General features: G+C 40.2%; 12 protein-coding genes, 1 non-coding gene and 1 pseudogene across 27 annotated transcripts; 5 read left to right on the top strand and 9 right to left on the bottom strand.

Moving 5' to 3' along the window:
• Positions 1-11,767: 11,767 nt before the first annotated feature.
• Positions 11,768-15,685, top strand: LOC115670902 (ACT domain-containing protein ACR4-like). Of its 2 annotated transcripts, none has more exons than XM_030592306.2 (8): positions 11,768-12,305; positions 12,985-13,057; positions 13,163-13,208; positions 13,297-13,411; positions 13,515-13,582; positions 13,693-14,283; positions 14,370-14,474; positions 15,020-15,685. In XM_030592306.2, the coding sequence occupies exons 1-8, from the start codon at positions 12,302-12,304 to the stop codon at positions 15,359-15,361; spliced, it is 1,344 nt and encodes a 447-aa protein (XP_030448166.1). In that variant the 5' UTR covers positions 11,768-12,301; the 3' UTR covers positions 15,362-15,685. The 2 variants fall into 2 exon arrangements, with proteins under 2 accessions (XP_030448166.1, XP_056164910.1); XM_056308935.1 differs by lacking the exon at positions 11,768-12,305 and adding an exon at positions 12,359-12,813.
• A 4,442-nt stretch (positions 15,686-20,127) lies between these two features.
• LOC115670895 (uncharacterized) lies at positions 20,128-24,907 on the top strand. The gene is made up of 5 exons (XM_030592297.2): positions 20,128-20,276; positions 21,330-22,832; positions 23,564-23,677; positions 24,169-24,318; positions 24,450-24,907. Exons 2-5 carry the CDS (start codon positions 21,336-21,338, stop codon positions 24,585-24,587), a joined length of 1,899 nt encoding a protein of 632 aa, XP_030448157.1. The 5' UTR covers positions 20,128-20,276; positions 21,330-21,335; the 3' UTR covers positions 24,588-24,907.
• Positions 24,908-26,988: 2,081 nt separating this feature from the next.
• Positions 26,989-28,826, bottom strand: LOC115670939 (uncharacterized). Its single transcript, XM_030592350.2, has 3 exons — positions 28,189-28,826; positions 27,986-28,077; positions 26,989-27,527 (listed from the first exon to the last, which is right to left on the bottom strand). The coding sequence occupies exons 1-3, from the start codon at positions 28,511-28,513 to the stop codon at positions 27,231-27,233; spliced, it is 714 nt and encodes a 237-aa protein (XP_030448210.1). The 5' UTR covers positions 28,514-28,826; the 3' UTR covers positions 26,989-27,230.
• A 3,866-nt stretch (positions 28,827-32,692) lies between these two features.
• Positions 32,693-39,040, bottom strand: LOC115670929 (agamous-like MADS-box protein MADS2). Of its 2 annotated transcripts, XM_030592339.2 has the most exons (8): positions 38,520-39,034; positions 35,188-35,272; positions 34,949-35,010; positions 34,732-34,831; positions 34,486-34,527; positions 34,352-34,393; positions 33,471-33,607; positions 32,693-33,195 (listed from the first exon to the last, which is right to left on the bottom strand). In XM_030592339.2, the coding sequence occupies exons 1-8, from the start codon at positions 38,702-38,704 to the stop codon at positions 33,105-33,107; spliced, it is 744 nt and encodes a 247-aa protein (XP_030448199.1). In that variant the 5' UTR covers positions 38,705-39,034; the 3' UTR covers positions 32,693-33,104. The 2 variants fall into 2 exon arrangements, with proteins under 2 accessions (XP_030448199.1, XP_056164934.1); XM_056308959.1 differs by lacking the exon at positions 34,486-34,527 and having other exon boundaries at positions 38,520-39,040.
• Positions 39,041-44,772: 5,732 nt separating this feature from the next.
• Positions 44,773-46,612, bottom strand: LOC115670106 (agamous-like MADS-box protein MADS2; annotated as a pseudogene).
• Positions 46,613-49,639: 3,027 nt separating this feature from the next.
• TRNAD-GUC (transfer RNA aspartic acid (anticodon GUC)) lies at positions 49,640-49,711 on the top strand. The gene has a single exon. It is a non-coding gene; the product is annotated as a tRNA-Asp (tRNA).
• Positions 49,712-49,913: 202 nt separating this feature from the next.
• On the top strand, positions 49,914-60,963 carry LOC115670869 (uncharacterized). Of its 10 annotated transcripts, none has more exons than XM_056308493.1 (16): positions 49,914-50,105; positions 51,458-51,565; positions 51,643-51,777; positions 53,012-53,551; positions 53,804-53,954; positions 54,042-54,413; positions 54,533-54,657; positions 54,779-54,995; positions 55,349-56,124; positions 56,224-56,309; positions 56,390-56,608; positions 57,394-57,522; positions 57,889-57,998; positions 58,179-58,251; positions 58,930-59,074; positions 60,283-60,963. In XM_056308493.1, exons 1-16 carry the CDS (start codon positions 49,989-49,991, stop codon positions 60,403-60,405), a joined length of 3,426 nt encoding a protein of 1,141 aa, XP_056164468.1. In that variant the 5' UTR covers positions 49,914-49,988; the 3' UTR covers positions 60,406-60,963. The 10 variants fall into 10 exon arrangements, with proteins under 10 accessions (XP_056164468.1, XP_056164469.1, XP_056164470.1 ...); XM_056308494.1 differs by having other exon boundaries at positions 58,945-59,074; XM_056308495.1 differs by having other exon boundaries at positions 58,959-59,074.
• Positions 60,964-61,433: 470 nt separating this feature from the next.
• Positions 61,434-63,609, top strand: LOC115670948 (uncharacterized). Its single transcript, XM_030592362.2, has 3 exons — positions 61,434-61,577; positions 61,662-61,925; positions 63,027-63,609. The coding sequence occupies exons 1-3, from the start codon at positions 61,535-61,537 to the stop codon at positions 63,239-63,241; spliced, it is 522 nt and encodes a 173-aa protein (XP_030448222.1). The 5' UTR covers positions 61,434-61,534; the 3' UTR covers positions 63,242-63,609.
• Positions 63,610-64,237: 628 nt separating this feature from the next.
• LOC115670911 (probable 6-phosphogluconolactonase 2) lies at positions 64,238-66,337 on the bottom strand. The gene is made up of 3 exons (XM_030592319.2): positions 66,189-66,337; positions 65,983-66,118; positions 64,238-65,075 (listed from the first exon to the last, which is right to left on the bottom strand). Exons 1-3 carry the CDS (start codon positions 66,335-66,337, stop codon positions 64,587-64,589), a joined length of 774 nt encoding a protein of 257 aa, XP_030448179.1. The 3' UTR covers positions 64,238-64,586.
• A 5,199-nt stretch (positions 66,338-71,536) lies between these two features.
• On the bottom strand, positions 71,537-75,271 carry LOC115672842 (uncharacterized). The gene is made up of 5 exons (XM_030594811.2): positions 74,789-75,271; positions 73,067-73,131; positions 72,809-72,984; positions 72,205-72,313; positions 71,537-72,088 (listed from the first exon to the last, which is right to left on the bottom strand). The coding sequence occupies exons 1-5, from the start codon at positions 75,105-75,107 to the stop codon at positions 71,786-71,788; spliced, it is 972 nt and encodes a 323-aa protein (XP_030450671.1). The 5' UTR covers positions 75,108-75,271; the 3' UTR covers positions 71,537-71,785.
• A 649-nt stretch (positions 75,272-75,920) lies between these two features.
• On the bottom strand, positions 75,921-85,789 carry LOC115664997 (serine/threonine-protein kinase 1). 2 transcript variants are annotated; one of them, XM_030586978.2, is made up of 18 exons: positions 84,909-85,789; positions 84,677-84,765; positions 84,472-84,579; positions 84,213-84,320; positions 83,805-83,895; positions 82,836-82,888; positions 81,508-81,570; positions 81,000-81,044; positions 80,563-80,598; positions 79,911-79,966; positions 79,279-79,360; positions 78,600-78,725; positions 78,375-78,525; positions 77,423-77,573; positions 76,938-77,145; positions 76,523-76,723; positions 76,309-76,394; positions 75,921-76,198 (listed from the first exon to the last, which is right to left on the bottom strand). In XM_030586978.2, the coding sequence occupies exons 1-18, from the start codon at positions 85,687-85,689 to the stop codon at positions 76,099-76,101; spliced, it is 2,535 nt and encodes an 844-aa protein (XP_030442838.1). In that variant the 5' UTR covers positions 85,690-85,789; the 3' UTR covers positions 75,921-76,098. The 2 variants fall into 2 exon arrangements, with proteins under 2 accessions (XP_030442838.1, XP_030442770.1); XM_030586910.2 differs by having other exon boundaries at positions 76,938-77,157; positions 84,909-85,788.
• Positions 85,790-86,636: 847 nt separating this feature from the next.
• On the bottom strand, positions 86,637-90,298 carry LOC115676364 (putative methylesterase 11, chloroplastic). Of its 2 annotated transcripts, XM_030599290.2 has the most exons (5): positions 89,537-90,179; positions 88,226-88,462; positions 87,970-88,113; positions 87,476-87,607; positions 86,637-87,209 (listed from the first exon to the last, which is right to left on the bottom strand). In XM_030599290.2, exons 1-5 carry the CDS (start codon positions 90,104-90,106, stop codon positions 86,937-86,939), a joined length of 1,356 nt encoding a protein of 451 aa, XP_030455150.1. In that variant the 5' UTR covers positions 90,107-90,179; the 3' UTR covers positions 86,637-86,936. The 2 variants fall into 2 exon arrangements, with proteins under 2 accessions (XP_030455150.1, XP_056161580.1); XM_056305605.1 differs by lacking the exon at positions 87,970-88,113 and having other exon boundaries at positions 89,537-90,298.
• A 2,116-nt stretch (positions 90,299-92,414) lies between these two features.
• Positions 92,415-100,087, bottom strand: LOC115671877 (pre-mRNA-splicing factor ATP-dependent RNA helicase DEAH10). 2 transcript variants are annotated; one of them, XM_030593547.2, is made up of 13 exons: positions 99,884-100,087; positions 99,624-99,670; positions 99,431-99,511; positions 98,939-99,155; positions 98,002-98,416; positions 97,129-97,332; positions 96,291-96,451; positions 95,545-95,730; positions 94,810-95,041; positions 94,078-94,277; positions 93,844-93,978; positions 93,497-93,704; positions 92,415-93,228 (listed from the first exon to the last, which is right to left on the bottom strand). In XM_030593547.2, exons 1-12 carry the CDS (start codon positions 99,985-99,987, stop codon positions 93,521-93,523), a joined length of 2,166 nt encoding a protein of 721 aa, XP_030449407.1. In that variant the 5' UTR covers positions 99,988-100,087; the 3' UTR covers positions 92,415-93,228; positions 93,497-93,520. The 2 variants fall into 2 exon arrangements, with proteins under 2 accessions (XP_030449407.1, XP_056164179.1); XM_056308204.1 differs by having other exon boundaries at positions 99,602-99,670; positions 99,884-100,076.
• Positions 100,088-101,643: 1,556 nt separating this feature from the next.
• On the bottom strand, positions 101,644-107,370 carry LOC115671898 (cell division control protein 48 homolog B). The gene is made up of 12 exons (XM_030593580.2): positions 107,182-107,370; positions 107,021-107,065; positions 106,810-106,865; positions 106,438-106,587; positions 105,777-105,884; positions 105,249-105,348; positions 104,798-105,070; positions 104,551-104,720; positions 103,459-103,587; positions 102,922-103,009; positions 102,773-102,850; positions 101,644-102,137 (listed from the first exon to the last, which is right to left on the bottom strand). Exons 1-12 carry the CDS (start codon positions 107,368-107,370, stop codon positions 101,841-101,843), a joined length of 1,683 nt encoding a protein of 560 aa, XP_030449440.1. The 3' UTR covers positions 101,644-101,840.
• Between the last annotated feature and the right edge of the window lie 2,179 nt (positions 107,371-109,549).

Below are 109,549 nucleotides of genomic sequence, written 5' to 3' on the forward strand. Positions count from 1 at the left end.
TTTGGACGTTGCCATGACAACCTTATACCCGCCGTCAAATGTACGCTCGAACCATAACTGCTCCGCATCACCCGGCCGGGACTCGAGAGTCCGAGGTTGGCGAACCCATCGTCGCAACCGAACCCGGTGTGCTGCCAACCGCGAAGTCTCTCCGCACCAAATGTACCGTAACTAGACGGTGCAGTAAAGGTGAGCGGTTTCCGGTCCGGTCCAGTCCAACTTAAGAATTGGGAACCAGACCGAGAGGACCGGTTCCTAGTTTCTAGGACCAGAGATCGGACCGGCTAATCTTGAGATTGTGGACCGATTCTAATGAGACCAATATTAAATATTATTTGTAAACCGGGAACCGATTATTCCGTTCTTTCCTTTATAGTTCTGATTTGATTTCATGAGGTCATGGAAAAATATATATATAATATATGAAAAAATTGAACAATCGGTTCTAATGGGATCAATATTAAATATTATATATATGAAAAAATTAGAAATATATATTTATCGGTCCGGTCCGATCCGGTTCCCACTCTAGAACCGGGAACTGGACCGCTCGGAAATCGATTTCACTTTTAGAAATCGAGAACCGGATCGATATTTTCGAGAACTGGACCAAGCCCGTCAGTCCGGTCTGATCCGATCCGGTCTAGTCCGATCTCAATTTGACCGGTCCATCTTGTTCCCCCTGCGATGCAGCACGAGCCGTTCGTCGGTGGCTCGCTTCCGACGCGAATCGATCTCGTCATCTCGTTGGACCAGGGAGGCCCATCCTCTCTCTCTCTCTTTTATTTATTGCCCGTCGCATTCGCGGTTTCAACGAAAAACGACGCTAAGGAAAAGGGGGCCGTCGAACGAAACGACACTGTTGGCTCCTCCAAAGATCCGATTCCCGCTGCGCCCCAGCTCGCCAGCTGTCACTTGCCCCTCCACTCCAGCTCGACCCATCCATCCCATCCATCCGTCCGTCCATCGCCGTCAACTTTTGTCCCCCGTCAGTGTCGAATTCGTCGTCTTCCTCTTCCTCTTCATCTTCATCTTCATCTTCATCTTCCTTTTCCCAGTTCACTTTCCAAATTCCAATCTCCAATCCATGCCCCCCACGCGTAATCATTGGGAAGTTGCTGGGTTATTCTAAATGGCATCAAATTCAAAATTGACGTTAGGAAGAGTTGATGTGGTGGGTCGATTTATCGGTCCGTCGCGCCGCTGTTTATGTCGATATGATTAATGATCTCGACGAAGCTACGCTCTTCTACTCGTTATGAGACCCGACTCTTCGTGACTTTCATTTGATGGCTGGAAATTGGGTCGATACTGTAGGTTGTTCGTATCTCAAACGTTCTATAATGAAATTGTTGATAAGATGCTAGATAGGGAAGGCTAGGACTCGAATAATCATGTATACATGTGTCACGGGCCGATGGTTCCTTGACTTCGGAGTAGCCCGTATGGCGCTTGATGAGTCGATAAGAATCAAGGTCAGCCTTCTTTTCTATAGTTGTTCCCGCGAACAGTACGGCGAATCACATCCTCGTGTCGGATCATACCACGCCCAGCTTAGTTCGGACATCCAATTCTTCGAACGAGACACATGAAACACTTTAGGCATAAAAGAGAGCGATATCAGCTCCCGACCGGAGAATTACGGTCCGTAACAAATGCGTAGAGTTTTTTCTCTCTTCTTGATTCGTACGCGCTTCGATCATCTCGTGATTTGTTTTTTTTTCTTTTTCAATCAAGAGTTCGAAATATATGATACTTGATCTTCTTTCGCTGAAGATTCGACGGACTTCGAGTATGTATCCCCGACCTTGCTTCAAAAAAAAAAAAAAAGGAAGAAGATCCGGTCTTTTGAACGAAGGGGCTCTTTTGAGTTCTCCAAAGTTCCGCCCACTAAACTGAGATTTTTTTTCTGACCAAAAAAAAAATGAGATTTTTTAAAAGGCGAAATAATAATTCCATGGCGGTTGGGATCTGTACCTCGAACAACCGTCTGATCGGAGAAATTTGCGGGTTTTTCATTTTAGATCAATGCCATGTAAAATCCAAAACTAGTACACGCGTAATAAATTTATCTTAAATTAATTTTTTTACCACCGAAAATCCCAAACTGATATGCCGTGATAATTTTGTTGTCAAAAATTAAGTTTGAGGGTACATTTGTCATAATTTGGAGTTTTTGGTGGTCAAAAAATCAGTTTAGAGTAAAATTTGTTACAAGTGTACCGGTTTGGGGTTGTCCGTGGTATTAACCCTTGAAATAATTAGTCGATGAAAAAAACGCTTTCGTTATCGATAACAATTTATGTCTAAACATTTTCATGGTAGTTGGCGTTGGTACCTCAAACAACCGTCTGTCTGATTGGAGAAATTTGCGGGTTTTTTTTTTATTATTTTGATTCAAATTGGTAGGCATTGGGTCAAATTAGGCATTTTGGGACCAAGATGAGCCTAAAAATCTTTACATACCAAATAGCGAATTGCCAAGAAGTCTTTACGCACTTCGAAGTGTTCGTCTTGTTTTACCATCGGACGGCGTGAATATAAATTAAAATGTATTGAAATAAAGAACGATGAAAAATTTAGTGGGTATATATTTTACAAGGAGGACGATTGCACCTAAAAATAATTATTTTGGTATCACTTTAAGACTAAAGTGTTATCTTGTTATGGTTTGTATATACAGTGACCGTAAATATTACAGTAAATCCAAAATAATCGATAAAAAAAATAAAATATTCTTGCCACGTCAAATTTTTTACTTTGTAAAATGCTTCTCATTACAAGCCTTAATATTGATCTATTCATTCACTTTGTCTTTTTTTATGGTGCCCATCACTCTTGCCTAAACGAAAATACAATCTTAAAGCAATAGTCATTTTAACTTTGGATGTCCTACCTACCCTTTCGTTTTAAGTACCGAACTAACCCTATTAGGTGAAAAGCATAACGATATTGACGAATCCTCTCGACGCTCTACGGAACCCCGTGGACATGTCGATTGAGACAATTCGAGATCGAGTACTGTCGAGGGCAAAATCAAGAGCACCGATCGTATTGAAAGATTGGTTGTCGCGTAAAATGCTTCTTCGGTTCCTCGTCGAGTCTCGACCGATGATTAAAGTCCCGTCTTCACGAAACAAATCTATCGAGATTATCAAGGGGAGCAGTGTCCGAGATAGATCATCAATGCTTCTTCTTTGGTTGTCACATGCACATCGTATCTTCGAGCCCTGATCGTAGCTGATCCACGTTCAAACGGCTCCTTTCCAAGACGGCTGCAACAGTTTAAAGAGGTTGTGTTTAATTACATAACCTTAGGAAACGATCCAGCTCAACTAATTACAGGCGATCGATTTTTCTGAAATATTTGGTGGGAAAAGCGAAACGGTGCGTTTGATGTTGTTCGGTCCGATTACCGGCTGAATTTGTTTCCTATGATTACAAAATAATTTCAAAGATTATTCTTAACGCCGTGAGTATATGTATCCCGCTTTCGATTGGTTGATTACAATGCGTGTTACTACTTCACGGTGCATCCTTTATATAAATAAATCTTCTCGAAAACTTAGACTTAAGGTCGACTTAGAGCGACTTCTACTTTCAAATTTCTGCTGGCAATTTTTATGGAACATTTAATTTTGTCTGTCGGTTGATATGGAATATAATTAACCTTGAAAAATATTGAACTGTTAAGATGTTCGGTCATTTACTCTCGTTTTTTCCATTTTGTTTTCCGTTTTCGATTTTTCGGGAGGAAAGCAAAGGAGACTACAGAAAACCAGCACAAATAGAATCTTGAATAGGTGTTTGAGCACCTGAATTTTACTTTAGGCTCCGCTCAATTTGAAAAACGGGTTCTTAAAAGTGATCGCTTGTATTACTTGCAAAAATGAATGAACGGAAATTTTTTTTTCATCATCCGCGAAAACGTTTGGACATAAATAGCTGTTAATGACGAAATTTTTTTTCATCGACTGATTATTTCAAGCGATATAAGCGATTATTTTCTGAAAAATATTTTCTAAATAATTCATTCCCCTCGAAATAAATGGAGCTTTATTTTTTAGTATCGACATCATTCGCATGCCAAGTAACGAAAAGAAAATAATTTCGACCCAAAAAAAAAGAGCAACGGAAAATAATAAAAACAGAGGATGGCCATATTTACAGGAGGAAATATATCCCTTGAAAAAGCGCGGGCCAACCTCAAACAAAATATTTCACCAGATCAAAAACCCTTGAAAATATCTCGACCCTTAAAAAAAAAAAAAAACACCGGAAAAATTAATAAAAAGAAGAAAAATAAAAAGGGAGGAGGCGGTGGGGCCGGGGGGGGGGGGGCATCGGACGACGTCGTCGTCGGAGCCATCGCATTCCGACGTGGACGATGATGAGGTGGCAAGGGACGACCCCACCCCTTCGCGGCTGCGAAGAGCGCCCCTTTACTTTCGTCGCCAAAAGGCCCAAAACGCCGAGCCGAGAGGAGGAGAAAAACAGGCGCAAGAATAATAAAAGCAAAAAATAAAATAAAAGAGAGAAAAGGGGAAAAGGGGAAAAGAAAATGGACATTATCATGTGCAGTGGGCACGACCGCCATGCTGTATCCACGTGCGTGGTCTGCTCACGGGTCTGCCGCTCCCGTCACGTGACCCTGAGTCACCCCTGCCCGAGTTTCGAAAAACCCCCCAAAAAACAAAAAAAATTAATTATGTTTATTTATTTTTTATCAAATCGATATTCTGCTTTTCTACATTTGTTTTTTTTTTTATAAAGAAATAGCTTGCAGCCAGCCAAAAAAATAAAAAATGGAAGAAGAAGGAAGGAAGAAATAATTGAAAAACTGGGGTTCAGTCGACCCTTTTGACTCGGGGAGTCCCAATTCGGCGACAGGTGGAGGAGGAGGAGGAGGAGGAAGAAGTACGTTTGACTCCTTTTTAACTTAAACGGCTGGGTTACTTCCCTAATGATGTCTAGATACTAATTTAAAAACGTTAGCTGATTCTCTATCGATGACGGTTAACAAATGTTGCCGGAACACTCCGTTAACGAGACCCGCCTCTTCATTGGATGGGAGTAAATTTAACTAATCGATGCGAGGGGAAAAACAGGATTTCGATAATAGATTGGGTCGGCATCGGTAGCAGGTAGTTAGCTGGGCTTTTGTAAAAAATGCGTGATATGTATTAAGAGATACCGTATCGCGTGTTTGACTTGTGAGTCCTCGATGAGATGGGAGTGCCGGGGGATGTTCGTTAAAATTGAAATTTAAGTGCTGAAGATTTAAAGACCGAATTTTAAGTTTCGCTAATAGATGTAAACTTTTTTTTTAATGATGATTGAAAATTGATAGTCGAATATTACTAATCTCTTACCACACATAGAAAAGAAGACCACTTTCGATAGGTTTTATCGATACTTTTTTTTTTAAATTACTAATTGACATCAATTATTTATCTATCGAACGAATTAAGTAACATTTCCGTTACTAATAGAATTAAGTGGATTCTTGAATCTATCGACTCATTTAAGTCAATTCTATAAGGTTATGAAGCAAACTCAATCTCGTAAACTGCAAAACTTTTTTAATTTTCAGTATTCAATTGGATTATCAAATCGGCCGTTACCCTTTTTCTTTCTCTTCCTTCTTTACGGAAATTTTTTTGCACGATAATACATATAGATTATGGTCCAGGCATGATCTACAGAAGAAAAGCTAGAAATCACATGCAATCTAGCTAAGTTGGATTCTCCTAAAAGCAAATTGAAACCCTCCATTAAATTTTTTTTCACACGTGACAGAAATATGGCACGGTGCTTTTTCTAGCTCTTTTGACCCTTTATAAGTAGGTCGAGCAAATCCCAGCATTGGATGGTATTAGAATCAATGCGTAGTTAATTAATGTGGGCCTAATATTAATTAGAAGTTTCGAAAAGATTATAAAAAAAACCTATACTTGATATTACACGCCAATAATTTGCATATTTATAAAGATTAGTCATCCTAAGTAAAAGCTAAAGCACGGGACCACACACATATTTGCAAAAACAAGTGAAGAGCGAAAGCCGTCTTGAAAAAACAGCGTGGAGCTTTACCTAAAACATTGGCCGCCGGAATCGAAAATTCCGGCCGGGCGATTTTTTTTTTTCTCTTTTTACAAGGCATGTTGAAATGGGGTTTACAAGATAGACTCGATTTAAGAGATTTGGAATCGTGAATCTACCCACCTGCTTTTGCCTTAAGACCAAAGACACAATGTGGATGTCATCCACGCACAAGAGTCCCCAACCTTAGAATCTGACGAGGAAGCCACCACGGGATCATCTCGTGGTCGGATGACCAATATCCTTGAAAATGGGAAATGATGACACGAAGAGAGGCAGATTCCGAGGCTTCCGGATTGCGCTTCCTACGTACTTCCGGAGGATCTATTTCCGGCGTACATTGTTAAAGTCGGAGTTTGAGAGAATATTCGCGCGTGTGATCGGCACGCGGGGTATTTAACTTGACCTCTGCGGCCCGGGTATAGTTTTGCCACGTGACCCGCATCGTACCGATTAGCGTTGGTTCATTGATTTTTTTTTTTTTTCCGTTCTCGAACTTCCGTCTCTTATTGTATTTAATAAATAGAATGATCGATGGAGAAAAAAGTATTTTCAAGTGTATTCTTAATGGCCCGTGGCAGCTTTCGAGAAGAAGAAAAAAAATACAAAAAAAGATGAAGAGAAATGTTGAAGATGAAGATGAGAGAGAGAGAGAGATTATAAGGTGTGATTGAGTGAACAAATATACAATAAAAGCCGTCAACAAATCAATACCGCCTACGAGCATCCGGGAGGAGCAGCTAAACTTAGCCTAAACCGGCATTATCATAGACATCATCAACGAGGAAACTTATTCTTACACGAGGTACTCGTAGCACGATACGAACACAGTCTATATTAATTTAAAGCAAGGAAATGTTAATAAGTATCCTCATCGCACTTATTAGGACTCATTAAATATAATATTAACACGAGCTTTGCTAGCATAACGGTTTTTAAGTCACTGCGAAAGTAACGCTATGTTGTGGGTCACAAGTTTTTAAAGGACGGCAATTTCTAATTATTTGTCACGTGTTTTTCTGTGGCTCAGAATAAGCTATGAATTTCACAGTGGATTAATGACAGTTACTTCATCATTTCTCTATTAACGTTTCGAATGTTCCTCCTTTCTTGGCAGTTGATTTGCATGTGTGGGGGGCATGCTTCTTGAGCTCCCAAGTTTTAATCCACAAGACTCGTTGGCTATTCTTGGTTTTCTTGATTAGGGTTTCGGAGGACTTTGGTTGACGACCAACCCTTGTTCCCAATATGAAAATCCAACACCTTCACTTCACACGCCACCACCGACAACGAAAGACAATGCTTCGTTGCCTTGCCTCCATTAACGCGTGGGGGTCTCTGCTTGCCAACTCGCCATACCAAAGCGAAAAAGTTTCAGGTGCCCAACGAAAAGCATCTCGAGCCACGCCAGTCACTTCTGTCACCCACCACAACACGAGCCCTCGAATGAAAATGCAATGCACGCTCGGTTCACACCTTACCTTTCTGCACATGCTTGGTAATGGAAGGTGAATAGAAATGGCACCGTGAATAAGTTCGCTTTCCCATGGGATAAGGGTGGAGTCGATAGGGGAAGCATTTCCCACCTTGGTGGACTTCATGAGCAGCAACTCGGCGAGGATGCGCGAGGTGACGTTCAGACCGCGATGAGACGAACCGATAGACCCGGCAGACTGAAAGCGGAAAAAAAAACCCTTTGAGATGGTAGTAAGTCACGGTCACGATCACGATCACGATTACGCTCCCGCGTCTCATTTGAAAGATTGTCGTGGCCAAATGGACTACCGACTGTCTCGTAGGATGCGTAATCGGTGCGTTCGAACTTGATTCATGAGCTTGATGTGTACCCACGGGAGTTCTTTACTAATGTAAGACGAATAGGTAGATCTAGTGCAAAGATCCTGCAGGATGATTCACTTTTGGTGCTTTTCGAGAAGGGTTTTCGTTTTCCTGCTTTTCCCCTCCCTTGTCTCGGTGAAATAAAATCAATATAAGTTGTCGCCAAGGACAACAGTCAGTGAAAAAGGGAAAAAAAGAAATGAAGGATGGTGGTCCAACTCTTGTCCTTGCTCCCCTGCAGTCAACCCCAAGCAGGACCAACTTGTTGATTTATTTAATGCGAGTCCTTACCTTAATCTACTCAATAAGCAATACATCAAAATATGAGGAAATTTCCACATAGAAGAGCCCCACCATTGCTTAGTAGACAATCCATAGCCATAGGGTTGGCTACGAATGTCTTTGGCAAAATAGAAAGGTTTTTGGGTTAGATGGGTTTTTCGAAATGCAATTAGTGTCTGTTGACATGTATTTTAAAATCACGTTTGAAAGCAATTTTGGGCTAAATACCGTTGGCGGTTGGTCGGCGGTCAGATCTGGATGGCTGTCGGCCAACGTAGGGCGACCCCCAGGCGGCGGTGGCCAGGGTCACGCGACCCTTTAGGCGTCTGTCGCTGGCCTCCGGATCAGATCCTCGGGTAAGAGGAACAGTCCATGAAGAGTGCTACTAGCATTCCGAAAATGCAACTTGCCAAAGTGCCTTCAGGCCTGTCTTGGGCTAAGGGACTTTATAGAGGCCTTTGGAAATGCAATTGCATTTCCCCAAAGTGCTCCAAAAAAATTGCTAAACACCATTTGCATTTGGCCAAGGTACTTTAGAGCCCCAATGCTTATTTCAAATGCTGAACCAAAAGGGGCTGAAGGCCTGCCGAAGACCAGGTGCGCGTCTGCTAATTTTCGAAAGAGGGAAAATTGTCCTATTAATTCCAAACTTATCATACGGATGTTGATTTAGTCCCCCGAACTTTTCGATTTTGCCAGCTTAGTCCCAAACTTTCACGTGGAATTCCAATATAGTCCTTCCGGCGGATTTTCGCCGTAAATTACCAACGTGGCAATGTGCTGCGTAGGACAGCCACAAAGTTAGCGACTTTTTTACGAAAATTGACCGAAATGACTGTATAGGAATTTCGCGCAAAGGTTTAAGACTAAATTGAAAAAAAAAAATTTGAAAAATTTCTGGACTGAATCGGCGTCTATACAATAATTTTGGAACTGATCGGGTAATTTTTTTCTACAAAACGGCGATGCCGAGTTGGATTCACTAATATTCTAGGGCAAACAATGGGGACCGCGTAGGGGGGGGGGGGAGGGAGTTGAGTCCGGCACGACCCGTGAGACACGCGTGGGTGCGCCCACGCCGCACGCCAACTAATCTTCGATTGACCCCCGCCTCCTTCGAAATTTTGAGGCCTGATTTCTTGCCTGCTTCGGCTAGGGCTGATTTTTACATTTATATTTATATATTCTATAAATGATACAAATTATTTTTATTTGCGTTTTTAGGGTTTACAATGGAGAGATGGGTGGGAGGGCGCTCGTCGCTAATATTCAAACGCCGGCCGCTGACTTTTAGGGTCTGGAGGCGGTGCTTGACGAGGAAAAAATCATCGAGATTGGGGCTCCTTAATTATGTTTTTATGCATTTCTATGCCATTGATAGATTTGTCTTCTTCTTCTTTTCTTTTTAATTTAGAATGGTTGGAGTTCGTAATTTTCCATAATAAATAGGCTAAGAGGTTATGAAATTTTTTGAAGTAATTTGTTTTTCGGGTCTCGTACCTGAAAGGGTTAATTCCACAGAAAACCCTAAATTAGTACACTTATGATAAATTGATCCAAAACTAATTTTTTCACAACAAAAAACCTCAAACCGGTACGTTTGTGACGATTTTACCCTATGTTAATTTCCGTTAAATTTTTTTGTCAAATTTCTGAGCTGGATGACACGTGACAGTTGGCGAGTGTATCGATTTGGGGTTTTACGCTCCGTTTGTCATATGTGGTTAGATTTTTTGTTTTTTGTGGTATTAATTCAATTTAACAGATGGTAAATTTGTCGCAAGTATACTAGCTTTGAGGTTTTTTGTGGTCAAAAAATTAGTTTGGGATAAATTTGTTACGGGTGTACTAGTTTGAGGTTTTTCATTGTATTAACCTTACTTTAAATGTTCGTCGATATTAAGAAACATCTTGTGAGAAACTTTTCTATTTGAGTCATGTCCTATATATATATCTAAAAATGACATGTTCAGATCTTTGATCTACTTTCCGTAGTTCACAGGTAATGGACCCGTGTGATATCAAATGTTGCAAATTAGGTTTCGATTTTTATTTTGTCGGATGGAAAGTACTCGTGAGTTACACACTAAATGCGTTTCAACGAGGCGAGAAAGATAACGAACTTCGTTACTATTAATATCGGTAATGATATCGCGAGGAATTAATTAACCATCGTAAGTTGAGATTCAATGATTCGTCGACAATTAGACATTAATTAGACGTGTCCGATTACATTTGTAACCCGATTGATTGCAGCAATGGAACGAGGCTGTAATGTAATAACTATCATGCTATAAAGTAATTGAGCTATAACGATTATTATGGTATTTGATATAAGTAATGTAACATTTTGGTTTCGTGAATGGCATATATGATTAGAAAGGATAGCCAAAATCCCAAAGTGCCCCTAAAATTAGAATTACGGACAATATAATAATTATATTTTAACAGTTAATCGTGATTCTCTAGTTTAGTACTTCGTATATATTATAAGTATATTTCAAACTTATTGATGATTGTAATTGAAAGCCAAACACATAACAAATAATTATATCGAAAGATATATGATTATCACTTTGATAAACAAACATGAATATAACATCCCATACTTGTTATCATGATATTATGATTATATATATCTATTATTTAAGATATAATTTATGATTATTATTCACATTTTATCATAAAATACGTGACTATATTGAAATAAATATTTTAATCACATAACAAATTACAATTGTATAACTATTTGAGCATCAATTAAAACAATTTAGTAATTACGAGAATATCAAATATAATATTCAATGATGAAAGTTTAGATGATTGTACCTTACAGTAAGCGACTGATGTTATGCCCATTATGATACTATAAATAACTTCTAAAACAATACAAATAATGTATTATCAAGACAACTTAATTGGTATTGCATCAATTACGTGCTTACTATTTGATAGTTTATTTACTAGTCACATTATACATAATCTTGTCAAAACAATTATAATCGGCATTATCGTCACAGAAATTACATAATTCCCTCGTCACAAAGAGCACGTAATTCAACTTACGATTAATGATTTGATATCGATAGAGCGAGCGAGACGAAACAGACCTGAGCATAAGCCGGATTGGAACGACGACGGTTATTACCGAAAGCGAACGTCGCAACCGGCAGTCCGACCTGGTAATTGACCCGTGACGCCGGCCGGGGCGCCGCCGGAGATCGATACCGACCGGAGCGCGTTACTCGGTGAAGTGAGGAGGAGACTCCCTTCCCTTAGGGGTCTAAAAATTGGTATTATGGTTCGGTCATCTCCGCAAACCTTGGTGAGATTTTTATTTCACTGGTGCCGCTCCTGCTGTCCACGCGTCGTTTTCTTTTACTTTTTGCTCCAGCACGTGAAGATTCTCCGTTTTTCTTGACAAAGCCAAGCCAAACCGAACCAAAACCCAAAAGCAGCTTTCGAAAGGAAAGGAAATTTAGGTCCAGCGGCGCCGTTTAGAGTCACAGTCAGAGTCAGATTCAGATTCTCTCTCTCTCTCTCTCTCTCTCTCTCTCGTGTTTTAGGAACTTGCTCTTTAAGTACTGGAACATGCCCATCGAGAGCGAAACTGAAACCAGCCACGCATCACGCCGAAGGGGAGAGAGAGAGAGAGATGGGTTGTGGGTACTTTTACGGGAGTCGCAGGTTTTTGGGAGTATGATGTCGGGGTTGGTTCTGACGTGGTGGGAGATTTCCTTTTCTTTGTTTCTGGGGGGTCGTGTTCGTTTCGTCTCGTTGAGGGTGTATGGTATTGCCGGGGGGGGAATACAGGAGGGAATACGTGATCGCGATAAAGAGTATTTTATTTCCTTCCTTCGTGGGCAGTGAGAGGGGGGGAGAGCTGGTTGAAGATGTCTTCTTGGTCCGTGTGTATATATGTACACGCGCAGTTCAGAGTTTGGTGTAATAGTTGTTGCTAGCACGAATCCTCCTCCTCCTCCCCCTCCCCTCCAATCTTTCTTTTTCTTATATCGAGAGAACCGAGGAAGGGACTCGGGAGCGAGCAGATCACGAAGGAATCCTCGAAAAAACTGAAATGGGTACGTCCCTGTCTTCTTCATTCCGCGAGTCCCTTTGCGTTTCTCGTGCTCTGTTGTAGCTTTCGATGGGGTGTCTCGGGATTTCGGGGCCTGCCTTCCTTTCGTTTGGTCGGTTGATCCTTTTGGTCATGGTGGCATTGTCTTCTGTCCTTGGTCATTGTTCCATTGCTTTGTCGACTAACGTGATGAACCGTTTGGGATTTACGGTGTCGAACGCCAGATTTAGCTCTCTCCGCCTTGGATTTGGAGTCTTTTTTTAGGAATCTTTCGGACGTCCTGCATCTCTGTTATGCGAAAGAATCTCTGCTTTATTTGGTCATTTCGTTTTGCGGATGTTCGTTGAGGGGAGTGGGTTTGGTAACGATTTGTATGTAATAATTTTCTCTAGACTTTGGAGGTGTTGCTGATTGGCCTGTCTTATTAAACACCCCCCCCCCTAGTCTTCTTCAAGGACCTTTCTGCGAATGCCCCTTTTCTTCTGCAATGTTTGTGGGAAGTCCACAAAAGGGTCTGATTCCTCGGTATCTTTTCTCTGATTGGTGTTGCGGGATTCTAGTCAGCTGCCTATTTTTTTTTTCGCTTGACTCGATTGGTTCTTTCCATTCATGAGCATCAGCTTCACCTGAGGAAGTAAATTTGGAATTTCCTTCCTTCATTCTTGCCTTTTCTGCTTCTATAGACATCAGCTCGAGCTTTTCACCTGCCATGGATGATGAATATGAGAAACTTATCCGGAGAATGAATCCACCCAGGTTTGCAGTTTCCTTCTCTCTCATATCTCTTAATTTGATTTTGCTTATATGTAAGGCAACTAGGTATTCATGATTTCGTTCCATTTATGTGCTCTGTTTTTGCAGAGTTGTGATTGACAATGAGACTTGCAAGAATGCAACAGTAATACAGGCATGGCTTCTTTTTGTTCTCTCCTTTTTTTCTTTAACAAAGTTGTCTTTTTTCTAACTGTTTGGCACCTTATCTGTTCATGATGCAGGTTGATAGTGCAAACAGACCTGGAATACTGCTGGAAGTTGTACAAGTCCTCACTGATCTCGACCTTATCATTACCAAAGCATACATTTCCTCTGATGGTGGATGGTTTATGGACGGTAGGCCTTTGCATATTTCCCATGGCTTATCTTGATAGAGCAGTTCATCAATTCATGGCTCCGAGAAGCAACACCCTAACTGTCCTTATTTTACCCTGACCAGTCTTTAATGTTACCGATCAAGATGGAAACAAAATTATGGATGATGAGATCCTTGATTATATTAAGAAGGTAAGTTTTAGTCAGCACTATCAATTAGTCCTTTCCCATTGGTTTTCTTATCTTGCTCTTTCTTCTGCTCCTTGAACTCTCTGCTCAAAGTTTTACCGTTTCATCTTTAGGTTCTCGGGCCAGACTCATGTTTCACTTCCTCCTTAAGATCGGTCGGGGTTAAGCCCTCGGATGACCACACTGCCATTGAGTTGACTGGATGTGACCGACCGGGCCTCCTATCTGAAGTGAGCGCCGTCCTCACCCATCTCAAGTGCAATGTGGTGAGCGCTGAGGTGTGGACCCACAACATGCGCGCGGCTGCAGTAATGCATGTCACGGACGAGGAAACTGGGTCGGCTATTACCGACCCGGAGAGGCTAACTAGAATCAAGGAACTGCTGTGCAATGTCCTCAAGGGAAGCAACAAATCCCGGGGAGCGAAGACTGTGGTCTCGCACGGGGTCACTCTCACTGCAAGAAGGCTTCACCAGATGATGTTTGCCGATCGGGATTATGAACGAACTGATGATGACGTGTTGGATGAGAAGCAAAGGCCTAATGTAGAGGTTGTTAATTGGTACGACAAAGACTACTCGGTTGTCACTATTCGGAGCAAAGATCGGCCGAAGCTTCTGTTCGACACCGTTTGTACGTTGACTGACATGCAGTATGTTGTGTTTCATGCGAACATCGATGCGGAGGGGCCGGAAGCTTATCAGGTATGTGTTTTTGTAGTGAATGATTTCATGGCACATGGACTGCGATTAGAGTGTTTTCTTAATGACATTGTTGGTCAATTGAGCAGGAGTACTATATCAGGCACCTGGATGGATCCCCTGTGAATTCAGACGCAGAAAGGGATAGATTGATGCATTGTCTTGAAGCCGCTATTGAGAGAAGGGCATCTGAGGTTAGGGGAATCTAGTGAATATATTATTACTGCTTTTGGTTAATGGTGCGTATGAGACGATGAACTGAAGCCATTCTATTTGTAAAATTTCATATGTTCTTCCTGTTTTATAGTCTTCACTTTATTTTAATTCGAAGACTTATTTAGATACCAAAGGATGCATCTAGCATGGTTGATCTCTTTGGTGAACTTTTATTGAAGTGATGATATACATGTATTATTTGATTTTCTGTACTTGCCTACATTTAAAATTCATGAACGGGGAGAGTCCTTTACTATCTTATTGAGAGTTCTTGTATAAGACCCATTGCCTTTCTCTGGCGCCCTGAAACAGACAAAAGTCTGTTAATGTGTTATTCTCAGACTTTTGTTGTGTTCTCACGTGTTTGAATAGATGTCATGCCCTGATTTTGAAGGGAACATGTTCTCAAGAGTATTGTATGCCAAGATTCCAGAACACCTTAAGACAATTTTCTGCTTTCTTTATTATTTGATCATTTGGATTTGCGGCGTTTTTTTGACAGTGAGTTTTTGCATCAATGCAGGGCTTGAAGTTAGAATTGTGCACGACTGACAGAGTCGGGCTGCTTGCTAATGTCACTCGCATCTTCAGAGAAAACAGCCTCACCGTGACTAGAGCGGAAGTCACCACCAAAGACGGAAAAGCAGTAAATACATTTTATGTGCAAGACGCATCGGGATACCCCGTGGACCCCAAGACAATCGAATCCATTCGCCAAACCATTGGCCAGACCATACTTCATGTCAAAGGAAGTTCCGAAGAGTCGAAGCCCGTTGTTCAGGAATCTCCCACTAGGTTCCTCTTTGGTGGTCTCTTCAAGTCGAGATCCTTCGTCAACTTCGGTTTAGTTAGGTCGTACTCTTGACAAAACTCACGGTTAGCTTATCTTCTCATGTACATGATTAGCCAGTTTTCTGGAATCCCCCTGGAAAATATCGTTACGGGATATTTCTTTTAAGTAGGATGCAAGTACTGATGTTAGGAAGAGCCATTTTCTTGAAGGAGGAAGAAGGGTTAGCCATTAGAAAAGCGTGAGGCCGTGTAAATGTTTCCCGGTCACCTACCTGATCTTTATTTGTTTACCGTGGAACCAACCTCACATTGGAACCACAAAAGTGACGAAAGAGACCCGATTTGTGTAAGGATTTTCGCCTAACCATTGTATATAATCATTCTTTGCGCTCTATAATTTTCCTTCATCTCCGTTGGGGCTGTTAGAGAGAGTTTGTGTCTCACAAGGCACTCTTCTATGGTGAGGGTGCAGATAGTTTCTGCATCAGTTGAAAATTTAAGATCCATTTTTAAGTTTGGTAAATGGGAGAGTTGTGGTCAACCATTTCACGGTGTGTCCTTTGTTTATTGGATTTGAGCGAACTTTTCTTATCATCGCATATACTAAAATACTGCAGAAAACAGCTCAGGTGGATTGTTCGTTAAAGTTGGCCATTCACATCAGACAGATTTTTGCAGTTAGGTGAATCTACCAACCTTGAAATTTTCCAATTTGCTATGACTAGTCGATCAACAGGCAATATACGTGGCTGGATATGTGCTGTAACACCGAGAGTTGGGTGTTCCATCCGCAGTTAGATTCGGATGGGGTGTCTAACATCTCTATATGATAGAGGCGGCCATTTAAAATCTTATTCCGTGGATACCAAGGCAGTCCCACCTTTGGGCATGGCTGTTTGACATTAACGCTTACAAAGTAGGGCGACTTGACACGGTACCGAATAAATAGACATACCAAACTTTTGGATACGTCGATCTCGCGCAAACTGATGGTTCATTTCTGTGAGGTTCTTATAGCTTCCTTTTCCTAGGCATGCTTAAGAGAGATAAAGATAATTAGATGGCTTGGCCATTTGAAGGAGTGTTTTATTATCAGTTGATGATTTTCGTGGTCCCTGCAGAATGCGGCAGTTTGGGAAACGAGAAACTGGGAGTACTTCAAACTTTATTCATGTTATCATTTCTCGCTTTTTGCTTTTTCTCGGGCCATAGATCACATGATAGATCCACTTCAATTTTATACATATGACAAATGTGACGGTTCAATTAGGGTTTATGATTATTGGTGCAACCAAACTGTTAGTTGGATAAGTAGTTAGTCCAGTGTCCACCCATCTCTTTCCCAGGACAGCTCAAAATGGTCCTACTAAAATCCTTTCAAATTCCAAACGAGAAAGCGATTTGAACAGCCTTTTCGACCATGTATTTCAGAGTTGGGCGTGAAGTAGAGAGAGACGAATGCTGACTCTCATCCTCACATATATGTTCTCAACAGAGACTGATTGGCACAATCATGATCTGTCCCGTGTAACTGCTGCAACGGGGTTTCGCCATGTGGGCCGCCGTTTGTATTCCGCAATTCCAAATGGCGTCTCAGGATTATCCGAAGCCACGTCTAATGATCCCGAGTTAATCGAATTTTACCCTTGCCCTTGCTCAATGCTCTAGTTTCTGGAAATAGCCTCCTAATTTCGCCTCACACCGGTGGCTAGGGATACCGAAATCAAAACGAAAGGAACACACACACACGTTAAGACTAGGAGAGGGATATGATGCAGAAAATGAGCTTTGAATTAAGACTGCTGTTGAACAGTCAACTCTTGTAATTTTTCTTGCTAGGGTTAATGCTTGCTTCTTGCTTGTGCTGTGATTGCCATCGGATGAACTCGGTTGGCAAGAAAGTCATTGCAGAATCTACGGGGTTTGACCGGTCAAAACCGACTCGAATGATTATACTAATGAACACAGCATCGGTTCAACCTGTGTAGAATGTACAGCAACTAATGAGCTTGCCCAAGTTGAATAAGATAATGCCCACTATCAGTCCACACCCTAAGGAGTCTGTCAATTTGTCTCAAAGTCAATGAAGCAAATGTCAGAGCCAGAACAACTAATATATTCAAATGGCACTCATGTGCCTCTTCTGCATCTTCAATCAGTCACTGAAAACAACACAAAATTTATAAAAGAAAAAAGTTGCCGTTGATTCTTCTGTCACATGAAGCAGCCCAAGAAAAACAATTCATTGTTCCTTAGAGCAAAAGCAAGCAACACTCCCCCCACATGAATGGCTCACTGAAAGCCAAGCCCATCACCATCACCATTCACTGATTTTCTCCTCTATTTTTTAAGGATGCTGTGCCGTCGTACAATGATTCGATCCTCTATATCTGCGCGGTGGACATGCCACTTTCTCGAATGCCGATTAGTCCTCACCGTCTGGTCCATATAGAGCATCTATTGCTGAGACTCTGAGAGTCCCTCACTCAAGCTTGGAAAAGTGAACTGACTTTATTACCAAATGATATCAGATCGAGGAAGCAATGTTGAGGACTCAGTTTCCGAGTTTCCGGGCTTCCAAATGTGCGTTCACAAGGATGTCTACGCCTGCAGGAGGCCTATGAGCCGGTTGCGGCAGAAAGCTCCGTGTCCTCTGCCACTGAAGCCGCAGATTTTGCTCGAGCAGAGGGCTGAATCCAGTGAAATGGGATGTGGCTTAAGTTTGTCGATGTCTTCCTCCTCTTCGTCGTCTTCGTTTTATCAGAATAAAGATCCAATCCCTCTGCTATCGCCTCTCGTGATGCCTTCCCTGATGAGTAATGTGGCCGCACGCGCTTCCCAGGATAATGCGACAAGATCTCATCGAATTGAGCCGGTAAAATGTGAAAAGGGTTCCCGGTGATCTCCATGGAAATGGTCCTGTATTGCTGTGTAAATTCTCTTTGGTGTACACTTCACTACCATTCAACTAGCAAATATAGACCTTTGCGATCTAGGACATCAAATTCCTGAAGACAGCTTCAGGTTCATGGCAGTCCGATAAGAGGACCATCGATTGAAATTTGATCTTGGTTTTCCTTTTCCATTGTTGAAACCTTGCAATTTTTAGCACAAACTTTCTTCCCCAAACCTGTAGATCAGGAAATTTCCAGTGTTGAAGAGTCCTGTTGCCCACTTTAGCGGATGGGATAAGCCTTCGCACACGCAGTATTCATAGACCAACGGATCACGAAAACTGGTCTTGATTGATTGTATGTTCAATCCTGCCAGTTCTTGGTGTTCTGGTCAGTCGCCGGAGAATGTGATCATAACCTGAATCAGACACAACAATTCCGTCATTTAGGAGTCTCCTGCTGCAGGAACTAAACAAGTAAACATGCATTTGTGCCGCCTCGGCTCTCGACAATGTTCTTTCGGTGTGATTAAGCCGCCGATTCGAAGTACAATGTCTTCAACCTTGAACGCAAAGCATCAGCTTGGGGATTGGGAACTCCTTGGTGACCCTGAATGTTCATGTGGCATTTCTAATGCACAGAGACGATTGCCCTGAATCATTTCCCCCCTTGCAGAGTTGACCAAAAATCTTCAGTGATAATCTGCAACTAAAAAGAACCGCCACTCAATCCACATGGTAGATGTAGAACAAATGGACCATTTGTTGCAGGGGGTCATCTCAAAAGGCTGTGTGTGTGTGAGACAGATCAAGAAGGCCCACAGAGATTAGCAGATGGGCTTGCCCATACCTTGTATATATATAAAAGAAAAAAAATATAATATATATCTATATATATAAAGTATATATTTTCTTTTATATGCTGCATTTTCACCGAAACTAGAAGTTGACTTACAATTTCTACATTTTCCGGTACGTACTTTTCGCTTGTCGGTGTATCCTCCTACATCCAAAATTTCGATTATGTAAGAGAGCTTAGGATATCGTGAAAATTAGAATGATCTTTTCTATACATCCGATAATAGCGTGCCGAATAATTTAATTATAAGAAATTAAAAGATAATAAACACGACTTTACTCTATTGATTCAAACCAAATCTTGGCAAAATTCGTTTATTCCTCTCGAGTACTCTAGATTTTATGATTCGTCCATTTTTGGTAAAAATTCGAGATACGGTAGACAAACAAAGGAAGAGGCGATGATATAAATGGTCCTTGAACTTTGATTAATATGCAACATGGTCCTAAAAATTTAATTTATTCAATGTGGTTCATGAACTTTATCCCAATGTGCAATATAGTCCCCGAACTTTTAATTTGTTGAAAGTGGTCCTTAGACTTTCGGTACATATTCAATTTAGTCCCTTAGTTATATGAAAATATACAAAGTTATCCTTCCATTATTTTAGGTTCAGGGGCAATATTGCACAATTTCGTACAGTTTGGACATTAAATTGGATCATATTGAACAAATTAAAAGTTTAGGGACCGCATTGTATATTTGGGTAAAGTCTAAGAATCACGTTGAACAGATTAAAAGTTTTTCAAATCACGTTCTAAGATAATTTTGTGTCATTTCTCCAAAACGGAAACATAAACAAAGACGAGGCAGCCGAGGAGGAGACCTCGACTCCGCCGAACCGAACTCCCAAAGTCCCCACCCCCACACTTTCCTCGTCCTTTCCGCCTCGGTGACGACCCGCAACAGCAACGACCAATGGCAAGGGCGCAAACTGTCGCAACGGCTCCGTTGAAAATCAGTTGCGTCACCGACCGATTCCCCGTCGCCACGCCGTCTTTCCCCCGTTGCGGAAATTGCCCGAGAAATAGTAAGGAAAGGAAGGCGAAAAGCTTTTGAAATCTTCCCGAACCCTAGCTCGCTCGTGCTCGATTTCTACCCCCTCACCCCACCCCCTCCCCCCTCCCCTCCCTCCGTCGTCTCTCTCGATCGATCGATCGGCTTCGCAGTTGCCTCCGGTTCGTGATTCTTCGAGTTCTCTCGGATGAGCTGCGGGGGCTTCGCTGCTGCTCCGAGGTGAATTCCCGATTCCCGATTCCGGATTCGGGCTAGGGCTTGGCTCTGCTCGGTCTTGATGGTAGCCGCTTGAATTCTCTCGATCATTTCTGGGTATAATTTTTGTTGCGTCCGCCGTCGCCGTCGTCTTTGAGGCCGTTCCGTCTTTCCTCGTCCGTGCATCGTGCCCTGTGATTTTTTTGGGGGGGGGGGGAGGGCGCTTCGGCGGGTCGTGGTGCCGGCATGCCGGCATTAGGGAATGAGGGCGTTGCCGATAGGAGTCCGATGCGCGCTCGGTTGCCCCGAACCTCGGACATGCGTCGCGGTTTCTTTTTTGCTGAATTGGGAGAGCTCTGGTATTCGCGGTCGTGGTTTGGCGCCGCCTTTGCTCTGCTTTGTCTTCCGATAGGTGGAAAATAGGTTCCTTTTGATTGCTGGGATCGTTTTTATATAAGCCCTAATGATGATGGTGCGCCTGTATATGTTAAGGGTTTTGGTTTTTGTCACTATCGGCGGAATTATATTGGAGCTGGTCTCTGATAACATCCTAAACTCCGGGAATTGGATTGGGTCGGAAGGAGTTGACGATTGACATAGATTTTGGGTTTGGTTTTTGAATTTCTAGAACGATCAGGCTGCTGAAAATTTTTAGGTTAACGGTTTACCATTTTCAAGTACTGAAGGATGGACATTTATGGAGATGTTTGAATAAGGAGTCAAATTTGGATTTAGTAGTTCTGCCGCGTGGTTAGTGCATGCTTTGATAATTTTTTGTGTGCTAATCAACGATAGGTACTTTTTTTTCGGTTAGGTCAATGGTTTGTTGTCTGTTGAGTCTTCAACTCATCTGGAAAAACTAACGTCTATACATTTTCACTTTGCATGATTTCTGCATGAAGTGTATTTAGTTACTAGCAGCGCCATGTCATTTATTTTTCCTATCAACATTTGGGAAAACGGAACTTGGTACCTTTTGCTGTTGGTTTGAATTTGGAAATTCTGTTTTCTAATTTTCTGAACTCGGTACTTATTTTCGAGTGGATACTCATGCAGCTGTGACGTCTCTCTTTGCAGAAGGAAATGAGAGGAAAAAGAGTGTCTACTGATTGGCATCCTAGAGCTTGTGCTGGCAAGACAATTCCAGATCGTTGCCATGCGAAAAGCAATTTTGAAAACATTGTTCTCATCGATGTAGATTGTGATGATTACGATGAGGTTATCATCATTGATGTCCCTGAATCTGTACAGGAGAAGTTGCGAGGTGCTGGTGTACCACAAAAGAATAGGGGGTTTCCATATGAGGGTGTTATTAGTATTGATGATGATGATGATAATGGGGATGTTGAGCTTCCTGGACCCAGTATTGCCGGTGGTGGTGAGTCGGATAGCGATGCCACATCAAGCAGGTCCTCTCCCTCCTCCAACTTGGGAGGATCTGTTGACTCCGATGCTGATGAATGTTGTGTCGTTCCTGAGGAGTGTTCTGCTTTGAAGTCATCTAGGAGCAAGAACTCCTATAGCGGTGAAGGTGAAGTTCCCTGTAGAAATCGATGTGGTCTCAGTCCTGTTTCAGAAGATGTCTCCTTTGATAGTGATTTCTCTGATTGTGAGGTTATGGAAGATCCCTCTGGGAAGCTTCGTGAACAGTGGGAAAATGCTTTTTCCAAAAGAAAACATGATACCTTTAACGGGCATCTTCATTCGGAAGATCAAGTTAAGGCTTCTGGCTTACATACTGATGCTTGCACAAGTGGAGAAGCCCATTACTCGTCTAATCCAGCGTGTTCTAGTTCCCGCAATGCAAAAGCAAAAGAAAATTTTGCTTCTGGTGAGGCAGTTCCTGTCAATTTAGGAGTCGGACATGATCATGAGGAGCCCTCTTTATTGTTTAGTGAAGTCAGAGCCAATAGACGAAATAATACCGTGGGTAAAGAATACAAATGTACGGGAAAGTCTTGTTTTGACAATAATACCCCAGCCAGGGACATCCCTGATGAATCTGATCAGGGAGGAAGTATTTTTAAGGAAGAGTCTGCTTTATTGAAGAGAAAAATTGGTAGTGAAACTTGTGCTGATGGTGAAAGAGATGTTCAAGCAGGTGACCGGTTACAGAGTAAGTGTTTTCGCAGCAACAATTCTGTTCCAGATGAACTAGCGCATGAAAGAACTGGTCCTCACAAAGAGAATCCCTCTGGCAAACCATTGGTGCCAGACTCCTGTCATACAGGCAGAGTACATGTTGATTATGGTGCAAAATATCAAGTTGGTGACCGTAAAGATAAATCCTCATCTTTTCGCCGGTCTGGAGTTAGATGTGCAATGTCTTGTCATGATGAAACCGCAGGACAACTTGCGCGGAATATTCCTATTGTGAAAGAGGAAGACTTAGTTGCTAAATCATCCTCTAGTCGTCAAAGTCATGTACAAAGTGAGAGTCCACATGCTCAAGATGGTGGTTATGTGCCTAGTGTCCAAAAGGACATTATCAATGGACGGGAAATGCTTAAGGAAACTGATGAATACAAGCGAGCAGCAGAAGAAGAATGGGCATCTCGGCAGCGGCAATTACAACTACAGGTTGGACTATACTTAATATCTTAGTGGTTAAGTACATGCAATCTTCTACAAGGGTTTTGACCGACATCTTTCAATTTGTTCTGATCATTTTTCTGTCTGAGATGCACTTATTTTTGCCCTTCTTCTTTGATATGGGATGCTAACTGGCATTGATGGACTCCCAATCGCATGTATATAGGTCGAATGTCCTGTGTTGAATGTATGGTGATTGTTTTTGCCTCCTTAACTTGACATAATTGTTCCGAATTTATAACATCTTTAATGCTTTGAGAAGTCTTCGCTGTTGTTTTTGACCGTGCTGAATTGGAATATCAGTTTGGTCGATGGTTGGCATAGACATTCCTGTAGTAAAAGAGTTTTAGGGGTGATATTTTTATTTCCGAGATTATGAAATAATTTGTGAAATATCAATCTTTTGGATATTCAGAAGACATTCTTGTGAAAAAAGTTGTGGCCTTGGATCTTTTTCATGCACTTCCAGTCTCAGTTCCAGTACTTTGACCTGCTTTTCTTGGTACCTCTATGCTTACGTTGATCTATGGCATCAGGAAAAGTGTTGGTAGGGTGTAATGCAGTTTAGTTGTATTCGATATAACTTTTTCTTGTTTTTAGAAGCGTACTTTATATGTTTTACCTTGCATTTATTAGAGCCCGCAATTTTAATTAGTTAATTGTTCCCTTGGATATTGTTTTAGAAGAACATGTGCTGATTTAGGAGTGTTGTTCTGTAGGCAGAAGAGGCCCACAGGTTGCGGAAGAAAAAAAGAGCTGAAACTATGCGATTATTGGATATGGAAAGAAGGCAAAAGCAGCGGATTGAAGAAATGAGACAGACACAAAAGAAGGTCGATATTATAATCGTCATTTATGTGTGCTCCGAAGCTTTTTTCATCTAACATGTGCCCTTTTTTTTTTTCAGAGGAGTGGCTTTATTTACTATCCATTTCCGTTTTAAACAAAAGAACATGGAACTTCTAATGTCGCATGATATCTATTAATGAAAATGATGAATGCTCCTACTCTGACAAGCAAAACTAATTCCGTGCGCGCTATCAGCATTTTAAAAGCCCCTGAGTTGGTTATAATATGGCTATGCCATTGTGTCTCAGTCAGACTATTTTCAGAATGCCTTTTCAGATTTCGTGGCATGGCTCTTTTATTGATTGAAAGCCTTTCTCATGGAAATGGATGAGAGAGATGTGCCATTGTAATGATTTGATTGAATTGGTCATCACAACTTAACATATATAATATCATTTCGTGATGTAAAACCTTTTCATTCTTTAAATGCCGCAACTAATTCGTTTTTATTTCTTTGAACTGATTTAATGTTCAGGACGAGGAAAATATGAACCTCAAAGAGCAACTTCGTGCTGAAATAAGGAAGGAGATATCTAAACTGGAAATAACATGCACTGATATGGCCTCGTTGCTTCGTGGACTGGGGATACATATCGGAGGCAGTTTTTGTCCCTCAACACAGGAGGCAAGTTACTTATTTGTTTGTTAGACACGAATGGCTTCCACAGGATTTGGCATTCCATTGACTGAATTACGATGGTCTCATATTTCTTTCTATCAGCCTTTGTAACGAGGATTATGATGTTGGTTTTTCAGGTACATGCAGCCTATAAACGAGCCTTGCTGAAATTTCACCCAGACCGGGCGTCAAGAAATGACATTCGCCAGCAGGTTGAAGCTGAAGAGAAATTTAAATTACTAGCGCGCATGAAGGAGAAATTTATGTGGGCTTAAAGTTCATCATACTACACAGCAGCAGCAGCAGCACTTGGCGGTGCTGCTGCCTTGGTTTCTTCTTTCTTTTCCGACACCCTGATCAGATAGCGATTTTTTGTTGTCCATAATGTGTCATTCTTAAATTCTCTAAGATGTATGTATAAAGTGGATGTCTGTCACACATACCAGCCGTCCTTTACTGAAGAAGTGTAATTTTTTGACGTGCTGACAACTTTGAGCTTTTATGTTGTAAGGGTGAGAATCGGTGTCTTCTGCGAGACTCAAATCAGATTTCGCTATGGAGATCCTTTTAGGCCAAAGCCTCTTGTCGACTGGAACAGCCTGATTGAGTTTGGTCATGGTTGGATTTACTTTATTCGTTTATTGTTAGGTGGAGATTGGTCTGCTAATGCTCACAGTAGGTTTTTCGGTCGATCCAAATATCCTGGCTCATACTAAGCTCATACTTAGTGTGGACTTTCTCTCAAGTCCATACCAATTGCAACTTGGGGTTTTAATTTAAGTATCATGCAAATCAGTTTATTCAGAAGATTTATGGGTACGGGACTTGATAATCTAACACTCTTTCGGTATCTTTTGTCTTTATTTCAGAAGTATTTACGAAGGTAGTTTTGATTAATTTTAACTCAAGCCTCTAACATACATGATCATAAGAATTTAACAAAATAAAATTGCTAGAGATGGGGGGCAAGAACATAAATACCTCAAGCAAGCATCGAATGGTTCTGCATGATCTTAACCAGACAATGCAAGTGATGTCACGGGAGAAAAGGGCGTCAAACCCAACCGTAGACTCCGGGGGAGTAGGGATTAAAAGCCGGACGTGTGAACTCCGCTCACGTTTCTCTTCTCAAAACCCAGTTGGGATGTACTCAACTCACCCTCAAATTCCTCCCATCTTTCTTTCTTATTCACCGCCTCAGATTGCTCCCTTTGCCATCAGTATCACGCAGCCGGCTTTGGCCTTCCATTGTATATGTCCTGTCTATATGGAAAATCGTATGGTAGGGCTTTTGAAGACCTCAAAAGTCCAGTGAGCCATTTACTTGTAGAAAGAAAATTCGTCGAATCTTTCTTTCCCCCTTCAATTTATTTTATCCCAAATCCACCAAAGATTTTCTCACCTTCACCCCTCCCCCTCCTTCAAAATTTGACCAAAACCTCATCCCCTGTGCACACTCCTTTTCCCGAGATTACCTCACCCCTTTAAGCGGTGAACGAATATTTTCTTTAGCAAAATCCTATCCTACCATATCTTCTTCGCTCATCACTACTGGACTTCTCTAATTTCCGTAAATCCACTCTTGGCCGAATTTGTCGAAAACTTGCTCTTCATGAATTGGAAAATGTGGGCCCCGACAATCCGGATTAGTCGATTAAGTTTGGGGCTTCCCCTGCTTAAGCCCGTTAACTCTAAAGTCCGATTACAATGAAAACCCTATTGATATGCAAATGCAATTTAATAATGTTTTTTGTTTAGGGATCGGGGTCGATCCTCTCTTCTATCAAGGAATAACTAAACGGGTTGTCAAAATTTAGGTATCAACACATACTAAAAGGATCCGGTTCATATTTCCGGTCCCGTGTGTTTCGGTTAGCTCGTAAGTAAGATGCACGACAGCCGAATGTGGCAAAAGTGACTTTTCCTAGGATGCTCATTGAAATGGCAAAAGAAAGCTTAGGCCCACGAAATTGGAATAACGAAAGAAAAAACACTGGTGCATGTGAGAGCTCACGGGCACAATCAAGTTTGAACGTGATTGCTCAAGCCGGATTATCTACCGGGATGTCGTGGCCAATCTTTGGAGGGAGACGCCGAACAGCGAGGATCAAATCCGCATCACGTTGCAGCGGTGACCCGATGGGAAAAAAAAGAACAGAGGAGAGGAAAGAGAGGAGAAGAGCTCAAAGAGGGAGAAGTGGCTTCTTTCTGCTAAAGGACGGTGGTGGCAACAAGGACAGGACCGGGTCCTTATGTTGGTTTGGCACCGAAGTGAAGTGTCTCCCTCCATGTCCTAAGCCTTGGGGATCCGTATGCTCAGTAAGAGCCCGAGGGACCATGTGATTTTGATCTGTTTTTGTGTAACCTCAGCTTCCTCACCATCCCCTCAATTATAATGCAGCCTGGTCAATGATGAACCCCATTGCCATTGTCCTTTTGCTTGGCCATAATTGCCCATGCGGGCCCATGTGTGAAGACCAACACTCCCAAACCCTTCTTCACAGCTGACTGCGCACATGTATCTAGGGATAGTCGTGCTTTTGGAGGTTTTTTGGTACATTTTTATTAAGCAGTTGTAGCTGTGATGAAGGTTTTGTAGCTTTTACCCGATCAATGCAAACCGACGCTATAACACCTACGAAGATATCGGGTTATGTGGTTAACACGAGCCGAGTCTGGGAAAGTATATTCTCTACAAATTCAGATTTGGCCATCAAAGAGAAGAATCCGCAACCCTTTTTCTCTGAACACCCTCCGAGACTGGAACATGGTCCGTGTTTTGATGACTTTAGTATGTACAGAGAATATGAATTGGGGGTAGAAAAAGAAGAAAGGACCTTCACATGCACCGTGTCATCAGATGTGAGGCGATTTCAACATCAAGGACCCGAAAACAGCTTAAAATAGGAAGATTTGATTCAAGCAAGGAGCCAGAAATCCTTCTGGCGCTTGGTGGTGATCAAGTAGCCGCCGAGCTTCTTGCTCTTCCTCCTCACGGCAATGGCCATGCACTCGGCGTTTTGGATGCAGTACTCCACGACTCCTCCGCCGGCGCTGCCCATTCGGTTCCCTCCGACCCACATCATCAGCAATCTCCAGCTTATTGACCTCTTCTTTTGGCCCAACACCAGCAGGGATGCTCCACTCTTTCTTGCCTCCTCCAGAATCTTTGGACCCTTCTCTTTACCTTGCACTAACACCGTCTCAATTTGCACCTACCAAAACCCAGTTTTGTTTAGTTAAATATAACTACAAACTGGAAATTTAATGTCCAACAGATGCAGCCGACTGAACAAGGAATGCCCATAAACGAGAAAAACTACTTCTTTCAATTCACTTGTAGAGGAAAGAAAGTGAAACACATGGCGTGGTGGAGTGAGAATTTTGCCCCTTTGTTTAAGCTTTTGCTTTCTTTTTTCCCCTAATCATCCACTCAAAGAAAGAATCAAACGCTTGTGAAACTAAAAATGATAATCGAATATGAAAATACAGGGGCCATTGGAGAGACAAAGAACTTATGATGCCCTCTAGGACGTGAAAATCAGTGAAGAAACCACTTAAAAAAAAAGACACATTATGCACAAGATCATCTAGAATGGGCGAGAGCAAATTTTGGTTTAATGGATTCTAAGCAGAGTTCTTGACCTCTAGTGAGTTACAATTATATACCCACCTCAGGTCTCTTCAACTGGCACATATTCTTCAGGGACTGAACAAGCTGATAAGCCCTTGGAGCTGTCTCCTTGTTACACTCTTCACAGGTTCCTGCAATCAATAAAATCAACACAAGAACCTGTTTGCTTCAAAAACCACTCATCAAGACATGCCCACACGGAGATAAATTCCAAAAAGAATTAGTGCGTGAAGAATTCAGACCTTGTTGAGCCGGTTTCGTCACGTGCAACAGTATCATGATGTCCTGGCTCTGAACTGTGTGAGACAGTGCCCATTGGAGAGCTCCCTTCGCTTCCATGCTCGAATCCACCACGATCAAAATCCGCCGCCCTGTCGCCTGCCCGGGTTTCTCCCCGTTCCTGGGCTTCTCTTCCTCAATGCTGCCGCCACCTGGATTTTCCATTTGTCGATCAGGTTTGACGGCATTCGGATCCGCCTTTGATTGTATGGGAGGTGACCGGACTCTCACGTGAGGCCTGATCCTGTTGAGGCAAAATCCTGGCAATCTTGTGCCTGTCCTCCCCATTTTTCCTCGAGTGCAAATGTTCAGGTGAGACACACAAAACAGGAAGATGCCGAAGCGAAATCTGTACAGATGCTGTGCCGATTTCTAGAGGTTGGTCTCGGCCAAATTTTCACATTTCTGCTCTGCTTTTATTTTCTCCTCTTCCCTCGTTTCTTCCCTGCACTTTTGGGCAACCTAATCATGTTGGTTGCTTTGTTGCTTTAAAAATTTATCCTGTGGGGGCTATTCCTGAACGTGCCTGTCATGAATCTGTAGGGCCAGGACCTCTTAGACCAGCAATCCCAGCACAAAGTGGCTTTTTTTAAGAGCTAATTATAATCTCGGGTGGTTAAGTAAGCTTGATTTGCTCCTTGGTCTTTCCATTACTGCCTTTCTTTATGTTGCTGATGATTGTCCTGGAAGATCCATGTGATGTCATCGAAGCGTGTTGAATTGCTTTTTCTCTTTTTTCCCTGTTCTAAACAAGAACAGCTTTTGCTTTCTGGAAGGAGAATATGTGAAGGCCGCTGAATGCAATTTGCACGTATGTGTATGCGTTTCTTTTGCTGTACACAAACGTGGGTTCTGTGTTAGAAAACATCAGACACTCATCTGATTAGGACAGATTGCTGCTGTCTGAGAAATCACGCCGTCAATTATACACATTCATAGAAACTGCAAGAATCAACCAGCAGTCAATTGAAAGTTTTCTCTTTGATCTGCAAGCTGGTGTCTCCCCGATTTCTCTGGATCATGTAAAATATTCATGGAAAATGTAAAGAATGAGATTTCTTGCAGCTTAAAAGAAAAATATAAATCAGCTGCATAATGTGGGGCAATTATATTAAAATTGGTAAATTGACTTCTTCTTGACCAAGCATGAGGGAGAGTACGTAGCATTACTCTCACCCTCAGTTAACTTTTACCTGATGTACTACGAACGAGAATACACCTTGATCCCAACATAAATTTAACAAATTTGGACTCACGCTAATCGTGTTTCTAAACTCAATTTAACTGATGCGCATGCACCGTTAATTTCTCGACGCGTAACTAACAAAGTGTAAAATACAACGATATTAAGGACGATTATTTCGGTCGTGCCCCGCGCTGCATCTCGATCCGCAAGATTGGTCATGTGTGAGATGGAGCAAACTAGACAAGCCCAATTCTTAATTGTGCAATGATGGCCGAATGGTGCCTAAGGTTTGAGATTAAGGGGCCAAATCACATAAAAGCACCAATATTTTAGTGGGCAAAAGTTACCTACAGCATCTGTTGTCCTTTTTCTTTTCTTGTCCGACACTGGACCCGAATCATAGGCCCAACATCTTTAAATTATGGGGGAAAAAGGGCCAATTATCACGCCCAATTAAAACCTAAATTTTCCAGCTAAGCTCTTAATATTTTTTTATTTACCCTTTTATGGGAAATTAAAAAAAAATTGAGTTCCTTTTTTCTCTTTTTTTACTTACATGACCTGCTTGCAGAATAAGCAATGCACAAAAAAGACCAAATAGTGGCTGGCAATCCTAAAGAGCCATGATGATGATTGTGGGGAAACATGTCACTTGCTAAGAATATCAAAAAGCATAACACACACCAACGAAAGAACCTCTCTTTGGCCATCATTATATTCCACCTTCCATCAAAAGGGCTCACCATTAATTAATAATTAACGTTTAAAAAGATTTTTTTTTTTTTGCAAAATTCAATTCGGTATATTGGAATTATTGATTGATGGTGAGAAATCATCTAGACTATTATATGGAGCAAAATCGGTCTCCTCCTTTTAAGGGATCGCAACTCTTTTTTTATTTATTTCATGTTATTTTATTTACCCGGAATATTCTCAATCGGTTATTTCATAAGTATCCTGTTAATGATCAAATGTAAATCGATAATTCTACTTCATCTCTTACGCGCTTCGATTTTGACAATTGAATCTTTTTTTATCTTATAAACTACCTTACCAAACAAAAAAAAAAGTTAGAATCTTCAACCATTTTTCTCTTTTCACAATATATGTGCAATTTATTTATATTGCGTCTTTATTTTCAATTTGATAATTAATAATTCAAATATTTTGCAAGAAGGCAATTCTGTGAAATTTATTGTATATCAACTTTTGCATACACGCATTGCGTGTAAACGTTTGCCAGTTGACATAATATCAAGAAATTGTACTATACATATGGAAAGAGAATAAAATATCGCGGTTAATTTTTCTCGCAAGGTCATGTTAGAAGAGACTCAAAAGTTTAAAATTAAAATACGTTTTAGTGAAGATAAAATTATTAATTTACAAAGTTGTCCATTGGTGGAGGAATATTTGTAAATAACTAATTGAGTGTGTGTGTGTGTGTGTGTGTGTGTGTGTATGGGTAAAAATAGGAAGTCCTCTTTGTTATATAAAATAGTATAGAAGAAGTGGTCAATCTCATTACATAGTTCGATTTTGCATGATTTTATATTGATATTATCATCGATTATTCATTATTTCTTTAGGCCGGATTTGGAAGAGAAATTAGGCTTAATAACCTCTGAACTGGGCTCAATCAATACCAGAGACATATCAATGACTTACCATTTGCACATAAACAATAATCGGTTGAAATTCCAAGATTCATTTGATTGTTCTTGTTGATTATAGGCCCTCGAAATTCGATAACCAAATCGAACCCGGATTACACGACGCGATAAACCATAGCACCGAAACATTTCGAAGGAAAAAAGAGAGGGAGGAAAATCCCCGAACGTCGAAATGCAAGATGCTCTCCTAGTTCATGATGCCAATGCCAATGCACCACATCATTCGTGCGAACTATGCGAATTGATGAAGGAGGACGACGACATTCCCTTTACAAAGGTGGATGAACGCGAACCAACCACCCTCTTTTGACTTTTGTCGAGAAGATGACCAAAATTCCAATCGACAACCAAAAGAGGGCCTTTCGTAGTCTCGTTAATGATTCGCATTAAGACTGGCCAACCGAAGCCTCTCGACTACTTTCCTCGAAGTGAGAGAGAGAGAGAGAGAGAGAGAGAGAGAGAGAGAGAGAGAGAGAGAGAGAGAGAGGAAGGAAAGGAGCTTTAAGGAAAGGGCTAGCTCGACATGACCCATGAAGAAAAATTATCTCTTAATCGGGTCTAATTAGATCTATCTCGACACCTTTACATGTCTTGTCTAATTGGTATGAAAAAACAAGACAAGAACAAAACATATCTCACCGAGATAGATATTGCAAGCTTTGGATGTTACCGACACGTCTAGTCTTGGAGGTATATAGCCCGTGCACGAATTGTTCTCATATGCCTCGGAGTTGATGGATATGGACGCGACATCTAACCCCAAGAACAAAGTATTATTCAACACGAACACGCTACGTTCGTGATGCTCTTTCACATCGAGAATGACCTCACGAGTGCTTCCTTCCTTCTCCGACTTAATTATAACTGAAATTGATCAACTTGTCAGAATACGATTTTCCTAATCGTTTATTTTCTGCAGAATAACTGGTGCCTTGGAGAAACTGCCGTATTTATTCTGCTCAACTTGTCGGAATACGGTTTTACCCACGTTATGACTATACATCTTGACGTGCAAAGACAACACCGTATCCCTCTCTTTTGCTTGTACTGGGCTATCAAAGATCGAAAAATGAGAGTGCCCTAGAGCACTTGTTAAGCGTCACTGAACATGCTTAGCAAATGTATAATTTTCCGTTTGAAGTAACGAAATGACTTTCTTCAAACATGTACTTCTTTGGTGTTCCGTTATAAAATGTACACCCTAGGCTAGCTAGTTTGTCTTATGCTGTTATCATCAGAATTAAGTGGAAAAGGAGGAGATGAACAGACAAAGCATTCTGACATAGTTTAGCTCAAAAGGCAACGATCTTGGGATGATATAATTCAAGATTCATGTTAGCATTCGAATTCTAGGGTCTCGGAGGATCGTGATGGATCATATGGTGGCTGATAAAAGTTCAACAAATATGAGTCATGAGAGAATCACTGTAATGTTTAGGAAATCTAGATGAACTTTGAAGTTCAGTGACAGAATGAAAGTGACCCTGAAAGTCACCAGCCGGGGCATGATCATAAGGAGCAAGTTCTTTGCTAGAATGAGGAACACAAGGTACCCCCGACTCACCAGTAATCAAACTCGTTAGTAAGCCGAGAAACCAAGGGAAAAACAGGTTAAGAAATGGTAAAATAGATGAGTTATACTTGTTCCAGGACATCAATTGTGTCATCAGATAAACATGATCAGTTTGATCACGTTCTGCACGATGCCATCACTTTACAGACAATCCGGAATTCCAAACGCAGAAAACACAAAAAAACTAAGTCCTCCGAAGCTCTTATTGGCAACCCACAACTCACTTGGTGCAGCGAGACTATGACATCGATCGGTAATTATATTACAAGAAGGACAACATACATATACAGTAAGCCATTCATTTTGTAAATTGCTCCTAGTTTGAATGGCAATTAGAGGCCATCTACAATACCAGACTTATTAATCTCCTCCACAAGCATGCCAATACTTATATTTTGTGAACACACACTGTGGTTGGTCATGAATCTAGAAGCAATTATAATCAAGTCAAAGCATCCAGCCAGGGATGAACCGATTAGTACCAGTTTGAGCTGAGCTTGCCAAGTTGTTCTGCTGCTCAGTAGACATGGGATTGAAACTGCATGACAAGATATTTTCTTTTACAAACAACATTAGGGAACTGCATGCTAAAATGTGTGAAGGATTTTCGTTTACATAGTAAAAAATTCTTCCCACGTGCAGTGTCAATGAAATTTATTTAGTGTATGTTGGAGTTGAGATCAAATGTTGGACATAATAGTCAATCGACCAATGCTGCTTGTAAGGAAGTTGTTTGTTTTCGAATGGTGTGGTACACAAAAGTTCAATGACAATAAACAATCTTTGGACTGAGCAAAATTGCTGAAATTTTACCCCATCTGCGATGCATCATTATAGTTGAGGGGTTCGAAGTTATACTGCAACTGAGCAGCTTGGTTGTTGTAAATCATGTTTCGGTCTCCTGCATTTGCGTTCCATGACAATTGAAGCTCAGCATCAATCTCCTCTATCTGCCAAATCAGTTCATGAAGCCACCACTTAATTAGATAGTTTCTTGATAACATAACACGGCACTTATGTATTGGACTTAAGTGGAAACAAATCAAACTCGGCCATCAATTATGTTCATTCAAGCTTGATCAATTGCATTTTTTTGCACTAATTTTAGGTGAATACCTTTTTAATGCAACTAATAAACTTTCTGATTTACTCAAGTTTGCAATATCCAGCACTAGGAAACGTATTGGTAAGATGTACAAGTACTTGAAGACACATACAAGTGTGCGCATATGTATATGCATTTTACCTTCCAGATCAGATACTAGGGATGGCTGTACGCCCTTTTTTTTTTGTTATCGAAACAGCCAACTAGTTATTGGCAAAACATTTGTGAATCATACGATTATCTTTAGTGCAACGGTTATCTGTTTCACCAACTATGAACAATCATGGCGCTATCCCTAAAGACTAGAACTGTAACCTATGGCACTTATCTCTCCCACTATGAGGGAACAAAGAGGTGGATACGCATATGTCTTTAGCCTAATGATATGCAGTCAGCAGATTGTTTAAGAGGCGGAAGACAGAAAGATCTAGTGGCCGAGAAAAGGCGGATGAGCGAAGATCATCAAGACATTTTTTTACTGCAATGTGCATGTATAGAAGTGAATTGATCGTGCCATAACTTAGAATATAATAAAATGTAACAACTTCTTACACTTGTACACTTCAATAGATGTTAGTATTACTGTTACCTTTCTTTTTAGGGCATTGTGGGTCTCAAGTAACATGTCCTCCTGTAAATCAAGAAAATTAAAGCCAATTACATAGGACGTTAATACCGGTTGTAAATCAGCCACACCGAATAACAAATATTCATATCTTTTACCTCTTTGCGAAGTTCATCCAGTTGACCGAGCATGAAGTTACTCTGCTAACAGTATATAACTTGAAGTTCAGATAGCATTCTCCTTTTCCAGAGCAACTAAACTTTAAAATATCTAGACCAGCAAACATCTTATGGCGCTATAAGAAGTAAATTGCTTTCACAGCATCATGACTTTTTGAAAACATAATCAAGGAAAACATAGAACACAAAATAAAAATGCAGTAACACGATAATCTTTGGGAGTACCTTGGAAGACCTGATTTGCCTTAGTGACTTGTCCAGCTTATCCTCCAGCTGGTCCAGATCCTCCATGTTTAATTCCGCTAGGTCTTCCCCTAGAAGATTACTGAGAAACGCCAAGCATTTAAGTAGTCTTAAGGAAACTTCCTCAATACACGTCAAATTATCCCTAGCAATACGAGCAAATAAACTATTTCCCCATCTAGATAGATGTTGCGCATACCTTTGTGAACGTTGTAGAGATTCAACTCTCGTCTTCAATTCAAGGTATTCTCGGTAACAGTTCTGCTTGGAAAATCAAGGACATACATGAGAGATATGTCAACACCCAATTAATCAAGAGACTTTTCTACTAAATGTCACGCAAACACAATTCAATTATATAAAGCGAAATAGTCTTCATGCTGGAGAAGAGAAGAAACTAGCCCTAAGGTGCAAATTGTAAAGACATCAAGGTAACACCTGAATCTTTTTCGGATCTTGGGTTGCTCCCATTTCCAGAACATCGTAACTGCATCTTTGGTACTTCTCAATGGTCGCAGCCATGCTAGAAAAAAGGACCCAAATCATCAGTTCTAGATATTGCCTTTACTCTAAAGGCTTAGATTTCGAGTGATAAGCAACATTTGCACAACACAGAAGTTGCAATTGAGCAAGAGGTTTGGCTTTTATGGCATTCAGAATCACATGGACAAAGAAAGAAGAGAAAAGGCGATTGATTTTATTAGCTTTTAATTAAAGTGAACATAGAAAACTCATAATTTGTTAAACACTTTTCTAAATTAATCGCTTCTATCACTTACACAAATGAATGAATCAAAATTATTTTCATAATGAATGAAAATGTTTAGGCATAAATTGTTATTGATAATAAAAGTATTTTTTTGCTGACCGATTTTTCTAAGCGATATAAACAATATTAGGAAAATGATTTCCAAATAATCCTTTTTTCGAGAAACAGTGAGCCCTAATAGCCAAACCAAAGTACTATAACGAATCCATTCAAGAAGATCATCTAGGAAGAAGAATATGTGTTTCCAGGCTTTCAAATCTACAAGGCGATTTTTTCATGCCCCATAATCAAAAGCCAAGCTTTGACCATGCAAACGTTAGAACCAGTGATTACGTATGTTAACATGTAACAACAACAACAACCACTGTTCTAGCAAAAAAAAAAAAAAACAATAACAACCACTGTCTACTTGACTATGTAAGATCTAAAATTTAATTCGCAATGTTTTGACCATATCCACGCACAAGATCAGTTGAAATGAATATATTTACCAAATGGAAGGAGAGAAAATATTTCTTAATCATAAAGTTTTCCTTTTTTTTAGAAATAACTCTTGTAAGATTCAATAACAATAAACAGTTGAAGCTTCTTTCTAACAGGAGAAACGAGTTAAGTAGTTGCTACTCAACACTCAATCTTTGTCTACGAATCCGCCAAGTTGTCGGAGTCATGAACTAACAAGTCACAACATGGCTTATTACCGATTTTGACATCATCATGTTAAGTAGCCGCGATATACCCGACACTTTCTCCATGCATAGCGAAAATTACATTACACATTTGGCATCTACAACATAAGACCTCCATCAAACCTAGTTATAGTATCAAGTGAGATGGTCTGAGTCCTCACCAACCTGCATATTATGCTTGGTTGAGAGGTAAGGAGAGGCTGGGAAAACATAATGACATAGGTCGCTCCATATGTCACTATATATGTTGTGATATATCCAATCCAATCATCAAAATCAAACCCAAAAAGTGTTTATATATAGCATGTCATAGTAGAGAGTTTTAAACAACATTTATTCACACTAGCAAACGTTTGTGTTAGGTCTGCTACTAAGGAAAACTTACCATTGTATGAAAGATAAGTATGCATTTCATCTATTGGCCATTGGGCGACTTGTTTTTATATTTGCAGTGAGCTTAAGAGAGATACATATGATAAAGATCGCGAGGTCTAACCAAAGGGTAACAAGGAAAAGGGCCAAATGAGACGAACACTGCGTTAAGGTTTGAGGATTAAGATCACTAAACGAGAGGAAGAAAATTCTATAGATGAAGATCAAGAACTAGATGGAAACCAGGAGATAGAACCAGCAAAAAATATCAAAGAAATAAAAAGTCGATATGTCGATATTTTTCATATTCAATCATAGCAAAAAACTCTGAAACTACGGAAGAACAGGATCATCTAAAACTAAAAAATTCTAGGAAAATAAGTAACTAGATAATAATATTATAAAACATGAAACCCTGTCGTAAAATGTAAAAACTAATCAGATACAAATTTTTAGTTGAATTTCCCCATTCTAAATCACCACGTCATCGTCCTACGTGATCCTATCATAATTGTCAATTGATGACACCTTACCCTCATTTTTGAGGAAAAAAGTTGAGGGAACTCACTTAATCAGCATAATTATCTCAATAGACTAAGAGTAAATAGCTAAATTTGCCATAAAAGGAAGTTCAAACAACTAGCATCTGACTTCGAAAGCTTCTGTTTGCCGATTTAAGTCGGTGGACAGCAAATTGTGTTGAAATGAAAGCTATTAAGATTACTTGTTTATCTTTGGAACACATATACATTTAAGTGTATGTTTATGCTACATAATCATGGTTTAAAATGTAAAATGGTCATTGAATAACTTATCGGTTTAAGCTTAAAAATTGTTATTGTTTCCACAAAGAGAAAAAGGCAAACCTAATTTTATTACTAGCCAGCTTCCACACTTAATAATCACTTCTAAGTGGGAATGAAAAGCTTATGGTCCATCAGGTGTGTATAGTAGCCTCTGTTTAAAGTGGGAATTACATAGTACATGGAGGAAAACTAAAGCTGACCATCAAAAGCTCGAAAGATAGAAAAAGAATGACCGAAAAGCCACGAGAAATTGTATCATAAAAACATCACCAAAACAGTAGTATGACAAAGAACAAAATGATGGGTAGATTTGATTAATCAGTGTCGGTTTTGATAAAGGAAAGATCACTTGCATGCTTAACCGTTCGCAAGAGACGTTACTGCTGTAAGGATGCGTCCAGGGTTTCTCCCCCATAAAATCTTTCGGAAAAAGCTAAGGAAAAGCTTCAAGAAAAATTATGAAAAGCTCTTCACCTGTGGTTACACTCAAGCTGCGAATTGTGATTGCTGGAAACACAAGCTATATAAGCACAACTTTGTTCTTTTGCATGACAGTTCATGATTATACAGGAAGATGGCTTTTTCTGGGACATCGCACCGCTGAATAGCAGGTGGAGGCAAAAACAAAGGCCTAGAACGACGATGCGTCGCTCAGAGGAATATTTAGACAAGAAAACACAGTGTTTTTACGCATTGATTTCGCAAGAATTTCTGTATGAAACATGACGCTTGTTGTAATTCTGTGAGAGCGTTTCAGTTCCGTACAAGATTTGTTAAACCGTGCGTAGCTGCAGATGTATTGAAGGCCAGAAGAAAGAGGAAGTGGAGCCAAGCCCACTTCTCAAAAAAGGAGATGATCAGAAACCCAAGGAAGCAAGAAAACTGTGTAGCCGAAAGCTTTTCTTCACGGTGAACAGTAAAACCACAAAAAAGAGTCAAGAAACTGAAATCCCAAAAAAAATAACAATAAATCACCATCTTCTTATGGCAGCACCAAGATCCAGATCACCAGGATTTGAGGGTTTCTCAAAAGAATTGTGAGGAGAGAATTTAATGAAACAGTATGATCTCAATTCTGGGTCACATCATAATATTAACAATAAAAACAAGTAACAACACACAAACATGTGATACCTTGAGCCGCTGCAGAATTCATGGACCTTGCCGCGGCTGGAGAAGATGATGAGACCGACCTCGGCTTCGCAGAGCACCGAGAGCTCGTACGCCTTCTTGAGCAGCCCGTTCTTCCGCTTCGCGAACGTCACTTGCCGATTTATCTTGTTCTCGATCCTCTTCAGCTCCACTCTCCCTCTTCCCATAGCTTTGTCTTACCTTTTTCTCACTTCGAAAATAAAAAATCCTCCTGATCGGTTATTCCAATTCTTAAAATGGAAGTATAACTATTACCCAACCCAACCCAACCCCTCTTGCTCTCTGATCTCTCCCTCTCTTGGACTAACATAGGATTCCCTTTCTTGTGCTGTGAATCTTTTTTAGCACAATAAAATGGCTTCTCTCTCTCCCGCCCTCCTTCTTCTTAAGGAAACTCCTCCCTTTTCATTCCGGTCGTAGGTATTAGGTTTCTTATTGTGTACCAGACAGACCTCACTACACAAGCCAGTTAGCCACTTAGAGAGGGAGAGAGTGAGAGAAGGAGACATTTTTTTTGTTTAATAGTGTATGTAGAAACCCTTGGCACAATCTTGCGTTCACAGTCAAATCCAACAGTGAACTGTTTTTATTTTGGTAATAAGTATCGATGTACTTGTTCTAAGGGCGATGAGTATTAACTGGCAAGGATTGATGTCCACAGGCGCGGGCATGCACTTACTGTAGACAGTACACAATGAAAGGGATAGTGACTAATATATAGTCCAAGAAGAGTTAAATAGACGGGCGTGAGTAGTCCACATCGCCCTTATACGGATCGTAAATAACCCTATCTGAATAGGTGTCGAATAGTTAACTAAGGACCACCGTCTTATAAACATAAGAATAGGAGGTTTTGGATTCGGAAAATTCTCGAATATGCAATAAATGTGAACATGCGTGAAATTGAGTAAGTTTACCTAAACTTTGGTACTCACTTCGTTGAATCAACCGGAAGAAGGCAGGGAAAAAAAAACAGCAATGCAGTTCCCTCGCAAAAGTAGGTCCTAACGACCCATGGAACAGGAGGGAACGTGGTTTTCTCTCTTGTGAAATGAATTGAAAGGATGATGTTGCGTTTTAATTCGTACAGCACTTCCGGGAGAATGGGGAGTCAAATTATCTTACGATGGAGGAGGAAAAGAAAAGGAAGAGAATGGTTCGAATGATACCTTCTCATCCCTTCTTGCATTTTCAAATGGCTCCAAATCACACTATCCATCATGCTAAGAAAACAAGCTTTCTCATTGTGGTGTGTGATGATATCACTCTTGATCAATGGCATTGCCCTAACTATCAACATGCAAAGAAAAGCATACATATGAGCACAATCGAGATGCGGATTAACACTCTTAAATCCTCGACGTATCAGAGACACGAACTACAGTGATCGAATCATTCCCTCTCGACCCGATGGCTTCGTGTGGAAGAGAGAGCTGATCAGGAGATAAGAAAACAGTGTTGACGACACATTGAAGTACCCTACAGATTAAGAAAAGTAACTTATTATGTTATTTAAATTGATGTTTTGTTAAAGCGATTCCTCGTTAAAAAAAGGAATCCCTCGATCTCTTCATACCAGACTTTAATGATGGTTAGCAACGCATGATCGTGACGCGAATCAATCTTTATCGCGACCGAAGTGCATCCTCCTAATTCTCAAAGTCTGTCGTGGGCGGGATTAATCCCTTAGGGGGGAGGGGGTCGCATCTTCTTGTTCCATCAATCCACGCAACACATACACACAAGCCGAGCGTCCCGTTGAAAGAAACAGCCGTCTTCTCCGGGCTTTTGGGGACAGACCAGACCGATAAGGAAAGCCATGTTACATGCCCCGCACTGTCGAAGTTAGAGAGGGAGGGGAGGAATGGCCAAGATTCTCTTGCGTGTCGACCTCAGATTTGCTGTCGCGACTTAATGGTTTTGCAGATGGCCCTTTGATTATCGTAAGCAGCAGCAGCAGCAGCGGCGGCAGCAGAACGGTGTCGTGGAATGTAGCCCCGAGGTACCCAGGGAGAGCCTGAAGGACACTGTTGCTGCTGGCTAATGATGTCTGTGCTGACATGCATGCACGTCGTCCGAGACGGTACGCCCCCTGGGGGAGACGATGGGGCCTGTAGGGGCCTTACATCACCCCTTTGATACGTGTCGAGTTCAGACACGATCCGTACGCTTTCCCATCTTGGGGCCACTCCCTCTTTTTTCATTCCCGCTGGCTCGTTTCCTGTGCTAGTTTCTTTCTTTGGCCTTCTTTCCCTTTTTTTCGCCTTTTTCGTTTTCCCCCCTTTCCAAAAGAGAAAGAGAGAGGAAAAACAAAAAAAAATATATATTTATTGAAAATCCTAAAACTTATTACGAAAATACAAATAAGTCAAAAAATTTATCACGAAAGTGCAAAGTTCGAAAATTTATCACAAAAGTGCAATTGAGTTCTAAAGGTTTCAAAAAGTGTAATCAACGGAAGGACTTGATTGAACCAATTTGACAAGTTTTAGAACTTAATTGCACTTATTGAAAGTTTTTGAACTCAATTGCATTTTTTTGATAAATTTTGGGACTTAATTACACTTTGTGAAAGTTTTAAGACTTGATTATATTTTCATAACACGTTTTAGAACTTCCAATGCACTTATCAAAAGGCAATGCTATCTCCACTCCCATTTTGACTAAGACATTCCTTTTTTTTCAATTAAATGACAGAAATACCCTCCTCTCTCTTCAATTTATTATTTCTTTTTTTATCAAGCTAATAAAAAAAACTGCCTTAATTTCTATCATCTCTCTTTTGAGTTTCACAATACAAATGCTCCATTATACTTGACAGAATATCATCTTATCATGCATTATTTGACTTTACTAGGAGAAAGTTATTAAATTTAATTTCGTGTCATATTTTTTATCACCAAAGTTACATATATACGACAGCTTATAAGCACACAATTATTTGCCTATTTTTAATCATATAGTTTAAGACTATATTTCAAAGTTGAAGCTTAAAATTCAATCTAATTATCTAGCCAATTTTGATCAACAACGGAAAAGAAAAATTGATCAAAATATGGAAAAATAATCAAACGTTAAATATGTTTATGTTTAGATCATATCTAAATATTAAAAAAGAAAACATAAGCACAAAAGGAAAAAAAAAAGGGAACTTCTTGTTGCTCTACTCCTACTGTGAAGAAAGTAAGTAATATTGATTATAAATTCAATCTAATAGCAAGTGGATCAAAACTTTAAAATATGTTTTTTTTTTGGTAAGGGAAACTTTAAAAATATGTTTATGCTTAAAACTTTCATTTATAATAATCTGATGTTAGCTTAAAAGTAAAGAATTTGTAATAAGATTCTCAACCCCATTGAAATACAAATTAAAATGTTTAACTTTAAAACTCCACAAATTTATTACAGAAAGCAACTATAAGGTCAAAATTGGCTAGATATATAGATTGAATTTTAATTTCCAACTTTGAAATAAAATGTCGCTCAAATTATTTGGTAAAAAATAGGCAATTAATTATGTGTTCATATGCCTTATAGCCGTCATAAATGGAAATTTATAATAGTCTATGCAGCTTTTCTGATTAAAAATATGAGATCATATATTAAAATTAACAAACTTCTCTAGGCAAAGTGATAACAAAATGCAAGATAAGATGATATCTTGTTGAGAATAATCGAGTTTTCGTATTGTGAAACTAACAAAATAAATGACAAAAATAAAGGCAATTTTGTCGGTTAGTCTAACAAAAAAAGAAATAATAAATTGAAGACAGAGAGAGAGAGAGGGAGAGAGGAGGGTATTTTTTTTGTTTAACTAAATAAATGAGTGTCTTAGGCAAAATGGAAGTGGAAATAGTGCCGCCCTTATAAAAAAAAAAAACCACGTTTTGCTGGTTACCGATTGACGACTTATTTGTATACTTCTCTCTCTTCCAAATACTTAAAAAGAAAAGAGGCCCGCGTTGGGAATTTTCGTTGAAATATTTCAACGGTTTTGTAACGGCTTTGATAGAAGCTAAGACAACCATAAAAGAAATTAGATTTGTAACGGTTTTTGTAACTCCTCTTGAAGATACGAACTGGTAAAAATACGCAAGCTTTAGTTTGTGGTTATAATGACAAAAAATCAAATCGGCTCGTTCGTCCTTATGTTTTTTTTTTTTTTTGATAACCCAGGAACCCCCCGCACGGCCGACAGCTGGAGGGGTAAACCTGGGGTGACGCTAGCGCAGGACCCACCACCACGGCGCCACACTTAAGAATCCCTAACGACTACGCTGGGGTTCGAACTCCGATCCCTTCGTGGGGGGACAAGAGCGCAAGCCAACGCAGCCGCTGCGGGCGGTGGTCGTTCGTCCTTATGTTGATCCTTACAGACCTCTTGAATCTTCTATTTACTTACTTCTTTTTCTTTTATTTGTTATTTTTATTTATTCTCTTGTGTGCAATGCAGCTTTACTCTTCTTTTCTCTATTATTGATAGGAATTCCCTTGTTAAAACCCTATGAATTGGTTTGAAACCTTGTATCATATTAGAATGTGGTGATTCAATAAAACTTCAAACTAAGCCCAACAAATCCATGAGCAAGATTATTGGATCACCACTTATTCAATGAATAGATATAATGGCAAAAAAACCAAAGAAAGTTTTGTCCTTTGATAAAATATAGAGGAATTTTTTAAAAAAGAAGAAAGATCTTTCGATTTATAATGTTTTGGAAATTTTTTTGGAATCCGGTCACGAGTTGCTCTAACAGTTTTGTAATGGTTTTCAATTTGATGCAATAATTGATGAAGGAAAATGACTCTTTTACCCACAAATTGTTACTTCGAACATAATCCAAAAATATATTCCAAAACAACAAAATTCTTTTCTCAGCTTCCATTTTCTTTCCTTTCTTTACTAGGCTTTACATACAAATTTGTTGTTCACGTTCCTTCTATTATTCATTGTAGAGGAAAAAGGAAGGTCTGTTGTATCTTAGGAGGATAGTCGCTAGACCTTGTTGTATTGAGTTTCATACCCTAAATACTTTATGTTTAAGGACAGTGCTTGTATGACTCAAATAGTTGATCTTATTTTTACATTTTTTCCAACAATTTTAACACAATTTTCGCAAACGTCTTGGTAAAAATGGATAATAAAGATTAGAACTAATACCATTAAAGATTCAAAACACACGCGTCACATTTACCCCAAATTAATTTCGTGTCACAATAAATTCCAAATTGGTACACTCCGACGAATCAAATCTAAGCTTGCTTCTGTCCAATATACTGTTCAAATTCTGACATGGAAACACAGGTGGCTTGCGATTCGTCTGGCATTGGATCTAACACGAAAATTTAGAACTAATAGCTCTTAGAATTGGCGTTGTCTTAGAAATTCAAGCTCCTCCGATGGATCTCAGTTCTGCGAGGAAGAAAAGATCTTGGAAAGAGTCAGGAAACTTTGGCATTTTTCGGCCGAACATTTAGATTGTTGGCAACGTATCTCTTCGCAAACTTTGCCATGGAGAAATGCCAAGTCCAGAGGGGAATCATTCTCCAGCAAAGAATGTATGAAGCCTCACAAGATTACCCTTACGTTATCTCCATCGAACACCCTCTTGATGGTCGTGGATAGCAACTCCTCTCCATTCTTGCCATTTTCAGCAGCTTCCCTTCCAAGCAAGAGCTCCCTTGGGTTTTTGGAAATCTATTTTTCTAAGATTTTGGTGATTTGCGAGAGAGAAATAGAGAGAGGAGCATATTCCATTTGGCCCTAATTTGTAATATTACTTTATTTCCTTTAAATTTGGCTCCCCATATGAACGTCGTTTAAAGAGCCATTTATGATGATTTCCATGTCGGATGCATGTTAGACGAGTTGCTTGTCACGTGTGGTTTCACGTAAGCAATTTAGTGATACACCAGACAGAAGCAATATCGAGTAGATTTGACACATGTGCACCGGTTTAGGATTTCTTGTGACACGAAAATTAGTTTAAGGTGAATATGTTGTGAGTATACCGGGTTGGGATCACTGATGATGTTATTTCTTAATATCAACCTTTCAATAAATAATTACTTCTTCGCGTGGCCATAGTAAATTTTTCAGGTAGATCAGTAGCTTTCTATTTTGACTGATAATAATAAGTTGCCTTTTGATGCGGTAAACAGTTTTTCGAATTGTAACAAAATTCTTCCCACGAGCAGCGTCCATGAAATTTACAATTCTGTGTTGGAGTTGAGATCAAATGTTAGACATAATAGTAGATCGACCGACGCTGCTTTTTAGAAAGTTGTTTGTCTTCAAAAGGTGGAATACCCAAAAGTTCGATGATAATAAACAGTCTCTGGACCGAGGAAAATTGATGAAATTGTGCCCAATCTGCGACGCATCGTTATAGCTGAGGGGTTCGAAGTTACACTGCAACTGAGCAGCTTGACTGCTGTAAATTGTGTTTCGGTCTCCTGCATTCGTGTTCCACGGCGATTGAAGCTCGGCATCAATCTCCTCTGGCTGCCAAATCAGTTCGAGAAGCCACCGCTTAATTAGATCGCTTCTTGATAACATAGCACGGCACTTATGTATTGGACTTATGTGGAACCAAATCGCAGTCGGCCATCAGTTATGTTCATTCAAGCATGCCCGGTAGCATTTTTTTCACCGTCATTTTAGGTTAACGCTATTTGAACGCAGATAATAAGCTTTCTGATTTACTCAAATTTTGTCGAGCCCTAGGAAAAGTATTAGTGTGATGTACAAGTACTTGAAACACAGACAAGTGTGCGCAAATACGCATTTTACCATCCCAGATCACATACTTGGGACAGGATGTACGCCTGGTAATTGGCAAAATGTTTGTGAATCGTTCGTTTATCTTTAGTACAATGGTTTATCCGTCTCACTAACTATACGGCGCTATCCCTAAAGACCGGAACTGTAACCTGTGGCACGTATCTCTCCAACTCTGAGGGAACAGAGAGGTGGATACACACAAATCTTTAGCATAATGATAGGAAGTCAGCAAATTGTTTGAGGGGCGGAAGACAGAAAGAGGTCATGCCGGAGAAAATGAGAATAAGCGAAGATCAGCAAGACATTCTTTTGCTGCAATGTGTGAGCACAGAAGTGAACTGATCATGCCGTAACTGAGGGTAAAGTAAAGTGTAACAACTTCTGATGCTTTTACACTTCAATAGATGTTAGTATTACTGTTAATTCTCTTTTTAGGGCTTTGTTGGTCTCAAGTAGCATGGCCTCCTGTAAATCAAGAAAATTAAGCCAATTACATAGGACATTAAGTTACCTGTTGTAAATCGGCCACACCGAGTAACGCATATTCGTATTTGTTACCTTTTTGCGAAGTTCATCCTGTTGACCGAGCATGAACTTAGTCTGCTAACAGTATATGACTTGAAGTTCAGATAGCATTCTACTTTTCCAGAGCAACTAAACTTTAAAAATCTTGACCAGCAAACATGTTATGGCGTTATAAGAAGTAAAGAACATCTGACTTTTTGCAAAAATGATTAAGGAAATTATAGATACAAAAAAAGTAACGCAATAATCTTTGGAAGTACCTCAGAAGATCTGATTCGCCTGTCCAGCTTATCCTCCAGCTGGTCCAGATCCTCCATGTTTGATTCCGCTAAGTCTTCCCCTAGAAGATTACTGCGAAATGCTGAGCATTTATTAGTCTGAAAGAACCTTTCCTCCTTACCCGTTGAATCATCTCTAGCAATACGAGCGAACAAATTATTTTCCCCTCCAGATCGATGTTATGCCTACCTTTGCGTATGCTGTAAAGCTTCGGCTCGAGTCTTCAATTTCACATATTCTTGCTAATAGTTCTGCTTGAAATCAAGTACACGAGAGATGTGTCAGCACACTAATTCATCAGGAGGTACTAAATGTCACATAAAATTAATTCAATTATCTAGAGGGATACAGTATTCATGCTGGAGAATAGAAGGGAACTAGCCCTTAGTTACAAATTGTAGAGACATTGAGTTAACACCTGAATCATATTCGGATCTTGGGTCGCCTCCATTTCCAGAACAACATAACTGCATCTTTGGTACTTCTAGATAGTCGCAGCAGTGAAAGAAAAAAGGGACCCAATACATCAGTTCTAGATATCGCCTCAGACTTTAAAGGCTTTGGTCTAGGGTGATCAGCAACATTTGCACAACTCAGAAGTTGCAACATCAGTTCGGCCTTTATCGCATCTAGAATCACATGGACAAAGAAAGAAGAGATAATCCAATTGAAATCCTCCAAATCGTCGAGGTCATCAACTAACCGAGTCATAGAATGGCTTATTACCAGCTTCGACAGTATCATGTTTGGCAGCCCTGACTTACAACACTTTTTCTGCACATAGCGAATTCTATGTTACAGATTTGGCATCCGCAACACAAGACCTCCATCAAACCTAGTTGCAGTATTAAGATATAGATTGTTCGAGTCTTCACCAACCTGCACATTATGCCTGTTTGAGGTAAGGAGAGGCTGGAAAATAATATACAGCAGATGCATCGCTACATATGAAATGAGGGGAAAATGAAAGGCCAGTCAAAATCAAACCCAAGAAAATGTTTATGGAACTATATGTATAGCATGTTATAATATATAGTTCTACAGTCAACATCTATTTATACTACCTAACAGTTGTATTAGGTCTACTAGTAAGGAAATTTTACCATTACGATGGACAAGTATGCATTTCATCTATTGGTACTTGTGTGACTTGTTTTAACATCGGCAGTGAGCTTAATGAAGATTGCGAAGTTGCTGAGGTATAACAAAAGGGTAACGAGGAAAAGGACCAAGCTAGACAAACACTGCATTTATGGTTTAAGGAGTGAGATCACTCGACAAGAGGGAGAAAATTCAATAGATGAAGAACAAGAACCAGATGAAAACCAGGAGATAGAACCAGCGAAAAGATCAAGTAGACTAGAAATCAATATGTCGATATTCTTCACATTCAATTGTAGCAAAGAACTCAAGCATAAGATCATCTAAACTAAGAATCCTGGGAAAATAAGTAACTGAAATAACTGATCATCAGAACACGTCAAAAGATATCGAATCTTGTCTAGTTGTCAATTGAATTCTCCCATTTTACATCGCCACGTCACTATCCTGTAGCTAATTGATTACGCCTACCCTTATCTTTGGGGAAGAAAGACGAGAGAATTCACTTAAGCAGCACATTTTGGCAACTTTGACACAATTTTCCAAAGGTGAAAATGCGTAATGAAGGTTGGAGTTAATACCATCAAAGATTTTGAGCGCCAATGTGACACATTCATCTGAAATTAATATTCGCATCGCGCTAAATCTCAAACCGGTATGCTTGTGATAAAGCTATCTTCCGTTAGTTTCTATCCAATATGCCGTTAAATTATACGTGAAGACGCTTGAGGCGGGCGATTCTTTTTATGTGGGAATTCAACATAAATGGCTCTTAGAAATGACGTTGTCTAAGAAATTCAAGCTCGTTTGGGAGAGAAGATCCGGGAAAGAGTCGGGGAACATAGATCTTTTTAGGGCGAGCATTTGCATTGTTGGCAGCGTATTTCTACGCAAACTTTGCCATGCCAGGTTCGTAGGATAATCGTTCTTGAGCGAAGAATTTATGAAGTCTAGAAGATTCACAATCACCTTATCTCCATCTCGGGCCCTCTTGATGGTCGTGGATAACAACTCTCCTCCATTGTTGTAATCTTCAGTAGCAAGTTCTGCATGCTTGTCTGTCTGAATTATCAACTTCCCTTCCAAACAAAAGATCCCTTGTGTTTCGATAATATGTTGAAATCTCTAATTTTTCCCAAAAATTTTGGTGATTAGGGAGAGAGAGTAGTGGATTCAATTTCGCCATAATTCGCAATCTCAGTTTATTGTCTTCGGATTTGGCTTCCCCATGATAATGTCGTTTAAAACCATCTACGCTGAATTTCCACGTCAGATCCACGTCAAACGAGTCGCTTGTCACATATGTTTCCATATCAATAACTTAACAGGATATTGACGAAAGCAATAGAGAGCTTTATTGGTCATGAATGTACCAGTTTGAAATTTTGTAACACGAAAATTAGTTTTGAGTAATATGTGTCATGGTGTACTGATTTGGAATTTTTTATGGTATTATTTATAAAAATTAACTCGTCAAGAAATAGTAACTTCTTTCATGTGGCTATAATAAATATTTCATGTAGATCAGCAGGGTTCTATGTTCGAGCGATGATAATAAGTAGCCCTTCTATGCGGAGAATAATTTCAAATTGGGAAAAAATAAGTAACCATCCATCCGTTTGTAACTAGTAATTCCCCCATTAGTTTAGCACGCAAGTTTCAACATCTCAGTACTAGTAAAATCGGGAAAATTGTCCAAACAATCTTAAACTTATTGTTCAGTCCAAAATCTTTTAATTGTGCTAATTAAATCCTGAATATTTTCATGTTTTGCTAATTGAGTCCATTTGACCAATTTTGGTAGGAAATTACTAACGTGGATGTCGGTTGACGTACATAGCACGAACGGCGCTAATGTAGACAATTTTTAATAATCTTTTAATAGTTTATCGAATTATATTTTATTAATTTGTTTCTTTTTCCTTTTATTTTATTTTCTTTACTTTTCCTTCTTTATTTTTTTTCTTTTATTTTCTCTACTCTTCTTTTCTTTTCGATTTTTTCTTTTCCCTCTGCCGGCCATCGCTAAGCCTCGTCGATGGCCCATGGAGGTCACTGGTCTCGGGTGAGGCTGACAGTGGGAAAAAAGGGAAAAATAAAAAATAAAAGAAGAGAAAAGTAAAGAAGGATGGAAAAATAAAGAATTAACAAAAAAAATTATTTAAATTGTCCATGTCAGCATTAGCTGTGCCACGTAGAACGACTGGCATTCACGTCAGTAATTATCGGCCAAAATTGGACAGATGGACTCAATTGGTAAAATATGAAAAGTTATGACTTAATTGGTACAATTAAAATATTTACGATTGAATTGGTAAAAGTGCAAAAGGTTTAGGATTTTTTGGGCAATTTTCCCTAGGAAAAGCTAAAGGTATCTACTTATAATCAAACTTGGCTTAATTTAAGCAACGGAGTCGTTGTAGTATAGTGGTAAGTATTCCCGCCTGTCACGCGGGTGACCCGGGTTCGATCCCCGGCAACGGCGATTTTATTTTGTCATTTTTGGCCTTTTCCACAGTTTTTAGTCCGGGTCAAACATTTCGACGGACCAAACTCACCCGCTCCATCGGACGGTCGTCCACACTCCACGAGGGCTTTTGTTCACTGAGGATGCATATCTGCGTCACAGGCGATCCTATCCCCTGCCATTTCTCTTTCCCGCCATATATCATCTCCCTCCACCGCCTCCCTCTCCAATCGCTATTTCTCTCGTCGCTCTTCTTCTCTTTTTTTCCTTCTTCGATCCTCAGGTTGCGACGTCAATGGCGAAATCGAAAGACGAGGAAGACGAAGCGGCGAAGGCGGACGGTCTGGAGATAATCTCGATCGGGCGCTTGTACAAAGGACCGTGGGACAAGAAGTACTGGAGCTCCTCTAGGGTTCGTTCCCACTCAGATCTTTTTGTTTTTGTTTTTGTTTTTGTTTGTATTTTTGTTTTTTGTGTGTTCTCTCGATCGAATGTTGTCGGTGTTTCTGTATCGATTTCGATAATCACGCCTGATTTACGGTCGCTCCTCATCTCGGATTGCGACGCTCTTGTGGTTGGTGGCGATAGGTTACTTCCGTACGCCAATGACTTGGATTTTGGACAATGGCGATGGTTTAGTGAGCTCTATCAGGTTGATGTAATGTGAACTTGCAAATTAGAGACGGGGGCTAGATTGGCTAAGTAGTTGGCTAACGATGTAGATGGGGCTCTAGTCAAGATTGGAGTCATGCGCACCGTGCAGTGTGTTGAGAATTCAGCTCCGGAAGAGAAGCAGAGTCCAATACACTGTGATATCTATGCTCTCTGCAAATTTTGCATGGCATTGTACGCCCTGAGGGGGTGGGGAGGGGGAGAATGACTTGATTAATGCAACGATGGTATAAAAGGTGCAAGTTATGGGAGCTAGAACAGATTCTGTACGGTAGCAGCTGTCAAGTATTTTTTTTTATATTCTTGATGTAACAAGTAAGTTCTAGAGAAGCTGTATTCACGTTCGAGCTTAGCAATTTACTGTTGGAAGAATCTGTTTGATGTTAATTTTTACATCGCGAGTTTCACTAAATCCCTTCCTGCTTTATTGAGATGGTGCAAGATAAGGATCGACTCGAAAGTGGCTCAATAAGACCCCATGCCTAGAGCTAGCATCACATATGCTGCTAACTGGAATTTTCATGTGGGAACTTTTAGCATGATAGCATGATTATTCATCCAAAGCTTCTTTGACCATCATTTAGCGTGAACCATGCATACCTTGCCTTCAAGCACACTATTAGAGGTTTTCACGTGATGTGGGCCTTTGAGTATGTGCACATTGCAACTTACTCATGCATCATCTCATTGAATACTAACATTCATTATACTAGTTTCATCATCCAAAAGCACCTTGTAAGGGGCCCTTAGTATTTCACGGAACAACTCTCAAGTGCCCTTATTGGTAACTATGCCAAAGAAATTGAATATTGATATTCCTTCTAACTCCAAAGTGTTATGTTGAACATGTTTCTTCTAATGTTTTAGAATAATTAAATATTAAACCACTAACAGCTTAATCTTTTAGAATAGTTGGCAGTGGTCCCACCAAAGTCTCACATAACGCATGGGAGAACCTTAGGATGACCATAGTGGTTGGCTCTAACTCTATGCATAGCAATATTATGTGCACCACATGTTATGTCTATCATCCTAGTTAAATCTAAATCTATATTAAGGAGATCTCACAATTGACTCCCTTCCCTTTTGTAGGGAAAAGACCGGTACCCTTATCCGATTGGATATCAAGCTGCTCGAGCTCATGGTGGGAGCAGATGTAAGATAGAAGTTCATGAAGGTTCTAAAGGGCCTTTGTTTATGGTGTGTGGCTATATACTCGGTAATTTTGTTGAGGTCTCGCTTCAGAAATCAATCTAATTGACTTCACTCTTATCCAGGTTACTGCTGTGGATGGACATTCATGCTCTGGGCAAACCCCGAATATTGCCTGGGATAGGTTTCAAAAGAAAGGTTTCCCCCGTATGAAGATATGGCATGGAAAGAGATTTTCTTGCAAGATAGATGGCACTGAGGTATACTGATACTTCAGTGTTAAACTTCATAATTTCACATGTTTAGTAATGTGTTGCTTTCCAATTTGTGCTCTCACTTTTAGTCATGAAAGATCTTCACGTTCTTACTTTGATGAAGAGGTGAGTACAGAAAATCGCAGTTAACTAAATGTAAATTTGCTGGCTCCATCCCCCTTGCCCTTCCTTCCTCTTTTGGTCTCAATACAAGGCACTGACCTTGATCAATAGGTTCAAGAGTTTTTTGGTTCAATTCAGACTTTGACTTCAAAATCTGCTTCTTTTAAATAAAGGAATAAAGCACTTTCGACTAATGAATTGGCAGGGTTGAAGAATCACCGAGGAATGGTCTGCATTGCAATTAGTGGTGTGTTGGCCTTGTGTCGTTGGATGAAACAAAATATTCTCACATGATCTGGAAGGATTAACATATCTCCACTCTTTCTAGAAATACACTAGGCTTTGAAGACTTGGACACATTCCTTAGACTTCATAAATTATCTCATCATCTTGTTTTCTCATCTTTTGACATTCTTATGATATGCCTACTGATAATAATTCATGTGCTTGGCAATTTAGTGTGATGTGTCGGGCTCTATAGAATGTGAATAAGATAGGATTCAGATGCTGTAATCACTATATTCCTCAGGAAATGCATCGAATACACATTTGATGGTGAGACCTCTACATCAATCCCCAAATTGATATTGCTGGTGCTGTTATCTTTTGCTAACAGTTGATAAGGCATGGGTGTCGTCTTTTAAGTTTTGATGAAATATGTACTTGCTGCTGCTGTTTCATCTGGAAGTATTTCAAATGACTAAATTGCAACTTGTTTGCAAACTTAATCCGAATTCCCTGTATGTGCATTTTGAACCTGTTGGTTCCTCCCAGAGAGCATGTCATGTAGCTCTTGGTTATTGATTCTTCGACCAAATCTCTTTCCACAACAATGTTCACTAGTGAAAATTATCTTTAATTTCACAGGAGTATGAGTTAGAGCTCCTGAAATATTTTAGAAATCTACAGTGAGCTTTTGCACAAGAGTCTTTTGATGCTTCTTTTGTTTCATATAATTTCTTAGAGTGATTGCTTCAGTAATATCTTTTTGGTATTGGTGCAAAGGAATGCAAAGCCTTTACTTTTCTTTAGTTGCCTCTGATTTGAATATGCAGCATGTTCAAGCAATTACTTATGCCGCTGAACATAAATTCCCGTCCATTTATATGATGTGCAGTTCTTTGGCTTTAAGGATCCATTGGTCCAACGATTGCTTAGGGAGCTAGTGGCCAATGTAGATGGAATTGCAGAACCGAATCTGCTATCTTCTAGCTTCTGCAGTGGCCCTTCCCAAACAGAGCAAGTCCTTAGATGCCCTAATTCATGCTCATATCCTAATTTACTGGCACGTTTGGTTGAGCCACGAACTACGAGAAAGAGAAGTAGGAGACCAGAAAATACCGGTACAAGGTCCAGTTCTGAAGTTCACTTTAAAAGACTACAACCATCAGTTCTGGAAAATGCTAAGGACTCGAATCCAGGAGGACCAGCTCAGGGAAGTCAGTGGAAGCATGACAGGGTTAGCTCATGCATTGACTCAGCTTCAGGTGGAGATAAAATCATCTGTGGGTCTCCAGGAATATTGTCGAAGCAAATGAACTCAAACATTGTGACTGAGTATGATAGGGTCCAAGCTGCAGACGAGAAGAACCTTGGAAGCCCTGAAGATCACAAATCTACTGGCCTAACCCAATGTGTATCCACATCAGAAGAATCCGTAAGTCCCTTTTTTTCATGGAAATCACCTGACAGATTTGACAGTTATGAAGCTTCTTGTTAATGTCTTAGCTATGACATTTGAGTACTTCCCCTGGACTTTATCATGTTATTAATAACTGCCATATTGAGGTGGGAATACTTATATAAGCTTTCTTTTCATCATCTGGAAAAGCTTTATTCTTGCAGTAAGCTAAAAATGAGGTTGCTTACTTTGCGCATTGAATAGAGAAACATTCTTAATGCCTCACAGCTTGACAGGTTAAAAGATGGTGCAGCCCCTGGGTTGAGCTACCCTGTGGTAATGGAACACAACATTGAAGAACCTGCATTTGTGAATGACTCTGGTGTCAATGTCAGCAACATGCCTCTTTGTGCGCTTGATACTTATGATAGTTTGCAAGGTATTCCTAATCTGGGTCAATATTATAGAATGAAGTCATATCATGTCATAATGTGGCGGCTATTTTCCCTCAATTTGTAACTTGCAGTGGACGACGGAGATAATACGCATGATCATGTGTCGACTAGTCTCGGCAAAACGTCTCTCAATTCGCAAGGCGTGGTAGCTGCAAACCACAAGTCTGATTTTGGAGGTTTGGTTGCTGAATCACATCCAGGAGGGGAGATGGAGAAGGACCCTTTAAAATCTAGCTCTGAGAATAGTGATCTTGATTCTGTTGGTCAAGATGTAGCCAAGTCTATGATGACAGTTCTGCTTCCACAAGCACTCCCTCTGCTCAGGGAGGCCTCAAGAAAGAAGAGTGAAGCAAAGCAAGGTGTTAGTGATCCAGGACATCTTTTAGGTGCTATGGAATTTGAGGAGAAAAATGCTGGTTCGTTTGTTAATGCATCATCTACTGGTATAGGGAAACACCATTTATCACTGCTAGACTAACACAAATATTACACAATCCTCAGATTGGTTGCATGCTTTGTGTAATTTGTACTGGATGATAGTTTTATCGCTTTTATGTTGCAGATCTAGCAAACTATGAAATTGCACGAGCAGAAAAGGAAGAAAACATGCTAGTCCTAGCTGCAGATTCTGCTTCTATCATCAGAAGTTCTAAGATTAGCAATGCAATAGCTCCTGACAGCTTTGAGGTAGATCAATGTGGTGGCACTGTGAATTACTTGCTAAATTTTCTTTATTGGCTCACTATGAGGCTACTATGTGCTCACATATTTTATTGTCAGATTGAAAGCTTGTTTTATTTTTTTGCAGGATAAACCTAATGATATCAATATGAGTGGCACAAATAATATTTCTCGTCTTGATGAAATGCATGTGCTCTCCAGTGAAAAAATTCAAGGAGATCGTGTTGACTCCGGGAATGTTATTCACCATGGATCTCCGGACCTTCCACCTGAATGGGCTAATATGAGCACAGACTCGTTTTCGTTTGAAGAGGGCCTCATAGCTGCATCTGATTGTATTTCAGGTGCTTTCATTTCCTGTTCTTGCTTGCAGATCACTCATTTAGCTTGCCTATAATGTTGTGACAAGCAGGCAGTAGAAATGGACCGTAAATTATGATGAACCTAATCTCTAACTTGTGTAAAAAAAGAAGTTTCATTTACCATTTCTCTGACTGTGAGCTTTGAAAAGCCTCCATCATTTTTGCCAGAAATGTAGGAAGATGATATATTCATAGGGATAAGTTTTATGTTAGTGTGGGATTTTTGTTGATTTCAAGGACTTGGAACAAGGAGCGTACAGTCCAACTTCATAATTCTAACGGGATTTTTCTTTAAGGGTGCAAGCTTAATCATCCATGTGTTTTTCTTCCCGCAGATGCATATGATCGTGGTAGGACTAACCATGAAGCTGATGCCAACGCAGGTCTTGGAAACAATGACTGTGCCATGATTGAGCGTAAGAGACTTTTGACAGGCGAGTCTCAATGCTCACCATCAGAAGGCACCGTGTGCAGGATTTTCAGAAATGATTGCAGTGCTGATAGATGTACTCCTGCTGGAGGCTTCCTTTGCCAAGAGATAAATAATGAACCAGGCCATAGCAATATTGCAAGAGTCTTCACGATTGGACAGTCCAATGATTTGCCTACAGAGCTGCCTACCACAAATTTTCAGAATGATACAAATGAGGACCCCACCGGTTCACAAGTTCAAGCGTCTGTCTGTGCGTTAGTCAAGAAGAATATCTTGAGCTTTCCTTCATCTCAACCCTCAATTGACGAGAAACCAAGAAACACTTTACCATCTCTGATGTCAGCCACAGTTATGCTTGATAGCATGAAAGATACTGCTAAGAAAGATCAGGCTGTTCCACAGTTAAAATCGTCTGGGGATGTGCAGCTCAATAATGAGCAGGAAAGCCAATATCAGTTTGTTGGTTGCTATATTCATCCTCTTCCGATTGTGGCAGTATGGTTGAGTACACACGAAAATGAGATATATATTTGTATTCTCTCTGGCCTTGAGGAGGATAAGGTGAAAACCTTGTTTCTTTACAAGGTATCCACTGAACATGCAGGGGCAGGATGCCCTTCATTTCTTGGTCATACACCAGTTACCTTCCCGATCCCACAAACGATTTATTGTGGTCAGGTAAGTTTCTTTTTGTGAAACTTCTGGCATATTTCTTTTTGGTTATTGTGAGCTGGATCTGATTAGTCTATTGTTTGGTATGTGCTTCATTTTCACTAGATTGCGCCAGAAAGATCTTACTTACAGCTCACACCGCATGGAAAAGGCCTCGTATTTCTTGGCTGTATGGAAGCACCATTTTGCAGGTATAATTTACTTTCATATTTGGACAAATAATTGTCGAAGGTAATGGCAAAGACATTATTTATGACATTAATGTTTGCAGGGAAAGAAGAATTTCATGTTCATGCTCAACGTGTGCATTGGTCTCATTTGATGAGAATGCCATTAGGATTGTTCAAGCAAACATGGGTTACGTAACTCTTGTGGCAAATCTGAAAGCTATTGACAGCGTACACTCAATATTGGTCTGCGAACCTAATTATCTAGTTGCTATTGGAGGGAGTGGGAGACTGCATCTGTGGGCCATGAATCCAGCCTGGAGGTTATTAGTAATACCTGCTTTAATTGAAGCTGCTTCTTCTTCTTCTTCCTTCTTGTGCTTCCTGCAAAGAAAACCATTGGACTATTGCTTGTAACATGTCTTCTGCATAGGTGTAAATACTTGGCAGTATTTTTTTTTTGGTCGAAAATTCTTGGCAGTATATTAAATGCTGTAATAAATAGCTGTGAAGTTAGTTTCATCTCTGAAGTGAAGCCCTTCCAAAGTTTCTACCAAGAAGATGATTTCTACATAAGTGTGTATCCTCATTTATTATAAAATGTCCATGCACAGTCAGGGCAGTCTGTCTTGGTCTAGGAATAATCATACTTGTTACATGTCACATTATAACTGGCTATAGCGAATCTTGTTTCCTACCCATACTTGTATACTTAGGCAATGATACCTACTAACACCGATACAGTGTAGGCATTTTTATCTATATATGGTTGGGTGCTGTACTAGCAAGATACATACTGACCTAATTGTGAAAATAAGAGTCGTGGAAATTTCCAAGCTTCTTGTCTTTATAAACTAGAGAGAGTATCTTGTGGCATTCTCCGTACAGACTTGGCATTCTGAGATTAGTGGAAGTGGCGAAATTATGGGTACATGCCACATGGGGATATGGAAAAGCATTTGATCGCTCTTCCCCCTATCTTTTCTTTATGCTGGCATTATATCTGGAACCTTGAGCTTATATACTGCATTATTTGGTCTTCTTGTGTATGCTATAGTTAATACTGCAAAATAATGCCTCTTTATATCTGAAAAATGCTATTTTACAGTGCTGAAACAGAAGAATTCGATATGCCGACCAGTGATTGCGTTTCTCCCTGCATTGTGGAGTTGAAGAAAATCCCAAGACATGCATACTTGGTTGTTGGACATAATGGCCTTGGGGAATTTAGTCTATGGTATGTCGCTATATTTCTGAGGTCCAGGTCCTGCTTAAACATACATTTTTAATCTGTTGCACGATTGTAAGTGGAGTTAAGAATTAGTGAAATGGTTGTGCATTAGTTGATGTGTGAGGGGACACAAAAGTTTGAATAGGACGAGAAAAACTGTGGAATACTTTTAAGGACATGCAAAAGTTTTGGGCAAAAACTTAAAAGAAAAAGTATTACAGTCAGGTCCTCAAGACAATAGTAATCATAGGCCCTCCTTTCCCTTTATTGCATCAGCTTTTGGTCTTTTTGTTATCCTGCAGCACTTATCAATTTTCGTTGTCATATTTTCTTCGTTGCATTAACGCGTCAATTTTTTCATGATTCTTTCAGGGATGTATCAAAGCGCATTTTCTTGTCTAAGTTCTCTCATCCCAATCCTTCAATTTGTAGCTTCCTTCCAATCAGCTTATTTAGATGGAGAAGGCAAGATTTTATTTCAGGTAATAGAAATTTAGAGGAGCATGTCGATGTAATTACGGAAGCAACAATGAAGGGCTTCTCGGGGCATGATGTGAACCCCACCTTTCTTCATTTAGAAGAGGAAGACATTGCTTTATGGCTTCTAGTTGCTGCTGTTTCTGAGGTTGAACATGACTATCAATCAAATGCTCGCCGAACAGATTCAGTTGTAGGATGGAGACTAGCTCTATTGGCAGAGAAAATGGTTATCTTGGGAAATACGTTGGATCAAAGGTGCCCAACTTGGACTTTTAAAGCCTTCTTTAGTTTATATTCTCCTGCATCCATGAATGCCTTAAACTGATCGCTAAGCACCTTGCTCGAGGCTCATGAAATTACTACCTTGGTGTTATAAAAACATGTTACTGGCATCAAGACCTATTGTTTTTGCTAAATGAGACTTTTAGCTTCTCTTTCAGGCTAGTTTCCTTGTGCTTGTTGCAATGGTTTGAAGGTGGATATGTTTCTCTTATAGAAAGACCATTTTATCCTTATGAAGATGGGAATGTTGCTTATTGTACATTATCTTAGTTTCACAGCTACTGTTATAGGCAGAATTATATCAATTTTCCAGAAACAAAACACAAGAATATAGACTGAATACATCCTATTGCTCACTACAAAGTTTCTTCTATACAAAGATTTGGAGGGTTTATTCTGGCGATGGCTTTTTCAGATTTTCTTTGTCATGAAGGTGGTAGTTTGCTTGTCAACAGAAGGGTGGATGTGGATATGAACTCTTTAAGCCTGTGATGCATGTGCTGACCATTTGTACTGTTTGGTGTCAGAGAGCTCTCACGTTTTAAGCTTTTAGGATACTGTCAGGAGTGACTGCGCTTCTTTATAGCCTTATATGGTGTTCCAGATTTTATGTGTTTTTTCGAGGCATAAACTCTGTATTTCACATAGCAGATGCTTAATATATAGGATTGCCTATACAGGGCTGCTTCAGTCGGTGTATTATCTGGTCAAGGGATCATTGCTACAAATGGAGGATACCTTTACATGTGGGAGTTATCTACTGGAAAAAGACTGGGGACTCTTCATCAATTCCCAGGTATATGTTTGGCTTTTCTTCTCTGCATTTGCTTATGAAAGTCATTAAGATATCTCTGTACATATAAACTCTCGATTGAGCTTCAATGAAGTCCAATAAACTTGGAAGTCTCTCTTGCAGTAAACTTATAATGTCCTTTGCTTATATATCCGTGTGTGTGTGTGTGTGTTTATTGCGTCCTAGATACATACACATGATTTAGAATCATGACCGTGACATTAGCCTGATTCGGATTGGTTAGTTAATAATCTGTAAATCTGTCAGCTTCTCCGGCATTGTCAAAGTATGAAGGTTCTCTTTTCTAGTTTTTTCTCTTTCTTTCTTTTCTTTTTTATCAAAAGTGAATTCACTTACTAATTTGTCATGATTTGTTAGCATTCCTTTGTCTACTGACCCACAAGGGTCGTACTCACCTCTACTCATGATACTTTCTCATTCCTTCGTCTTTGAAGAGTCATGAATCAAGATAGTAATTCCCCTAGCATATTTTATTGTTGCAATTCACTAACAAGGACCCCGTTCTGGCCTGTCTTAAAATTTCTGGAAGTATATCTTATTTACCAAATTAACTCCGTGGTTTTGCTGGGAAAGGAAAGGGAGTCCTGATCTACAAGGTTAGTGTGAGTAATCATGTGAAATACGTCACAGGTAACGCAGCAGCAAGCAAGGGAGTCCAGTTCCTTTTTCAGGCCTTTTTCCCCATCCCCAAACTCTGTAGTGGCGACTGATTTCGTTACAATGAGGGGAAACCTTGTGGTGCTTATAAGTGTGAGTTGGTGCCATTGCACGTACAGTCACCTTGGTTGTTCAGGCTGAGTGACACTATTGGTCATGGAGGCAGTGCATGCCGGCCTTAAACATCCATCGAATGGCTTTGTACCCGTTCCCTATATTTGTCATAAATTTCTAAGGATCAGAACCCGAGTTAGAATTGAATCAAGGGATTAAGTGTATCTTGTGATCAAACTAAGAACTTGATATGATAGAGTTTCCTTGTGGACTGCAGCTGCCTGAAAAATGGGAGTATCGTGAATGTTGCCTAAAAAGCAATTACCGGTATAATAAAAAAAGATGGAGAGTCAAGAAGCCATGCACTAATGTTACCATACCGTAATCTAAGAATGTAGAAGCCATGCAGTTATGTTATGATTCCATATCTCGGTACTTTGGGCGATTTAATTCCCTGTCTGATTCTTCTTCTGCGGCAGGTGGCAGAGTCTCTTGTATTGCTACCAATGATTCTACTCCAGCTGTCTTTGCAGCTGCTGGTGATGGAGGGAAGTTGCTGGTTTATAGGCATTCTCAGTCTAAGGCAATTGATAGGGAAATGATGCAACCATAGGATTTGGGTCTTCCCAAGCTTTCAGGATATTTTTTGCCAGTGATTTCAGATCTTCCATGTCCTTGATGTTGAGACTTATCACGAGGTTCCATCGACACGCTAACTTTTTTGCTGTCGAGGAATCAGGATGCTCCAGTCCAGACATCTGAATTGTTCATAATCTCTGAATGTAATTTCTCAAAAACATGTATACCTATTGGTGGGAAGATGCAGGTGATCTAGCTGCGATTTGGACAAGTGTGCTGTTTCCCCAACTTTAGTCTGCAATCAATATACTTTTAAAGCTACCCTAAGTGTTGTAATTGTGAATAACATGCAAAACTGATATGATTAGGACATAGTTGGCTAGGTTTTTTTTTTGGGGAAGGGGGGTGGTCAAAATAGTTGGCTAGTTGGTTTGCCTCCGTTTGACAGCTCTTCCCGGAATGAGTCGAGCATGATGTATGCAGCGTGATTAAGGGCTCTTGAACTTTGTGTGTCAAGCCACATTTACTATGCTTTTGGGCTCCTGTGAGGATTCTCAAGATGAATCAAGTTTTTTCTTTAACCTATTGTCTCTCAAATCTGCACAAGGCTCGCGCAAAACGCAACTGTGCAGCTTCAATCATTCCTGAGAACAGCATCATGTCCCTTGATCCTGGAGACTGGTCACATGCGCCCGTTGGGCAGTCAAGTTGAAGAGACATCCAATCCTCCATCAAAATCTAATGCGATGTCATATTCATTGTTATCAACCGGGGGGCGTAATCGAAATGAGCGCCGCTAGACTGATAAATAACTGTAAGGTAACGGTAATACCGTACACGATCAAATACATTTCCGTGGAGCATGTATGTCTCACTCAGAAAGAAAAAGCTACAGGGGTAAAACAGATATCGGCCGACCTATACCGTATAGGCTATACGTAATGGGCTTAAGCTCAAGCCTCCTCCTCCTTGAGTAGACCTGATCATGGGCCTCGAGACCCATAGGCCCAATTAGGCCCAAAGGAGCCCGAATCGGGCCCACACATTGATCCACCTCTAGTCCAGGAGTCGAGTGCTCCTCCTCCCTCACCGCTCCTCAGTCACGCCAAACGGAGAGGAAAGCTGAGAGCTGAAGCTCGAGCAACAGCTTCAATGGCCGTCAACTATCCCGTCCAGAAGAACACTCTCTACGTAGGTAAGTCGTCGCGCATCAGCTTCGTCTTCTTCTTCCTTTGATCTTTCTGAGGTGAATCACGAAGAGAAGACGACGACTGAGCAGGTGGATTGGCGGAGGAGGTGAACGAGGCGATCCTGCACGCCGCCTTCATCCCGTTCGGCGACATAAAGGACGTGAAGACGCCGCTCGACCAGGCGACGCAGAAGCACCGGTCCTTCGGCTTCGTCACCTTCCTCGAGAGGGAGGACGCCGCCGCCGCCATGGACAACATGGACGGCGCCGAGCTCTACGGTCGCGTCCTCACCGTCAACTACGCCCTCCCCGAGAAGATCAAGGGCGGGGAACAGGGCTGGGCCGCTCAGCCTAGTACGTCCCCCCCTCTTTGCTCTCTCTCTCTCTCTCTCTCTCTCTCTCTCTCTCTCTCTCTCTTTCTTTTTGGCTTAAACCCTAACTTCTTACAGTGAGGATATGGCGGGGTCGTTTGCTGAATTACGTCGTTTTCTTGTCGAGACTGGAGGGCGATTATGTCCGTAGTATTAGGGTTGCAGTTAGAGTCCGATTGAATGTGTGTTAAAAAGTTTGTTGGTGTTGTAGGATTCTGTAGGAGCTGTTGATACGCTAAGTTGGATTTATTTACAGTTTTTCTCAAGTTTTGCTCCTGCAGTGAGCTTTTGCTTTGTTGGCATAATGGCATTCGTGTATATGTCTTGCTATATCTCAGCCAATTGGACTGAATTACAAGAAACTGAAATCGAATTTCAGATGGAAAATGGTAGTGTTTCAATGCTCTGATGCCACCATGAGGTGCTAAAACTAGGTTTTTGTTGCTTGTGTGAAGGAGATCTGGTAATTCAAAAAGCGTACATTTTGCTGTGTGGCTATCTTCGTTCAACTGTGTAGCTAAATCAGGTTCCCATTTGGGGTCTCTAGTTGGAGAGAGGAAACTCATCTTGTCTTGACATATGGTACTGGAGTATTGTGGCTAGACTTATTTCTGGATTGCTGATGTTTTTCATTTCTACACTTCATTCGAATTATGGCAATGCTGCACTGATGTGAATTATGTTGGATTGTTGTTTGGATGGAGTTTTATATCACTATTGCATGCGTGGCTTCTCAAACTTGAATATGAAATATCGTACTAATTTATCTGACTGAGGTAACACCCTGTTGGCTTTAATCCTGCATATCTAGGGGCAAAGGAGCTACTTAAATGGCTTTACCTTTTTTCCCCATTTTTCAGGTTAATGTGTTCAGTAACAATTTGCTTTTGACTCTATTTCTACTCAACTCTGCTGTTAGAAGAATATGATAGGGAAAGGAAAGAAAGATTTATTTGAGACCTATTCTTTGTTATGCTGTCCCATGCTCGGAAGCTCAATATGGCATTCGTACATGACTATAATTTTCTCCGAGAATCACGAGCATGCTTTTTTGACTGATTTGTATTTGACTTTCCTAATGCAGTTTGGGCGGACGCTGACACATGGTTTGAGCGTCAGCAACAAGAGGAGGAAATGCAGCGTATACAGGCAGAGAACAAGGCAGCTATGCAGGCTGCAGAGGAGTTGCATAGGAAGAAAATGGCACAAGAGCATGAAGGGGAAAAGGAAGATGATGCAGAGCTGAAGGATGACCCAATGGCTATGGCGGAAGCAGAGGCTCTGAAACAGAAGAGCTGAAGTTGCTGGTTTTAAAGTGAGTTTGGATTTAGGAACATGGTAACATCAAATTTTAGCATTTGGAATTGTAACATATATGATCAATTTTGCCTATGGGTTACTTCAACCTGAGCATTGGATTTTGTAATTACTGGTCCTTAGGATGTCATTTGTATTGACCGCACCGTGTATACTACGGGCTATAAAGCTTATGGATAATTATGCATATTGGCGGAGATAAGAGAGAAAGCAATTGTTCTTGATCATAAATGATTTCCATGATGCAAGGACATAGTCTGTATCGGTGCCTATTATGGGAGTCCCTTTTCAATGAGTGAACAATTTATCTTTGCACTGTATACATAATGTGGAGCGGCGTGTTTGACGATGATTGCTCTCTCCTTCTGTGATCTTGTACTTGAAAAGTCTCAGTATCACGTTTCCCATGCTTACGAATTTTGATGATTTTGTTCGAACTTGGATCCACCGCTAAGTGAATTCAGTGAAAAGGCGGCTTTTCTTTTTCTTATATACTTCAAGCAATTAGGATCAGGATATGATAGCTAGCCATAGCAACCGAAATAGAGAAAAGGATCAAAACACGAGTCTTAAATTTCTTTTAAATCGAAGTTCGGAGGGTGTCATGCGACAGATTTAGATATTTGAACTTGTGATTGACTCGTAAGGTAGTAAAATCACAATGAGATGCTAATCAATTGAAGGGAGTAAAGTTGCCTTCCCAAGTGCGCATATCACCGCAATAAATCAAAGTATTGCACATAACAATTAGAGGTTCATACTGAATAACACAACTTATAATTTTAAGAACTCTTGGTTTTACTTATCCAGTTGTGCTGAGAAATTACCCCAAACTAGTGGATTCCAATTCATGTTCCTATTTTATCGCCGCAGAGATTCCAGTCCTATTCCTCTTTGTCAGCCATAATCCACAATAGAGTTGCTGAAGTCACCTGTGGCCATCTTTCAACTACACCAACACAAGCAAACAGAATACAAAGAGTTTGTTTTAAATTTCAATCCATTGATTTCCCAATACAAGGAGCCTAAGAGAGATCATCAGAGGTTTTGCCATGAGAAATTGAGAACTGCAGCATCCGGCTTTGCCCGATGGCGAGTTCCAGGATCTTGAGTAACCGAAGGAACAACAGAAGGGGCTTTTAGCTGAGGGTCAGGACACTGTAAGAAGGGTGTGATCATGCTGCCTCTGAATAAAGAGGATAAGAAATACAACCGAAGCAAATAATTTTTTCGAGTTTATAATAGGAAAAGGGGAAAAAGGAAGATTTTGGTGAAATTTCCTTTGCTACATCAAAAGCTCCACTTTATCTGCAAGATCTCGACCCTATTAGGAAAATGGAGAAATGTCGAGTTCCGAAGCAGCCGCACTGTCCAGGAACCACACCAACTTACCCGAAGTTGGCCTTACCATCTGCGCAGGCAGCGACGAGCAGTCGGTTCCTGCACTGTTCATTACCGACTTAACAGCCCCCGCTTTGGTTTCCCCCGATACAACTACGGCAACATTGGATGCCGAGTTGATCACCGGTAAGGTGAATGTGATCCTCTCCGGAGGGGGATTCGGTGAATCAGTTAGGAAGGTAACCCATTCGTCTTTCTCGTTGAGTGCATCGTGGTCAGGGAACAGCGAGGCCACATGGCCATGGGGCCCCATTCCCAGAAGAACGAGGTCGAATTTGGGACAGTCACTGATCTCTGATACGTCTATTACGCGGGTCCGGACTAGCTGCCGGATAGTGAATTCATACTCGTTTGCGGCTGCTTCAGCAGACACTGCGTCATTCATTGAATGCACATGGCTGGGCATAACTGGCACCTGACGAACAGTTCAGATAACCATGAAATTTGCATGAATACTGAGAGCGCCTAGTAGGATTAGCATCATCAGAAAGGACTAGATTAGATGACTTAAATTCTGTTTTTTTCAATAAAACTGAGAGACGTAAACTCAAATCTGGTTCCTGGAATGTCCTATGTATGTTTGAACATGTTCAAATCGAACATTTAAGTTCTTACTGGGAACTTCAACCAAGTTCTAGCTCGAAAGGAAAGACAATGTGCAGATTTTGATTATATGGTACTATTTGTTCAATTTGATCTCAGTTTCAAAGTGAGTTAAAACTAACAAAATGTGAACGATGGATGCGTTTTCCGCAACTTATTCAGTTTCCAGGAAATCCTCAACAGCCTTCGTCCACATCTCGATAGCACTAGCACCAGTTCCATAATTCACGAGCATAGGAATTGAAGAAAACCACAATCAAACTCCATTCTAGAAAGCTCGTACTTCTAGAAGCTGAACCCAAAATTCAAGCAAACATTTCAGCGAACCTGTAGTAAATTTATCACCCGACGTCCTCAAGGTTCAAGAACGCTAAGCACCATCTACCTCTGGAGGCTCTTCTTTTGGTGGTTGAACCCCTAACCCAATTCATCAAAAGGACCAATTTGAGTATGAAGTGTGTGATGACTATGGACAGGATGTACTATGCTCTTCCAAACTAAAAGTGACAACCAACCAGATGCATCGTGATGATACGTGGTCAGCATAGAACTTGTAGGAAAAACCCAGAACCAAGTTCCCCATGATGTAGATATCGCATCCCATTGTGCTGCCCGCTAATACTAAAGGCTTGGACGGTTAAACAGTTGAACAATGTCATAGTAACAAGCCTTAATCTTTGACATGCCGTAAGCAAGCTAGCTTGTAAGAAGAGATTTACCTTGGACAAAATTCCATCCTTCGTCAACTTGTAATTGCTATCAGGGTGGTTTTTCGAGACGACATGCTCATCGGCCCAAAAGATATGCCATCTAGCCCAGTCAACAGTCATGTTGTAAGGCGCTTCACAAAGTTTTCTGTTTAGCCAGCAAAATTTAGAAAACGTGTTTCATTGCGTATACAATAATAATGCAGAGCTGCTAGTACCTCAGTAAACCGATGAGAGAGCCACCGGATAAAGCAATGCAGAAGACCCCTCTCTCCTTAACATACGACTCTGATAATTCAGCAATATAGTCTGCTAAATCAGTGCTAAGCTCATCCAAACTCTCATGTATTCTCAATTCTCTTGCCATATTTTGCAGCCCAAATTGGATAGAGATTTCCGATCAAGAAGAGCTGTATAGTTATGAAGCCAAGATTCAGAAATGAGAGACACAGCAGCAGAATCCAAGAAAGCATTGATAAGCTCTCTTTGAAAGGTAAAGAGACTAAAAACCATTGAAGAACGATATTCAGGAAACTGAAATTAATGAAGGGACAGTAACTTAATGAGAAGCGAACCGAAACAGAAAAATAAAAGGAAAAAAAGAAAGAAATAAGGACAACAGCAGCAGGAGTGGAGTTATAGTTTTATAAGAACTGGCAAAATATGAGATGAGTCATGCCAGAAGTTGAATTGCAACTTAGACGAAGCAAAATAAATGGGGTCTGACACTAGCAGCTAACAAAAATGGCAAGGAGCTAACTTTGCTAAAGATGATAATTAACTACTTACAGATGGTTATCTAATGTGTTAGGGTATAATGACCTTGTAAGATACCTACATCAAGGCCAGAGAACCAGACGCTGATCACTGCAGTAATCTGATTAAATAACATTGACATTACGATCAGCAACACCGTGAAAATATCGAAATGGTTTATCAAGTATAGTTTGGCAAGCTCTTTCTGACAAAAACAAAAATCATTGCCAGATTCTCGTGTTGAAGGAAGAAGACATATGCAAGAACAATCCTTACATGATACTACCTTGAACTTAAACTAGAAAAGTTGATAAAATTCAGATTAAAACGGTGCAAAAAAGTACAGCGAAAGGTCATATGTACGAGGAGGAAGAAGAAGAGTAGGAGAAGAGGCAAACAGAAGGGGATTTACGTATGAGGATTAAGAGGAAGAAGATGGAGTTGAAGTGGCGAAGTTATAGAAAGAAGCAACCTACTAAAATGGATAAGCATACATGATTTTATATAACAAAGACTGGCCTGTGAGCTTGGCAGGCACTGATGCGTACTGTTTGGGCATACAGTTGAGGACTTTTGGTTCCCTTGTAGTTGTTTATTTAATTATCTAAGTAGCTTTTACACGCCCAAATACAATAAGGCTCGCTAGAGACAAAGGGGAATTTGTTATCTGAGCTTCCACGTGCATGCCGGGGGTTGTTTGAGACCCAACCCTAAACTTTGTCTCTTGATCAACAGTTTCTTGCCTAGACCCGGTTCACGATGGATTGCGTAACACTCTCTCTCTCTCTCTCTCTCTCTCTGAGTTAACCAAGTATTATGTATCGTGTCATGTTACAATGACCAGAAGTTTTCAGGGTACCACATACACCTGTCTTTCCAAGTCACATTGATGAAGCAATGTCCCCAGCAAGTACTCCCCCATTTGTCTGTATAATATTAAAGAGAGACAGTGACCCAAACTGCCAACATATTTTCCCCCAAACAGAAAGGCAATTGATGCATGTAACAACTCATGATTCCAAGGTTGGTGTTCCAGCATTGAAGAGGGCTTTGAGGTCTGGAATTTCGCAATTCATTTATCTATTTGTCTATGTCTGTGAGGCTGAAACTCCAGCTAACTCTGAGGCAATCTACTGGTGCTCCCCAACCCCTCTGCATCATATCTTTTAAATTAGGGATAATGACACAAACAGTCCCTGAACTTTGACTCAATGTGCAATTTGGTCCCTGAACTTTTAATTTGTTCAATGTAGTCCCTGAACTTTAACCTAATGTTCAATTTGGTCCCTGAACTTTTAATTTGTTCAATGTGGTCCCTGAACTATATGAAAATGTTCAATATAGTCCCTGCACTTGAATTAATGGACGGACTATATTGAACATTTTCAAATAGTTCAGGGACTAAATTGAACACATATTAAAAGTTCAGGAACCAAATTGAACATTAGGTTAAAGTTCAGGGACTACATTGAACAAATTAAAAGTTCAGGGATCAAATTGCACATTGAGTCAAAGTTCAAGGACTGTTTGTGTCATTTTCCTTTAAATTATGGAACCAAAATCCCGTTGCTGCTCAATCATTGCATGATGTAGAACTGAACATGCAATGACTCAATGCTTAGCCTCAACATGTTATTGGTTGCATGTTATGATCCGGGGTTAGAAAAAATTTGTGTTGTCACTTACCTTACCTACATCCTTTCACGTTATTAAGTTTCTTTTACGTTAGTCTTTTGATCAAAGAAATCATACTGATATCCTAGAATCAACGTCTGTGGTCTCGTTCCTTCTCTGCTGCAGAACATTTTATGTGTAGAATTAGCTGGTGTGTATATTCATTACAGCAAGCTACGCTACAAGTACATCTCGAAATTTATTTCACGAAACCTTTTAAATAGATTAGCAATAAGTTTGAAAGAAAATTGACAAGGGTAGAGGGATGCTTTCAGCGCACGGTTTTCAGAGTCAATCTCAAGAAACAATGGAGATTATTGGACGAGTTCTTCCAACTTCAGGAAAAGGCCATTATGAAGAACCAATAATCAATGATGGGTATACTAATCAGATCCCCTATTAAGATAACGGGAGTCCAGACGGACTGGGTCTAGTACTAAGCCTAAGTGTACCTTTTCAGGCCGTCCATGCTTAAATTCTTAAATATTTTATGTAAAGTTTGACAGAGTGTGTTTGTAGGGGGGCGGACTAGGCACAAGGAGGGAAATGAGTTGCCTAGCCGAGCAAGTCGCCCGTCCATTGATCAGGTCGCTGGAAGTGTCATAATCGGACCGAAAAAGGGTTCCTTTCAAAGATTTGACGACTTTGGACAGAAGCAAGAGGGCTCGGACAAGACGCGGTATGATGGAGAGAGAAGAGATAGAACGAATCGCACGTCAAATAGCAGAGGTCTCACCGACCGCGTCGGCACTTTAAGCACTCCTTTTAGGGGAATACTCCTTCGCCTCACCCACACCAAAGGACCAGAAACCTCATCCTTTGACATCTTTCCCATCCAAGGAAAGGAGCGGCCCTTGAAGCAGCAAAATTCTAATCTGTAATAATATATTTTCCATACCATCGATTGCCCACTGAAATGCTCAATGTTACTCCTGCTAACTGCATCATCCATCACCTGCCTTTCCTCTTAAAGCATCAATCCAATTAGACATCTTTCACAATGCACATGGCCCTCTCCGTCAGTTTAACATAATCTAATGCCCGATATGTTATTGGTTAGCGGCACGACGAATACTCGTATTAGCGCGTCGGCGGTCATTATTTTAATCAATGATCAGAGATTCTTCAATTGGAATTTGGCTTCTTTATATTCTTATCTTTGATCACCAAATGTCTAAGAGATTACACATAAATCAACAGCCTCAATGGTCGGCTGTTCTATCAAGTTGAAAACTTGGACCAATGCACTTACTTTCTCATTTGTGCTTGGTGTCTAGGACTAATAATTTTTTATTGCAATGAAAGTAGGAACATGTCAAACTTTCATGCCATGCATTATTAACGTCTTGAAAGTTTTTGACGGCTGGCTTTGTCTGAATGAGAATTTAGGTAAGGCCTCCAAAGCCCAATGATTCTTGTGCCTCTCTTTCCCTGAATTATTCCTGTGAATACCATCGATTGCACTGGTCGAAGTGAAAAATATTTTGTCAATATGGCGACCTACTTTGTTACATCTTATGATTCACCACAAACCATTTTTTTAAAGACGGAATTATTCTCTTTACAGTGTCATTGTCAGTGACGCATCTTCAAATTGATTTGATACCACATATTAGTGGATTTTATTTTTTGGCCACAGGGTTAGGTCATTACACCTGTTAATGTTGACATTTAACGTTGGGAACCATTCAATTGTCGATTGTTTAATAGCATACGCACGTCTTTGAGTCGTTCACGAAAACAAGAGACCGTGAAGTAGAAAAAAAAAATTTATGATGAAACGTAGGATTCTTAACGTTTCAATTGGTGCAATTAAATGTTAAACCTTTTCGAGAAAAGATGTAATCGACTTCTTCCTTAGAAGAAGTTAGAGAACATAGTAGGTAATGATGATTGAACGAGTTTGATTGTGCTTTTTCCAAAAAGATTTATGATCGGACTTGCTTCAATCGAAAAGTTTACGACTCAATTATACGCCCTCCATAAAGTCGATGATTTTTGGCGCAATCTTTTACGGAAAAATACACCATATGAAGTATAAATTAGGAGGCCAGCCCACTTATCGTCTAACAATTTCTCCTCTCACAACGTACTTACTTTTTACCCCTTCCAGTTTCTGTAGATTTCTTGTTCATGCCTCTCCAGATCCTAACGAGTTCCAGCCCACTTGTAGTCTTTCCTGGAAATAACTTTATCCAGATGCCTTAGATCTCTTTCTTTCCATGTTATGACATGTCAAACTTAAACTGAAATGCATGATGAAGCATTGTCTTTCCGCAGCTAGGCTAGGCATCCAACAGCAATTATTGGCGAAACAATGTTATGGGTCACTTGATAATTAAAGATTGATTTATACTAATGGCGATATAAACAACGTATAAAATCGGGTTGGTTGGCTGTCAATCTTATCCATAATCAACCTGCTTGGTAGCTGGGGTTCTGCCAAACATGTGCAAAACACTGCCTCTTGGGTTGTATGAACAAGCCTTCTCTGTTCATACTGTGGACTTTTTCAATGTTCAGTATATATTCATATGGATGTTACTAATGTATCTATCTATGTACGTGCAATGTATGGGTCCATGGAAGTATGTATGAGATACAAGGATGTACACAGACGAAGCAAGGCCACATGATGGGTGGATTCATATTGCTAAGCTGCATATTTTAGGCTGGCTATCCAAAATATCGCAGAGCTAATGCTTACAGGAAGAAGCAGCTTGAGAAGGATGCAATTCGAGTGGCAGAATAGAAAAAAAGTTTGAATGTAAGAGAAGAAAAGGAAAACAAAAATCTAGAGGAAAAGATCCGTGCGACCCGAATCTTTGGCCAACAACTAAGAAGAAAATAAAAGAAATGAGTCCGAAATTCTCTGTGACGAGTCTGACATTGTCAAAACGTCCACCACACAATTCATATGTACAACAGATCCTTAAAGTTCAGATCACCTACGTTGCTCGTAAACGACGAAATGAGACATAATGGATGCAAGTAAGAGACATCTGTTACTGTCTCTGTTACCTAGTAATATATAAAGGGTCTTGCTCTCTCGAGATGTAATAGCGCATTAGTGCATGGATCCCAAATTTGCGTTCTAATGTGTCTACAAGAGTGAACCTGTACAAAATAACAAATATTAACACGATTCCACGAGCCTGTATCATGCTTTCCATTAGTTTCATACTCCAATTTTCCAAGTTAATACCGCTAGAGCAGAGGGTTTGAGCCAAGAATTTCCCGTTACATACTTATTTTCCCGAGATCTTCTACTAAAAGAGATGAGGCGCCCAAAAAAGTGTAAAATGTTTTGTCCTCAACATCTTCCATGAAAGCTAGTAAACTACTCAGATTATACAAGAAGAAAATGTCTAGGCAGCTGTCAAAATCAAAAATCAAGATAAAGGGTCACGCTTCTGCTCATTGCATATGGAAGCTTTAATCTCCAGTCTTTCTGCTTACGGCTTAAAGCTCTACCTTTGCTCTGCGGGTCCCTGTTTTCCTTGACATCAGCCAACCTCCATATACAAGTTTCTGAATCCATGTCAACAGAGTCCAGGAAGAAAACTCCATGTTTTTCTTGGCAATGAGGCTCTTCATCTTCGACATAGCATATATTCATCGGCATATCACGGAATCGATACAAGTCATCTGGCACCTTCAGTAACCTTTCTGCACCGGGAGATGATACCTAGGAGAGAAAAATTTCGTCAGATGTGCATATGGCACCATGCTGCTTAAAAAACTCTTAAAATTACAATATACAGTAAATAAATTGCTTGCTGGAAAAAAGCATAGCACGATTACCTCCAGAGCCAAATTGTCAGGAATTTTGTCAAGTGCCCCATCTTCATCTAGTCTCTTCTTGTATTCTTGACTAAAGCTTTCGATCTCCTCCATGCTGGGACATCCATATCTGGTGATAAGTCAAATTAAATTTTAAGATTTAGAATGGAACTGTTTGATATCTGAGATGGATCCACGAGTTTCTAGCAACAAACCAGAAAAGAAGGGAGTGCTATAAATGTTAGTGCAGTCTTTGTTGATGCTCTAGAGAAGCAAATTTCAACATATTCTATATCAAATCCAGGTGAGAGGTGAGCAGCCTTGTTATGTGAAAATTATCAGTTAAGTCTGTATTGCTCACATTTGAAAAGGATATTCTGAACAAGAGTTTGTTGATATCTACACAACAGAAGGTTCAGCTTACAAGTAATTTCCAAGTTACAAGAAACTGATGTGTAGGTGCATATCTATCCTTGACATGGTAACATGAATTCATGTAACATTGGGCAAGACTTAAAGAAGATAATCATAAACTTAACGAAAAATGGGCTCGCAATTACAATGAGAGACACTTGAGCACCACAACTCAAAATAGCAACTGTTACTTGGATTTAGAAAGTCTCACTTGTTAGACATTTTGTCAATTCTCACATAGATATATCCGCGAGGAGTAGTCTTGAAGGCATAGAGCTTCATGTCATCACCAAAATGTGACAATACCTCTCGGGCAATGGAAAGAGCATGCTCTCCCCATAGTACATTTTGCAAGACAATTCCACCACCATCGGCCCCATCACCAAGCTGTAATTTCACAACTTCTTAATGCAGTATAAAACAATATACACAAAACTGTGCCACAAAATGCTCAAAATGAATGATGAACCTTTGGCTCAGCCTCCTCCTCCTCTTCCCACTCATCAGTAAGTTCTCCATCTTCTTCCACTTCATCTGCAGATCTTTACGTCATTGGCAAACATTATACTATTTGTCATTCATGAGAAACAGCATATATCATACATCAAGCCACAATATATGGTGAAAACATTAGGCTAGTAAAAGATTGGCCAACAGAAAAGGCTTACAATTTAACAAATTTATGTCAATGGACCCACATAAGACAGCTTTCTTCTCAACAAAGAAAATACAAAAAGTACAAATAATTCAAGTACAATTAAAGAAGGTTGATGGGCACAAAGAGGAAACCGAATGTCCATGACAACAACAATTGCAAATACAATTACACCAACAAGATCACACAACTTGACAATTACCATCATCCACAGCACTCTGATTCTCACAAACTCTCACATACCCACAAAACTAGTTTGTTTTCAGGTAGATCGTTAAACAATGCAAATGAACTCTTTAAACTAGCTTCTTGTTGAAAATTGGCATTTTATAATATGAAAGGAAATGTTCAGAACCTCAACTCTTCTAATACATGGAAAGACGTCAATTTTGAGGCCCATATCTACAGGCATAAGCGAGTCTTTCCTATCCATTTATCAATAATACTAGGTGGGTCATTTGCGTCCAGGTTTTTGTGTTTTGCAATATGTATGAATGGGGATCCTTGTCGCTAGTTCTTCATCAAGCAAGAAATAAGTAATAAGATCTTCTGCAGAAAGAATAGCGGAGTGAAGCCTCGGCTGAAGTTAGTAGCATGAGGCTCCCATGATTGAAAAATAATGTCCATGAGGGCAAGTGATGAGTTAGGTGCATGACTTTTCGCTAAGTGAATTTTAAGGGTGTACTGCATGAGTGCCATGAGTGAACTTTGTGGGTTTGTGGGAAGAAGTGCAAATAAGTGCAATGTGCATTACAGTAAGTGCCAAGTATGTGACAAGTGCAACTTTTAGGTGGGTTGTAAGTGTGCAGATGCACTTGAAATTTGTAGTTCTGTCATTTCTAGTTTAATCCCCATCACACCTAATTCTGTCATGAACCAACATAATCAATCCATCAAGTATCGGGAGCATAAATGGCACTAAACATCACTTTACTCGATCATGGCAACAAACTAGTGACTCACTACTCAGTTAACTCCAATCCAATCGAGAACCAGACTTCTTGGTCAGCCCAGCAGAATCACATCAAGAAACTCCATCGAATCGCGAAAATTACAAAAGGAGGGGGAAATGGAGGAACTTGGCATACCCAATGCGGTTACAAACCCTCCCAAATCAGAGCAGCAGTATAATGCATCCTCAACTATTGAAGAGAATTCAAGGTTCAAGTGGTTCGATGAATGCACAATGACATCAAATAAAAGTTATACTTCCCTTTGCATACGATACAGCCCCTTTAGAGTGCTAAACTAATGAATTTTCAGTTCAAACTTTTCTTCTTCCCCAGAAGAAAATCCCAGAGCAAGCAAACAACAACACACCAGAAGCCACTGGAGGAGCAAAAAGTAAATAAAGTGGCATTGTACATAGCAACTTCTGTACACGGGATAGAGGGGGGGAAATCTGAAGTAGGTAAAAATCAAAACAGATGGTTCGGAACGGCAATACACAGAATCGTCAAGACCCACCAAACAAAACGAAGGTACAAAGGAATTCACAGAAAGAAACGACCGCAGACGAGTAAACGAAGGACTCACCAGGAAGTGGGGCCTCGTCAAGATCCTCGGCATCGTCAGAGGAAGAGGTCCTGGTGCTCAACAGCAGACGAGGAAGGTAAGAAGGGAACAGGCATGAGCTGGCTCTTGAGGAGAGATGGACGGAGCCCAGGACGCTACGGAAGTTGCTAGCTGAGGAGGAGGAAAGCCTTCTCGCAGATAACAAGGCTAGTGAAGAAGAAGAAGAAGAAGAAGAAGAAGAAGAAGAAGAGAAGAGAGAAGCAGCAGGAATGGTCGTGCCACCGCGAGAAGAAGGTCGAAGAAGAGAGCCCAGGAGGGTCCTGCCCATCGGATTCGCCATCTCGTCTTTATGCGGCGAACCAACACCTCCCTTCCTCTTCAGAGAGTCCCACTCCACGCAACCCTCCTCCTCCTCCTCTGGCCTTTTTATGAACTCACCGCGGTTTCATTTTCGTTGGAGGGTTTTCGGCGCACCGCCATGGCGGCGAGTTGCCGAACTCTAATCAACTCGGAGATCGAAATGTGATATTTCTGCGTTCCATTTTTCGCAAATCTTGCAAACGGTTGACGAAGACAATGGCACCATCGACCTCGTTCTTACCACGGGGAGAGACATGAGAAGGATCGTGAAAAATAATTACAAAGTGACGCTTTCGGGGATTCGCCGAAAAAATTTGCTTCAGCGACATAAATTATCATCCGTAATTAAAACATTTTCAATCATTTTTGAGATAAAATAACGGGAGGGTTTTTGCAGAGCTGGTGTTCACATGTGTGTTTGTTTCAGAAGCAAATACAGCGTAGGTTGGACCTGGACAGATTTCGTATTCCGAGAAACGGTCGAATGTTTTAGTACCGTTCGTCTGTAATGCGATACCGAGAAAGGTCTCTCACGAATTTTCATTACTAAGATTGCTAAATTGCCGGCATCGACTCTCAACGGTGGACAATCTCCTTTTTTCGGGGATGCATACGGCCCTAAAATCAGCCGTGACAGCGATCACATTATTTGTTGGATCTTGGCAAGGTCTGTATGTGGAGGATTGTTCTTGTTCAGATTTTAGAATTCCTGCTACCACAGTCCATTCCTTGCAAATATTCCAGTACTAAATGGGGTATGCTCAGTGGTTGTGTTGATCCAAGATGTGCTTCGGGCAGAAAAACTATTGCGCTTCATTTCGGGCAGGACACCAGCTCACCAGAGGTTGGCCAAAGTCGTCTTCTCGGTGCTCTCAAAACTCTACCCACATGAAAATTAAGAGAAGGACGAAGAAAAGAACGGCAATGAACAAAAACAACAAACAACTATGTACACTTTCTTGATGCATTATCTACAAACGGAGTATAGTGCGAAGCGTGTCCGAGAGATTTTGAATAGTCTGTTGTGCTTGCTCTGCTTGCAGTTCCTGGAGGGGCATCTCTTCATGACACCTGAGAATCAAGAGAGGAACGAGCGAACGAGCTGACCGGTTTAGACACAAGGAGAGAGAAGCAAATGAGGTACAAGAAACACTGGAAGCACATAGCCAACATGATCGTACATTTTGTGGTAGGCTAAAGCTTGGGCCAAATTCAGCAGTGTGGAGCTCGAAGTGAGTCTTCGATAAACACTCGGAGGAAGAGGCATCTGTCGCATATCCAAGTGAAAGTTCCTCGAATTAATAATTTGACAAGCAAACACAAGCACTGTGCAGAATGATGAATGCCCATGCATGAGTGTTGAGAGAGAGAGAGAGAGAGAGAGAGAGAGAGCACCTCATTTTGCCCCCTTCGGCCCTTCTTTATCTGTCCATCACCAGCAAAAAGCTCTTGCAATGTTTCTGTAGTTATGCTGCCACTATTATCTCTTTGTGCACTGCCAAGAACATTATCGGACAAGAGAGCAATAGGAGAAATATCGGTTGCCCTCAAGAAAGGAATTGGCACAGTGTTACCAGCTGCATATATGGACCAAAGCTGCAAGATAAACAGAACTCATGTGAGAAGGCCAACAAGTAGCATTCGTTCTAAGAAGCTTGCCTTAAGCACACACGCTAAACCCTGAAAGAACCAAAAGAGAATAATGATTAGGAGAATCTGCCAATGCATTTCCCCATAGTATCAATAAGAGAGGCAAGTACAGGGAAAAGCTTGATAATTGCGTTTCTATTATGACCATACGGGGGCATACCTTATCCTGTAATGCAAAAGCTTTTTTACTGATGGTTTCATTTTTTAAAAGGCTGTTGTTCACATCATTGCCGCTTCCAACTTGTGTTTGGCTCTCTGCCATTTTCACATTTTGCTCAGGAGAGCCAAATAATGGTGAAGCTGCTTCAAGGCTGTGCGCATTTTGATGTAGTTCTCCAACTGAAGTACTATTTGCAGCAACACCAACACTATTATCCACCCTGACAAAAATATCTCATCAATCCCTTGGATGATACAAAAATGAGGAAAGAGAAAATATTCAAGAAATATATAGATGCATAAGGATGAGGAGATCTGGCAAATTTGAAAGTGCAGGTTATCTTGAAAAACAAGCCTTCTTAAACAGAAAGGGATGAGTCATCAGTCACAAGAATTGGAAGAGATTCATCGTGCATAAACAAAAGCATCGTCCACAAACAGATAACAAGATTGTTTAGTCTATTCCACAGAAAAAAAACCAAGCACCTGAAATGAGCCGATTTGCTGCCATCTTGGGGCAATGAAGGGCTATCTACATGCGACACTGCGGGCAACTGCTCGGCATTTGAAGTCTCTGTTGATGAAATTGTCTTGTCAATCTTCTCCCCATCATGAACTATGACAGTCCCGAAATCACCTGTTCAACACCAGCTTTATGTGAGAAGAGTCTTCTTAAAGACAGCACCCCCAAAAAAAATTCAACATCATCTTTGTGGCATCGTACTACGAATGATGGATGCAATATTCTCTACTATAACAACTTTAGGCAACACACTAGTGTATAAGACAAGTCCCAAATTAATATCTGACAATAACTTGTAATTCGCATAATTGAGTGAGTGTAACTGTCAACTAAATAAAAATCCATACATAAAACTCCATACCTAACAAGGACGTCTCACAGATTGATTAAGCAGTTTTGACATTAATAGATTGAACTACAGAAATCTTTTCATAAAGAAAAAAAGGGGAAAAAAGAATTATTGTTGGAGAACATCTTCAGATGACAACTTATTGACACCACTCATACTAACTAGGTATGCATGAAAGATCTCTTTCCCAAATGCGTAAACAACGAGTAAGGAAATAAGGCAACAAGTACATTTAGCTTCATCAATGTTGCCTCTTAATACAGAAGAAATGTCAAATGGTTAAGATTGCTATCACTTGCCTCTTCATTAAGAGAGAGAAGAGATAAATAAGCTATCCATGCAGTGACTTTCTCAAACAAATTTGGATGTGGATAAACCAGTGCAACAGCAAGTTCGTCATTATGAACCATGCCATCTACAGGTCATGGAAATATCCACTATGCACCAAAAGGGTAATATTGCTGCAGCTATCTGACATAAGAACATCCAATTCCAGGATGCATTATTCATGAATTCTAATTTTTAAAGATAGAGGACTATTCATGGTGAAATAAGCCAGTGCTAACCTTCTTTGGTTTCTCCCAAGCTACCCAATGCTGGCTGCTTCTTAATAGTGCTACTCGCCAATATCTCATTTGTTACTTTTGGTCCAACAATGTGAGGTTTGGAAGGAACGGTATCGCCATAGTCCTCATTAACTTGTGGACCTTCAGGTACCTGTTATGTGGAAATATGTAAATAACAAAAGATGCAGTGATTTATGCAGGAAAAAGGAGTAAAATTATTCATACACCATCCACGGACAAAATTGGAGCAACACTTTGTGCTTGTTCCATCAAGGCCCTGCTTTTCCTTGCTTCTTCAAGCTTTGGCAACATTGCAGAAGCTCCACATTGGCATTTTTCAATGAATTTGTGCTAAATTTCATCACGATACAATAACCTCCAGTTAAGGTCAATAATGGATCCACACCAGATAGATCAAAAGAAAAGATACCGGAAAGAAAGGGACTATAGAAGAAAAACTATACCACCAAAAGAGAACAGGGAACTAAAACGTATTATCCAAGGTCGACGTGTAAAATAATTTCTGGAGAGGACCCTACATTCGGTGTAAACTCCAAAAATATTATACTAAAAACACATGGTATTACCAGAAAAATTTCCATTATAGAGCATCTTCACCCAGCTTAATCTAATTACTCAGAAAGAGGTTGATATCTTTGGAGCACGTGAGGCTCGGATAAACTCACCAGGTAAATAAGCATCTAAGAAAATCAGTATCTTAAAAAGCCATATGAAACTCCAGAGATTACTATAAGAAACTAAACAAGAACCATTGTCACGGTTTCAAAGATGAAATGGTTTTCGGCCAGTATACTAATTTCAAATGTTCAGGTGATATCCATGTTGCACTTACGCTCTTATTAAACAGGGAATGAAATGCGCGGATATAAGTTTTAGCGGATACCTTTAGCATCTCAGATGCAGTAGGGCGCAAACGCGGTTCTTTTGTAAGGGACTTCGCAACAAAATCATGGAAAACAAGGGACCTAAAGCATACAATAAGCAGAGATCAGACCAACAAATTTCCAATTCAAGCTCAAGCAATCTTCAAAACAGTTGCTATGGACTATATTATTGCACAAAGTCACCAGTATAAGGTGTAAACAGGTATCAAATGCTTAATGTTCCATAATCTGTTTGCATATATAAGGTGTAAATAGGTATCAAATGCTTAATGTTCCGTAATCTGTTTGGATAAGTCATTTTCTTTAGTATAGCAGAGAAAACTCAGTTACAAGTATAGCTGTAAGCATGAAAAGAAGGGAATTATATGCCAATATATAAGGGTGCATAAATGGCTTGAAAACTAAATCTGCCCTCACAAGAGGCCCTCATAGCTCATATAATTATATATTAGAAAGTTGAAACATTATGGTGCACCAATCAGACAAGACGGAAATTAAGAGAGAGTTTTCAGGCAAGTCATCCAAGATAGTATATGATATAACCACAGTGATACACAGAGTAAAAATTTGAAAGGACAGCCAGAGCGTCCAGCAAACATTCACAGAGTGTTAGGGGAGTCTTGGTACAAACCATTTTTCTTTGTCCTCAAGCATTGGAGCTGGTTCAATTGATATCATAAATAATACCTGTTAGAGAAAAAACTTGTATAATATATAAAGCACACAAAAAAAAATCAAAACCAACAAGACAAAGGAACTATAAAATACGAAAGGAAAAGATGCATCATTCATTTGTTCCTAATAGGTCACTCGATAGTCATAATAAACATCTAACATGCACAGGCCGCCACAAATACATACATTGCTAAATGCTAAAGCATGAATCAGACTGGACAGAATTGCAAAAATTGCATGAGCCAATGATGCTATGCTACTTCAAACAAAGTCCGGGTGGGTGACAGGCCTCACGTGGTCCGACTGGTAGTAACTAAAATGTTTGTTAGAAACTTCTCTTAACCACATGATTTTTGAAAGTAGGTAGGTATGAGAAAGAACAATGCGGCATACATACATAACTTTGTGCAAATCTAGGATCCTATACAAATGCAAATACTTCCAAAGATGGTACAGCAGAGTGCCATGTATCAATATGTCAGTTCTTTCAACAATTCAGCATTTCAATATATCCGCGCTACTTAAGAGTTGCATGACATTATCAAACAATGAGCCATATTAAAAAAAATAGCAGCTAAATTTTGATTGCATTAAATTTACCAACTTACCCTCATGGGATGGACTGATGCTCTAGGAGGAAGTCCCTGAAAATTCAACAGAATAGCAGATTACATGATTTTCTGGTGTTACTGCTTATTCATGTTCAATTCCAAAACTTTTTGAGGTAGATCAATAATTCTGACTCAAAATAGCCTAAGAAGGCCCAATATCAAAGTCAATCTGATGAAAGTCAAATGTACACTTGGTTCGGACAAAAAGAAAATTGTACGCTTCCAAAAGAGATGAGCAGGTGCACAACACAAGATTTTGCTTTGCAATTATTAAAAGTCAGCATTTTAGCTTTAATTAGTTATCAAGCTCTTTCGCTACTCCTCCTCTCTATCTAGTAACAGTTGCAGCTTGAGCTGGACCAGAACCAAAAAAAGAAGATGTACACGTTGCCCATGCTCATTGACAATAAGACTCAAATTCTAAATTTGTGTACCTCTGCCATTTCAATTGCAGACACACCAAGAGCCCAGACATCCACCTGAAGAAATAAACATACAATTACATTAAGATGTAAGTGCAATCAGCAATCTAGTTTAGTATATGTCCATATCATCTTCTGGAAAGTAAAACAATGAGGCTTCTAGTCAGTATGCCAAGTGTTTGTCACTGTCTTTTTCTCCCTTGTTTATTGCTAAGGTACATATAGAAGAAAAATTCCCTCCATCTAGTGCAAAGTAGGATTGAGGTTCTAGTATACACTATAAAAGGCAAATTACATGACTGACAACAATTCCATGCGAAAATACTCGACAGGCATTCTAGGCATTCAGAGGACTAAATACTTGTGACCTCTTACATCTATATTGAACCATGTGAAGAGTGAACTTGCAAATCTTGCAAACCAATACAGTTCTAATTTGCAAACACGAGGCAAGAAAGCACAAAGGCAAAAAATTGCTCAAATGAAAAGAATCGCCCAGATCAATAAGCAGATAAGATACCTTTCCATCATAGCGGTTTTCTTGAATAACTTCTGGAGCCATCCAGTGTGGAGTTCCAATAAACTGCATTATTATATATAGTCAAGTAAGATTGTGGCCTCATCCATAAGAAATACAAACAATATAACCAATGTGGTCTCACAATTGTTGCCACGAGAACCAACATCTAAGCAGCAACTCACTCAGCAAAATGGAGGGAAAATGTTAAGAAACAGCATGTGGTGAAAAGTGAGTACATAATTGAAGAGTGCTATCCGCACACAGATGAGGTATTGCACGAGATCTTTTATTGTGAGTAATCACATTACAAAAGCAAATTTATGATATGAGAACTTTAGGAGAAAAGGTATCATTAGGAAACATAGATGGTGATGAAGACTACATGCTCACCAGTCAGAGACTTAAAGTTGATTCCTCAAGGTGTATTATTACCTTTTCTTTAGTTCAGCTCCTAAGCTACGTGACATGCAATAACTTTCAATTTGTTAACCAGCCAAACACCACTCCAAGGGGAATAATAGAAAATGATTTTATTAGAGGTCCTTGTCAATATCTAAGACTTAACTTCCTCCTAAACAAAAACTTCTTCAACCACAGTCCTTCAGATCACAGCAGCTTGATATACTATGATGAGAGTTTTCATCTGAAACGCCAATGGAAAGGTTTTGCTTTGCGGTGGAAGAACAGACATTTCTCTCTATATCCCCCGCATAAATGTTTTCAGAAATTTCAGCTAATCTTTGTACATGGAGCTTATATTTGCTTGGCTCATTAAACATTCAGCATGATCCGCTGACCAAATGGCTCCCAAACAAACTCAATCGGAAACATTTTTGATAAACAACTCATTTCATTTTAAAACAATAAACAACTCACTTAAAGGTCACCTGGAAATGTTAATGATAGAGTACATACACAAAATCCAATCTACCAACAAACAGCATCCACTTATCAGTCCACAAAAACGCATAGTAACAGAAAAGCCCTAGTAAGTATGTTCTCCCTCTCATTTTAAAAGCTAAAACAAACCGAGTTTCAAATTAAACTGCCAAAAAGCATCCCAGAAAATAGTATTATTTCAAGACCTGCAGATTGGTAGAGTGGTCTTATGATGTCCTCGATGAAAATGGAAACTCTTGATGTATCAAGTGGTGAATATCTCCAGGTATTCCAGCTTATATACACATCTTTTGAAATGTCCAAACTTTTAAAGCATATACATGTTTGTATGATTCAGATCTCTATCAAACTTAAGATAAATCTGTAAAAACCCAAATTACAATGCTCGAAATTTTCTTTGCAACAGGAAGACAGAAGAAGAGTTTTACCGTGTTACGCTTGGACATGGTCCTGGTAAGTTGCGCAGCTACCCCAAAATCACCTGCTCATTTCATAAAAATAATACGAATTAGTGTCCAGATGATGCATTTTACATCAAAAGAATGAGACACTCACACTGTTGAAGCTAACATACATCAGAGATCGGTATCCTATTAGTCTTAAAAGTCCTACCGATTCCATTTTCTCATAAGGAAAATTATCTATAGGTAGCTCAACTAATGTAGGTATCATGCACATGCTTCCCTCTATTTTTGAAGTAAGGAATCGTTTATGAAAAAATTACGTAGTACAACTGTATAGTGAGGAGCGAAATATATGGTCTTTTTTCTTCTTTATATTCAATTGTTATTCAGATTTCATTAATTTAAGAAGTTTGTTATTCAGAAAATTGACACCACCCCCACCCCCCAAAATTGTTTTAGCTCCATTATGAGGACTTGCACCAAATTGGAATGTCTCTCATAACCGACATTCTAGATTCATAGTGTTACATATTTAATAAAAAGCAATAGAAAACGAGGATCTACGAATTCTTCTCCTTAATGCTATGTTTGGGATGAGGGGTGAGGGAAATTAGGGGACAAAATATGTCTTACTCACAGAACTTTTGAAATTTTCGCCATTTTCCACCCAAACTTTCATTCCCCCCATTTTCCTTCATTTTCCAAACACAGCATAAAAGAATTTGTTACTGTTGTCATATCTAAACTTTAAATCGCCAGATACATGAAGTGAGGACTTTGACACCGAATTCATGAAATAAGATCATACAATGTTCTCTTAATGTGAGAATTGTGGAACCACTGTGTGGCTCTCTGATATGCAAGCTCTTATAGTATCACACTTATCTCATAATCACCTCTCATCATCACCCAAATTTTAGTTTTTAGGATACCATGTTGAAGAGAAAAACTGTTGATTGAACTTGCAGCTGCAAAAATATCAAACTTACTTACCCAGCTTGACTTCCCCTTGTTCAGTCAACAAAATATTTCCCCCTTTAATATCTCTATGGACCTTGAAAATTGAATGCAGATAAGAGAGGCCCTAAACAAGGATAAGAAAAGTGTAAGTGCAGATGAAACTATGTTTGAGATTCAGAAGATTGGCTAGTGGCTGGCGAATGTGAGAGCATTACTCATGTACATGCTCTATAACCTCACAATTTTTAACAATAACATGCATCCATACACAAATGAGATGCACTGGTTCACTAGTAGATGAGATAACCTTGTCAAAATTGACTAAAGATGGTTAAAGTGAGCATCTATAACAAACTCTAGAAGAGAATAGTGCATATCTATGATCAGGCTCACTCATTTTCACTATGTCAAATACTGACACTGGTGCCTGCCAACCATTACCTTCAAAGCTTCCCTGCAGATATATGCTATCTGATACTCCTCTAGAGGCTTTTCAGTGACATTCATTAGGTCAGCGACACTTCCACCCCCGCAATACTCCATGACTATCTGTGACAAAATCAAGACGAGTGAACCCCAATGACCATGACCTCGTTAATAAATTAATAACATAATTTTACAAGAGATTTAAAAACTTATCCAGAAGAAAATAAGCTGGACCATGAGACATGATTGCAAAAGATCAATATGATTTCCCTACCCAAAGATACTCCTCCCCCTGGTAGCTTCCAAGGTAACGCACAACATTGGGATGATTACACTGCTGCAACATCTCAATCTCGCCTCGAATTTCCTCGTATCCCTCCTCCTGTGCAACGAAACCAGCTGCTCTACTTAAAACAACTCAATCCAATTCAAATGCAATCACAAACTCAACAAACTACATAAGAAAAGCTGGAACACACCCCTTCACACAATGATATCACTTTGATGGCGACAAGTTCAGACGTTCTTCTATCTCTGGCCTTATAAACAGCACCATATGAACCTTTTCCTGCCAAACCCAAACGCCATCCTCACTCAACACAAAAACCAAAGCACAACAGCCAAGCAAGCAATTGCAATTTGAATTCCACCAAATGCACTAGTTTTAAGTAAATTCTAACTCAGACATGCAATACACAAAGTAAATCTTACCTAGCTCACTAAGCAAATCATACTTAGAAGTAGGATCCTCTCTCGTGATGCTCTCTGGCATCGAACTCGAAGAGATCTTACTGGCGGGCCTCGCCCCTTCATCCCCCTGCGAAGAAGAGGATCCACTTCCCTTCCTCTGCTGTTTACCTCCAAATCCCCCCTCTCCAACGGCCTGCATGCTCGCCACGGCCCTCCCCATGGTTGAATCCTTAAAACTACCAGCACCACCACCGCTACCGCTACCACCACCACCAGTCCTCCTCACCACCGTCCCGCTGACGGACTCCCTATCGTTCGTTTTCACCACGAACGTCGAGAAATCGCCGCCATTGTCGTCCTCGTCGTCATCCTCGAAAGTCTCGATCCTCTTCTTCAAGCTGCTATTGTGGAAATCCGAGTAATCCAAGCCCCCGCCCTTCACCGAGGCCGGCAACGGAGAAGAATAGGAAGAATACGAGGAGGGGGAAGCTTTGCTGCTCCGGTTGCGGCTGGTTTTGACGATCATGGTGCCGAAGTCCTCGGGGTCGTTGTCGTAGTCGATCGAGGCTCCGCCGCCGAAGTCCTTGGGGAGGCGTTTGAGGAGCGGAGGCAAGGAGGAGTCGTCCTCCTCCTCCTCCTCTTCTCCTCCTTCTCCGCCGCCGGCGTCGTTCTTGTAGACCATCGTGGCGTATATGTCGTCGCCCTCTCGTTGCTTCTCTTCGTCGGAGTCGGAGTTATGGTGGATGACGACGGTGGAGTAGAGCTCGGATCTCGTCGGAGGCGGGCGGTTCCTGCGATCCATGACGCCGGGCGGGGGAGTAGGAGTGAGGAGTACGGAGCCGAAGAATGAGGCAGAGATTTGGCCGAGCTCGCGGGACGCGACGATGAAGACCCGACCCGACCCGACCCGAATTCCGAGCTCCGACGAGTCCAACTGGACGTGCCGTGCTGTGATGATGCTGATGGATAGGCCCGGAAATGCGATGGGCCTCGCCCGATGGGCTCCATCGGTTCGGACCGGATCCTAGCGTGACCCGAGCGTAAACAGTCCATGAATTTTGGTCCGATATGGAATATGGCCCATGAACTTTTAATCTATTCAATATATTCATTGAATTTTACTTCGATGTGCAATGTAGTCCATGAACTTTTAATTTGTTTAATACCGTCCCTGAACTTTTTGTACAAGTTTGCTTTAGTCCATTAACTATATGAAAATGTTCAACGTAACCATTCCATTAATTCAAGTTCAGAGACTATATTGAACATTTTCATAGAGTTCAGGGATTACAATGAACATGTACCAAAAGTTCAGAGATTGTATTGAACAAATTAAAAGTTCAGAGACTACATTGCACATTTGACCAAAATTTAGGAACTATTTATGTCATTATCCCTTTTTTCTACATCGATTCCGAAATGATAATTTGAAGCCAATGTTATTCATCTATCTTTGTCATAATGGGTTACGAGTTACATCATTCATGACAAGCAGCAGAGATTAGCATACACAAGAAAGAAATTGCATTAGAGGATTCGATCCCGTAGACTTATATTCCAGTTCTTTAACTCCGAACCAATGTACCCGTGAAGTTTCCTTCGGAACTCCAAGAGGCTAGCGAGAAGTTTGTGATGTAGTAAACCAAGGATCATTGGTTAAATAATTTGGCTATCCGTTTGTTTTTCTCTCCGTTGATTTTGTAGTCCGCCGGGTTGGTGACTGTAAAAACAGAGCAGAACTAAAAGCACTTGCAGACATGCCGAGGATCTGATTCAGGAGAAACTGATCAAGTCTTGGAGCTTTGACCATTTTCAGTTTTTACAAATGCAATGTACAATCAAAGCATTCAGGGAGACCTGAAGACGCCACATTTCACCACATTACACCTAAGACCATGGAACAGCAGGATGTGATGTGACGCAAATGCGATGCGTGGAAGCTAGTGGGACCTCTTCCTTGGCTAATAAGGAGCTCCTTCCTCCATCGAAATGTTTTAGTCATCCGCAGATGAAGACTTCTTGTGTAACCAGAAAATTTGGGATTTGCTTTCAGGAATTTTTTGAGATCTCTGTCAGAAACCTGTGCAGGGCTTGGGGCTTTGAGAAAAATGGAGAATGATCAGAGCCTTTGAGATGGAAAACCTTTTCAGGAGGATTAGACTTTATCATGGTCTCCTGCAAGGAAGCAGGTATAGCATAATCTTCCTGGGTTTCTATGTAAAATCGACGAACAGATCCGTAGTTTGCATCTGACAAAGTGAGTTTTTCCAGGATTGGTGCAAAAGGTATTGCCCTCATCGACACTGAGGCTAATGCAACATCCTGAGACAGGAAAGAATATTTATGTTAGACAGGATAGTGTCAGAGTTCAATAGCAGAAGATATTTTGCAATTCTTTCTCTGCATTCTCATGAACTGAAAACTGGCAAGATATCCCTTGTTTATGGTAACAACGCATAAATGACCCTTCAAGGGCTTTTAGGAAGTAGAATGGAATTCAAAAGCAACAGATTTCTGTCTAACAGCATTTCAGGAGTCATGGTAGGGCTGTTTTGCATCACTGTATTTTACATTCTCTAAGTATGTACCTTTGCAGGACTTTGATTGAATAACAAGTCTTCCAACAATGCTTTGTCCAGATCGATAGCAGTCGGAGGTTGATCCTTTCCATTTCCATATAAGAATATCTGGGCTTGTCGCATCAGATCACTTGGACCTTCCTGCAGAAAAGATAAATATCAGTGATGGCACAAGCCACGGATAAACCTCCTGCGTCATTTATTATTTTTCAAACTTGATAAGAGTGTCATTTGGAGCCTCTAGATTCAGCTCATCAAAATTGTTGTAAGTTGCCCTAATGTTTTATGTAACTTGTCTACGAGAGAAGCCCATGCTGAATTCAGAGGGACTAAGTTCAGATATAAAGTGCTGCACAGGCGTCTTCATGGGTTACAAAGATGGTGAGGGTTTCGTCACTTGTCTCCACTAATTCCTCATCCTCATCAATTTCTTTTTCTGTCTGTCTCTATTTCTTTCCTCTCAAGGGTCTAGTAAAAGTAGCAAGCATTCCAAGGAATTTAACCTGTAAAGAGAACATATCAAGGACGCTTTGGCCATTCTTCAACATTGCTGCTGCAAGAAAAACAGCTTTTGCTATCTTATGAGGATACAACTCCATCAGATATGAGACACAAGCACCACCAAAATCATGTCCCACCAAGATCACCTGCATTTGTTTTGGATAATAAGTGAACCAAATGACAGTTGGCCGAAGATGAATGACAAACAAAAGAGGAAAGAAGATTAATCAAATTGATAAATCAAGAGAGTGAAAGTACCTTCTCTTCATCTCCTAACTTGTCAATTATGTCGATCAATGGTTTCACGTATTCTGCCATACTGTTAATGTTGTTTGTATCAGTTGATTGAATTCCTGAACCCATTAAGTCGACTGCATCCACCTTAAATCCTCCTCGGCGTAGGAGTGTAATCGTTTTATACCAGCACCATGCGCCATACCCTCCCCCGTGAACAAGAACAAAATGGCTGGTTTCCACACCAACAGCCTCCAAAGCCTAAGAAATAAATAAAAATAAATCACTGTATAAAAAAAGAGGATATGAGAGATAAATTAAAGCATTTGCATGTGCTTGTCACATTAGAAAACCAGCCTTAAATCCGTATTTATTAAGAGGCTGTATCTAATCAATGGAGCTACAGGTTCTGGATAAACCCAAAAAAAAGCATTAGTTATCATTAGTTGGACCACTGTCCCTAAATCCTCCCACATGTTTGATTAATGCACATTAAACTTACAAAAGATTAACTATACATCATGGTTTTTGCAGCCACCAATCAGCAATCCATATATTGTTACCAGAACAAGGGTCGGTCTCGCTTTTAGGGAGGAGAACCTCCCCACGGTTAGCGCTTAGTTAACCCATTTATAAGCCGATTCTTATGCTAAATCATTCAGAGTTACCAAGACGGAAAAGACCCAGGTCGCAATTTTGATCAATGGACGCATGCCTGCCTATGCCAAATAGAAGAAGTTACTAGATTACATCATATTAAAAGACTGGAAGAGGACTTGAATAGGAATGAACCCACCCATCTCTGTCTCTTCTGGTCAAGTTAATACTGCTCACATGCTCAACAGTGACTGAAACCGCAATTATGTAACGGTGCATATAGAAATTAAGATGTGGGATGTCTGTTTCAGCGTGACTAAGCGCGCGGATTCGTTCAAGCAGAAAGGTCCAGGGGAAAACAGAACTGGAAAGAGACATTTTCTATTGCCAAAAGTCGTTATCTCTACAGTCCTCCTTTGTCCGCTCTATGGAAAGCATCAAAATGTTGACCCGCAACGCAAGATTGGCCGAGCATGCAAGGAAAAGCCAGCAGGAATTGAGAAATTCCAAAGAAGAAGAAGAAGAAGAAACCGATCTCTGAGACTCCACGTTAATGGAAACAGAGAACAAATCTTTGAAACAAGCGTTGCGGAGCAAGTAACTACGCACTGAGTTAACGTGATCGATTCTAGGCAACACCTACATCTACACCTCCCGAGCGAAGTATCAGGTAAAAATCGCACGCAAGGAGACACGAACGTTTCTAGGGGGAGTTATAGCGTCGTCCCTCGATCGTACCTCATCAGCCAGAATTTGCGGCAGCGCCGGGAGAGGGAAGTCGCTGCACGACCGCCTCCGTGAGGTGGAGCTCCTGGCGACACTCTGCTTGACACCACCCTTCCCCGGAACAGAGGGAAACAGAGCCGAAGTGCTCGTGGACCGATTGAACAAGCGAAGAGAATCGCCGTCGTCGTTCCCGCCGCCGCCGCTGCCGCTCCGGTACTGCTTCAGGAGCATGACCGCCGCGATCGCCTGCTCGCGGATCAGGGCGTCGCTGTAGGTCTCCGCTGCTGCCGCCGCCGCCGCCGCCTCCATCTTCTTCTTATTCTTCCTGCTCGAGGCCGAGCCGGGCAGCGACGAGGCGGCTCTCCCGGCGGTTGACGACGACGACGACGGGGCCGGCGGAGGCGAGCGGGGCGGGCTCGCGGTGCCGGAGGACTTCGCGGCGATCTTGGGAGAGAAGCACGCGAGGGAGTTTCCCATGGTTTCGGCGGATGGAGAGTCCAAGGTCGCGGCTCCGAGGCTTCGGTTGGAGGAGAACGTGTCGGAGGTTACGTTGGTGGTGGTGTCGTCGTTTTGAAAGTGCATGCGACGACATAAAGAAAGAACCAAGGCTAGAGGAGAGAGAAAACTCTTTTTTCTTTTTTTTTTTCGCGAGGAAAAATAATATTAAAATATACGAGAGATAGAATCAATCACGATAAAATAAAATAAAAATCAATTGTCCTGCCCTTCACAAATCTCCAAACTCCATCACCCGGGCACCTCCATCGCCGATCTCCCCACCGACCCACCACCGACCCCGCTTCCCGACCGACAACCCCCCCTCCCTCCCTCGACCACCGGCTCTGTCGGGCCGCGCAATATGTATCTCCGGTTCCGACCCTGATTCCACCTCCGCCGCTCTTCTTCTTCTTCTTCTTCCCGATTCTCGAAGGAAAACCATGGATGAAAATAGTAATTGGTGTCGGTGTGCAAAGTGGTACGTAGAGCCAAAGTTTGGGTTTAAAGATGCGATTTTGAAAATAGGGATACGAAAGTGATCGTGGGAGAAAATGAGTATGTTTTTGATATACATGAAATTTTTGCTTTGGGTCAATCTCATCACTTTTTGGAAACGTAATCGATTCAATATCGTAAAATTGAGTTTAGTTGGACAATATTTTTATATTTAGGTGAAATTATATTGGGTACGGTTTTTCCTTGTCTTTTCCAAGTATATCATCACAGCAAGACAATACGCATGTCGAAATCAAGAAATGGGGAGATTTAAGCTGGACCCTATGATGAGATCTCCATTTGCCTCGTTCTAATTTGGCTTCTTCTTCTTCTATTTGGTCACATTTGTCATAAAAACAAACTCACATTAAACGGAATTTTACAACACTTGGTCAAAGTGAAGAAAATGGGGAGCCAGCCCACGCCGATGCCGACGACCGTTGTACGTCAATGCTGACCAGGGAATCCGCCACCCTATACGGCCCGCTTTTCATTAAGGAGCAATCGGTATCGGCGACTAATCTTTTTTCCCGCCGTTGTTATGGTATCTCAAACCCGCTATCAAGATGTCTGAATCGAGTTGTATATGTTTTTCCATTTGAACAAGGCCGTTACTGCTGAACCGGATTTATACAGCATGGATCAACTTTGATACTTCCCTCCCGGCTAGCCATCAAGAACATCCACGTAAAACTTAGGAGACTCCAAAAGGACTAGTGATTGTCACGAAAAAGGGAATTAAATCGAGATTTTCCACAAGCCTAGTCGATAATTAAACATTTTAAGACTCGCCCTATAGACTAATTTACGTTAAATCAAACCCAAATTGAGCGTAAATAGCCAATCTTAGTTGATCAAATCAATGGAGATGGGCCAATAGAACTAACTAATTACATTTTCGCTGGAGGATAAACCTATATTAAACGACTTTATGCTAGTCTTTAAAGCTCAAGGTCGAGTGAAACGAGTATCCAATGATCGAGCATGCCTCGAGCGTACAAAAGGTAAAACATAATTCAATCAGACTTGAGCGAGAGTTCCGAAAGTTATACAACATTTAGGAAGAATATGGTGTATATATCTATCGGATAGGCACCACATACCCACACGATCAGGCGAACCGATTTTTCCTATATGCATGAGAATGTGACTAGTACGACTCTCGGGATTAATCTGAACGGGACACGTCGCGATTCGAATGGCAAAATTTGTGTCATCCAAATCAAGGACTCAATCTCTCAAACTATTTAGGGTCCAGAAACGAGCATGTAAAAACAAGGGAAGTGAAGTGAACTATCTTCCTTTGGTAGTCGAACATCGAGCCCTCACAAGACGAGACTTCATTTTGACTCGAGAATTTGTGAGCTTGAAGAGATGCCGCGCCGCGAGCGCGAAAGAACACAGTTTCTCTTTCACTATACCCCAATAGGCAAAGTACTTTCATGATCCTCGCAACTATTGGAGAAGTTCCACATAAATGTGGATCTGAACAGGATTCGGACTGAGCAGGCGATATAACGCCCGACCAACTTCTTGCGTCAAAACATTAAGACAGCATATCCAGACACCCAAAAAACATGTGGTCAACACAAATGGCACATACCATAATACAGGACAAGGCTGGTCCTTTTCAACCTTCTGCCAGTCCCAGCGAGTTTCTGGTAAGGTGACTTTAAATGATAATCAATGGTGCTTTGGCTAGACAGTGGACATGCCCTGTTCTCCATAATCTTCTCCACATTATACAGCTAAGATGAAAAGGCACTCGGAATCAGTACCTACCGTCAACCTTACCCAAACATTCCACAGTCCATGCAAATAACTCTCCCGAGCCTTTCGATTCGAATGGGACGCTCTGCAAATCACTGCATCAAATGGAAGTGCAAAAGAAGAAAAATAACAAACCGGGCCTTGTATATCGTAAATTATGAAAGCTGGAGGTGAATCCACATACACTTGTTTGCTATAAATAACTTCTCTAGTTTTGAACCAAGTATAAACACACACTGATACAACTGACTAGCCTCAGACTTCAGAATCACGCCCAGCTTGATTTTCAGCTACTGCCAAAGTCCCCATCTAAACCTGTCGATACAATGTGTTGAAGTGTGCCACAAGGTAATTGTCCCTTTGAATAAACCGGCACATGAGAACATAATGCTCCAATTCCCGCCTAAAAGCTGCAAGTTCCCATAAATGTTAAAATACGTACTCATTTCCACCAAGGACCTAGAGTTACTGAAGACATCATCTGGCAAAATGGCCTCTTGATAAAGGAATGGCTTCACCAAAAATTATGCGAAGGCAAGACCAAAACAGGGCTCTTTGGTTCCATTCAGTCTACTGCCTGCTGATAATCAAGTCACCGTCTAAGGCAAATTTTGACCATGAAATAGAAGGGTTCTTGGCAGAGAAACCAAAGAATCAGCCATGGATTTTCAAAACATGCTGTGCCCTTCCTTAGCCAGTCCCAGTTAACTAGACCGCACATACTTCCATCACACGCTGCACCTTTCAGGTACATTACCATCAGATAATTTAGTGGATAAGACATAAATCATTGAAAATAGCCTGAATCCATTCCAATTCCCATCATAGCTCCCACCATGCAGCCTAGATACCAGCCCTTTTTTTTTGGCCAAAAGATATCAGCCCATTGAATAGCAAAGTTGTTGATGCATATCTTCTGCTGTTAATACGACGTCAGATACCTAATAAATAATTCCAACCAAATAATGACCAATAGTTAGGAAGGCCTAGAGCAATCAAATAAATACAGCACAACCAAGAAAATGTTTCTCAAACAAGAAAAGCACACAAAATAAGTAATCCATCATCTTATAGTACTTTTCTTTACCAAGGCACTTCACCAGGAACAAAATATAGTAAAAAAGGAAGGAAAGCACCGAATACTCACTAAATTTAAGGATAGGCCGAATACAATATATGGCATTCACATAGCACCAACCATCACCATACCTGTCAAAATTGATCCTGGGGATCCTATCTCGGCATGCTATAATACTGAGGAGCCAGCTCAGTTAGCCACAAGTAATCGATTCTGGTTATGTTGCGAATGTACTTGTGATTAGTTTGAACTAATTCATTGAAGATAATGCACTCTGGTTTTGTCCGAAATAGTACAGAAGAAGGATGGATCTGCACCACCTGACCACTTGCCAAAGCCCTATTTTCCACAACAAATATGTATGTAATGTTAGGAAACGGAGTCTATAACAGAACTGGAAAGAAGACATTGATTGTAAGTTGGATCTATGTTAACATCTTAAAGATAACAGGAAGTGGTCCGAATCAACACCCAGCACCTGTATGAACCTTCTGGCTGCTTCAAAGCCGCGTTGAGGAAAAAGGAAGCGGCAAGGCATCTCCGAAACTGAACCATGTCATCGCCACAGGAAGCAATTTGAAGCCCCATTTGCTCTACATGTCCCTGAATCTGTCTGCACGACATCAAACAAAATGCATAGTTGGAGGATCAATAATGCTTGTCCAAAGAAATATGAAGAAGCAAAGGCAAAATGCAAAAGTTCATAGACAACCTGTGAATGTCACGTGCATGTCTAAGGGACCTGCTGTTGATAAAATTTTCTTTGCACCATTTTTTGAGAACTTTGTCGTCTTTTTCTTTACCTTGACCACTCTTCCTCTTCTTCAAGAACTCATCAGCAGCTCGAAATACATTAATCAAGGTGATGTGGTCACCCTCTGCACTTGAAAAGCATTTCATTGCAGTTCTTGCCTGGCCCGACAAAGTTAAGTAGTCAGCTCTCCAGTTATATACAGAGGAATGGAAGTCCATGAGGTGCAACCAAGCAGAAAAATTCACCAATATCAACCAGCCAGAAGGTTGCTTCAAAAAGAACCCAGCAAAACAAGACTAAAACGGAGGGAAGAGCCTATGAATATAATTTCCGCTTATTGCAAATTAATGAAGCAATTGCCCACTCAAGGACTTGAATATGACATTATCACAGCTGAACTCACAGTTAAGGATATTGGATGTTCATGAACTCACAAATCCTGTAGATAGCACTGCAGGCATATACTTGACCTTTCGGGCACATTACACTTGAATACAATTACAACTAAAAAGATATATATATATATATATATATATATATATATATATATATAAAACCACATTTTTGTTACAACATACTTAAGCTAATCCTTTCAGTAATTCAATTTACATAATGTGCATCCACTCATTGCATAAACGACTAGAAGAAAAGCAAGATGAAAGGCCTCACAAGTATTAGTTCATAACTTACCTCTTCTAACTTCTCACGAGGGGCATAAAATATGGATTCCACTGAAAGCATCGCAACTGCAATCAACATTTCTTCCAGGCAGTTAAACTGACTAGCCTGGATGAGTGCCTTTGAATAAATGGGATCTAGGGGAAGCCGAGCCATCTGGTGCCCCAATGGATCTGATAGTTTACAGTCTTCTGTTAGAGCACCCAGCAAAAATAACTGCTCCAACGATTTCACAATAGCTGCCCTGATCAAAAGCTTACGGGTGTCATTACCCAGCAACAAATACAGAGAGTAGTAGGTAATGTAAGGATGCCCTATCATAACCCATTTTATGTCACATAACTTCATCATAACTTTTCAGCCAATTTGACCTGAATAAGCGTCAATACAGGAGAAGCACCATAACAAATTCATGTGGGAACAGCATGACAACCTGGTCCACCCATATGTTGCATAAGAATGAATTACCAAATTTTCCAAATTTTTCCATCAGAGAAATGGTGAAAATGAAGGTGAAATAGAAAATTTTTTGGTACAAAAGAGACAGGGTGATGCGAAATGAAGGATAATTTTCAAAGGACGATTTAATAGCCAAATTAAATCATTAATATAGATGAATCCAACAAAACTAGATCAAATCACACTAATCAAGGCTTAAGAAAGATGACATGTCCACAGCCTAGTATACACACTTAAGTATGCACAAGAGAGTAAATGATAAAGCAATGAGATCTCTCAGGGAATAACCTTGGTGGTTTTTCTATAAAGTCAAACCCAATAACATCATCCACACCCAAAGCCTTCAGTTGCAAAACAACATTGGAAAGATTGCATCTCTTAATCTCGGGCTTTGTCGAATCCTCAAGTTTCTCAAATTCACTTTCTGGGTAGAGACGAAAACACTTCCCAGGTCCTTCACGCCCTGCTCGTCCACTGCAGTAGCAAGATCCAAAATGAAAGGTTGAATACACGCAAGATCCAAGATGCGCAGAATTGATAAAATAACTCCATGTTATCATGTTTTACTTTTAAAAAAAAAAAAAAGAAGTGACCAAGCAAACATTGAATGCAAATTCAACTCCTCAGTACGATCCAAATCTTCAATTACAAGAAAAGAGAAGGCAAAAGAGATGAATTTGATTCAAAAAGTCCACGCGTGGCCAACAAAACCCCCTTTCATGCCAAAAGATACCTATCTTTAAAAAGTTAAAGGTAAATTAAAGGACATATACCCCAATTTCTGAACATTCGCACTGTCTCAAAGTATGCATCCACAAGGGAATGACAAGAGACCTGTCTGCCATCCATATGTTTGCATTTTAGGGCAGAAGATAGTGTTCGTTTTTAGTCAAAAAAATTTGTATGGCATCACATTGGGACTTCAATACCTGTGCATCTAAATGGTATCCCTTCCCCTATTTCTTCTTTTGACTGTATTTGAAATGTGATCACACTACAAAAGTATAGATCAGAGTATGATGAGTGCAGACTACCTTCTTTGAAGAGCCTGAGCCTTGGAAGTTGGTATGACAATTAATGATTCCATGCCTTTAGCCGGATCATATGACCGTGCTTTCACAAATCCAGGGTCTACAACATACTTTATCCCAGGTATTGTCACTGATGTCTCGGCTATATTAGTGGCCAATATGACCTGAAAGAGTCCAATTATATTAGTAATAATCACTACCAAAATAAATGTTCACAAAATTATTTTAGCTTACCTAATGACAATGACGTCGCCGTATCTAAGCAACATTAGCAAATAAACAACAAACTGAGAGGAATATAAATATGATATATCAACAGTTCATAAATCCAAATAGATTGTCTGAAGGTAATGAGATTAATCATCTTGACCACAAAATGTTATGCTATCACAATAGAACCACCACCAACAACCAGATTCAAAGAGTTTATTAATGTTAGAAACCCACTGTCAACAGCACAAACGAGTCTTGCGGGCAGTCTATATATGTCAATATGTGAAGATACTGAGGATAAGAAAAGCTGAGAAATATCACAAAGAATACTTTGTTATTGCTTGTCCTACAAGTGAAGTAAATGGGCATAAATATCTACTATTCTCTCATGCTTCACCATACCAAGACAAGAATAGATGACAAGAAAGATGTATGGGCAGTCAGGCCTCACGTAACGTTAATGAAAAACATTGACGTGACTGCTATTAGAAAAAAAAGAAACATTAAAGTGGAAATAAGGTCCACATAATCCAAAATACAAATCGTTACTTTATAGAAAAGGATCTGACTTTAACAGGAGCACTGCACATATAAAAATTGCAAAAAATTGAGCATCTTGGATAGTCACCTTACGAAATCCAGGATGAGTGGGTGCAAAGACACGCATTTGTTTCTCAGAGGGAAGAGACGAAAATATAGAAACAGTCCACATATTACGGTTGCCGTCAGGCAACTGCCGTAGTCGCTCCTGAATAAGTCTTTCAACGGATTCAATCTCCTCTTGACCAGTCAAGAATACAAGGACATCTCCTGGACCCTCCTCCAAATGGATCTGAGTAATGCAAAACATGTACTTATCAAATGCAAATATTCCAAGCCAACTGATTGGGATCAAACAAAAGAGTAGCTCGCATAGCAATATTTCCAAGGAGAAAACAAATTAGGAAACTTTATTGAGACATCACTTAAATTAATGACGCTGAGTGAATATATGCACCACATTCTACATGGATAAACTTAAAACGCCTTTTCATGAATCAGGTCAGATGGTAAATTATGTATCATATCCTAGTCAAATAAACGAGAAGTGATTTCGGAAACCCACAATGCATTAAATGTTTGGCAAGCCTTCAATAGTAAAAATCTATGGAAGCTAAAGCAATAAAAAAACCAATTAACAAGAAACCCTGAGGTGCTACTGCAGATTCTAGTTTATGAATCATCTATAAAAGTTCTATGTTTTTAAACCTCAATATAAAAAGAGAGTTACACAATCAATACAGCATTTTATAGACACCACAACAAAGTTGCTGTTTAGCAAACATTCATTGCAGTCATACCTACAGCACAACATCGAACAACAAAGCACCAAAACTACCACATTAAAAGTTAGAGCAATGACACATCAACTGTGAACCAAAACATTAACTTCCTAGAATAGGTTGTAATTCCTTTTTATAAAGACATAGAAGGCCTAAGCAAATAAGGACTAAAAAACAACCTGGAATATGGTAATCAGGGTTGCATCTAAATAATCTGGTTGAGGATGAAGAGTATATAGTGTATCCACAGGAAATTGCCGCCCCTGGACATGGACGGCTCTTGCACCACCAAAGTACTCAGAGAAGACACGTGCGTCTAAGCTAGCAGACATAATAATCAACTTCAATGTAGACAATCGTCTGCTTTGGCATTGTTTCGAAGTACTGGACCAAACACCTTGCCCTTTGTCCAGGGCCATGCCATTGTTCAACTGCTTATTTTCGGTATTTAGACAATCATTGGCAGATGCAGACCTTTTATTCTGAACATCTTTCAACAAGCCCAACAGCACATCAGTGTGGACTGTTCTTTCATGAGCTTCATCCACAATAAGCACGGAGTACCTAGAAAGATACGGATCCAACAGTGCTTCCCTGTAGAAGAGTAGTATCAGATCCACAGGCAAAGATTGGAATAAACATAAGTTGCTAATTTAGCAGAATACAAGTTTCACATGATTTTTCCATATACTGTAATTGGAAGTATGAAACTTCTACTGGTTCAAACTTCCCTTGAAAATCTCAAAAATAAGAACTAAAGCTTCAGCCCAATTAGCAAGATGTCTAAAATAATTCCAGCTAGTTAGTAGATCTTGCTCCACCTATAGATCTAAGGAAATAAGACCAGTAAGTCTCCTTTTTACAATCACATCTAGATTACAAAATGAATTCGGTAAAAATGATTCGACTCAACGGGCAAGTTAGCCCACTGTAAAATACCGATGCACCCAACTACTGAATCTTACAGGAATCTTCAATCTTCACAGATAACAAACTGGACACAAACAAACTTTGGTGCCCCAATTGGAAGTCAGGATGATCCTATCACAAGCAGATGTCATGAAACTGACTGAACATATTACACAAGTCAGGAAAAGATAATGGCAGAAACTTAACCTTAGAAGCAAACCATCCGTCATGTACTTGATTCTTGTTGAACCGGATGTCATGTCATCAAATCTGATAGAATACCCGACCCTTTGGCCTAACTCAACCCCAGATTCCTCTGCCACTCTTCTGGCAACAGTAACAGCTGCCACACGCCGCGGTTGAGTAATCCCAATAATCTTCCCATCGCGACAGAACCCAACGTTGAATAGAAACTGTGGTATCTCTGGAAAAAAAATGCCAACAATATAACAGCTCCCTTAAGGAGGAAAAAGGAAATAGTAAAAGGCACAATTATACATGTCATGGGATTCTCTACGGTAATATGTTGCACTGTGCAACCTCATTCTTTCAACACTTGGATATGACGAAACATCATGAAACAAATATATCACATTGTACTATGTTTTGTACCCAGCCATGATGAAATGCCACACAATTGCACGGAACGGTGCGGTAACATAGACAATACCTACGTGCTATACCGACATGGATACTTACGTGTAGTTTTTCCACTTCCCGTCTCGCCAACGATTATCAAAGTGTCATTGTTCCGCACCTCCTGGACGAGCCGCCTCTCCACTGGGGACAAAAAAGAAAGCATCAACTAAAACTCAGGCAAACCCACAACCCAGCTAAGGTGGATTCATGGAAACAAACAAACAAACAAACCAACAACCGAAGGCCACAGTACCCAACGCGATCGGCAGAGACTTCCTCTGCTGCGCGATCTTCTGCCTCCTGCATTCCAATCAAAAATTCGGCGGGCATTCAAGTTTTATATTTTTTTTTCCTCCCAAGAACAAGCTAAGAGAGTTCACGGGCTCTTTTTCCCTAAACTCCTGACATTATTCACTGAATCCCCAAGAACCCAAAACGCCTCGGAGCATCAATATACTTAGTTAGCAAAGAGAACACGGTGAAAAACAAAGATGGAAGGAGAGAAAAGAGAACCGATTGAAGGGATTTGGTTTGGCGTTGTTGGCGACGCTGGCGTTGGAGGGCAAGCCATTGAAGTGAGGAGGTCGAGCTGCGTCGCCTTCTACGCCTTGAGCCATCGATTCCAGAGAGAGCAATCTTCTTCGTCGCCGGAGGAGCCGCCGTCGGTTCAACTAGAAGAACGGCGATGAATATATAGGTCTCTCTCTCTCTCTCTCTCTCTCTAACGAGGAGCAAAATTACATGAACTCGAAGGTTTTTTCGGTTTTTTTTTTTTGGTCGAATTTTTTCTTCTGGTCGGCAAGAGGTGTTATTATACTTCGCTTCGGAAAATATAATTACTAGGCACAAATTGAAGGGTTTCGATAGGCTTTTCAATGAAGTTAAAAAGGATTATTTTCACTCGTACTTTAATCTCATTGTGAAAATTTCAAGGGTTTAAATTTTTTTTTAAAATAAAGTACGCGGATTGCAAGATTTAAAAAATAAAACTAAAAAATGAGAACCCTTCGAGATGAATCCTTCGAATTAGTTGACGGTGATTTATTAATGTTTAATGTTCTTTTCTCAATTCATTTTTTTTTATTGAAAGTGAATAGATCGACAGATTTCTTAGTTTATTTCAAGTGCATATGTACTTTCTTGATACTAAAAGATACTGACCCTTATTTGTTTTCGCTAACTTCATATATTGAAACTTACATTTTCACATTAAAAATTAATTTTATCGTTGAAGAAGTAGCTAGTTTCTAATATATTGCAGTTATTAATAAATTTGAAATAACTTATTCGTGTGTTTAAGTATAGCAAATCATCGATACTTGCAACGATCACATTGCCAAGAAAATTATCCAAAAATTTCTCAACCTATTGTAAGGCAGCTAATTCAGTTCTAAACTTTTCAATTTTGTCAATTTAGTCCTAAACATTTTAACAACTTACCAATTTAGTCATAAACTTTTCAATTTTGTCAATTTAGTGTTAAACATTTTAATGATTTGTCAATTTAGTCGTAAACTTTTTAACGATTTGCCAATTTAACGAGTTATTAATCAACCAAATAAAACTAAATTCCTAGGTAAAAAAAAAGGGATAAGCGCATTAGAAGTCTTAAAACTTATCACGAAAGTGCAGTTGAATCCTAAAACTTTCAAAAAGTGCAATCAAGTCCTAAAACTTGTCATGAAAGTGCAATCAAGTCCTAAAACTTTCAAAAAGTGCAATCGAGTCCTAAAACTTGTTGCGAAAGTGCAATTGAGTCCTAAATCTTTTTAAAAAGTACAATAAAAAGACGAACTTAATTGGACTAACTTGACAAGTTTTAAGACTCAATTGCACTTTGTGACAAGTTTTAGGACTTAATTGCACTTTTTGAAAGTTTTAGCACTCAATTGCACTTTAATGACAAGTTTTAGGACTTTCAATGCACTTGTCCCTAAAAAAAATTATAACTAAATTCTAATGTTATTAGAAAGTTTGTCATATATTTACAGAAGTTTCATCCCAATAGAAATGGTAGATAAAAGCCAGCGGTAAAAATGTAAGTCTAGTAACATAAAAACCTAAAAACAGTAAATTCAAAGGTAAGTTTATAATTTTCCAATTATACATTTACAGTAACATCATGTCAACAAATTTATTAAAATTCAAATGTAGGTCAATAAACACAACCAATTAATAAGATTGGCGACTCTGACTTTATGTTGTAACCTTTTTCAAATATTTGCAATAACTTCACCAGTAATGCCAGTAAATTTTGACAAACACCGAGAAAATTCAAGCATAAATAATTAACTAATTAATCAACTAGATATTCGTAATTTCAAATGTAAGTTGGTAACTTACCATGGATATCTACTAAAACATTTGACAAATTTACTAAAATGTATCGACTCAAGGATCACATCCAGCAAACATCACCGGATGACATTAAGGTCATGTCAGTTTGGATCGTATAGTCACAAGGCTTCAGCTATCGAGTCCTTCGAAACGATTCATACGAATGAATGTCTGCTTCGGACAATGCTGGCTTCAAGGACTCCCTAACGATTCGGAAATGACGGTCATAAACGGCAGTTGCATGTATGTTTTCTCTTAGAGCGACCATTCCTGCTTCCCTGCACAGGCCCTCCAATTCGGCTCCTGTGAACCGCTCAGTATGTTCTGCTAAATCTCCAAGATCGACATCATTTCCTATTTTCATGTTTCGAGTATGCACGCGCAATATCTCATGGCGAGACGCCAAATCTGGCGGGGGTACATAGAGCACCTATAAATTTACAAGAAAAGGTAATCGTGAGCTTGACAGGGTAGTCAAAAAGAATTAAATTGTTCCATCACATAGTACACACTCCTACACTAGACAACAATTCCTTCAACGGACAAATAATAGACTAAATAGCAGATAAATAAATAAAAACTACTCTCTATCGGTAATTTAGAGTTGCCAATATAGGGGGAAATGGTCAAAGAACATCTTTCCAGAAAAGAATAAAAGCACGAAAACAAATTTTTTTCATATTAAGATACTAGATTTCCCGACCAAAAAAAAACAGATGCTAGATTGAGTTTTAAACAATACTTCAAAGAGTGTTCACTCAAAAGTTGAAACTGAAATTAGCTCAACAAACATTTTATTAAGACTAAAAATAAAACTAAAAGTTAATAAAGAATTAGAACCATAATTATGTGGAGAATAAGTAAATTGCCAATATTAAGGAATTACATGGCATTATTAGCAAGCTAAAGCCAATCTGGACTCACTGACTTAAGAAAGGTGGATCGGAAGTTCCAATACTAAGCACTTAACAGAGTACAAAATCCACAAAGAACTCAGCAGACTCGGGAAGAAGGTCACAGAATTACAGCCTGAAGTCTAGCTCAAGAAGCAGTAACATTCCTTACCAAATCAAAACGTCCAGGCCGCATAAGTGCTGCATCAATTGCATGGGGGCGATTTGTAGCAGCTAACACAATGATTCCCTGCCCATTTGAGGTAGCATGAGATAGAAGCTAATCTTAATTTACTATTTATCAAACACAATAATGCTCACATTTGCCAGTTCTAAACCGTCCATCTCAGTCAACAATGTGGATAATAGCCTCTCTCCAACTATGGCATTGCTGCTTGATTTACCTGCACTGCAAGTGAACCAAAATAGAGAAGCCGCATTATACGTCCACTTTTATTTGCAATTGCCAACTTTATCGTCCAACGATAAGTCAGATATCATGGAGAAGAAAAATAACCAGGAAGTCCACAAACATTAATAACTTTTCACATAGTAGGAGGTTCACCCAACAAATGAAACGAGAAAAGATACGAGGGTATCTTTCGCACAACACATTGAAGAAGCACCCTACACTCATTCCTCAATGTTCATTACATCAACCAAAATGACAATGTGTTCATTGTACTTCAATACCAGTGACAAATACACATGCTTTCTAAGAAAAGATGACTTCTTCCACAATATACTCAAAGAAAATCTTCCTTGTCAACAACTATATCTGAACAGAACAATATGACAGCACCATAGCTTGCATGGAACACCCCAAGAATGATGTTACACAGCCCTCAATAAACTCACCGCTTGCCTGCCACAACATCAGCCTCATCAAAAAATATGATGCTTGGTGCCGCAAGACGAGCTCTTCTAAAGGTATTCCTCAATAAGGCTTCCCCCTCTCCGACATACATTGAATATAATTCCGCTCCGCTGAAATATAAAGTTTGCAAATTCTCAAGATAAAGGAATGTGATAATCACATCAGAAAATCAGATAAGGAAAAGTGGAACATTAAGGCTGGTTACATCCTCTTAACTTTTGGCTATTATAAACAGGAGATACTTTATAGGGTCGCAACTTCGATTTGTCAACAGCACTGAATCTTGGTTTTTCTAACAACCAGATTCTGATGTAGTCATCATGCTTAGCTAAAATGAATAGTGTCGTAGAGTTGGAATCTATTTCAAAATGATATAACTGGAAAGTACGCTTATTATCACACTATTGCAACTTCCTTCTTTCAATGGCTAAAGAAATTAATTCCATCAGCAACTTCTTAGATGATCAGGCCTCATACTCTTATCTTCACTACAAATTAGAGACAGCATATGGCCAAATTCAAGCTCCACTGCGGAATCAATTAATAAAGGAGTAAGTTAAGAAAGATGCTGAATCTTTAATACAAGTCCTTCTAAGACTTTGGTCTTTAACTCAGATTGAAGATCCAACGATTATAATTTGTAGTGTGATTGACTATGTTGCATAAGCACCAACTTAATTAGTAGCAATTTTTTTAAGACAATGCAAGAAATTGATCCACCCACAGATTTAATTACTTTTCAGTCATCATTCATATAAAATAAAAGCCACAAACAGTTTGTTCACATGAACAAAATATCTTGTCTGAGGGTAGGTTTGCTCATACTGGATGCAACAGCTGTTCAATTCTCCGAGCCCATTTCACAGAGTTTCATATTCCACCTTTCTTTGCCATCCTGGCATAAAGTAAAGTTACCCCTCCAGACTTGTGAAACAACAAGCCATTGGATCTAGTGGAGAGTGGAACTTTGTTTTATTGCCTAGGGTGAAGGATGGAATTACAAACATGGCATTCCCCCTCTCCTTAAAGTCTCAGAGAATATATAGTTGTTCAGGGAGTTGTTGACATCAAACCTTAAGGAAAAAAAAGAAGCTTGGGTAGCATGAGCAGCGGCTTTCGCCAGAGTAGTTTTTGAGCACCCTGGAGGTCCATGCAGAAGTACTCCACGTATTGGTGATATTCCCAGCCTCGAAAAAGCAGCCGAATGTTTGATAGGCCACTCAACAGCTCGCTGAATCTTCCTCTGATCAAAGTTAAGAAGGTACAAAAGTCAAAAAATGGACGACCAAGGCCTGAGCACATAAGAATGAGTTCACTGACCTTCAATTCCTTATATCCTCCTATATCATCCCATGATACCTTAGGAATTTCCACGGTAACACCTCTTGTTATACTTGGGCCAACAATAGATCTAGCATAGTCCCAATCTTCCATTGTAACCAAAACCTGCTCTATATCTGAAAACCTTTTAAGAGCAAAAGCAGTTGCCTCACGGCATAAAGCTTCTAAATCAGCTCCAACATATCCATTGCACATTATAGCGACGGATCTCAAGTCAACAGTAGGATCCAAAGGAACTTTTTTTGTGTAAAGCTGACAATCAAGAAACAAGGAGTCAAACTGTTATATCCACTTTGAGTAAACCTAACATTCAACTAACTCAAATTCACAGCTTTCAGGTTTCAAAAATCTGTGCAGCCTCAATAAGATTGGCAGATGTATCCAGTGTGATCTTGGAAACAGCCTATTAACACAATAATTTCTATGATACCTGGAGAACTTGAAAGCGCTCTTCTTCATTGGGTGTTGTAACTTCTATTTCAACATCAAAGCGTCCATACCTTCTAAGTGCAGGGTCAATTGCATCCACTCTGCAAATACAGAAACAAAGTACTGAACGAAGAGAACAAACGACCAAAGCAAATGGAGAAAATGTACTTAGCGAACGTCATCAAAATAGCCATCTAGTTGTGATTTTCCATTCTTAGAAAAAACTGAAGCAATACAGATTAGGGTTATTGGCTCTCACCAACCAATGTGAATCACTGAAATTCTTCTCAAAAGCAGGGATAAAAAGTTTCACACTAAGAAGGAACAGCAGAACGAATGAAATATGGCTTCTCATTTATAGTCTTCATAATATAATAATCTACAAGCTTAAGGTATTAAGTTTAAGGAGGCATGCCACAAGGGGCCAGACTAATTATCAGAAGGATGAAATCTAATATAATCTCATTATTAAACAATACCCTAATATCTCATACAACAATAAGCCCTAGTCCATATGTGAAGATTTAACCTGTTAGTGGATGCAACAACAACTACTTGTGGCAATGATTCTGATAGTGGCTGAATAGAATCCATCAGGGTACATAATTGAGAAGTCAAACGGACATCTTGCTCTCTTCTGCACTTTAAAAAATAACTGAATTAAACTGAATATTGCCAAGTAATCTTTATGGTAAAGTAATAGCAAAAATGAGGGAAACAAACAGGAGAAATTGCAATTCAGCATAAAACTGATAATGGTCTGAAATGTCATTGTTCTGCTAGCTGCTTTTATTAAGATTACATATATTTTCTTAAGTAACATCATATTGGGTACTCTGAACAAGTTATAGGGTGCAGGGTAGTATGAACCCAAACCATAAAAACCTACCTTGTACTCACCAATTCCAAAATTTTGGAACCTGGAACCTAGCTTTGATACCCAGCCTAGGACATACCCAGCCATGCCGGTTCTGGAGGGTACGCTGGTTACACAGGTTCTCGTGCACACCGCTACTAATTTCCGAGTGATGCCTACTACTGACTAAGAAAATCCTAATGCTGCTTATATCGTATTCTCCTGTTTTCCACATTTCTCGTATTAAAATGATGCGACTTTAGGTTTCTCCATAGCAAAATGCTTCCCAAAGCCAATAATTGATTGCTGAGTAGGAGATTCTCGGGAATCTTACCTAGAATTACGATGAGGGCAAAGCACATCTATTTCATCTATGAAGATTACCGATGGCTTGCCCGACCTTGCAATAGCAGATGCTTCAGAAAAAGATTCTCGCAGAACACTCTCGCTTTCTCCAGCATGAGCTCTGTGAACAGCGTGCGGACTGCAGTACAGACCAAGAGAATTTAGTTGCAAGCAATACCTTGCGTCTAAAGCAAGCCCCGCAGATTACAGAGTAAAGAGCCTAATTTGTATCTACCAACAGCAATTAGTTGAAAAGTGAACGCCTTTTGTTTTCGCAGCTTTCCAGATTGTCTTATGGTCTGAACATGAATAGCTTCCCCGAGAAAAGCGAATGCATGATACATAATTACATTGAAAGTACCTGATAATGGTCAATTGCGCGGAACATTCTCGCACAACCGCACGGACCAAGCTTGTCTAGCAAGGTAGATATGAACCCAAATGAAAACCACTCCGACGCGATAGAAGAAAACCAACCACGCCCCCTACGACGACTGAGAGGCGCTCCACGAAAATGAAAAGGAAACAAATTGCTCTATATTACAGGTGACAGGGCATTGTCGATCGAGTACCTTGCCAGTGCCCGGCGGTCCGTACAGAAGCAAGCCTCGCGGCCACTGCGAGAAGCGTCGCGAAACGCGGTCAGGTCAAAAATCCGAAACGGGATATTCTCGGGTTGCAGCTATAGGAGGTTTCTACGGGTAAAGGAACGTAGCGAGGGAGCGAGCAACACCTTGAGGCCGAGCCGCCGAGCTTCGCGGGAGTAGAGGAGAGGGAAGGTGATGAGCTCTCTGAGAGCCTCCAGCGCTTCTCGGTTGCCGCCGATGGCCTCCTCCGCCCTCCACCGGTCGCCACCGCCGCCGCCACCACGGCCGCCGCTGTCGTGGCCATCGACGCCGGGACGGTTGCCGCCGCTCGTCATTCTAAGTCCTCTGTTTTATTTGCGTGCGCGGGCGACCCCAAGAGACTTAAAAGTGGACTTCAGGGTTTTAGGCTCTTATTCAATGTCGCTCGTCAAGAAAAGGCGGACAAATCGGGACAAATCTTTTGCGGCCTAGTTCCCTAAAATAAACCTCAAAACTTTGGGTTAAGTTCTAATTCTATTCCGAACTTTTTTTTATCTGAAAAAATATCTCAAACTTTCGGCCCGACCCAAATTTGTCTCGAATTTTTCTTTGTTTATAAAAAGGAAAAACCATCTTTAGGTCTAATATTAAACCTACTCCGAACTTTTTTTATTAAGGCTGCGTTTGGGAACACTTTGGTGGAAAGTTTTTGGAAAAATATAAAGAACTTTAAGTTAAAAGAGTTTTCCAAAATTAAAATTGTATTTGTTAAGTTGTAACTTAAAAGTCCATTGCAAAACTTTGGATAAAATAGTGTTTAGAAAAATTATCCTTGCAAAGTACTTTTTTATTTTTTAATAAAGAAAAGTTCAAACTCTTCACCAGAGCCAGCGAAGGGTAGGTGGCCGCCAGCAACCCAGATCTGGTGCCGGCGGCTGTCATTTGAGGTCAAACGACCTCAGGCAGCCCCCGGCGACCACCGACGAGGGCTGCATGTGGTCGAGCGACCCCCGACGAGGGTCACGAAACCCAGGCGACGGCCGCCAGCGGCCCTCAAAGGTTGTCTGGGTAGCACAACCTCAACCGGCCCTCTCTTGAATCACACGACACCTCTTTGAGGTCGCACGAGTTCCCGGTGAGGGCCGTCTAGGTCGCGCAACCTCAGGCAGCCCTCGCCTGGGTCGCGTGGCCCCTCGCGGCGGTCGTGCGACCTCAGGTGACGGTCACTGGTTTGCGCAACCACGCCGAGTTGCGCAACCACGCCGACCCCCCTCCAGCCCGTCACCGTCCCCTCATAGCCACGCTAGCCGAGCTAAGCGAAGAAGATGATAAATAGTGATAAACGAGGCCAAAATTGGAAAATCAAAAAATAGATGATGGTAGTTTTGGAAGAAATTTTTTTTACCTACCCAGAAGTTTTGCATACCGAGAAAGCTGAAAGCCCAAAGTTGCCTAAGACTTGCCTTGGGCTTTTAGCCTTCACAAGGCTCACTTTTGCTGAATGGGGGTTTTTTAAATCGTTCCCAAATACCCAATTTTAGCTCAAGGGGTTTTGGATGCCCAAAGTGGCTTGGGAAAGCCATTCCCAAACACACCCTAAGAGAAATCGCCAAATTTGTACTTTAGTCCCAAATTTGCCCCATTAGCTCTATGTTCCAAAATTGTCGTTAGTTGTCCCTAATTTTCATAACCTAAAACGGTTTCATTTCGAAGATATTTTTCCATGTCGCCTTAGTGACAAAATGTCACATCGAGTTGGGGCTGAATCACGGAAGTAGATAAATTCAAAATTGGTTATTTTTTTAGACAAAACAAAATTTGGAGCAGATACTGGGTCTAGGGTTTGGATTTTTTCTTAAGACAAAAAAAATTCATGGCAGAATTGAGATTAAACCTAATGTCGGGAGTTTTTCAAGAAATTAGGCCAATTTTTTGCCCCTAAAAAATCATATTTTCTCGAGAAAAGGCGGGGACTTTTTGAGTGAGCGGTGCAACAAGAACTAAGACCGCTGCTTCAAAGCATGAATGTTTGAATGGAACGGTTTTGGAAAAACAGGGCTCCTGATGCCATGGTTGTTGATGATATTGGTAGATCGCGAAGGGAGAAAATAAGTTGAAACTAAAGTTGTTGCACGAAGCATAAATAATTTGAAAAATATTTTTGAAAAAATGATTGCTTGAAATAATTATTCAATTTCATTATCGATAATAATTTATATCTAAATATTTTCTTTTCATGAAAATGGTTTTCAAATTATTTATTTTTCACGAAACAAAAGCACCCACCGTTCAGACAATTCTCAGTTCAACATTGAAGAACCAAAAAAAACACCCTGATTCAATCAAATTTTCTTGACAAATACTCTTTACACTCGCCCATCCAACAACCGCAACAAAATTCCATCTCAAGCCCTCATATGCTCAATCATTTTAAAGTTTGATCTCAAGCTCGCTCTCAAATTCTCATAGTGTCAATCATTTTCTGCGTCTATTCCATCTCCCCTCTCCTCCAAAACCCCATACGCTTCCATAGAA

This window comes from Syzygium oleosum, unplaced genomic scaffold (genome assembly GCF_021117445.2).
Source record: "Syzygium oleosum isolate NSW1041296 unplaced genomic scaffold, Sole_v2.1 Sole_v2.02, whole genome shotgun sequence".
Lineage (NCBI taxonomy): Eukaryota > Viridiplantae > Streptophyta > Magnoliopsida > Myrtales > Myrtaceae > Syzygium > Syzygium oleosum.

Bases quoted from the DNA above. Each gene is read 5' to 3' on its own strand.
- LOC115670902 (XM_056308935.1), top strand. From the start codon at position 12,789: ATGTTTGTGGGAAGTCCACAAAAGG. The intron at 12,814-12,984 runs GTCTGATTCCTC...CTGCTTCTATAG, and splicing joins TGTGGGAAGTCCACAAAAGG to ACATCAGCTCGAGCTTTTCA. The intron at 13,058-13,162 runs GTTTGCAGTTTC...CTGTTTTTGCAG, and splicing joins CGGAGAATGAATCCACCCAG to AGTTGTGATTGACAATGAGA.
- LOC115670895 (XM_030592297.2), top strand. From the start codon at position 21,336: ATGAGAGGAAAAAGAGTGTCTACTGATTGGCATCCTAGAGCTTGTGCT. The intron at 22,833-23,563 runs GTTGGACTATAC...GTTGTTCTGTAG, and splicing joins AGCGGCAATTACAACTACAG to GCAGAAGAGGCCCACAGGTT. The intron at 23,678-24,168 runs GTCGATATTATA...TTTAATGTTCAG, and splicing joins TGAGACAGACACAAAAGAAG to GACGAGGAAAATATGAACCT.
- LOC115670939 (XM_030592350.2), bottom strand. From the start codon at position 28,513: ATGGGGAGGACAGGCACAAGATTGCCAGGATTTTGCCTCAACAGGATC. The intron at 28,078-28,188 runs GTCTGAATTCTT...TATTGATTGCAG, and splicing joins GACGAAACCGGCTCAACAAG to GAACCTGTGAAGAGTGTAAC. The intron at 27,528-27,985 runs GTGGGTATATAA...GGGTTTTGGTAG, and splicing joins GCCAGTTGAAGAGACCTGAG to GTGCAAATTGAGACGGTGTT.
- LOC115670929 (XM_030592339.2), bottom strand. From the start codon at position 38,704: ATGGGAAGAGGGAGAGTGGAGCTGAAGAGGATCGAGAACAAGATAAAT. The intron at 35,011-35,187 runs GTGTTACCTTGA...TTTTCCAAGCAG, and splicing joins AAGATCCGAAAAAGATTCAG to AACTGTTACCGAGAATACCT. The intron at 33,608-34,351 runs GTAACAGTAATA...CTGATTTGGCAG, and splicing joins ACAATGCCCTAAAAAGAAAG to ATAGAGGAGATTGATGCTGA.
- LOC115670869 (XM_056308489.1), top strand. From the start codon at position 49,989: ATGGCGAAATCGAAAGACGAGGAAGACGAAGCGGCGAAGGCGGACGGT. The intron at 51,566-51,642 runs GTGTGTGGCTAT...ACTCTTATCCAG, and splicing joins CTAAAGGGCCTTTGTTTATG to GTTACTGCTGTGGATGGACA. The intron at 56,310-56,389 runs GTATAATTTACT...TAATGTTTGCAG, and splicing joins ATGGAAGCACCATTTTGCAG to GGAAAGAAGAATTTCATGTT.
- LOC115670948 (XM_030592362.2), top strand. From the start codon at position 61,535: ATGGCCGTCAACTATCCCGTCCAGAAGAACACTCTCTACGTAG. The intron at 61,578-61,661 runs GTAAGTCGTCGC...ACGACTGAGCAG, and splicing joins GAAGAACACTCTCTACGTAG to GTGGATTGGCGGAGGAGGTG. The intron at 61,926-63,026 runs GTACGTCCCCCC...TTCCTAATGCAG, and splicing joins GGGCTGGGCCGCTCAGCCTA to TTTGGGCGGACGCTGACACA.
- LOC115670911 (XM_030592319.2), bottom strand. From the start codon at position 66,337: ATGGCAAGAGAATTGAGAATACATGAGAGTTTGGATGAGCTTAGCACT. The intron at 66,119-66,188 runs GTACTAGCAGCT...CTGGCTAAACAG, and splicing joins TCTCTCATCGGTTTACTGAG to AAAACTTTGTGAAGCGCCTT. The intron at 65,076-65,982 runs GTAAATCTCTTC...ACTGTTCGTCAG, and splicing joins AGGATGGAATTTTGTCCAAG to GTGCCAGTTATGCCCAGCCA.
- LOC115672842 (XM_030594811.2), bottom strand. From the start codon at position 75,107: ATGGCGAATCCGATGGGCAGGACCCTCCTGGGCTCTCTTCTTCGACCT. The intron at 73,132-74,788 runs GTGAGTCCTTCG...AAAGATCTGCAG, and splicing joins TGACGAGGCCCCACTTCCTG to ATGAAGTGGAAGAAGATGGA. The intron at 72,314-72,808 runs GTGAGACTTTCT...ACTTATCACCAG, and splicing joins ATTGACAAAATGTCTAACAA to ATATGGATGTCCCAGCATGG.
- LOC115664997 (XM_030586910.2), bottom strand. From the start codon at position 85,689: ATGGATCGCAGGAACCGCCCGCCTCCGACGAGATCCGAGCTCTACTCC. The intron at 82,889-83,804 runs GTAAGTAAGTTT...TGAAATGAGCAG, and splicing joins ACAAGGGGAAGTCAAGCTGG to GTGATTTTGGGGTAGCTGCG. The intron at 81,571-82,835 runs GTAAAACTCTTC...ATAATAATGCAG, and splicing joins CCATGTCCAAGCGTAACACG to TTTATTGGAACTCCACACTG.
- LOC115676364 (XM_030599290.2), bottom strand. From the start codon at position 90,106: ATGCACTTTCAAAACGACGACACCACCACCAACGTAACCTCCGACACG. The intron at 88,114-88,225 runs GTACTTTCACTC...AAACAAATGCAG, and splicing joins AGTTAGGAGATGAAGAGAAG to GTGATCTTGGTGGGACATGA. The intron at 87,608-87,969 runs GTTAAATTCCTT...TCTTTTCTGCAG, and splicing joins TTGATATGTTCTCTTTACAG to GAAGGTCCAAGTGATCTGAT.
- LOC115671877 (XM_030593547.2), bottom strand. From the start codon at position 99,987: ATGGCTCAAGGCGTAGAAGGCGACGCAGCTCGACCTCCTCACTTCAAT. The intron at 96,452-97,128 runs GTGACTATCCAA...GGACTCTTTCAG, and splicing joins CTCATCCTGGATTTCGTAAG to GTCATATTGGCCACTAATAT. The intron at 95,731-96,290 runs GTAGTCTGCACT...TTGCTACTGCAG, and splicing joins GCTCAGGCTCTTCAAAGAAG to TGGACGAGCAGGGCGTGAAG.
- LOC115671898 (XM_030593580.2), bottom strand. From the start codon at position 107,370: ATGACGAGCGGCGGCAACCGTCCCGGCGTCGATGGCCACGACAGCGGC. The intron at 103,588-104,550 runs GTTTGATGTCAA...TTTATATTTCAG, and splicing joins GCTTCTTTTTTTTCCTTAAG to CGGAGCGGAATTATATTCAA. The intron at 102,851-102,921 runs GTGAGCATTATT...TCAAATGGGCAG, and splicing joins ACGGTTTAGAACTGGCAAAT to GGAATCATTGTGTTAGCTGC.